We start from the raw sequence: 144179 nt of genomic DNA on the forward strand, positions 1-144179 counted from the left end.
TTTTTTAAGTTTAACTAAGTAGTTTAATTTTTTTATTCTTATGTTAATCCCCATACATTACATCATTAGTTTTAGATGTAGTGTTCCATGATTCATTGTTTGTGCATAACACCCAGTGCTCCATGCAGAATGTGCCCTCCTCAATACCCATTCCCAGGCTAACCCATCCTCCCACCCCCCTCCCCTCTAGAACCCTCAGTTTGTTTTTCAGAGTCCATCGTCTCTCATGGTTCGTCTACCCCTCCGATTTCCCCCGCTTCATTCTTCCCCTCCTGCTACCTTCTTCTTCTTCTTTTTTTTTTCCTTAACATATATTGCATTATTTGTTTCAGAGGTACAGATCTGAGATTTAACAGTCTTGCACAATTCACAGCGCTTACCAGAGCACATACCCTCCCCAGTGTCTATCACCCAGTCACCCCATCCCTCCCACCCCACCCCCCACTCCAGCAACCCTCAGTTTGTTTCCTGCGATTAAGAATTCCTCATATCAGTGAGGTCATATGATACATGTCTTTCTCTGTTTGACTTATTTCGCTCAACATAATACCCTCCAGTTCCATCCACGTCATTGCAAATGGCAAGATCTCATTCCTTTTGATGGCTGCATAATATTCCATTGTGTATATATACCACATCTTCTTTATCCATTCATCTATCAATGGACTTCTTGGCTCTTTCCACAGTTTGGCTATTGTGGACATTGCTGCTATAAACATCGGGGTGCACGTACCCTTTTGGATCCCTACTTTTGTATCTTTGGGGTAAATACCCAGTAGTGCAATTGCTGGATCATATGGTAGCTCTATTTTCAACTTTTTGAGGAACCTCCATACTGTTTTCCAGAGTGGCTGCACCAGCTTGCATTCCCACCAACAGTGTAGGAGGGTTCCCCTTTCTCCGCATCCCTGCCAACATCTGTCATTTCCTGACAAGTCATGGCTTAGTTATGAGCGTTGTCAAAATGGTTAAAAGAGCCAAGGTAATTAATGCACACTAAAGGGAATGAGTGGTATCAAATCTGGGAGAGGAAAGGTTAGAGTGTTAATAGTCTGTAATTTAAAGTTTTGTGTTCACATGGCAAGGTAAAGATGTCAGAAGCAGTTTTTTATATAGCACCAGGAAAAGTAGGTTAATTTAAAAATTCTGTTAATGCTAGCCAGGTACACGAAATTGAATAAATCTCTGCTGAATGTATTAGTCTATGAACACTTTAATCTGTGTTATCTTAACCCAGTCTTGAAGCTGGTAAACAAGTTACCTATCGATAAAAAAAAATGCATAGAACAGTGCTTTCTATGTAATAGGTAGTACTAAATATTTGTTTCATGGTTTAACAAATTAAAAAAAAAGTTAATTCAGGGGCACCTGGGTGGCTCAGATGGTTAAGCATCTGCCTTCGGCTCAGGTCATGATCCCAGGGTCCTGGGATCGAGTCCCACATCGGGCTCCCGGCTCAGCGGGGAGCCTGCTTCTCCCTCTGACCCTCTCCCCTCTCATGCGGTTTCTCTCTCGCTCGCTCTCTAAAAAATAAATAAATAAAATCTTTAAAAAAAAAAAGTTAATTCAGGATTAACTCATTTCTCAAACTTCCTGTACCATGTATGAGTCCTTAATGCCCCTGTTCTGACATTTAATCCTTATCCAGTCTTGGAGTCCTGGTGACTGGAGACAGCATACCTCCTTGAAGAAGGTGAATATGTTAAGAACAGTTCACACTCAGCTAATCAATTTGTTCCTTCTGGTCAGTTACCCTTTCCTTGTTAAATTTTACGTTTATTAATTCATATGTCAACTTCTTTGAGCTGGCTTTTCTGACTGCCCTATCTAAAGTAGCCATAACACCCCAGCACTTTATTATATACTTTTTTTTAATTCTCAGAGCTTAGTGTCATCTAATATTGTCATCTTCATTTTTTGTTTACTTTTATATTTTCTTTCTCCCCCATCTAGAGTGTAGTTTGCTCATCTTAGTCACCATTAGATCTCCAGAAGCTTGTTGGCACATAATAGGCACTAAGTTGGTATTCATTATATATATCCATGAGCCCTTAAAATGTACACTCACCCCTAAGGTAGAGGGAAGAAAGCACCTCTCCACAAGGATGACATCCATTGGTAATCCTTTTCCTTCCATATAATTTGTAACTCTTCTAATGGAGTTTCTTACATCAAAGGGAGTGACATTTATTCATTTATGTATATAAGTGTTCTTTAACTTAATTCTAGCAATTTGCAATAGGAAGATATTATTTCTGCACTGTATTTAAATTGTGTCTTTGAGGAATATCTAAGAATCCACCAGTTAGAGATGAGTTTGGCAAGCCTTTTCTTGAGTAGGTAGATGGCATGCAGTTTGCAAATCAAAAATATTTGGGGGATGAAAGAAAATTAGTTCATTAATGAGGCATTAGCAAGGAATTTAGAAAAGGGAGAAATTATTTTGATGACTGTAAATTGCAGCTTAGGAAACGAAGCAGACTACTCAATATAAAGTGAAGCTAAATAAGTGAGACTGAATATAATTGGACATTTAAGTATCTGTTAGAATGAATAAAAACTGAAGTGCTTTTTAAAAAATGACATCTTTATATTATTACATGTGCAAGACCTACCAATATGAGCTATCACCAAGACCCATTTATTGACTTAATTTTCCAGTTACCAATTTAATTCATATAAATTTCCAGATGGTTTATAAGAAGTATTGAGCAGATTTATATCATTGAAGAGAAATACTAAGAAACAGGTGATTTTGAGTTAAATGATCCTTGCATTTGAAAGGCCAATGTTCAAAATGTTATCACCCTTGTTAATAATAATAATAAATGGGGTTAGAGAAGACAAATTGATTAGACAGGAGTTTACTGACATTTTAAAACATCATTAGAATTATTACATGGTAATAATGAACCTTTATTTTGTGCTTACCATGGCACATGAGATGAACTGCCAAAGATGGTTTGGGATTGGTTGTGATGCTGGGTGAGTTAGATTAATATGTTTTAAAATGACAAATCATATGCCATAAAAATCCTCTTGAGTGTAACAAATAGATTTTTTTCTTGTTAATAAACTCATGTAATTGTATTTGAAAGGTTAATGGGGGAAATAATCTTACTCCAGGGAGATAATTGTTAGGTTCCTAGAATCCTTTCCTTGGGGTGATAGTGACATTTTACTGAAGGTTTCACCAAGATTATTTAAATTGGGTCAATTATGGAGAGTGATTCTCTTTTGAATTAACCACTGATTATCAGCTGGTTACAAAGAATATCAGTTTCAGGAAAATAAATAGATAGCAATTTGTTTCAATGTCTCCTACATTTTTAGAAATGGCTAGAGGCTGTTACTCTCTGCAGTATAGAATGTTTTACATACTCTACTAATTCCACAAGAGACTGGACACATTTAGAAATAAGGTCACTTTTGAAATGTCATCTCTGAATAAGTAGCTTATGATGAACTCTTAAAATTATGGTTGCTGCAATTTTTTTTTGTCATTTTAGTCACATGGGAAAAAATAAAATTCTAATAGTAAAAGCCAAACTATTCTTGATGATAGAAATGGGAACAACATAAAGTAGTATAACAACAGCCACAGTTGTAAACAATAGTTACACAGGTAGTAAAGGACTATAATATTAGTTCCAGTGTCTTAAGTGCCTTCCATGGCCAGATTCTTTCACACATAATCTCTGGTTCTCACAATAATCTTGCAAGATAAGTAAGATTAGCCCAATTATTGGGGTAGAAATTCTAAGCTCAGAGAGATTTAATAACTCATCTTTTGCCCTATATTTAGTATGTAGCAGAGCTAGAATTTTCACCCAGGTTTCTCTCTACTCCAAATATTATGTTTTTAAAGATTAAAATATATTTAATGGCTATGAGCCTTAGTTTCTCCATGTGCAAAATGTCAATATTAATATATACTTCCTATAACATTTGTAATAATGAGATAAGACAAATACATATAAAGTACTGAGCACAGTGTTTGCCCATTGAAAGTGTTAAATAAATGCTAATTATCTTTATCATTACTATAATTATTACAATTTTGATATTTTATTTTGAAGTAATCAGCTACTCAGGTTCCAAATCTATCTGTACTTGACTTTTGCGGCTGCTTGTTTTGAGGGACATTTTACTGAGTTTGTTTGAAAATGAAGATTTGTTTAACTAGAGAAAAGAATGTTAGATATTAGTGCTACATATTTTGTTTCTTGTGAAGTTTGTATTTTCATGAAGTATCTTGAATGTTAATATGCTTTTAGTGGTTTTCCATTAAATACAGTTTATAGAGATGATTATATTGGCATAAGAACACATGACCTTCAGCCACAGAACAATAAACAGTTTGGGTAGAAAAGAGAAACTACAGAGGTGCTGTTCGTCATCCCAAACTATTATTTTATTTTTCTAGTAGCTTTTGGTTGATACCAATGGTACCTGTTCCACATGATTTTTTTTCTCAGATTTTTCCCCATTTTCTCTCATTTTTTTGAATTTATCAAATTAACACTTGTGAGGCCAAGCATAGGGCGCTGCATGGTGAGTCTCAACTGGACAACAGGCCAGAAGAAAAATTGAAATCCAGCTTATTACTCATAGGTCTTAGAGGAGGTACCGGGCAAGCTTTGAGAGGTCCCATGGGGAGATCAAGGCTGAGTGCAGACAGAGTGACAGACCAGAGGCCCATCCTAGGCACGTGTTAGGGCCTGTGGGAGGAGTGCTTTGGGGTTCCCCGACTAAGGTCAGATTGGTCTATTAAAACCAAAAGATTGGAGGGACACCTGGCTGGCTCAGTTGGTAAAGGGTCTGTCTTCGGCTTGGGTCATGATCCTGGGGTCCCGGGATCGAGCCCCACATCCGGCTTTCCGCTCAGCAGGGAGTCTGCTTCTCCCTCTGCCACTTGTTCTCTCCTGCTTGCTCACTCGCTCTTGCTCTCAAATGAATAAATGAAATCTTAAAAAAAAATTTTTTAAAAACCCCAAAAGATCAGGGTTTTGGTAAGTTGCAAAGTGATCTTTTCTAAGGGAAGCTTAAGGGGAATGCTGGTGGGAGGCAGGGAGGCTGTTGATCACCAGGACTACTGAAGAAGTCATATCAGGAACTTATATTTGCTGGTGACTCTGCGGGCTGCTGTGTAGCACACATGCTTGCACGAGGGGCTCATGTCAGTTTAAGGTCACCACAGACTGCTTGGCCAAACAAAATGCAGGATGAGGCAGCAATAACTTAGCTAAACTTTCCACACCCATGCATTGCCTATGTTTCTCTCTCTTTTTTTTTTTAAGATTTTATTTATTTATTCATGAGAGACAGAGAGAGAGACAGAGGCAGAGGGAGAAGCAGGCTCCCCGCGGAGCAGGGAGCCCGATGCAGGACTCGATCCCAGGACCCTGGGATCATGACCTGAGCTGAAGGCAGACGCTTAACCGACGGAGCCACCCAGGCGTCCTGCCTATGTTTTTCTACAGGTGCATTTGTAAGTTTACATAATTCGTCTCTGCTTATATAAGATAAATGATTAGTTTATAAATTGGAGAAAGGTGTGCCTGTCTTACTGCATGCAGTAAGATTCTTTAATTCACAAAGATTTATTTAAGGTATTTTGGAAACCATGAGCTCCACAAGTTCATTTAAATAACTCAATTTATAACACTTTAATTAACACTGAACCATCAATCAAAATGAGGCATGGTTATGTAAACAAAATGGAAAAGTAAAAGTAAAATTGTTTAATAGATATTCTAGGAAGGTCCAGCGAGTCATGTATAATGCAAATAATAGTGTAATTGGACTCAAGTTACTTATTATATCAGCTCTGTTACTGATTAACTGCTTCTAACTTAGGGGAATTATTTAACTTCAGCTTCCTTACCTGAAACATGAATTAAATGTGTTGTTCCCAAGCTATGAAAAAGGCATAGTATTCTCTTCAGAATTATTCAGACATCTGTCACAAGTGCTGAGCAAAGTGAGATTTTCCTATCAAATTCATGCAACACACTTCTGTTCTCAGCTCATCTATTGAGGACCCCAGAACATTTTCATTTGTAAGGAAAGACTTACGCTACTAGCAGTATTTGAAAAACAACTTGATTTCTTTTTCTTCCTTTTTTTTTTTTAAATAAAAGCCTGCCTGCCTGTTGGGAGGAAGAGGCTCACAGACACTGTTTCTCAGCACACATCCTGCCCTCATGTTTCCACACTTCTAAGTCCTTCAGTCCCTCATCTGGTAGCCAGTGTTCTGCCCACCGCACCCAGGATGCTGGGAAAGGGTGGAAATATGAGGGAGATGCTCCGTGTCTTTGTGCTGGTGGTAGCTTCTGGGCCCTTGTGGGATCCCAAGCATTCCCAGGTGTCCCCCATCTGTAAACATCCCTGCTCTGCCCTGCGATGCTCTGACCTGCTCTGCCTTTCTCTGACCAAGGTTGAAAAACAACTTGATTTCTAAGGTCATTTTTAACCCTGAGGTTCTATCTTCCATTATCTCAAATGGGGGGATTGATCCTAAAGTGCATGTTAACTTTGAGAAAGTGATTTTGGTTTTCAGGAAGTAAATTTATCAGGAAAATAAATTTTATGTAACTGTTCTGCAAAGTGTTGTGAACATTTGAAGATTTTGATGGCCAGAAAAGAGTTGTACCTTTTGCCATTTTCCTTTTATACATGTGGTCTGTTTTTTTCCTAGTCCTGCATCTACCATTTGCCAATCAACGCATCAACTCTTTTTGACTTCCATTTAGGTCACCAGTATTTGGCAATTGAAAGTAACATAGAAGGAAAAAGAAATTAGAAAGTAACAGCGAGATATTAATTTAAAAAGTGACAGAAATGTATTGCGTTGTCATTATACAAAATTACAAAATTTATTATAACATTACTATTTCTTTGTTTGGAATATGGTTGCATAAAGACACTTTTGACTACTCTGGATCATTAATGAAAATTTTTAATTTCATATTTCATAACTGACTGGGTGAATTTAAGAAAATCACTTAGTTTTGTAATGTATATAAATGTTGAATCACTATGCTGTACACCTGAAACTAATACTATATTGTATGTCAACTATACTTGAATAAAACAGAAAATCACATAGGCATAAAGTGGAGTTCTGGATTAGATCTCATAATACCCTAACAACTTTTAAACATATCATTTCTGGGAGTTCAGGTTTTGTTATAAGACTATATAATCTTTTAGTCTTTCATTTCCAGTAGCCATTTATTTTACTTAACTATTTCATTTATTTATTCATGTCTTTTAAACTTACTGTTTTTCTGCTATTGCTCCTTATTTAGCAACATTGTGTATATTTTATGGGTGTGCACATGCAAAATAATGGACTCATATAGTCATCATTTTATAGGACCAAAGCTGTCATTTTAAAAGATGTAAATATTCTATTGCTGCTAATGTGAATTCAGTCCTTTCCTTTGTCAATTCTTGCTCTATTTATATAACTTGGGAATTTACTGTATTTTTTGAGATTTAAATACATTTTAAATTGATTTTGATATTTCCCCTGGATTTGGGGGAGATAATTGTGCAGTGTTTTAATCTCCCTAAATTTCCACATTAAAAAAACATAAAACAACTAGCGTAGTAAAGCCAAAATCCCACAGCAAATGTGTACAATAAAACTAAAAGACCCCCAAATCTAAGCAAGTGGGGATAAAGTACCAACACCTACAAGGCCCATTTGGTACTTGTGTGGAAGACATGAAGGGCCCAAGAACACAAGAACCCCTAAACTGTTGTCAGGATCTGGGTGAAATGAGCAACAGATTATTCTTGAGAAAGCTAGAGAACTTGTAGGAGGCTTGTAGAACTCCAGTTTTCAGGTAGCTTCAAGGGGATTATCAGAAAGTCTAAAACTTCTGGAAGTAGTTTAAGCACTATTAACTCAAAAAGAATTATTTACAAAGAAAAAAAATCAGACTATCATCAAACCCTTTGAAAGTAACATTTTTTTTTTGGCTGTACAAAAATAAATATCGTTTAATATAGTCAAGAAAAGAAAATATGAGTCACAGATGGTAAATTCAACCCAACTAACCTTCAAATATAAAGGCTACAGACATTCTTTTATGAACATGCAAAAATTTGAGAATATCATTTCTGAAGCATCTATTAGATTATGAGTGCAGACAATCTAAATGATTGGACAGTCATCAACATAAGGACCAGTGCTGATACTGAATATATTTACCAGTAGATCTAAGATTAAATGGTGAATTATAAGAAAAGCAGGATTGTGTGTAGTGGCTATACATAGTAACAATACATATTGTATAATTATTAAACATTTGGATAGAATAAGGAAATTACATGAAAAGTAGGATGCTCATTGATTGTCTTTCAGATATTAATTTGGAATATGTGATATTACTTTAAATCAGATAATGAGAAGAGGGAGGCAAAGGAAATAAAAAAGTTACCATGTAATTTCAGAATTACTCATGGCACAAGCTATTAATAGACAAGAGTAATGAATAACGTGTGTGAGAGGGAATAAGAGTAGTATATAAAGGCATTGTATATAAGTTACACTAGAGCAAAAAATATAAATAGCACTTCCTAAATAATATATATGTTTATATTTAAGAAATGGAAACAGAAGCTATACTGTTTATATTTTTATTGTTTATTTATTTACTTATTTTCCTTATTTAATTGGTTGGAGTGGGGCCAGTCCTGGGTACTTTTATTTTTTATTTTTAAAATTTTAATTCCAGGGGCGCCTGTGTGGCTCAGTTGGTTAAGCGACTGCCTTCGGCTCAGGTCATGATCCCGGAGTCCCTGGATCGAGTCCCGCATCGGGCTCCCTGCTCAGCAGGGAGTCTGCTTCTCCCTCTGACCCTCCCCCCTCTTATGTGCTCTCTCTCATTCTCTCTCTCACAAATAAATAAATAAAATCTTTAAAAAAAATTTTTAATTCCAGTGTAGTTAATATACAATGTTATGTTAGTTTCAGGTATACAGTCTAGTGATCAAACAATTCTGATACATTGCTCAGTGCTCATCAAGGTAAGTGTACTCAATCCAAATCACCTATTTCACCCATTCCCCCACACGCCTCCCCTTGGGTAACCACTTGTTTGTTCTCTATAGTTAAGAGTCTGTTTCTTGTTTTGCCTCTCTCTTTTTCCCCCTATGATGTTTGTTTCTTAAATTTCACATATGAGTGAAATCATATGGTATTTGTCTTTCTCTGGCTGACTACTTTTGTTTAGCATTATACCCTCTAGCTCCATCCATGTCATTGCACATGGCAAGATTTCATTCTTTTGTATGGCTGAGTAATATTCCAGTGTGTGTGTGTGTGTGTGTGTGTGTACCACATCTTCTTTATCCATTCACCAGTCAATGGCCACTTGGACTGTTTCCATAATTAAGCTACTGTAAATAATGCTGCTATAAATATAGGGGTGAATGTAGCCCTCTGAATTAGTGTTGTCATATTCTTTGGGCAAATATCCAGTAGTGCAACTACTGGGTCATAGGGTAGTTCTACTTTTAATTTTTTGCTGAACCTAAATCATACTTTTTAAAAATGTTATTTCTAGGCTAAAGGTATCAATAAGCTGGAGGACACAGAAATTAGTCATCTTTGAATATACTTTGGAAGATTTGACTTCAAACAATGCAAATTAAAATTATTAAACAAAATTATTAAAAATAACTTTCAAAACTGGAAACTAAATGCAAGAAATTGATCTAAATGTGTGTAGATTTAGTGTCATTTCTGTACAAAGAGAAACTAATCCAAGGATGTTAAAGCATAACAATGGACTGTACATCTTGGGTGTGAAATATACAAAGGAAAATAAAAAGAATTAAATGGCTTTTAAAAACATATTGATGGTGATGTTAGTATTATTATTCTGACACTGTTTTGGATTAGTTTAGAATATAAAGTGAATCAATAATTTTTGGTGGAACTGAAATACAGAATATTTGACCTGGAAGAAAAGAGATATAGATGTAAAATCAATGAAATTAAATAAAAACAGTATCACCTTGAATTTGAATTAGAAGTATCAGTAGGAACTCATGATGTACTTCATAAATAATATAATCTACATGTCCTAGTTCTTCCTATGTAAGAGGCCAGGAAATAACGATAGATTCCATTGCGATGAGTACTCTTATTATCCAATCTATGGTCTGTAAATACAATTTCACACAAAAAAGGTGCTTGACCTCCTTTAAGAAATAACTGATTGAGGTCTGAACAGGAAATGTACTAGATGAGCCTGGAGTACATTGTCATACCATCAAGCAATGCATCTTTCAAAGTCTAGCAGTGTCATGCCAAAGTGGATAGGTTTTTGATCAGAGATGGGGTCATTTCAGTGTCTAAATAAAGAATACCACAATATATTAAAAGACATCAATTATGTTTAAATGCATAAACACCTATGACACTTTTATTAAAAATATCCTCAATTTTGGAAGATGGTAGGCAGTTAATTCATTATTTTGAAAACTAAGCATCGAGTGTTTACTGTTCCTATGCCATTTATATTGCAGTTAGCCAAATGGTTGATAAAAGGAAGTTTGTCTTTATAAAAATATCCAATAAAAATGAAGACAGAATAATAGAATTAGAACATTACCATTTACAATCTCTATTCAGTAGGTATAGGAAATGATTGTGATGACAGCATAAAAAGAGAGTAATTTTAGACACATATACCTCCTTTTTTAAAAATTTTATTATGTTATGTTAGTCACCATACAATACTAGACACATATACCTCCTAATGAGAATGAACACGCCAACTATAAAGTACTCCTGCAAAACAAACAAACACACAAAACACAGAATCTTATCCAGCCCTACTTCCAGTTATAGGAAAGAGACAGAAGACTGTATTAAATAGTACTTAAATAGTGACACAAAGAACAAAATCTTAAACTAGTGACAAGTTTTCATCGATAAAAAATGGAAGAAAAACACATAAAGGAAAGTGAATCTCTAATTCAAGAAATTTAAGAGTTATCTCCATCAATTATAATCTACAGGTCTTATTTGGATCTCCATTAACGAACAAACAAAAGTTATCAAAGTCAGGAAATGTAAACTGGATATTTGTTGATAATATGGACTTATTAAATTTCAGTTGTGTGTAATGTGGTCTACTGTAGTCAGAAAAATAGTCCTGTTTTAGAGATTCATACTGAAATATTTACCCATAGAAAGGTGTTATACTTGGCATTTACTTCAAAATATTTAGGGCTGTGGGGAAATTAGTTGGATATAGATAAAATCAGATGGGTTAGGAGTTGATATTGCTGTCACTGAATAGTGGGTAAATGGAGTTTCACTGTACCATCATTGCCACATTTGTATGTTTGATGTTTTCCATAGGAACATTTTTAAAAAGATAATACTTGAGAAGGGTTTAGTTCACTTATTACAAGAATTTTCATTCTATAGCCAGGAGCGATTACTGATCCACATATGCTTCAGTGAGCAGACCTCTTCCATATGATTTTATTGTATCTTAGATGGTATTTCTTTCTCTTTCAGCCAAGTTACACTTCACCTTTTACTTTCACAGGTAATTCACAGGTATGTACAGAAAGAGACTTTAGATGACTGTCATTAAAATCTTTTGTTACTAACACCACCACTCATTCTTCACCCAGATACATGCACTTATATGTTAATTTAACAATTGACAATTAGTTTATCATTTTAGGTATGAATATCAATATGTGTTTTAAAAACACAGTTTTAATAGTGAAAAATGACTTCTGGTAGACCATTAGCCTCTACTGTATTATTTTCAGAACTTAGAACTATCATATAGTACACCTTTCACTTCTACTGAAAATGTGAATTTTGGTTTTATTGTGGTTCTGGTCTAGAATGTGATGCTCCCAGTTGCACAGTTACTAAATCAATCTTCTGTCAATTCAGAAATTTAGGAAATTGAAACCATTTTGCCTCTACTTTTTAGCATCGCTTCATTTCTTTTTCATTTTGAAACTGCTCTACTGTGTGTCACTGTCTAATAGATGACCAGATGGTGCTATTTGAAAGTTTCAACTTGTCCTAAAATCAAACTCCAATAAAAACAACTTCAGGAAAATTTACATGAGTGAAAGTTATGTTTTAAAAACTTGCTGTTATTATATTTACTTGACAGATATCTATAAATTTTCTTCATTCTTTTAAAAAGAATTAAGGGAATTCATCTTCACTGAATGCATCTTCCATGTAAATCAAAGCTAATATGCAATACTATATTTTTATTCATTATAAAAGTGATGCAATATAAGTCATTAATTATAAATTATCTCTGAACATTCGTGCTATGTGATTTGTGGATCAATATATTCATTAGTCTTGAATTTAGAATGTTTTAATATATCTACACTAAGTTTGGGAAATACTATACTTGGAAAACTGGACACGTGAAAGCTACTGCCCATGTTATCCACCAATGTTACAATAGTATGTCTATCCCAGCTCACATGTATGGCCTTATAGTCCCCACTTGGTTGCCTGTTCATGGACCTGGAAGGAGAATGATTAAAAGATTAGAGGCAGGAAAGTCTGGGTAGTAGGCTGTGGTTGGACTATTGGGACTGGGCACTAAATGGGAAGCACCATGTACCACAAGCTAGGGCCTGCTAGATTGCACTCTCTATAGAAGAATAACCCAATAATCAAATAGACAGATGACTTGGCTAAGTAGACCTCAGTCTGCCCCTGCCATCAGTCACTCGTACTATACTCTGACACAACTGGCTCATGAACAGACTAGCCATAGTGTCAAGCATTGGTCCAACATAATGGGTGCCCACTCAGGAAGACTGGTTTAACTACTTCTGTACTAAATATTCAACATGCTAGCAAAAGATCAAGCCATAACTTAGTACCATTTCCCAAGGGGTCTCAGGAAACACTTGTAGAAAATTGATCACATTCAACTGCTTCCACTCTGGAAGAGACAACATTCTAGCTTCATTTAGTATAGTATAGACTTGTCTTTCCTGTCCATAATGCCTCAACCAAACCACTATTCCAGGACTTATAGAATGTTTGATCCATTAGTATGGGATCTTACCTACATCACAGCAAACAATGGACGCCTTTACAGCAAAGGACAAGCAACTGTGGGTATGTAACCATTGGCTATACTCATCTTATCAAATATAACACCATCAGAAGTTTCTGGTGAGGCAGAGTAATGGAACATTCTTAGAAGGCACAGCCAAGGTCCTTGCTTGCAAATAATGCCCTGACAGGATGTAGTGACATCTTCCAAGACACAGTAAATTCACTAAATTAATTATTATACACCACAAATTAATATAGTGTCCTGTAGGTGTTAAATAGATGGGTACAGGAAACAAAGAAGTAGAAGAGGGAGTAGTCCCACTTAATGCAGGGTCTCATTGTGGAGCACAAATATGCTTTCCACCATTGCAGCTCTAGGTTTTAATGTGTATATGCATACAGGTTTCCAGGGAGAGAATCTTTCTTTGTACTAGGGAACACAGAAAGGATCTCATTCGTTTTTTTTCTTTTTATTTATTTATTTATTGTTTTTTTTACAAACCCTTGTGTAGAGGGCTAGCTTTCAAGAGATCTCAGCGAAAGAACTGCTCTGCTATGTATGAAAGCGTGGTAGAAAGGATCTCATAAACTTTAAGCTATAGTTGCCACCTGGTCACCAATAAACCAGTAGGCAAGGGATAGAGTCATTATCATGGCCAGGGCAAATAACCTTGGAGAAGTAAGGCTGTTGTTATAAAATGGGATCAGGAATAAATAGGATGTAGGCAATAAGTAGGATGCAGACAATCCACTGGGGAATCATTTGGGTATTGTCTTGGCTATTTTGGACAATAATCAACAAATGTAGCAGTCATGGCCTGAAAAGGAGACAGTTATAGGGCTCAGACCCTGCAGAAATGAGTATATGGATTATCCACCAGGTAACTAACCTAGACCAACAGAGGTATGAATAAGGGGGTGGTTATAGTGAGCAGTAGGTAAGAAATGGGTATGTGCAACATGTGTTCTACAGTGGATGATGGGGTGTCTCGCTCAGATCCTCTTTTAGGACTGAGGCACTCATTCCCACAATTTTTAAGAGTGTTGGCAGTTGATGGTTCACAACTAAATTCACCCCAGAAAATTGCCCTCAAAAAATGGGCAGGGAAATAAAAGTCTACCCCCTTGCTTTAATTCAGAGCATTTCTAAGGGTCAACTTCAGAGCTACCCATGTGTTCTTCTAGGGCTTCTTTTGTAATTGAGCATAGTTCATCTTCTCCCTCTGCTCAGTTCTCCTTCCCTGTCAGTGTTTTTTTCTGGGAGCATTGTCCAAGAAAAAACTTGCATGCAAATATTCACCTTGTATTCTGCTTCTTGGGAACCAGACTTACTACACTAAGTATTAGTTATAAATTAATTTTGATTTTTAGTCAAAACAAATACTTCTATTTCTCAATTACTAGTCTTATTTTATACAGGGGATTTCATAGTATATAAGAAGATATTATGATATTCTTTCATAATTTGTTAGATATTGACCTCTGAATGCAAGTATATGTATATTTAAATCTGTCCTACCAAATTAGCTTCGTATGCTCAGAAAATCAGCTAAGAAAAGGAAGGGAGATTTTAAGGAGGTGTTTGTGTGAACTCTGGAGGATATAAAAAATATATATTTTTTCTTCAGAAGACCACTAGAAGACACTGAACATAATTGCAAAGAATCAAATGGCATAAAATCAGATTTAAAAATAATATGGTATAAAAAATTGCTTTATTTACAGTGGGTCCCCCCAGATGTCAAAGAAAAACTATTTTATATGTCATAGCATTGACTGCAATTATCCAATATCCAAGCCTTAAGATACTTGACTTTTGACTTTAAAAAAAGTCTGATTATGCTTCATTCTATTGTCACTTGATTCATTCATCCAGTACCCATTACATGGTGATTGTTCTTCATGGTTTAAGGCATTAGGTATCATATTAATCTCCAAAATGTAAATAATACCTCAAAATACCTAGACATTGTAACTCAAGTGTAGCCTATGCACCAGCATCACCTAGCAGCTTAAGGAAATGCAGAATCCCCGCCCCAGAACCTTGATAATAGAATCTGCATTTTAGCAAGACAGCTCAGATGATTATACACTCATTAAAGTCTGATAGGCATTGCATTAGAGAAGAATTAATTCCAGAGGAAAAAGTTTTATAATTTTGCTTCAATGAAATTTCATTTGCAATTAGAAATTCCATGGGGAGACTGCAGGCTGACCCCAAATTAGGACACCTGGATAGGCTACTTATTTCTTTAAGAGTTAATGGAAACATTACTTTGACTGAGAGGTCTTCAGTTTTCCTTAAAAAAGTAAGAGCTCTTTTACCTTTTTCAGCACTATGTACTTCTAAAGATCCTATATTTTCCTTACCACAAAGTGCTTCACAAAAAATTGTAATGGACATCCATTGAATAGTAGTGTTTACACCCTCTTCTGGTAAATTCTTCCTATTCCCATCCGTTTGTTTGCAGCAGTAGCTGTGACGACCCTAATTTTTGCCCCTTTCTCTGACCTTGGAGAATTGGTTCCATAGTAATCATTTCACTAATAGTCCTAGAGGCTCTTTGGGAGTTTTGGAATTAGAAAGAATGGAGGTGCCTGAACTATCACATATAAAGTGAAGGAAATATTTATTGTCTCTCTCTCTCTCTCTTTTTGAACTGGTTTCCTTTTCTTGAACTGGTTCAAATTGGGTTTCTAATGTTTGCATCTAAAACAATATTAATATACTTTAAAACACTGTAAGCTTTGTGAAGGAAGACTTCATTTATGGCTAGCTCAATGCTCTAATCGCAATAGCTAAAACAGTTTCTGATATAAATTAGGTGCTCAAAAAATAGCTCTTAACTATCTGTTTAATGAATAGATGGTAGTTCATATCTGCAGTGCTTATTATTAATGGTATTATGAGTTTATGAAAGTGTGACTTACTTGAATTCTCCAAAATAATTTTTATACACTGGAGTAACCCTCCATAAATGCCTTATTTTAAATCTCCAACACTTTTATGATAGTGCACATTTGTTGATTGTGTCAGTCTAGCACCATTTCTCTGCTTTGACTAATGTGCCCCTATTTTTTATATGGTTTAAGTCTGAATGACCCTGCCCTCTCCCTGTCAGACAGTGTTGGACACATTGCCTACAGTTTGGATAACTAACTTGGATTCTACGTAGGACACAGCAATAAGTTCAAGAATGGGTGCAGGTGTTGTTTGGGTGCATCAAGTCTTCTTTGACAGTTTTTCTGTAGGAACTAAGTTGGTTTTGGTTGTTGCTGGTTTTTGTTTGTTTGTTTGTTTTATTATGTTTTGTTTTTTGAGAGCACCAGCAAAGGGTGGGGTGGGGCAGAGGGAAAGGGAGAGAGAGTCTTAAGCAGGCTCCATGCCCAGCCTGGAGCTTGATCTCTCACAACCCTGAGATCATGACCTGAGCTGAAATCAAAAATTGGATGCTTAATTGACTGAGCCACCATGTGCCCCTCTTCATTCAAAATTTAAGTGATAGAATGGTATGGTATCAGTATAAGCCTTGGTTCCTGGTGGGATTGAGACCAGTATCATGGGTAGTTGTCCTAGTTAGTTCCCCTTGGGCCTTACAGTGGTTTGCATACATCTCTGTTATTTGAAAGTATTCTGAAAAACAGATGCACCCCCCCCCAATATTCCACTGCCAGTTCAAAGTAAATGACGGACTTTCTCAGAGAAAATTCACAATCTTTCATTGAATAAAACAACTTGATTTGTTTTGAAGAGACTGGTTGTGGAAATGTAGTTTCAAAGGCATGATTAGGTTGGTATAAAAATGATGGGAAGATAACTTGTTGGAAATAAAGAATTTCTTATTTTGGAGAAAGTATCTACAGAAGAGTTGGTACAAAGGGAAATGAGAGAAAATAGGACTGGGAAAAGTGTATAGACCCAACAGGATGGCAAAAAGCTGTGAACCCAGGAGAGGAACACTTCAGGGAGAAATTCCCAGGGCAGCAATAGTTCAGAGATTGTAAGAACAAGGGTGGCTAAATTTAAATTTCATATCTTATACTAAAATAAGTTGCCCTGTAAATTTTTCCCATTTCTCCCAACCATCAAAAACAAATTCTAGACAAATATGAAGTAAAAATATATTGGAAACAATACAGGTAGTTGGTAACATGATTTGTTTAAATGATAATATTTAAAAAATAATAATTTGCCTGTATGTGAAAAAGTAACCTGTTAGAAATTAAAATGAAAAAAAAAATAGTGGCACAAGAATTAAATTCCAAAGAATACACTCAACATGAAAGTTTCAGAAACTGTATGGATTAAGCTTTAAAACTATTAGGGAACAAAAGAAAGCACTGAATATATAAAATAGAATGTCTCATTTTTATAGATGTAGTAGTCAAAAAGTAACAATTCTCTTGATTTAAACTATGAAAATGTCACTTAGAAATTTACAAAGTGATTAATTGTTCACTTAGAAGTTAAAAACTGAAATAGCTGGGGGAAAACTAGCATGTCAAAGGTAGGCAACTAAAGCAGTAGAGATATCAATGAAAGAATGTAGAATTGAGGGTTTGGTGTTAAGTATACTACATTGGGAAATGTATCCCAATATGTATAATATATATGAGAATTTAGCAAATGGCAAAGATGACATTTCAAATTAGTGGTCAAAGATGGAGTACTTTGTAAATGGTTTGGGATAACTAGCAAGGCTTTTTGAAGAAGTCTGTGAAAACAAAGAGGAAAGAAGGAAAGGAAAGAATGTAGAAAGGAAGGAAGCTATATAAAATATATAATTTAATATGTAATTTGTCACATGAAAATATATATTTATATATTATGTAGAAACAAAGACACAGCAAATAAATCAAAAGGACAAGAATTGAGGACGTTTGCCAACACACAATGACAAAATGTTCATTTCCATTATAAACAAAGTGTTATTACAAATATAAAAATAATAACTGAGAAAAACAAAGAATAGGAATAATCAAGTCAACAAAAAAGAAACAAAAATATTTAGTAAACACATGATAATATGTGACCATAGGAATTCATGAATGGCACTGCATTCAAAAATCTATTGATATAACTTTACTGAAGATTAGAGAGAAAGGCACCACTGTCATCTCAAGGTATTGGGAAAGTATTTTATAAAATTTACCTTACATTTCTGATGAAAATATTTCACCAAGAATAGGAAGAAGGAAAACCTGATTTAGTCATTCTATCTAAAATCTTCAGCAAGCAAAATAAATTGTTGTGAAACATCAGAAATATTTCCAATAAATTTGGGGCCATTTAAAAAAGTACCACAAGATAACAGGATTTGAGATCAGTATACAAAAACCCAAAACTCTCTTATGAAACAATAATAACTAATTCTAAATGCAAACAAAATATATACATTTCTTTAAAATGGCACAAAAATCCATGCATAAACTGAATCCGAAATGGACAAAACATAAGAAAATTATTTAAAAGACACCTTTAGGTGTTAAAGGAAAAAGCTGAAATATTCTATACTTGTAGATAATAAATATGGTAAAAAGATCAGTTCTCAAAATAGCCTATGGACTTACTATAATTTCAATTAAAATTATTCTGGAGATTTTTTTCATGAAACTTGGCAAACTTACTGTAAAATTCGTATGTCTGTTTTGCAAGATCGACAAAGTTAACCAAGAAAGATAGGGACTGAGGTAGGAGCAAGATGGCGGAGGAGTAGGAGACCTAAATTTCATATGGTCCCAGGAATTCAGCTAGATAGGGATCAAACCATTCTGAACACCTACGAACTCAACAGGAGATCAAAGAAAATAGCAACAACTCTCTGAACAGAAACCAACCACTTTCTGGAAGGTAGGATGTGTGGAGAAGTGAATCCGAGGCGATATTTGGGAAGATAGATGGCGGGGGAGGGGGCCTCCATCAGCTGCTACCAGCAAGTGATAGAGCCGCGGAGCACAAAATCGGAACTTTTAGAAGTCAGCTCTGCTGAGGGATGTCACTCCAGTGGCTAAGCGGGGGGTGGAACCCTCACGGGACAGTGTGGTCTCAGGACCCTGGGGTCACAGAAAGACTGGGGGTGCCTGAGTGCGGCAGAGTTCCCAGGTTTCGGAGCGGGGAAGCCGGCTGCAGAGACGGAGCCGAGGCACAGGCTCTCAGCTCGGGGTTGCCATAAACCATGATCTGCGGCAGAATTGGGCCACTGCTCCTCCAGCAGGGACCCAAAAAGCAGTAGATCCAGGGAGACTCTCCTTCCTCCCCCGGGAGGAGAGGCGCAGGAGCTCATGGCAGGGATCTGCTGGGTTTGGAGACTCCAGATGGGGTTGTGTGCCAGAGATAGAAATGCTAGGTCATGGCTGGGTGAGCAGCCGGAGACCAGGGAGACGGGAGTGATTGACTGCTTTTCTCTGGGGGCTCACTGAGGATTGGGGCCCCGAGTTCTCGGCTCCTCCAGGGTGAAGATTGGGAGGCCGCCATTTTCACTCTCAGCCTCCAAAGCTCTACGGAAAGCTTGCAGGGAACAAAAGCTCCTGAGAGCAAACCCGAGCAGATTGCTTAGCCCGTACCAGCAAGGGTGGGGCAATTCCACCTCCAGCAAAGACATTTGGGAACCACGGCAACAGGCCCCTCCCCCCCAGAAGATCAGTGAGAACAGCCAGCCAAGACCAAGTTTACCGATCAATGAGAATGACAGAACTCCAGCGCTAGGGGAATACAGCACATAGAATTCATGGCTTTTTTCCCCATGATTCTTTAGTCTTTCAAAGTTAATTTTTTTAATTTTCTTTTTATCTTTTTCTATTTTTTTGAATGTTTTTTTTCCCTTTTTCAATAAACATCAATCCCTTTTTAAAAAATCTTTTTTATTTTTCATTTTTAGAGTCATATTCTGTCCCTTCATTGTAGTTAACCTTATTTTTGGTATATATGTAAGTTGTTCTCTCTTTAAAATTTTGGTATACAGTTTCTTCTAACAAAATATACCCTAAATCTCTAGTCTATGGCTTTGTTCTAGTCCCCTGCCTGATCACATTCTCTCACTGTTTTTTTTTTTTTATGTCTCTTCTTTCTTTTCTCAACCAACTTCTTATCAATTCCTTTTATAAAATCTTTTATAATTTTTATCTTTACAGTCATATTCCATCCCTTCATTGTATTTACCCTTATTTTTGTACATATATAAGTTTTTCTTTCTTTAAAATTTTGGGAGGCAGTTTCTTCTAACAGACCAAAATACGCCCAAAATCTAGTGTGTGGCACTGATCTATTCACCATCCTGATCATATTTGATCATATTCTTCTTTTTTTTCATTCTCCTTTTTTTCCTTTTTTCTTATTTTTCCTTTCTTTCCCCCCCAGTTTCAGTTCTCTTCTGATTTGTTTAGTGTATATTTTTCTGAGGTTGTTGTTACCCTGTTAGCATTTTGTTCTCTCATTCATCTGTTCTCCTCTGGACAAAATGACAAGACGGAAACACTCACATCAAAAAAAAGAATAAGAGGCAGTACCGACTGCCAGGGACCTAATCAATATGGACATTAGTAAGATGTTGGAACTAGAGTTCAGAATGACAATTATAAAGATACTGGCTGGGCTTGAATAAAGCATGGAAGATACTAGAGAAACTCTTTCTGGAGAAATAAAAGAACTAAAATTCAACCAAGTAGAAATCAAAAAGGCTATTAATGAGGGGCAATCAAAAATGGAGGCTCTAACTTCTAGGATAAATAAGGCAGAAGAGAGAATTACTGATATAGAAGACCAAATGATGGAGAATAAAGAAGCTGAGAAAAAGAGAGATAAACAACTACTGGATCACGAGGGCAGAATTTGAGAGATAAGTGATACCATAAGATGAAACAGTATTAGAATAATTGGGATCCCAGAAGAAGAAAAAAGAGAGAGGGGCAGAAGGTATATTGGAGCAAATTATAGCAGAGAACTTCCCTAATTTGGGGAAGGAAAGAGGCATCAAAATCCAGGAGGCATAGAGAACCCCCCTCAAAATCAATAAAAATAGGTCAACACCCCGACATCTAATAGTAAAACTTACAAGTCTCAGGGACAAAGAGAAAATTCTGAAAGCAACTCAGGACAAGAGGTCTGTAACCTACAATGGTAAAAACATTAGCCTGGCAGCAGACCTATCCACAGAGACCTGGAAGGCCAGAAAGGACTGGCATAATATATTCAGAGCACTAAACGAGAAAAATATGCAGCCAAGAATACTATATCCAGCTAGGCTGTCATTGAAAATTGAAGGAGAGATAAAAAGCTTCCAGACAAACAAAAACTAAAGGAATTTGCAAACACAAAACCAGCCCTACAAGAAATATTGAAAGGGGTCCTCTAAGCAAAGAGAGAGCCTAAAAGCAACATAGACCAGAAAGGAACACAGACAATATACAGTAACAGTCACCTTACAGGCAATACAATGGCACTAAATTCATATCTTTCAGTAGTTACCCTGAATGTAAATGGGCTAAATGTCCCAAGCAAAAGATACAGGCTATCAGTTTGGATAAAAAAACAAGACCCACTGATATGCTGTCTGCAAGAGACTCATTTTAGAACCAAAGACACCTCCAGATTGAAAGTGAGGGGGTGGAACACAATTTTCCATGCTAATGGACACCAAAAGAAAGCTGGGGTGGCAATCCTTATATCAGACAAATTAGATTTTAAACCACAGACTATAGTAAGAGATGAGGAAGAACACTATATCATACTTAAAGGGTCTATCCAACAAGAAGATCTAACTATTGTAAATATCTATGCTCCTAACATGGGAGCAGCCAATTATACAAGCCAAATAATAACACAATCAAAGAAACACATCAACAGCAATATAATAATAGTAGGGGACTTTAACACCCCCCTCACTGAAATGGACAGATCATCTAAGCAAAAGATCAACAAGGAAATAAAGACTTTAAATGACACACTGGACTAAATGGACTTCACAGATATATTCAGAACATTCCATCCCAAAACAATGGAATACACATTCTTCTCTAGTGCCCATGAAACATTCTCCAGAATTGATCACATCCTAGGTCACAAATCAGGTCTCAACCAGTACCAAAAAATTGAGATCACTCCCTGCATACTTTCGAACCACAATGCTTTGAAACTAGAACTCAATCACAAGAGGAAAGTCGGAAAGAACTCAAATACATGGAGGCTAAAGAGCATCCTACTAAAGAATGAATGGGTCAACCAGGGAATTAAAGAAGAATTAAAAAAATACATGGAAACCAATGAAAATGAAAACACAACTGTTCAAAATATTTGGGATACAGCAAAGGCAGTCCTAAGAGGAAAGTATATAGCAATACAAACCTTTTTCAACAAACAAGAAAGGTCTCCAATACACAACCTAACCCTATACCTAAAGGAGCTGGAGAAAGAATAGCAAAGAAAGCCTAAACCCAGCAGGAGAAGAGAAACAGTAAAGATCAGAGCAGAAATCAATAAAATAGAAATCAAAAGAACAGTAGAACAGATCAATGAAACTAGGAGCTGATTCTTTGAAAGAATTAATAAGATTGATAAACCCCTAGCCAGACTTATCAAAAAGAAAAGAGAAATAACCCAAATAAATAAAATCATGAATGAAAGAGATCACAACCAACACCAAAGAAATACAAACAATTATAGGAACATATTATGTCAACTATATGCCAGCAAATTAGATAATCTGGAAGAAACGGATGCATTCCTAGAGATGTATAAACTACCAAAACTGAACCAGGAAGAATTAGAAAACCTGAACAGACCTATAACCACTAAGGAAATTGAAGCAATAATCAAAAATCTCCCAATAAAAAAGAGCTCAGGCCCAGATGGCTTCCCAGGGGAATTCTACCAAACATTTAAAGAAGAATTAATACCTATTCTTCTGAAAATGTTCCAAAAAATAGAAATGGAAGGAAAACTTCCAAACTCATTTTATGAGGCCAGCATTACCTTGATCCCCAAATCAGACAAAGACCCCATCAAAAAGGAGAATTACAGACCAATATCCCTGATGAATATGGATGCAAAAATTCTCACCAAGACACTAGCCAATAGGATTCAACAGTACATTAAAAGGATTATTCACCACGACCAAGTGGGATTTATTCCTGGGCTTCAAGGTTGGTTCAACATTCACAAATCAATCAATGTGATACAATACATTAATAAAAGAACAAGAATCATATGATCCTCTCAATAGATGCAGAAAAAGCATTTGACAAAGTACAGCATCCTTTCTTGATTAAAACTCTTCAGAGTGTAGGCATAGAGGGTACACCCCCCAATATCATAAAAGCCATCTATGAAAAACCCACAGCAAATATCATTCTCAATGGGGAAATACTGAGAGCTTCCTCCTAAGGTCAGGAACACGGCAGGGATGTCCACTATTGCCACTGCTATTCAACATAGTACTAGAAGTCCTAGCCACAGCAATCAGACAACAAAAAGAAATCAAAGGCAACTGAACCAGCAAAGAAGAAGTCAAACTCTCACTCTTTGCAGATGATATGATACTTAATGTGGAAAACCCCAAAGACTCCACCCCAAAACTGCTAGAACTCAGACAGGAATTCAGTAAAGTGGCAGGATATAAAATCAATGCACAGAAATTAGTTGCATTTATATACACCAACAACAAAACAGAAGAAAGAGAAATTAAGGAGTCAATCCCATTTACAATTGCACCTAAAACCATAAGATACCTAGGAATAAATCTAACCAAAGAGACAAAGGATCTGTACTCAGATAACTATAAAATACTCATGAAAGAAATTGAGGAAGACACAAAGAAATGGAAAAACGTTCCATGCTCATGGATTGGAAGAACAAATATTGTGAAGATGTCAATGCTACCTAGAGCAATCTACACATTCAATGCAATCCCCATCAAAATACCATCCACTTTTTTCAATGAAAGGGAACAAATAATCCTAAAATTTGTATGGAACCAGAAAAGACCCCGAATAGCCAGAGGAATGTTGAAAAAGAAAAGCAAAGCTGGTGGCATCACAATTCCGGACTTCAAGGTCTATTACAAAGCTGTCATCATCAAGACAGTATGGTACTGGCACCAAAACAGACACACAGATCAATGGAACCAATAGAGAGCCCAGAAATGGGCCCTCAACTCTATGGTCAACTAATCTTCGACAAAGCAGGAAAGAATGTCCAATGGAAAAAAGACAGTCTCTTCAACAAATGGTTTTGGGAAAATTGGACATCCACATGCAGAAGAATGAAACTGGACCGTTTCCTTATACACCACACACAAAAATAGACTCAAAATGGATGAAAGACCTAAATGTGAGACAGGAGTCCATCAAAATCCTAAAGGAGGACACAGGCAGCAACCTTTTCGACCTCAGCCGCAGCAACTTCTTCCTAGAAACATTGCCAAAGGCAAGGGAAGCAAGGGCAAAAATGAACTATTGGGACTTCATCAAGATAAAAAGCTTTTGCACAGCAAAAGAAACAGTCAACAAAACCAAAAGACAACCGACAGAATGGGAGAAGATATTTGCAAATGACATATCAGATAAAGGGCTAGCATCCAAAATCTATAAAGAAGTTATCAAACTCAACACCCAAAGAACAAAAAATCCAATCATCAAGAAATGGGCAGAAGACATGAACAGACATTTTTCCAAAGAAGACATCCAAATGGCCAACAGACACATGAAAAAGTGTTCAACATCGCTTGGCATCAGGGAAATACAAATCAAAACCTCAGTGAGGTACCACCTCACACCAGTCAGAATGGCTAAAATTAACAAGTCAGGAAACGACAGATGTTGGCGAGGATACGGAGAAAGGGGAACCCTCCTATACTGTTGGTGGGAATGCAAGCTCGTGCAGCCACTCTGGAAAACAGTATGGAGGTTCTTCAAAAAGTTGAAAATAGAGCCACCATACAACCCAGCAATTGCACTACTGGGTATTTACCCCAAAGATATAAATGTAGTGATCCGAAGGGGTATGTGCATCCCAATGTTTATAGCAGCAATGTCCACAATATCCAAACTATGGAAAGAGCCAAGATGTCCATCAACAGATGAATGGATAAAGAAGATGTGGTATATGTATATATATATACAATGGAATATTATGCAGCTATTAAAAAAAAAATGAAATCTTGCCATTTGTAACGATGTGGATAGAACTAGAGGGTATTATGCTAAGTGAAATAAATCAATCAGAGAAAGACATGTATCATATGATCTCACTGATATGAGGAATTCTTAATCTCAGGAAACAACTGAGGGTTGCTGGAGTGTGGGGGCTGGGAGGGATGGGGTGGCTAGGTGATAGACATTGGGGAGGAAATGTGCTGTGGTGAATGTTGTGAATTGGGAAAGACTGAATCACAGACTTGTAACTCGGAAACAAATAATACATTATATGTTAAAAAAAAAAAAAGAAGATAGTAGGAAAAAATGAAGGGCTGGAAATTTGAGGGGGAAACAAACCATGAAAGACTATGTACTCTGAGAAACAAACTGAGGGTTCTGGAGGGGAAGGGGGTGGGGGGATGGGATATTCTGGTGATGGGTATTAAAGAGGGCATGTATTGAATAGAGCACTGGGTGTTATACACAAACAATGAATCATGGAACACTGCATCAAAAATTAATGATGTAATGTATAATGATTAACATAATAAAATAAAATTAGAAAAAGATAGGGACTTGTTCTATTAAGTATCAAATTATGTCTTAAATACAGAAAGTTTAAAAACTAAAGTTTGAATATTTCAAATACTAAAATTAGGTATCTCTCTCACATCTTTCAGAATAATGACTTTCATATATATTGGGTACACAAAAGGAAAAAGTTTAAAATGTTGGCAGAATATAAAAGAAAATATTTATGACTTTAAGATAGGGAAGGCCATTTTGTGTATGCCCTACCCCCAAATAAAGCTAGGGACATGAAGTAAAGTTTTTTTTAATTGACAATTAAATGTGAACTTCTGTGTGATAAACTACATCCTGACCAAATTTAACCAAAAAAAAAATTACAAAAAGAAAAAAGGCAAAACAGCACAATAAAATACAGGCTATCAACTGGAAAATTGTATTTGTAATACATGGGGCAGACAAAGGAACAGGGACTAGAATATACAACGTTTTCTATAGATTGATTTTTTTTTTAAAGGCACAGTATTCAAAATGATATATGGTAAGGGATATTAAAAGGAAATTCATGGGGCCCCTGGGTGGCACAGTCAGTTGTGTCTGACTCTTAGTTTTGGCTCAGGTCATGATCTCAGGGTTGTGATCTCAGGGTCCTGGGATCGAGCCCCACGTCAGGCTCTGCACTCAGTGTGGAGTCTGCTTGAGATTCTCTCTCTCTCTCTGCCCCTCCCACTTGTGTTGTTTCTCTCTGAAATAATTAAAATCTTGAAAAAATAAAATAAAATAAAAGGAAATTCACTGGAGAGGAAATTCCAGTGACCAATAAGAAAGTTCATGTATTATCAGTCTTTCTAATAAATAGGGAAAGACAGAAATAACAAAACACTAAGTTTGATACCAACTAGTATATGTGAAGGTGTGGTGAAGTTGATAAATTCTGTACTATTATGGGGATGGAAATTTTAAAAGCCACTTTGGCAGAAAATGTTGCAGCATGTATTTATGCTTTATATACAAAAACCCAAAGGAAAATACAACTAGAAACTGGATTTCCATTAATGCAAGAAGTGAATAATTACAGAAGTGAATTCACTCAAGTCAGATATGAATAGCTAATTTACCATATGGCCAAATTGCCAAAAGTCAGTCCAGAGAACAATCAATTTCCCAGAAATTGTTTTGGAAAGGGGTGCTTGGATGGCTCAGTCCTTTAAGTGTCTGACTTTTGATTTCAGCTCAGGTCATGATCTCGGGGTCCTGAGATAGAGCCCCATGTTGGGCTCCATACTCAGCAGTAAGTCTGCTTAAACAGTCACTCTCTCCCTCTCCCTCTGCCCCTCCCTGCACTCACATGCTCTCTTGCTCTCTCTCAAATAAATAAATACATCTTTAAAAAAAAAGAAATTGTTTTGGATGATTAATAAATGTTTATTTTTTTCTTGACAGCATTTTAAGGAATGCCCAATTATGCCACAGTAACTTGCAACTGTAGGTAAAAGAATTAGAACATAGAGAACCTGCTGCCAGGAAGAAGGAAGAAAACAGCCCAGGCTAATGGTACCCCAGACCCAGGTGAGTGAGGAGCAGAGAGAAGAGCTGAAGGGTAAATATGACCACCAGCTTCTGAAATACAGAATATATTTAGTTTCTAAACATGTCAATTTAAATGTTGCAGATACCAGAAGAAGCTGATAAAACCACCTTTCCTCTTCACATTGTTGAGGTTAATTTTTTTTTTTTTAAGATTTTTTATTTATTTATTTGACAGAGACATAGTGAGAGCAGGAACACAAGCAGGGGGAGTGGGAGAGGGAGAAGCAGGCTTCCTGCTGAGCAGGGAGCCTGATGCGGGGCTCGATCCCAGGACCCTGGGATCATGACCTTAGCCGAAGGCAGACGCTTAACGACTGAGCCACCCAGGCGCCCTGAAGTTAATATTTTAAAAGGAATTATGCAAAGTATTTATTTGACAAATTGATCATTTGGTGAAATGGTTTTTAATGAACTGGCTTCACATAATGAATGGTCCACATTCATTTGGAATAATACATTACAGTTTAAAAGACTGAGGTAGATCATACTGTGTGATATGATATATTATTTATTAAGTAAAAGCCACACTAAACAAAGTGATACATTTCTGCAGATATAAAGAGTTAGAAAGATGTATTTTCTAATAATAATAGGGCTGTCCCTGGCAGAGGGAAGACACTTTGGCCCCAAGTTCTAAAAGTAAAACTTGTTAGTATAGTACTCAGATAATGAAAGATGAATTAAATTTATGTGTATATGTAACAGGAAATTTAATTTATATTTCCTTCTTCTCTTGGGGTTTTGGTTAAGGGCTAATGCTGAGGACTAGGGCTGCTAAGGTCCCACATTCTAAAGAGAGACATTAGAGCACAGGGCTTCCTACGACATAGCATAGCAGGACTTGCAACCTTTGGTCCATACCCAGTCATAGGCAGTACAAATCACTGACGCATTTTAGAGGACAATGTCTATAAACAGATTTTTTGTCCAAAACAGAAGGGAAGGGGATGGGAGGGAAAGGAATGGGAGGGAAGAGAAGAGAGGGAAAGGGAAGGAACTATAGCCATTTCCCTATGGCAGATTCTCTAGTCTGTATCAGTCTTGAGCTGGGGAAAAGCAGAGAATTTCTATGGCTACAATGTCTAATCCATTCAACATAATATTACACATATACACACACACAGTTTGTTGTGCTCAGGTCCTGATCTCAGGGTCATGACGTTCAAGCTCCACATTGGGCTCCATGCTGGGTGTGGATAAATAAACTTATTTATTTATTTATTTATTTATTTATTTATTTATTTAAGTAAATAAATAAATAAATAAAAAGTTTAAATGTGTGTTCTATTTTTAAGTTATAATATTAAGAAATATCTATTTAGATATAGGTGTAGATACTGGTGACATGAAAGCAAAGGTGCTTTGTTCTCCATTTAAGTCACCATGGGGCAGAGAAACCTGCATGTCTGTGAAGTAAGATGTGAGAGAAATCAATAATCCAGTTTAAACAGGAAATGAGTAATTCAGTTTTGTAAAAATTATGATGTTGCCAATATTCCCTAGTAATACTCATGTGGATATGAGTGGGGGGGTGATATGTTTCCTCTCAAGGGAATAGTAATTTGAGTCATCTTTTTATATATTCTGGGACAAGATTGATGTGGAGAACAAAGGCAGAAGAAATATAGAAAAAAAATTAAATTTCCTTACAACTTACAGCCCATTGACAAGTCCTTAAGACAGGCAGACTGACCTTCCTCTAGGAACTCAACTACCTCCATGTTAATACTTTAGCTTAACATTAGTCTGACCTCCAGGATCCTGTAAGTCTCCTTTAACATATAAAAAATTCCTTTGGAAATTTCCTTTATGTCTACTCTCCCAAGATATATGTTAGCAATCATCCCCCAAGCATATGGCCCACCGATATATATCTGAAGGGTCTAATGACTAAGGTTTTACTAGATGGTAATAAATGACCTTTTCCCAATAGCTAGCCCCCTCAACATCCTGGAAACCTTGCTTCCAAAATTCTTTAGAGACTTACACTATCCCTAACCCCCTCCCAACTTGAAAGTATATAATGGGCCACTCCTCATGACCCCAGTGCAGCTCTTTCTGCCCACGGTCCTCTCCCCGTGCTTTAATAAAATCACCTTTAGCACCAAAGACATCTCAAGAATTCTTTCTTGGCTGTCGGCTTCAAACCCTAACATCCTCTTTCCTACATCATATGGTGCCCAAGCGAGCTGCCTCCAGGTACTGACAACCTGCAATGAACAGCGCTGGTTCCTTTCAAATTCAAAAGTCTAGCCCAGACTGTTTATTTGGGCTCAAGTACTACCTATCTAGTTCCCCACTAGATATCTCTAGTTATCCAACTAAACTGTCCAATTCTGAGTTAACCATTTCTGTTCCTCAAATTTGGTACACATTTATCTCTGTACAAAAGCCAGAAACAGAGCAACTATCTTTCATTCTTCTTCTAAGTCATCTCAAAAAAAAGGCTAACTGATTTTATCTCCTAAGTAACTTGTCCATCCACATCTCTTCCCTGACATTCCCTAGTCCATCCTGTCATGTGCTCTCACCCAGAGGACAGCAAGTGCTACCTTTAACTCCATACCACTCCTGTCCCCTTCAATCCTATCTCCCTACTGCAGCAAAAGCAATCACTTTGAATTGCAAATGAGGCCATGTATACCCTACTTAAATCTTTCAATTACCTCTCATAACACTTAGTATAAAAAACACAATGTTAACATGGCCACTAAGACCTCATGTGATTTAACTCCGTTTTGTGCCACTTTGCCTGAAACCTAAACTCAATGCAAGATAGGCTATTTTAGTTTCTCTAATACATTTTGCTATCTTGCCTCAGAGATTTTGCATTTACTCAAATATTCTCCCTTTCTGCAAAATTTCTCTTCCTTAGTTTGCCTGATTAATACCGTAAAGCAGTGCTGGTTGACATGGAAGCCACTAGCCATATGGCTATTGAGCACTTGATATGTGGCCAGTCATAACTGAAATGTGCTTTGAGATGTGCTAAAATATACAGTGAATTTCAAACAATATAAAAAAATATTCTAAATATCTTACTAATTTTTATAATGAGTACATGTAGAAATGATAACATTTTAGATATATTCAGTTAAAGATATTAAAATCAGTTTCACTTTTTTCTTTCTTCAATATAGCTACTAAAAATTTAAAATTTAGTATGTGGATTGAATTATATTTCTATCGGATAGCGGTGCTTGAGGACTTAGTTCAACTGTCAGTCTTGGCTAAGTAGTGTTTTATAAATTCCCAGACTACTTCAGTTCCTTCTGTCATTTCTTTCATTGTGCTCTTTACTTCTCAGTTGTAGCATTTTTCCAGTTGTAGTTTAGTATTATTTGTGCAATTTTTAGTTTTTTAAATGTCTCTACTCACTGCTAAAATGCAAACTTCAAGAAGGCTGGTGCTAGTAACTCATTCAACCATTCAACTTATTTAACTATGGGAAAAGTTATGTATAGTGGACAGCCAATAAATAGTTGGTGAATGAATAAATTAAAAAATTACTAAATGAAGAAAAAAATGACACAAAAACAATCATTCACTGTCATAAGTGAAAAAATAGTGACATGAATAAAGTGGCAAAAACTAACACATATGAACAACATGGCAAGAGAGAGTTTCACAAGAAAGTATTCTTATTCCAAGAGCCTTCTGATTAAATACTGATGTATTTCCTCTTACATTTCAAGATTAGAGAGAGAAAGACCAGGGGTATGGAACTTGGCAAATATCATGGCTTAGGTCCTTTTAGGCAGAGACAGACAGCTCTATATGACCCTGGGCCAGTACCCATTGGACCCCTTGGGAAGTTCAATATGGTGCCCAAGCTTTTTTTTTTTTTTACTTGATGAGTATGGGCTTTTTTTTTTTTCCTTGATGAGTATGGATTGAGGTGAATTGAATTTTTGTCCTCAACACTTACTAACCTCAACAGTGCTATGGCCTTATTTGTGTGTAGGGTGTTCCTCACTGCTCCTGGATGTTGGCTTGGCCATATTTGACCAATGACAAGTAGCTAGCAGTGACCTTGAGCCAATACCGAGCCTCAGGCTTTATGTTATTTCACTCACTCCCTTCCAAATATGCCTCCTCCATGAGAAAAACATCTTTGCATAGGCCACTATTCCCAGGAGAAAAAGAACTTGGGGACCCAAAAATAGGTAGTAAGAAGCAGAACCTCTCTGACAAGGCCAGACTAAATTAGCCAAATCCTAGCATCTACTCAGTGTGTATATGAGTAATAGTAAGTACTTGCTGTTTAAACCTACTGAGTTTTGGAATGATTAATTATGTAGCAATAGGTAACAGATACATGGACAAATTTCCATTGGAAAATAACATACAAAAAAAAAAACCTATAAGAATGTCTCAAGCCTATTGGAACCTTAATAATAATACTAATAACAATCACCATTCCATAATGACCAAATGCCAAACACTGTGGATAAGTCTTTACAATACTTATTTAACTTTTGCAGTAACACAGAACATAGGTACTGTAATCTTCATTTGGGTCAGTGAGAAAATTGAGAGTCTGGGCGCCTGGGTGGCTCAGTTGGTTAAGCGACTGCCTTCGGCTCAGGTCATGATCCTGGAGTCCCAGGATCGAGTCCCGCATTGGGCTCCCTGCTCAGCAGGGAGTCTGCTTCTCCCTCTGACCCTCGCCCCTCATGCTCTCTCTATCTCATTCTCTCTTTCAAATAAATAAAAAAAAATCTTTAAAAAAAAAAAAAGAAAGAAAATTGAGAGTCTGAAAGTTTGTGAGGCAAAGCCAGAATCTGAATTCTGATTCTCTCATATTTCTAATCACAAAAACTTATCTATTCTCATTTTAAATTTCAATGAAATATTTGACTTTATTTGAACAAAAATATTATGATAGGAAGCAAACACCAACTTTTTATTTCAATATATCCTTTTATGTAGTTTTTGACACTGGGTGAAAGGAGAGCTGGCATCTGTGTTTTACATACCATGAATCAATATAATGAATCCATTAGTACAAAATACCTAGCTATCATTACCTCAATTTGTGTATGCAAAATATTATAAAGTTGTCACAGAACATTCTTTATTCCATTCTTTAATGTCATGATTTTTAGGAATGGCCATTACCTGGGAGCAATGTTGCCATATAGTGCCCCCTTAAATTGGAAGCCACACTTAAGAGAATTTCAATTAAAAAGATTTTAGGGGCACCTGGTGGCTCAGTTGGTTGAGAGTCCAACTCTTGATTTCGGCTCAGGTCATGATCTCAAGGTCCTGGGATTGAGCCCTGTGTTGGGCTCCATGCTCAGTGGGGGAGTCTGCTTGAGGATTCTCTCTCTCTCTCCTCTCCCTCTGCCCACCCCTTGCTCATGTTCTCTCTCTCTCAAATAAATAAATCTTAAAAAAAAAAAAAAAGATGTTTAAACACTGGGGCTCTTTCAAAATCCTTTCTGTTCTTTTGGAAAAGATTTTTTTTTTTTTTGGCAGAAGATAGTAAAATCTTTTATTTGATAGGATATCGCAATCTCAAACTAAAATGTCTTTATTAACATAATTGAAAACTGACATGTATTTCTCAAAATTAATATAAATTAACTGTTGAGCAATTTAGTCCATTGTTTCTCATAAGCATGTCACTAAGTTGTGAAAATGGAATCTCTCTAAGTAGCAAAGATCATGACACCGGGGCTAAAATGGAGACGCTAGGGCTCAAATCAGCTTCAGGAGAAGGAAGTCACGCAAGTCCTTCACAAGACACAAAACTTGGGGGAAAATTTGCAGCAAAGTGTCATTTTGGAAGGAGACAACTTGTTCTATATTTACGGTTGCTATATTTCATAATAATATAAAGAGAAATCTCACCCGCCCACAGCATGGATGGCAGCCCACTGTCTTCGTGCACAAATCCTCTCACCTCGCTCTCAGAAGCTCTAGTCCCCTGAAGGTCTTCTGTTCTGTCAGCTTACAGATACGGACATATCACAGAAGCAACACATTTCACCTCAGCAGATAGACAGGGAGCTAAGCCTCCCAAGTAGCCAACTCAACTCGGGCAAGACTAAATAATTCTTACACAATGATTGTTGAAATTCTGGCCTCTCTAGAACATCCAAGAAACAAAGAAACCCCTTTGTGACCACAAATCATGGTTTACAGAAGATTAGCATTGTGAGGGAATATGAGTGTCCCAGCCTTAGCAATTTAAGATTTTTCCAACAAAAGGAAATCCTCTTCTGTGATGCAAACAAGTGTGAAGTCTTTAAATGTGAATGTGAATGACAAAGATGGATAAAAAGTCTTTGTTCTTTTTACTCCATGATTTATCTGGAAGAGGACATTTATCCTCAGGGAAAAAGATGCCATTATGGAGTCAGCAACCTGCTCTCCTCACCTTCCAACAAGCACACACAATTTTCAGCTGTATCATTTCACTGTCATGGCTTTGCTAATACCATTCGCCTCTCTGCAGAGGTTTTCCTTATGTTCAGCCTATGGAGACCTCCTTTGCAATTACTGTTGATGACCCAGAGTTAATGATTTACTCTAAACACCCTATTCACTGGTAGTCTATAGTACATAATGTAAGCATTTGAGTAGCCGAATGATCTGTAGTCACTGGGCACATCCTGAAGCCTGAATGAATGTCAGATGAAGATGGTGAAGTGAATGTAAAAAACACACAAACAGAACTTTTTCATCTGGAATTTAGACTCAAATTCAAACAAGTTCTTCAGCTCCTGGGGTCATCTTTGATGTGAATATGTTGAGGTTGGGGGTGAATAGTCAAGAAAGAATTCTTGCGGTGTCTTTGGTGCAAAAAGGTAGTTTTATTAAAGTACAAGGACAGGACCCGTGGGCAGAAGGAGCTGCACTGGGGTTGTGAGAAGTGGCTGATTATATACTTTCAAATTGGGAGGGGGTTAGGGAGAGCATAAGACTCAAAGGAATTTGGAAGCATGGATAAAGGAAGTTTCCAAAGGAATTCTTATATGTTAAAGTAGACTTACAGGATCCTGGTGAGGGGTGGGGGCCTCAGGCTAGAATTGCCTTTTGCCCTTAGCAAAGTATTAACATTGAGGCAGTTGAGTCCCTAGAGGAATGTCCCTCTGCCTGCTTCAAGGACTTGTCAATGGGCTGTAGGTAGTAAGGAAATTTAATAATTTTTCTTCTGCCTTTGTTTCCCACATCATCTAGCATGTAACTAATGCTCAATAAATTTTTATTCAATGTACTTTCTTAGGATCCCCTCTCTTCCCATGATGGAGTGGTAGATAAGACTGAGAAGCCAGACGGACAGACCTTCAGCAGTATCAGGTTGGTGAGCCTGTCATTTTACCCCCATTTTTACACTAAATTTTGCCTTAATTAAAAATTCCGAGACCTGGGCTGTAGCCTATGCACAAACTTTCCTGAGTCCAAATATGGGTTAGTGAACTCACATTTTTCTTTGTGGTTATTAAAGTCATCAAGACTTTTAACAAATTACTTTGAACCTAGAAGGCAAAAAATTGCGATGAATATTACTAAAAATGAAATTACAAACTGTGTGTGTAAACAGAATAAAACCAATCCCAATTAATCCTATCAGTGAAATTGGATCAATACAAATTTTAATCTTGGTAATCATGATTTTAATCTTGATAACATTGACACCTGTTAGGATTTTACAAAGAGAAGCCTGTTCAGAGCTGCCTGTCTCACCCTACAGGATTTTTCTTATGTCAGTCACAGCCATAGTTCCTTTCTTTGTGCACATAACAAAAGTAGAATATGACATCTTAGGTGTTCAGTCAAACTGAATTTAAATCTAAATAAATAAAATAAAGTTTCAACTTTGCAAAGCAGTCTAGGGCACCTGCATATCTTAATGATATGAAAGTCATGACTCCCTACTTCTAATTGTATTTTAATATAAGGGAGTATCAGTGAATTAAATGTGCCTAATTTTCAGGAACTAATCAAACAACATTATTTTAAAGTATCTATAATGCTGTGCCTCACACATTTCTGTGAATGTTGAAAAATAAGTCTTAAACTGTCAATAAACTGACAATGTGGTTGAAAAAGCAAAACAGGTTAAATAGAGAGTTGTGTGATATTAGCTAGGGAGGTTGAGCATGTTTGGAATTATTAGATGAGGAAAAATGTTGAATGGAATATTTTATCTTGTTTTTTTTGTCTGAAGAGTAGGGAAAAATAGAAAAGTGGAAGAGGTTACTTTTTTCTCCTCTAGGCGTTTGTTCCAAAAAGATGGTGGAACCAGAATTAGAGAGTCCTGTGGTGGGGAGGTGGTCTGTGAAGGCTCTACCTACAGGTTGATTATAACAACGTCCTCACAGGCATATAAGCATGTTGAATTAAATGAATGAATGAACTGGAAGATGTGACAGTAATTTATGTTTTTGTTACATTTTGATACTAGTCACTTTTTCTTTCCCAGACAGTTTGAAATTGAGGATGGTATGTGACAGATGCTACACTAGGTGTTAAGGGTACCAGAAGAGAATAAGAAATAGTCCCTGTTCTCAAAGAACTCCTTTCCAGTGCCATTTTCTTATTTTGGACCATCGTCATCTTCCATTTGGACTTCCAGCATAACTTCTCTAGCCTCTCTCCTCATTCAGTCAATCATCCACATGCCAAAAAGGATAGTTTTCTAAAGCACAAATCTAATTCTGTCACTGTTCTGCCTAAAATTCTTCAATGATGTCACATTGTGTATTGGATAAAATCTAGGTCTTCTAATGTGACAGAAATTTCTTAACAGAATTTTTCCTGGCCATGTTATTTATGCTGAAATGACACAGAATTACTTACTCTTTCCCAAATATACTTTGTTCTTTCATGGCTGTCGGTCAAGGGGGGGTGCCTTAAACATATTTTCATTATGATATAAACATTTTTTATAAATTTGACTCATCGCTTAATTTATTTTCCTTTACTTTGGAAATGAGGCTGAGGCATCATAGAGTCAGGTTTCACACCGTGGTTGACAGTGTGGGCATAAGGGTGTGATATGTGTGGTGTAGGGCCTTACTGCTGAGCATTTAGACTTTAGTTTGCCAGCAATTTGGAGCTGATAAAGGTTAGTTTTTTTTGTTTTTTTTTTTGAGAGTTGTTTTTTCTGTTTTCTGTTTCTTGTGTGTGTGTGTGTGTGTGTGTGTGTGTATGTGTTTGTAGATTTTTCTTCTGCCACATTTGCATCTAGTAATTTACTTAGAGGGGTGTTCCATAGCTGTAATATCAATTAGACCAAAGTTAGTCTGAGGTAGAGGAACAATTTTGGAGTATATTGCAATAATCCAGACACAAGTGATTACAGCCTATGCTGGAGTGGGTTTATTAAGAAAAAAGCAAAGACAAAGTTTATTGTGGCCATTTATCTGGGAATCTTAAATACAAGAAGTATAAAACCAAAAAATTTATTCAAATTATTTTTTATATAACCAACCATTATAGTTTTAATTTAGTTTAATTTAATTTTAATTCCAGTGTAGTTAACATGCAGTGTAATATTAGTTTCAGGTGTAAAATATAGTGATTCAACAATCCTATACATTACTTGGTGCTCTCATCCAGGTAAGTGTACACTTAATCCCCTCCACGTATTTCCCCCATTCCCCTGCCCTCCTCCCCTCTGGTAACCATCTGTTTGTTCTCTATATTTAAGAGTCTGTTTTTTGGTTTGTCTTTTTCCCTTTATTCATTTGTTTTGTTTCTTAAATTCCACATATGAGTGAAATCGTATGGTATTTGTCTTTCTCTCACCAACTTATCTCACTTAGCATTGTACTGTCTAGCTCCATTCATGTTGTTGCAAATGGCAAGATTTCATTCTTTTTTATGGCTAAGTAATATTCCATTGTATGTATATAACATATCATCTTTATTCATCTCTCAAAGGACACTTGGGCTGCTTTCATATTTGGCTATTGTAACTAATGCTACAATAAACATGGGGTGCATGTATCCCTTTGAATTAGTATTTTTGTATTCTTTGGATAAATACCCAGTAGTGTGATTACTGGATCATATGATAGTTCTAACTTTAATTTTTTTAGGAAACTCCATACTATTTTCTACGATTATAGCTTTTTTAAAAATACAGTAATAAATGATTTGTCCTAATGTGATGATGTGATATTACAGTCTGTACAAAAATTTGGTTTAACTCCCAGAGATGACTGATCTATTCAGTATAGATGGGAGATCACCAACATAATAAACAGATAAAGAATGCCTCTCAGGGGCGCCTGGGTGGCTCAGTTGGTTGGGCGACTGCCTTCGGCTCAGGTCATGATCCTGGAGTCCCTGGATCGAGTCCCGCATCGGGCTCCCTGCTCGGCAGGGAGTCTGCTTCTCCCTCTGACCCTCCTCCCTCTCATGCTCTCTGTCTCTCATTCTCTCTCTCTCAAATAAATAAATAAAATCTTTAAAAAAAAAAAAAAAAAAAAAAAGAATGCCTCTCAGATTATTTGTTGGTGGGAAAATCTCATAAATTTAATGGAATAAAGTTAGCTATTGAGCAGGAAATATTTTTGTATCTCAAGAAATTAGGAAAGAAAATATGTCTAACCATCATCTTTACATAAATGTTATTTTATTAATTAATGGTCAAATCACTATGGGAGACCATGGAAAGAAATATTTATCTTATTTTATTCTAATGTAGTTTCTTTTGTCAGTGACTAGGACAACATAAAATGGAATAAAAAATGGAAATATTTTCTTCTAATCATTAAGGATTGTGGCTGACTTAAGTAAAACATTTAAAGGTGATTAAAGATGATTTGATACAGTAAGTATCAGGAAGTATTCACTTTTCTAGGATAGTATCATAGAGTTATCTAGAGCTTAAATTTGAGAGAAGTCAATTAATGTTCATCACATTTTGGTCTCCTGTTCCCCTGGTTTTTCAGTATTTTTCAAATACATAATCCTGTACTCAATTTAGGGGTTGGCCCTTTTGGTTATATTGTGAGTCTCTGGGAACCAGTAACTTGGCTTTGTGGTCCTATGTTAATGACATGGAAGGCTCAAGTGAGGAAATTGACAGAATAGGAGATAATTTGACATAAAGGGGAAAAATGTGAAGAAATGAGGAACTATGGAATGAAAAAAATTTCATACATGAAATGTCAAGGTGGCTATCATGTTATATTTATCCGTGGGTGGCTTAGAGGAATCTCTTGAGGTTTTAAAATTAAACTACTTCTTCCTTTGGAAAAAAATTCCAATTATTTTATAGTCTTGGTACCACATAATTTAAAGGATGAGCAGAACAAGTAAAACGAACATTTTTAAGAAATGACTCAATACACTATATATCTTTATTAATAAAGGGCTCATTATTTGAATGGATGGCAATGTCAAACCTGACCTTGTCATCACAAGTATGTTATGGTGCCAACCACTTTGTAGACCACAAGCTCAGGGTCATCAAATGAAGGCTTATATTCTCAGCCTAGGAAGATGTGTAACCATATATTTATCATGAAGATCTATTTATTATTTCACTTTCAAAAAAATGAAATAATAATTCACAAATCTGATTTTTCTTCTCACATAACCCACCAAGAGAACAAAAAGAGCTGAATTAATAGAGATTTCTCAACTATTAAAAATTTACATGAAATTTTTATTCCAATAAATTGTACCCATATAAATTCAATTTAACTTATCTTTGTATTTTAATGCAGGGAAGAGACTGGTTTGCATACACAATACTCTGTTCTATTAAATGAGTCTTTTATTAGATACTATGTAAAACAATTCTTCTTTTTTTCTTTAAGATTTATTTATTTATTTGTGAAAGCGAGAATGAGAGAGAGAGAGAGTACATGAGAGGGGGGAGGGTTAGAGGGAGAAGCAGGCTCCTCGCCGAGCAGGGAGCCCGATGCGGGACTCGATCCAGGGACTCCAGGATCATGACCTGAGCCAAAGGCAGTCGCTCAACCAACTGAGCCACCCAGGCGCCCTATGTAAAACAATTCTTAACTAATGCTTACTATGTGCTGCCCTGTGCAAAAATGAGCTATAATAGGATTCTATGTTATGATTTAAGTAGGCATGGATTTCCATTTCAAGTACTCAGCTTCTAGCATAGGTAAAGAAATGGCATGCAGTATCAAAAATTGATAAGCTAGGCAGCCATAAGATGTTTTTGTATTAACATTTTGTTTCTATCAAGTGTTTGGCAGACTGGGAATGAATTTCTATTTAATCAATCAAATACACTATACAATATTACAAATTCAGATGATAATATAAATGTCTTGTTTAGTGTTCTGGGGTTTGCAATAAAAATTTTACATCATCTTTACCAGAACATCTATAAATAGAGGGAAGCAGGAAAACTCAATTATATGTGTAAGAGAATATAAAATGTAGGTATGCGTAGGATAGATTGCTAGATGTATTAGCAATATTCGTTCTTCCTATCTACTGTAAGAATAGTAATTTTAGCTAGGCACGCAGACACCAAGCTGAAAATCACATTCCGGGGCACCCTCATAATTAGATGTGATCATGGGATTATTTTTTGGCCAATGAGATGTGAAAGGAAGCAAGGTGTGCTATTTTAGAGTTTTGCACTTAAAAGGAAAGAAGCATGCTCTTCTTTCTTTTTTCCTATTGCCATTTGGTTAAGTATGGACATGAGTATGGTGGGAGTTGGAATAGCCACCTCAGAACATGAGATAGAACCTGTATGAGAAAGATGGCAAAGCAGCAAGCTAGCAGAGGCCTGGATTATCCGATGTCATGGAAAAAAATACTTTCATTTCAGGACAGTTATGTATTTACATCTTGCTTGAGCCACGTTAATTGGTTCCTTGTTTATAACAGTTATGCCACACTCTAAATAATGCAATGCAACATCTAAATCATTTTAAGAAAATACTCAAATCCTGTTGAAGAAAGGAAGAGTTTTAGAATATAAATTAGCTAAAGAAATTCTCTGACTTGAATATGATATAGATCAACACCATGCAACAGAACTTTCTGTAATGATGGAAATATTCTCCACTATTTAATTCAGTTGCTATTAACAAAGTGTAGGTACCAGGTATTTGATATATGGGTGATTTTACTAAGAAATTAAATTTCTGATTTTAGTAAAGTTGGTTCATTTAAATTTAAATAATCACACATGGTCGGTGGCTACCTAACTTTGGACTGCACAATTATAATAATATATTTAGTCATTATTTTGTCTGGTGACATAACCCATAAATTATGCCTCTTATCTTCCCTAATTAGAGGGATGTTAAAAACATGTCAGAGAAAATGCCCAAGAAATGTACGCTTAACAGGGAAATTACCAACAAGCATTTGTTCCTTTATGTGTCTCAATAATTATTTAACTTAGGTTTTTAATGTTCAAATTGCCATATGTGTGTGTCTATGGAAATACAAAATAAATAGATGTTTTCATACATCTGTTATTTGTATAGCCATCCATCTAGCTGATTCCTGTCTCTTTTACTTTTCCAGGAAGATGGCAAGCTTAAACTTTTTACTTGTGGCTAGGGTCTCTGTCCAGAATTCCTCTCTGTCTTCTTGCAGTGGCAATTTAGGTTGGAAATGGATTTGTGTAAAGGATCCTGTGTACCCCTTTTTGTTAAAATTTATAAAACAGCCTAGCTGAAGTCCACAATTCCTTAGATCATTTTCCTTGGGGTCCCCAAATAGTTCCTATTGGCTTTTTGGAGTTCTAAGGAATCAAGCAAAAGACCCTGTTCTACATGAGAGGAAAAGAAAAGTCTTATAAATTCTAAGCTCCTCTTTAAAAAATTTCTACCTTGCAGGCCCAGAGACTAGAGCTAAGAAAGGGTTCTGCCTGGTCCATGATACAACTATAGCCTTTGACTGTTTTCAAGAGCAACCACTTCTTGAGTTGACTAGAGGTAATATGGAGTACGTGGCCAAAAGCAAAGCAAAGGCTAAAGTGCCTGCTGAATGATGCTCATACAGAAACATCTTAGAATAAAGTACTTGTAAAATTCTTCAGAGTTATAATCATGTCAAACCTTGTTTTAATTCCACTCTTTTTAAATAATAGAGTTTGAATCTTTCAATATCATTATTAGAAATTTCTATGAAAATATTAATGAACTAAAATGCAGGGTACATTTCAAAATAAATTTCAAAAAATCATCATGAATCTAAAATTTTTCATGTAATTTTCAGTTTTTAAACATGTTTGTAATATACAAATAACATAACATTATTTCTTATTTTCACATTAGTAAGATTTTTTTTTGCATTTTTTTTAAAGATTTTATTTATTTATTTGAGAGAGAGAGAATGAGAGAGAGCGAGTACATGAGAGGGGGGAGGGTCAGAGGGAGAAGCAGACTCCCTGCTGAGCAGGGAGCCCGATGCGGGACTCGATCCAGGGACTCCCGGATCATGACCTGAGCCGAAGGCAGTCGCTTAACCAACTGAGCCACCCAGGCGCCCCTTTTTTTGCATTTTTTAAATTTTATTATGTTATGTTAATCACCATACACTACATCATTAGTTTTTGATGTAGTGTTCCATGATTCATTGTTTGCGTATAACACCCAGTGCTCCATGCAGGACGTGCCCTCTTTCATACCCATCACCAGGCTGACCCATCCTCCCACCCCCCTCCCCTCTAGAACCCTCAGTTTGTTTCTCAGAGTTCATAGTCTCTCATGGTTCATCTCCCCCTCCAATTTCTGCCCCCCTTCATTTTTCCCTTCCTACTATCTTCTTCTTTTTTTTAACATATAATCTATTATTTGTTACAGAGGCACAGGTCTATGATTCAACAATCTTACACAATTCACAGTGCTCACCATAGCACATACCCTCCCCAATGTCCATCACCCAGCCACCCCATCCCTTCCACCCCCCACAACTCCAGCAAGATTATTTTATTGGGAGAAATAGATTAAAGGAAGAGAAGAAGCATTCACTGCGGTTCTAAATTCAGCCAAATCCTAGGTTTGGCCACTTACAGTTTTTATCTTTTTATATATGTGATTTTGTGCCACATACATCATTTTCCCCAGTGCATGGGTGAAGAAACGGAGACTCACAAAATTTAAATATTTTGCCCAGACCCCACTAATCTTATGTAGTAGAAAAAAAAATAATTTAATTCCAGATTTCTCTTCTTCTTAAACTCGTGGTATTTATATTATATGAGTATGTCTTAACTTTATATTAATTCTCCTTTTGAATGACTCTTTTTACCTCTTCTCTGTTTTATTAGTCTACTATTACCAGTCTTCCCTAAGTGCTTACACTTTTGGGATAGACAATCTCAATAATGTCCTAACTGGATTTGCTGCCTGTAGAATCTATTCTCTCATGCCTTTTTGATTATTTTTTAGTGCTTACCTTTTTTTATTGTACAATATAAAACCCATAGAGATAGGCATAAAGAAAAAAAATGTACATTTCAATTTATCACAAAGAAAATACTCATATAACCAACACCCAGGTCTAGAAATAGGACATTGCTAGCTCCCCTCCTCCCCCAAACCCAACTTTTGGCCACTCTCCTACCTTTCACAAAAGGTAAACACTTCCATGCTTTACTTGATAGTTTACCAACCGATCATAAATCCATAAGTACAGTAGTTCATACTTTTTTTGAATTTAATATGATTTGAATAAATCTCATATATTCTTCCTTGTTTATCTTTATTTAACATTATCATGTGATTTATCTGTTGTTGCATAGCTATAGTGTTCTATTGTATGTATATAGCAAAATATATGAACCCATTCTATTGTTTATGAATAGTTTGGTTATTTTCCAGTAATGGCCTTAAAAATGCTGTTATGGACATGCTTGCCCAACACTTGCAGTTCTGTTTGATATATACCTGATGGTGAGTTGTTAGTTCATGTGGTATGTATATTATAAACTATAAAAGATACTGCCACAAAGTTTTCCAAACCGAACAAATTTCTTTTCCCATGTTCAATTTATGCACATTCCCATCGTTCTTCTTCCACTCCAATTCCTAGTCAATACTTTTAATTTTAGCTATATTGGCAAATGTGTAGTGATTTTAACATGCATTTCCCTTGTTACAAATTAGTATGAGCCCTTTTTTTCCTATGTTTATTGGCCATTTGGTTCTCCTTTTTTTGAATTGCTTGCTAAAGTCCCTTGCTCATTTTTTCTATTGTTTGTCTTTCCCTCATTCATTTATAGAATTTTAAAAACAAAGTCTGAATATGATTTTGTTGTCATGTATATTTGTTACAAATTTATTGACTCAGTCCAGGACTTGCCTCCTAATGGTGTCTTGACGGACAGAAATTTTTAATTTTACCAATTTTCCCTTTAGAATTAGTGCATCTTGTATCTTATTTAAGAAGTCTGATGTTAGGGGTGCCTGGGTGGCCCACTTGGTTAAGCATCTGCCTTTGGCTCAGGTCATGATCCCTGACCTGAGGGGATCCTGCGATCAGCCTCAGGGTCAGGTGCCTTTCTCAGTGGGGAGTCTGCTTCCCCTTCTGTCCCTCTCCCCCCACCCCCGTTCATGCTCTCTCTCTCTCTCAAATAAATAAAATCTTAAAAAAAAAAAAAGAAGTCTTATGTTAAGTTAATAAAGAAAGCCTTCTATATTATCTTCTAGTGATTTTATCATTTTTCCAATCATGGATAGATCAAAAATCCATCCCAATATTACCTTTTGTATGTATGACTTAAGATAACATTCAAATTTCACTTTTTTCCCATATGGATATCCAATCGACCTTGGCACCTGTTAATGAAGAAGACTGCCCTCACTCTGTTGCTCTGCAGTGAGACCTTTGTTGAAACTCAGGTGTTCATATTATGCCTAGCTCTAGATTCTTTTATAAGTATTGTCTATTTTTTTATTGAGATATAATTAACTTATAACATTGTATTAGTTTTAGGTGTACAACATAATGATTTGATATTATGTATGTTTTGCAAAATGATTATCACAGTAAGTTAACATCCATCACCACACATAGCTACAAAAATTTTTTTTCTTGTGAGCTGAACTTTGAAGATCTACTCTCTTACTAACTTTCAAATGTACAAAACATTATTGTTAACTATACTCACCATGCTCTACACTACATCCCAGGACTGCTTGTCTATTATAAAGCCTCTCCCTTAATTACTATAGATCTATATCTTGCTGTGTTTGTAGTACAAAGGCTTCCACTGTTCTTACTCTTGACTATTCTTGGTCTTATGACTTTTCATATAAAATCAAAAGCAACTTGTCACTTTCTACAAAATTCTGCTAGTATTTTTGATGGGATTGCATGAATCTGTAGAACAGTTTAGGAAGAACTGATTTTTTTTTCATCAGTGAATCTTCCAATCCATGAAATTGTTACAGCCTTCTTTAGGAAGACTTCCTTAAATGTGTCAATAACACTTCATGGTTTTCTGCCTCATGTTCTTCCACATCTTTTGCTAGGTTTATTTCTACATATTGGATTTTGTAGCTGGTAGATAGAAATGCAGGTTTTTATGTTGAATTTATATCTAGTAATCTTGCTAGACTGTTTCGTCTAATAATTTATCTGTAGATACTTTCAGATTTTCTTCTTAGATGAAGTATAACCTATACATTATGATTCTTTCTCTTAAATCATTACATTGCATTTTATTCTACCTTTTATCAATGTCTAGGACTTCCAGTACAAAGTTGCATAAGGACATGATAAGAGTATCCATATTTTGGGGCACCTGGGTGGCTCAGTCGGTTAAGTGTCTGCCTATGGCTCAGGTCATGATCTCAGGGTCCTAGGATTGAAGCCTATGGGGAGCCCCTCTTCAGGCTCCCTGCTCAGTGAGGAGTCTGCTTCTCCCTTTCCCTCTGCCCCTCCCCCCCCCACTCGTATGCTCGCTCTCAAATAAATAAATAAAAATCTTTAAAAAAAAAGGTATCCATATTTTGTTTCTCTTGTCAGAGACAAAACTTTTAATATGTCACCAACATGTATGATGATTGTTCTTACTTTTGTTTTACTGAATTCTCCTTACCAGATTAAAAAATAACCTTCGGTAATTAGTTGCTAAAGGTTTTTTAAAATCATGAATAGTGACTTTCATTAATTTTTTTATTTTGCATCACTTAAGAGGACCACATTGTGTTAATGTAATAATTGCACTGATATTCAAATCCTAAAACCCATCTTATATGCCTAAATAAATCCAATCTGGTCATTTTTTTGTTGTTGTTAGTATCTTTTTAAGACTTTTAAAAATCTAGGATCATAAATGATTCCTGTCTGTATTTTACTAATTTCATACTATCCTCAACAGTATTTGATATCAATGTCAGTATTTGATATGGGAATCATATTTTCATATTTTACATATGAGAATCATATTTTAAAGTATGGCTCAGAAAAATTCCCTACTTAGTAATGTATGAGTTAGTTCTTAAAATTAGTATAATTTTTAGAGAATATCAGTGTGAATATAAATATAGAATTTATAAAAATAGTATGATCTCAAATATCACATATGTGAAAGTGTAAAATACCTACCTATCAAGAATGGGTATGTTAAAAATATCACATATTTCAGAAATTCTAAAAAATTGTGTAGTAGTAATATGTATCATTCAAATTAGAAGAAAAATACAACTCATATGCTTTTTTTTCCCTTCCTTACATGTCTTTAGTATAAAAATTCTACTCGCTGACATTTTAAGTTATTATATTCAGATCTTTTTGAAAGTATAGCTCCTTCCTTATACTTTCTTTCTTATTTTGTATGGTTCTGCCTGAAATGAACTGCTGGAATTTAAATTGATGGCAAATATGCTTCACTCTACAAAGTTAGAAGCTATCAGTCTTCATTATATCAGATAGCCTCTACTGTCCTGTCATCTGTCTTTTCCAAGTGGACATCAGTTAACCAAGACACAGATAAACTGTAAGGTCATTGATAATATTTGTCATCAATTTGATTTATAATTTTAAATAGATGGAGTGTACCTTGAAAGCTAAGCGTTGATTTAAATAAATCAGATCTGCCTGTGAGCTTATAAAAATAAAGCAAAGATCTACACATTAAATTCTGTATTGTTGGGCCATTACAATACTGTCTAGATATGCTATTCTTCTAAAGTGAACAACTCAGCTCACACTCCTCAGTTCCCTGAATTCATTTTCAGAGATACTTCATTTTCAGTTTAAGAAATCTGAAAATGGAAGCATCTTTTTGCCTGGGCTAAACTTAAAATTTAGACAGATTCAGCTTGAGTAATGTCCACATGCAAATGAGGGTTTACCCTTTATCGGTGCAGGTTTACAAGTAGAATTTTGGTGAGATACTGTGATTATGCAAAGTCATTTTCTTTTCTTTTTTATATTTTTTTAAGATTTTATTTATTTATTTATTTGTCAGAGAGAATGAGCTTCCCAGGGGGAAACAGCAGGCAGAGGGAGGAGCAGGCTCCCCGCTGAGCAAGGGGCCCAATGCGGGCCTCGATCCCAGGACCCTGGGATTATGACCTGAGCCGAAGGCAGACACTTAACCAACTGAGCCACTCAGGCATCCCGAAGTCATTTTCTTATGTTTAAAAAATATATATATATATATATTATTAGTTTTGGAATATATATACAATATATATAAATATACATATATAAATATATATATATATATTATTAGTTCTGGATTTTCAGTACCAAGGAAAACTGAGCAGTTTATGGTGGCTTACTGAAGGTTCAAATCCAGATAGAAATATGAAGAATTCACTCAATGGGGTTATGGAAAATGTGCCATATCTTAACTGTAGGACGGCACCAAAGTTTGAATTAATTATTTTAACTTGAATAGAGTTATTATGCAAAGATAAGTATAACAATAGTCTTAGAGATTTCTCTTTATAATTATTTCTGCATCTTGCATTCCTTTTTTTATTATAATGAAATATTTTAAGTACACTAAAAATAGAATACTACATGGATTTCCAAGTGCCCACTTTTTACTTAAGAAATAAAACTACAAATAGAATTATTTCTTTTTTTTTTTTTTAAAGATTTTATTTATTTATTTGAGAGAGAGAGAGAGAATGAGAGACAGAGAGCATGAGAGGGAGGAGGGTCAGAGGGAGAAGCAGACTCCCTGCCGAGCAGGGAGCCCGATGCGGGACTCGATCCCGGGACTCCAGGATCATGACCCGAGCCGAAGGCAGTCGCTTAACCAACTGAGCCACCCAGGCGCCCCAAATAGAATTATTTCTATTTCTCAGTTCCATTCTCCTCATTTGTTTACTCCCTGGAGGTAATCACTATCCCAAATTTTATCATTATATTTTATATTTTTAGTAAATATGTTTGTACCCCAAAATATATAATTTTGTGTGTCTTTAAAGATTGTATTATTTATTTATCTGAGAGAGAGAGACAGAGAGAGCACGCACATGAGCAAGGGGAGGAGAAAAGGGAGAGGGAGAGAGAAACTCAAGCAAACTCCGCACTGAGCATGGAGCCCAATGTGGGGCTCAATCTCACAACACTGAGATCATGACCTGAGCCAAACCAAGAGTCAGACACTTAACCAACTGAGTCATCCAGGTGCCCCTCTTTTGTATGTTTTTAAAATTTTCTATAATAGTATCACTGTATAGTTAGATTGTATCTTAATGTAGTTTTGAGATTTATTTATGTTGATGTGATTTTCTCTACTTAATTAATTTTCACTGTACATCCATTCTTCTCTTGATAGGTAGGTATTTTGCACTTTCTCATTGTTACAAAATTCAGCAATATATGTGATTGTACATGTCTCTTAGATCTTAAAAATTAAGATATAATAGAATGGAATGGAATAGAGAAGAGAATAAGAGAAAATATTTAAATGTATCACACATAGGGTTTTATTTAATAGAAACTTTTTTTATGCTGGAAAAAGTACGTGTGTACAGGATTGCAATATGATATATTTTTTTTTACTGTGAATGGTGTTTAATTGTTTTTAAAGTATGGCTCAGAAAAATTCCCCACTTAGTGATGTATGAGTTAGTTCTTAAAATTAATATAATTTTTAGAGACTATCAGTGTGAAAATATAGAATTTATAAAAATAGTATGAAAAATTTATTCTTTCTCCAGCAATCTTCCTGCATTTCCAAACCTTACTAGCCAACTAACCTTTCTTCTAACAAAATGGTAAGAGAAAGAATGGCTAATGTTTATTGAGAGGTTATCATATGCCAAGCATATTCTATCAGGTGCTTTTCATGAATCAACACAATTACTCTAAGGAGTGACTTTTGCTCTGAGGAAGGTGAGGCTTATATTGGTTTATTATACATCAAGTTCCCATAGATGTCAAGGGCCAAAGTTGAGATCGAACCAGATTTGAAGCCTTGGCTTCAAAAGATACAGACAGACCCTATATAGTTCAGGATTTGGGGGACTCAACCACTCAAATTATAAACTTGTCCTTTAAAAAAAGAAAAAAAACGAAGAGTGAAATGTAGGGTGTCTTATTGAAATAGGACATTCAAAAATTCAAAAAAATAAATTGAAAAATATTCACGTTGTTGCAGCCAGGGCTATTTTTGTTATCAGGTACAGAAATCTTCTTGGATTTGTTTAAGACTGGAACATTTATTTACTTGAACCAAAAGACATCATTGAGATCATATATTCTCTTTGTCTTTTTTTTTTCTTGATAACAGTCTCGGTTTAACTGTATCTTAATTTCTGAGTATCTGCTTCATTTATCTCTGCCTATTTTCTTTTCCTAGTGCTTCATAAATAGTGACCTTATAACTTGCTTATGCTTATGGCCTCTCTTGCTACATGATTTTTCTTCCCCTCCTACACCTAAAATCATCTTATTTTCTTGTAATTTCCTGTAAGTTCTCAGCTACATCTGAAATACATATTTCACATCTTCTCACATCTTTCTATTCCAGGCCTTGGGACACTAGCCACCTAGAGATGGGCTGCACTTGTGCATTGTGTCCATTTCTGGTCCAATACTCTGTGGAAACTTTGGAGGCAGAGGAGAGATAAAATCCTGTGATAGAAAATATTTTTGCTGTGTCTTCATCAGTAATTGTAGAACAGTAATTGTAGATTCAGGGCAGTTTTTGAGACAGCTTTGAGTAGTATAGGTTTAGTTTTCTTGACTTCCAAAAAGTAATTTCTTTGCTAAATGTATATTGCTATTTGAAAAAGGCAGTCTGTACAGAGAATCCATTTCCTCGCCATTTCTAGCACTCAGAGCTGTATCGCTTGCATTCTTTGGTTCATGGTCCCTTCCTCCCTCTCCAAAGAGGGGGCATAGCATCTTTAAATCTCTGATTTTGTCATCATGTGGGCTTTTCTTACTTCTGGAGTCAAATCTCCCTGGACCTCCCTCTAATAAGGACACTTGCGATTATGTTTAGAGCCTCCATGTGTAATCTGATAATTTTCCCTTCTTAAATTCTTTAATCACATCTGTAAAGTCCCTTTGCCACATAAAGTAACAATTCACTGGCCCAAGGACTAGAACCTGAATATCTTTGAGGGCCATTACTGAACCTACCAAAACCACACAAAGGCAACTTTTATGCCTGTGTGTGTTGTGTGAGACTATGGACCATGGACTATGTACAAAATGTAATTATAGTAATGCAAAATATGGTGCAAATGAGAAAGAGAGGGTCAGAGAGAGAGAAAAACAGAAGAAGATGAAAGAGGAGGAAGAAGAGGAGTGAGAGAGAGTCAGAGAGAGAGAAAGACAGAAGAAGAAGATGAAAGAGGAGGAAGAGGAAGAGAAAGAAAAGAAAGGTGAGAAGGGGAGACAAATCTTTAGTTCTTGGCTTCCAAGATTTGTTTTTCTTTTTTTCCTCTCAAATTCAAGGCCCTATTAGGGCTTTGTATTGAACTAGATCTTCTCATATATAATTAAGGGCTCATAAATGTTTTCTTTCATTTCAGAAGCTCTTGGGGATGACGAATCAGGTCTTTAATATATATTTAAGTCAAATAAGCACATTTAAGGATTTTAAGTATTTTCAGTGAGCCTGATCCCTCTCTATACTTAAGAAAGGTTAATCTCAGGAAACAAACTGAGGGTTGCTGGAGTGATGGGGGGTGGGAGGGATGGGATGGCTGGGTGATAGACACTGGGGAGGGTATGTGCTATGGTGAATGCTGTGAATTGTGTAAGACTGTTGAATCACAGATCTGTACCTCTGAAACAAAGAATACATTATATGTTAAAAAAAAAAAGAAGAAGATAGCAGGAAGGGAAGGATGAAGGGGGAGAAATCAGAGGGGAAGACGAATCACGAGAGACTATGGACTCTGAGAAACAAACTGAGGGTTCTAGAGGGGAGGGGGTGGGGGGATGGGTGAGCCTGGTGATGGGTATTAAGGAGGGCATGTTCTGCATGGAGCACTGGGTGTTATACGCAAACAATGAATCATGGAACACTACATCAAAAACTAATGATGTAGTGTATGGTGATTAACATAACATAATAATAAAAAATAAATAAAATAAAGAAAGTTGGTTAAGAGGGGTATACCAGGGCCCTCTTCCTTAGGCCACAGGGGATACCTGCAGTCCCTGAGAAGGAGTAATTGTGCATTGCAGAACTCCAAGAGGGCCACAGCCTGAAATGTGGTAAAAGATACTGGACCAAACTCCTTCTGTGTTCAGGGTCTCCTGCATCTTTACAGCCATTGTATATATCGTATTTCATATAATATTTTCTGGTTCACAGGCATACAACTCATATATTTCAAAACATAGTAAATGTTTACTCTTTGCAGGCCATAAAACTATTTTCCAGCTAAAAGATCAAAACTCTATGAAAGTCTGAATTGATGCGAGTGTTTTACTTTAGCTAGACTTACCTAACTCTCAAATTCTATTGTGATGCATAGTGGACAGAATACTCTCTTGGAATTTAATAAACCCTAGAGGAATCCAAACAAACAGAATTGATACCATGTATTGCAAAGAAGCTGGATATCTATTCCAAGTCCCTAACTACAATCAAGCACCTAAGATTTCAGGTTTGCGTTAGCCTTTGAGCTAATAGATATGAATGACCACTAAATTATTTTGGGTGCACAGTAAAGTTCTTCTCTATATATTCAGTGTTTCACCTTCAGAATGCCCAAGTCTGAGAGAGACTTCACCTACTGAGAGAAAACTTTCTAGAGTCTGAAGGCATTTACTGTGGGATAAATTTTCTATTACACTTTTCATTTCTATTCCATCAAACTAACCTCCCCTACAGCAGTCAGGCAACATCCTCAGCGTGTAAGACCATTGGTTTATGACAAATCACTGCAAATGGTCACCTACTAGAAAACTGAAGGTTGCTATAAAAGATCAGTGGAAAGCTTGTTTATGGCATAATCTTAATTTATTTTATACATCACAAGATTCACCTTCTGAGGAATAATAGATTTTTATTACTTTTATTATAATGCATAGTCAGCAGCTGAAAGATAAAAGCCGGTGATGCCTACTAGTATTTTCTACTTTTTTACTACGTTGTAAAGGCTATGAATCTAAATTACATATAATGATGTTAATAGTATGTTGTCCATCATGAATATAGTTATATACCTGACTTTCAAAATTATTTTAGTAATATAGATGGTGACTTTACACTAACTTATCCCTGGTATCATGAGTAATTCCCTTTGTGACCAAGGGAGCATGTTCATGAATGGTGAATTAAAATTTTACTGCAGCCTATGGCCATTGCAAGAGCAAAGTTACAGGTCACAAATTGGAATTGATACCAAGATATGATTTTAATAACACCAAATTACAACAAATGAAACAAATTAGTCACAGAGGCAGAGGTAAAATCATGATACAATGATTCCCATTATAGCTAGGGATATTTAAAAATAATAACAGTTGTAGCACTTTTTTTCTGTTTTTGATAAATGTTGTTAATAATACTTTATATTTGCAATTTTAAAACTTTTTTATGTGTAATAGCAAGTATTAACTGTGACATTTTAAAATATAGGACTATTTGAGACATTATTGAAGTAAAATAATGGAAATAATTTAATAATATAAAATATCCTTATATTTTATATTTATTGGATTTATTTCTATTTGTTTGGGTATAATTTTTAATGGAAAGAATGATGTCCAGTTCACTGATTTTGACTCTCTAAGCTGGATTATTACAGAGTAATACATGAGAGACCTTTTTTTTTTGAGTAATAGTAAATTAAGACAACTAAACCATTGCATTATGAAAGCCTCAATGGAAAAAAAAAAGTGGTATTTGACTTCAATTTCTACTTCTTTCTAGTGGAATAAAATAGATGGCTCAGAAGTTAAAAAAATTTTTGGGAAGATAATTGAATCTTAAGGGTAAGAGGGCATGTTTGCAACTTAGAAGACCTAAAGCAATTGAAAGAGTAGAACTTTAAATCTGACAAAATGGAAGATTTAAATGGAGGATTTGAAATGAAAGACATACTTTCCTTTTCATTTGAGTATAGTTCTTTTTCTTTATGGCACCCAAACTTAATTGATACAAGTGCCCAATTTTTTCCCTTCAACATACGTAATATATGGCTATTACTGATTGAACAGTTTTACTGCTCTCACTGTAATACCATGCCTACTGGAGCTTATCTTACTAAAGAAACTTCAATCTGATTCTTCATAAATGATAAGTAAGTGATAATACTATCCACAGTCCATCTTAATTCACTTTGGAGAACTTTCTCAAATGATCTCATAAGGATTTTCCCTAGATATTTCTGTAGAAGGATGCACCACAATCCAATTCTTACAATATTGCCCTTTGGCATCTTCTCTTTTGTGGATCTCAGAAGTTCTATGGCAAACTAGGGTATCACAGATTTGTAACATGACTTGTCACAGGCAGAAAACTTAGAATACATTTTTATTTAATATATTAAACTAAGTTTTAATTGGTTGACAGGTATAGAGTAGTAACAGGAATTTTTTTTTTTTTTTTAAAGATTTTATTTATTTATTTGAGCCAGAGAGAAGGAGAGAGAGAGAGAGAGCACATGAGAGGGGGGAGGGTCGGAGGGAGAAGCAGGCTCTCCGCCGAGCAGGGAGCCCGATGCGGGACTCGATCCCGGGACTCCAGGATCATGACCTGAGCCGAAAGCAGTCGCTTAACCAACTGAGCCACCCAGGCGCCCGTAACAGGAATTTTTAATGGCTACATAGTCATACAAATATTTTGTCATCATTACTAGTGTACTGATTTTCTTTATACTATGAGAAAGGGCATTGTTGATATGAGCTAGAAGGCTTGCCTTCATATTTTTATAATTTGAGCTTCGTATTCAGCTATTCAAGAGAAATCTTGAATTACTAAACTGTATTTTATTCCAGGATGAAAACCCTCATTCTTGAAGATAACTGTAGGTGTATCATTTAGGTGTTGCATCAACACCTAATTGCAAATAACACAGAAATGCGGCAATTCTAGGTATCTACATATGTTTCTAGAGACAGAAAGTTGAAGGGAGACAGACAGGCTTCCACCCAATGGTGCTAAGGGTGCTGGTTTTACTCAGTCTCTCTGGTGTAGGATTGTTGAGACATCCTGTCTTTGAATACTCATTCAGGAAATTATTTGACAGCATGAATTTAGAATCTTTCAAATGCCCAGAAACCCACATACAAAAATGCATTTTACTTTAATATTTCACAAATAATTTATAATTTCATTTTACTTCATCTAACCTGTCTGCATGTGCGATTTTGAACCACATTGGTAATTAACAAATTAGAGTAATGACAATATACTAAATACCAAAGGGGCAGTATACTTCTAGATGTCTCTGGATGTGTGAGATATTTTCTTCAGTTATTTCATGTTGGTGGTACCAGTAATAATAATAAACTTAAGAGTATTACTATTTTATTGAATGCATTCTCCATAGGATATACAATGTTATATATTTTTCAAGAAACATCTCCCTTAATCATAACAGTCTTAGGAGTTATACTAATAGAGTATTATTATCTCCATTTTACATGTAAAAGACTGAAACGCAAAAAGCTTAAGTAATTGCCTCATGTCACCCAGCACGAGGAAGTGTCACAGATAGATCTTGAATCTTGTATTTCTGCTGGATGTGATATCGTGATTTATAGTAAAAAAATATTTATTTGGTCATCAATCTCAGTTTCTAACAGAGCTTCTAAAACCCTTGGAACTTTCTAAGTGGTGAGAGCCATCGAAGTCTTTTGTTATGGTAATTAGGTGCTGTTTGAAATACCCTTATATCACTTAAGGATGAAGGCTGCTTGCCAGGGGGAACCAATCTAGTGATTGGAGGGCTGGAACTTCCAGCTCCGCTCCTCCATCTCCGGGGAGGAGAGAGGGACTGGACTGGAGGATGAATTGATTCTCAATGGCCAATGATTTAATCAATCATGCCTATGTAATAAAACCACCATAAAAACCCAAAAGGATGGAGTTCTAAGAGCTTCTGAGTTGGTGAATGTATGGAAATTTTGGGAGATTGGTGAGCTTAGAGAGAGCAGGAGAGCTCTGTGACTTTTCCTCATACTTTGCCCTATGCCTCTCTTCCAACTGGCTACTCCTGAGTTATATCCTTTTACAATAAACTGGTGATTATATTGGGTAAATGGGTTTCCTAAGTTCTATGAGCACTCTAGTAAATTAATCAAACCCAAAGGGGGGGTCATGGGAATCTCTGAAGTACAACCTGCACTTGTGATTGGCATCCTGAGTTGGAGGAAGTTGTAACCTCCAATTCGTAGCCTGGTGGTCAAAAGGACTAGTTCACCTAAGCTTGAAATTGGTGTCTGAAAAGAAGGGCAGTCTTGTGGGACTAAGCTCTTTACCTGTGGAGTCATGTTATCTCTGGGTAGATAGTATCAGAATTGAGTTGAATTTTAGGACATCCAGCTGGTGTCTGGAGTTTGGTCTGGTGATGGGAACCACCCACCCACCAACACACACCCACCTCACATACGAATTGGAATTGGGTACAGAACTTAAATACTGGAGTATACAGAATAGTCCTGACATTTGGTTTTAGGTTAAGTTCCCATGCTTTAAAAGTATTGTTAATGTCTTAGACTATGTATGAAATACAAAATACATTACTTTTGGGGGCTAATTAGACGCCCCGTCATCGGCAGACTTGGCAAGCACTGAGAAGTGATGGGATAGTAAAGGCAGTAAAGACAAATTTCATGGACAGTACACATTATGTACTTGCTTTTCCTTCTTCTTTTTAAAAATTATTTTTATGGTACTAAATACTACAGAGATCATGAAGTCAGGATATGAAGACAGGCTGACTTCCTTGAAGATATGTCCTGAAGAAAAATTGAAACTGAGATGACAGTTGATGAAATATGCAATCTGTGATTCATGTCATCCTTTAAATTCTAGAGTTACTTTTTCATTCATTTTGTCAGCATTCAGAAATCTCAAAGGACTCAAAACTTAGCCTAAGACACTAAAAAAATGGCAAGATGAAATACAAGGGTACACACACACTTTTCCCTCATCAATGATCCAGGCAATGGTGATATAAGTGCATTTCTCCAATAAAGTAGCTGAAAAGTAGGGAATTAGAGCTATATTTCTCTCTCTTCTCATCCACTTCCTTTTCTTCTATGTCCTTTTTATTTTTCAACTGTGCTATTCTTTTTACTATTTTCCTTCTTACTTTCTTTTTCTTTGCCTCTGGACCTTAAAATGCAAATATTGAGAATTATATTTTGATGAATTTGAGATACTTGTAAGGGATACTGAAGTAGTTCCAGCTTGAGTTTCTGTTTTATGTTAAGTTTAAATCAGGGGGGAAAAGGTGCCATAGCATTTTTGAAGGATTCTTCATGGTTCTCTGAATTTTGGGAAGACCTGTCTAGTTAATAGAATATAAAAGGGAATTGATATAATATGTTGCTTTGGAAATATTTTAATTATTAGAGTAATATATTCCTGACTGATTTTTGTTGTTGTTTGTTTTATAAGAGAGTCTCAATAGGGAAGTTTTAAAGTCTAGTTTCATTACAAAATGGAGCAATTTCCACAACTGGATGGATCCCATGGAATCCTGTATATTGGGTTATATTAATCATTCCTTACCAGCAGGGTTTTTTTCCACCAGACAAGTGCATGGTTCTTTGTATGGTTTAGCTAATCGTGGTATTGCCTGCTATGGTGCTGGAAATTGGGATGACCAGGCATAATATGTAATTAGTCTGTCTTAATCAAGCATCACCTTTGCAGTTCATGAGTTCATTTTCCAAATCTGAATGTCCCCCTCTGAGCTAAAGCATACGTTAATTTTAAACATTCTACAAATGTGACCAAAGTGTTTTGCATATTACATGCTTTTCTGACTTCTTAAACAGTGGACTTAGAGGTACAGAATTAAAAATTTTGAATGATTCTAGCCATGCAGTATTATAATGAATCATTCAGTAGCAACTGATGAGTGCCACATGGTTATGTAAGCGGGTTCATAGATCAACTTTTAATAAACATTCATCTCATACCTCTATGCCACCGTTCCATCTGCCGCTGCTTACTGCTATCTATTTAGATATCTGATGCAACACTCACCCTTATTTTAATCTATAGATTTAAATGGAATGAAATGAAGGACTTCAGTGGAATATTGTGCCAACATTAGGATGGTTGTAGTGGCATGGAAAATATCTTTGATATAATACACAGTGATAAAGAAGAAAAATACGTATTACAGATGTACAATATTTATTATGAAAGATGTATACATAGATAAAAATGCAGATAGAATTTAAAAATGCTAATAGACATTTTTAAAGGCAATTTAATCTATTAGCACTGGTTTTCTATATATCTAGAGTTTTCTATAATGTATTTGCATTACTTCAAAAATAAAAGGGAATATATTAAATTTGAGGAGTTTCTTACATTTTTCTGTATTGATCTGAAAATGAGTGGATTTTGCTTGTAGAACTGTTTAGTGAATAGACTTCAGATGCAAAACCAGGGTGCATGCATTTAGGGTAATGTATTTTAAGTCCAGAATTTTTTTACTGTTAGAACTTTTGAACTTATCTCTGATTACTAAGCTGGTTTCTGGATGACTGAGGCTTTAGATAAATTGCTTTTTATTTGTATTCTTGGTTGTTTCTTGACACAATGATTAGAATAACAGTAATATGAGAAAAGACACATTAAGAAATAATGACACAAATCCATAGGGGCTGATTAGGAACACTTCTCAGTGGAATATTTTTCATTTCATCTACTTTAATAATGGTTTTCTCAGGTGTTTCAGAGCATTCTTTCTACCTGGGCTGCTTTGGGTGGATGGTCTCCTTCATTGTGAGAGACAAGGAGTCTAACTAAAGCCAAGGATCAGTTGCAGCTGCATATGACGAACAACTTCATTCCAAACAATGAAATATGGGGGCACCTGGGTGGCTCAGTGGGTTAAGCGTCTGACTTTGGCTCAGGTCATGATCTCAGGGTCCTGGGATCAGGGTTCTGTTGGCCCTGCTTTGGACCCTGGGCCCTGCCTCTGGCTCTGGGCTCAGTGGGGAGTTGGCTTCTTTTTCTCCTTCTGCCCCTCCCCTTGCTTGTGCTCTCTCACTCTCAAATAAATAAATAAAAATTTAAAAAACAGTGAAATATGATGCTGAAGAATATTATTTTGACAGAAATTTATCATCTCATAATTCTGAAGACTAGAAGTTCAGAATCAAAGTGTCATTAGGGCCATGCTGATGTCTCCAATGGTTCCAGGGGAAAATCCTCTTTTGTTGCTGATGTTCCTTGGCTTGTATTTGCATCCTTCCAGTCATGAGGCTTTCTTCTCCCTATTTGTCTTCCTGTGGTCTTTCCTCTGTACATGTCTGTCAAATTTGTGTCAAATTTCTCCTTTTTATTAGGACACTGGTTATATTGGATAGGGCCCATCTTACTGACCTTAACGTGATTACTCTGTAAAGATCCCATTTCAAATAAGGTCACATTCTCAAGTATAGGGAACTAGACTTCAGTATCTCTTTTCTGGGGTCACAATTCAACCCAGAACACCTCATGAAATGACAGCGGTACTCAGGGGAAATTGAAAAACATTTACATTTTGCCAACCACACATTAGAGATAAACAAAAAACAGAGTGAAAGTTTGGTCATGTATGGCTTAGATCCCAGTAGACAACACTCCCATAAGCTTCATAAAGAAGCGTCTTCATATGCTACTAATATTATCATGAGGAAAAAAAAAGTGAACTATGTTTGAGGCAAAACAACATGTTATAGGAAGATCTGAGGGAGAAGTTTAAAATGGTTTAAGTCAAAGACCAAGGATAAAGTTAGGAGGAGATGAATTTTGTCCAAAAGTATTAAATAGCTTATGGGGTAAGATCTTCCAGCTTACTGCTGTCATAGTATTTTTCTCCGATGTTGGTAAGTGGATGTCAGTCAAATTTTTCTAGTCTTAGCTATCAACATTGTTTCCTGGGTACAGAAAAGTGGCCTAAATTCATTCTTCTAACACCCATGTAAGTTGTCTTGGGATTTGAGCAGTTGTAAAATTTTGACTTAGATTGTGTTCCCTGATCTTAATATTCCAGGTTTGCTAGTGTTTGATTGGTTTTTCCAAAGGCCATTAGGGATATTCAATAGAACTTCAGTTAAGTAGAACAGGGATTCAGTAGAATTTCGATTGGTAGAACTTTGGTGCACCAGCCAAAAATAAATCAGAATTTTTGAGTACTTAAATATTTTTAATATTCTATATGAAATAATACCTTATATTTTAACATTGGAGACACTGATTATTTATTAAGACCTTAAAATAACTAAGAAGAATAGAAGTATCTGTTAGATGATTGAATACCACAGGGTAAAAAGGTGCAAGTATATCAGGAAGAAATGTCTCTTCTTATAAACTTGATTTAATATTGTAGAGGAATAATTCCTGGTCTCCAATATATTTGTCTATATTGTTAGCAAGTAGAGAAATTGGTAAGCTGCCATACTAGAAAAAGTTATAATATATACTGTGTGAATAATATTAGGGTTATTAAAAATAGAATTTTGTAAGAAAATTTTTCTTTACCAAGTTCAAAATGTTAATACTTTCAAAATGTTAAATAATTATTATTTCTCTTTTCTGCAAATCTTTTTTTTTTTAAAGATTTTTTATTTATTTATTTGAGAGAGAGAGAATGAGAGAGCACATGAGAGGGGGGAGGGTCAGGGGGAGAAGTAGACTCCCTGCCGAGCAGGGAGCCCGATGCGGGACTCGATCCAGGGACTCCGGGATCATGACCTGAGCTGAAGGCAGTTGCTTAACCAACTGAGCCACCCAGGTGCCCTCTTTTCTGCAAATCTTTTCTTTCTCCTATCCCATCCCACCCACAAATATTTTTTAGTACTGACAAATCCACTAAATAGAAAATATTTATTACTAAATCAATAATCACTGAAAGGGAAACATGATATATCAAAATACTTCCAAATTTATTTAAAAATAGAGCCATTACTTGTTCAGACTCATGTAATAGAAAATACTGCCTACTAAAATGCAACTTGAAAATGAGCTCTCTTTTAAATAGTATTTCAATATTTTTTAATGAATCCCTTTGGATTAGGGAAATCGCCTTCTAATAATGCAATAATATGCTTGAAAAAGACAATGTAATCTGTTGCTTGTAAAACATCTTAATTTGTTTTCAGTTACTCCAGAGTTGACATTAGATATATGCAAAGCAGAAAATATCTTAAGGAACTAGCACTGAACACTAATGTCCTGAGATGCAGCACTTACTGTCTCTAGGCCCCTGCAAGGTCAAGGCTGAAATAAAGAAAAACAATATATCATGAAATCTCAGGTTTGGCCCTACTTATTTTTCTGTCTGCTTTTGGATTTTTCATGTAGGCTGAACTTTCTTGCTCCCAGATCTGCACCTGACCTTTTTCACAACCTCCACATCATCTTCTCTGGTCTACAACACTTTCCGCCCTTTCTTCTGAGTCTGGTCAGAGACTCTGCATTTCTGCTCCAGCCTTTGGATATAGCCACATCTTCTATAGAGTCTCTCATGGCAACACATGTAGCCTGATAGAGATTTAATTTCCTAGACAATGTTATACTAAAAAAAAAAAAGATTTTATTTATTTACTTAACAGAGAGAGAGAGAGAGTAGCAGAGGGAGAGGGAGAAGCAGACTCCCCGCTGAGCAGGGAGCCCTATGCGGGGCTTGATCCCAGGACCCTGGGATCATGACCTGAGCCCGAAGCAGACGCTCAACCGACTGAGCCGCCCAGTCACCCCACAATGTTATACTTTTATGAGAATGAAAAGATATTTTAATTCCAAAACATTCTGTCCTCTTCTCTAAACAATTAAAGTCTTCTCAAGCATATTCTCTACGAATAGTTAAGATGCTTTGGTCATTGATTTCTTTGTAGTCCATCAATTCATGAAAATTGTTTCCATATTTCCAGACAAATGCTTTTATTTTCTTTCTTTTCTGCAGCTTATCATCATCATAAGTTCAGAATTTAGTCAGAAGTGGTCAACCCAAGTTTACTTTGGAATGACCTGGGAAACTTTGAAAAATCCCAGAGGCCTGGTGTCACTCCTAGAAATGTGATATCATTGATCTGTATAGACTTGGACATCAATAGTGTTTAAAGATCTTAGGTGATTCTAATATTCAGATAGAGTTGATAAATACTTAACTCAATAATTTCCAAAATCAATAGAAAAATGTGAACATTCTTCCATTCTTTAGATACTGTAAACTTCATCCTGCAGCATGTCAGATAACTAAAAATTTACAAACTGAAACCAGAAATGAGCTGTGGCTTGTACTATTATATACTTAAGGTATTTATACATAAAAATCATAACAAAATACCAGTTTTTCCTTGCTTATTCTGAAGAAGTTTTGCTGTGGAATGCTTTGGCTCATTTTTGTTTTCTCTCTGTATTTTATTTTGTAAAAAATTTAATATTTTAATCATGCCATCCAAGGCTAAGTCCTCTACCCTGATTAGGCCCTCTACTAAAGCTTTATACTTTAAACACATAGGTCCTGCCCATTATATATTAGACTAATTTCCACATATAAGAGAAATTTATGGCTCTTATGAATGTGTGAGGGGGATATTTTTAAAAGGCTTTTACAATTTTTAGTCAGTTATTGCTTATGCATAGGACAGTAATTTTCCAGTGTTGCTCTTGAACCAAGTCATTTTCCTCAATTGTCTAGATTTTCAGTTAGGTCTATTTTATTTCTTGCAAGATATTATAAAATGACAACTTTGCATCCTCTTCCAATTATTCCTTTCCAAAATGTATATCACCTACTTCTTTGTTATTGTTCTTTTGAATTGTTAGTATAATTTAAAATATTTGTGGTGATAGTGAATGTGGTGGCCATTGTTGGTAGCTATTTACCTGTTCTTTCTTTTAATCAGTGACTTGATTTTTAAAATTAGATATCTAGGGCGCCTGGGTGGCTCAGTTGGTTAAGCGACTGCCTTCGGCTCAGGTCATGATCCTGGAGTGCCAGGATCGAATCCCGCATCGGGCTCCCTGCTCTGCGGGGAGTCTGCTTCTCCCTCTGACCCTCCCCCTTCTCATGTGCTCTCTCTCTCTCATTCTCTCTCTGTCAAATAATAAATAAAATCTTTATTAAAAAAATAATAAATAAATAAAGTTTCACTGGGCGCCTGGGTGGCTCAGTCGGTTAAGCGACTGCCTTCGGCTCGGGTCATGATCCTGGAGTCCCAGAATCGAGTCCTGCATCGGGCTCCCTGCTCAGCGGGGAGTCTGCTTCTCCCTCTGACCCTCCCCCTCTCATGTGCTCTCTCTCTCTCGTTCTCTCTGTCTCAAATAAATAAATAAATAAAAATCTTTTAAAAAAATAAAATTAGATATCTAAATTTCTCCAAAGTACCCCATTTGCTTCAGAGACAACTGACCCAACCTTGGTATCTAACCTATCTAACCTTAATAGGTTAGAATTAAAACCCAACCTTGGTATCACAAGTTTTATTAGTTAAGAGTAATCTATCACACTTACCACAATGACTGATTCAATAACTCAGGCCAAAGCCAAATATCATGACATTATTCTTAACCACAGTGGTAGATAAAAGTTGAGCATATGAACTGATTTGGGGTCAACAAACATAGACACTGACTTGTTGGAGAATTCTGTGCATAAAGTTTCTTCTCTCTTAAAAGATATCCCCCAGGAAAGATACAATCTCTTCTTTAGGACATGTTGGTGTGGGGGTTAGATGTCTGAAAATTGCTACCTCCATTTTTCCACCATGAAAAATATTGAGCCTGAGCATAAAGCAAACACAGTTATCACATATGAGTGAATTATAGAAAAACAGAGATACAGCTACTGGATCAAGCCAACGCTGAAGCTTACTTATATCTGGACTTCTAGCTTTGTGAGTCAATGAATTTCTTTATTATTTAAGCAAGTTAATTTTTCATTTTATTATTTGCAGTTGAAAATATCATAGATGATATTAATGTATTTGTCTAGACTCTGGTTTTAATGGGGATGATTCTTATGTTTAAAAAATTTTTTTGTAGATATCTGGTGGATAACATTATCAATGCTAAGTAATTTGTCTTTCTAATCGTAGCCTGATAAGGAATTTTATTAGCTACTCATTTTGAATTTTACAAAATGTTTTTCATAATCCAAATGACCAGGTAGATATTCACTTTTATTATGCTAATGAAATGAATAACCCTAAGAGACTGCTAATGTTGAAAATATCTTGAATTTCTCAAGTAAAATTTATTTGATCATGACATTATTCTTTTAATACACTGACTTGTGCATGGGTATATTGTTATTTTCATACACTTAAACATATATTTAAGAAGAAACCTCAAAAGATTAAAGACCAGGATAAAATTCTAAAATCTGAAGAGAAAGGTCAGATCACTCTTAACAAAACAAAAATCAGATTGACACCACACTTCTCAATGTTGGCTCTGGTAGTGAGGATACAGTGTAATAATATTTTCAAAAGAAAAAAGAAAAAAACCAAGAATATCATGTGCATCTAAATATTTTCCATATGAGATGGGAATAAAGATAGTCATGGGCATAAAAAGCCTCAAAAGTGTTATAGCCAAAGGCCCTCCTTGAAAACACTCTTCAAGGAAGCAGTCCAGCATTCAGCAAGACCCATGAAAAATGAAAGCAACAAACCATTTACCAAAATATATCATTGTCTAAAAAGTCAGTTTTATTTTATATTTTAAACTCTCCTTAAAATGCAGAACACACCTTCATAGTTAGGTGTAGGATGTCAAGAGTAAAGGAAGAGAAAACTAAAGTAATGGTTTTGTTTGTGGAAAAATATAGGGTATTAATAAGTTTCAGAAATGCATAGAAGAGAAAAAATAGGGGCATAGGTCTTAATAGGTTAGAATTAAAACACTAATTCAAAAAGATAATATGAACCCCTATGTTTATTGCAGCATTACTTACAATAGCCAAAATATGGAAACAACCTAAGTGTCCATTAATAGATGAATGGATAAAGGGGATGTTGTATATATATGATGCACTGTGACTCAGTCATACAAAAGAAAGCCATCTTGCCATTGGCAAACACATGGGTGGACCTAGAGGTATTATGCTTAATTAAATAAGTCAGACAGAGAAAGACAAAAACTATATGATTTCACTCATATGTGGAAAGTAAAAAACAAAAAAATAAACAAAAAGCAGAAACAGACCCATAAATACAGAGAACACACTGATGTTGCAGGGGGAAAAGGCAAAATGGGTGAAAGGGAGTGGGAGATACAGGCTTCCAGTTATGGAATAAAAGGGAATCAAAGTGCCACAAAGGGAATACGGTCAATGGTACTGTAATAGTGTGGTGGCGGCAGATGGTAGCTACACTTGTGGTGAACATAGCATAATGTATCAAGTTGTTGAATCACTATTTTGTACACCTGAAACTAATGTAGCATTGTGTGTCAACTATCATTCAATAACAAAAAAAATAAGTTAGAATTAATAATTCAGAATAAAAAAAAAAACAGAACAGCAACAACAAAAGACCTAACTAGGCAGGTGGGGAGTGGAAAAGAAGTATGCATTGAAAGAAAAAGCAAAAATACAAAGTATCTCTCATTAAATTTTGGTAGAAATTAATTAGCTCAGAACTCAACAGTTTGAACAAATTCTAAAGAACTCAAAATGTGTTTACTAATACTTTATTAAAATACCGAAGTAGTTTTAGAAGCTTAAAGATCATTGGTAATTTTTTTTTTTTAAGATGTATGTATTTATTTTAGAGAGAAATAGAGAGAGAGAACGGGGGGAGGGGCAGAGGGAGAGGGATAGAGAGTCTTAATGCAGACTCAGCACAGAGCACAGAGCCTCATGTGGGGCTTGATCCTACAACCCTGAGATCAGGACCTGAGCTGAAACCAAGAGTCGATTGCTCAACCAACCGAGCCACCCCTGTTCCCGGGTAATTTTTTTTTTTTTTTTTTTTTGGAGAGTAGTGTCTGGCTTCTTTTTTGCATTGTATATTAATATCACACTCACTTTTAATGCACACATACCCCGATTCCAATATATAATAACTAACACAAAAAGATATTTTTCATTTTGAGAAGAGTATATTTTTAACTATGTACTTCTTAAAACTATTATTTTTCCTACACTTTCATAATCATTTCATGCTCAACAACAAAAAAGAGGTAAATAAAATACTCAACCATTTTAAAGTGCTTTTTATATTATTCTGTTTTATCAGGAAAAAATAACTCTTTTCCATTATACTTTTCTTTGTCTTCCTATTGTATATTCTGTTCTAAGAAGTCTGTTCTTCAATATACATGAGTGTGTTAAAGTAACAAATGTTCACCAGAATTTGTTATAGATTATATTGCAAACATGCTATATATTTAATATTTTATACATATAAAATACATGTAATATGTAAGTGTATCTATATATGTGTATATATATGTATATATATAGTACATACATGTATAAATTCCGTCAGATGACTGCTTATAAAACAAGATATATTACCACTTTTATTTAAGAATCCAGACAGGCTGCCTGGAAATACCTGTCTTGAGTAGGTGCTATTTGAGTCAATAATTTAATAAATTGAGGGCATGAGCAATATTATCATATATATATATACTGAACTTGGTGATAACTCTCCCTTACTAGAATTCCTAGAATTCCAGCTCCATGGAGGCGGATTTTATTTGTTACTGTCACTACTGTATGTCCAATGTCTGGCAAAGTACCTAGTTAAAGGTACCCAGTAATTACTGTTGAATGAGTGAAAGAATAAGTGAAATAAATGCAATCTGACTCAGTCCTCAGGATAATAACAATATTATAACTGGCCAGAATATATAGATTTCCTAACAAAAAAATAAAATGTTGAAAATGAACACTGATATTAAAAATTAAGGGGCGCCTGGGTGGCTCAGTCGTTAAGCGTCTGCCTTCGGCGCAGGTCATGATCCCAGGGTCCTGGGATCGAGCCCCGCATCCGGCTCCCTGCTCAGCGGAAAGCCGGTTTCTCCCTCTCCCACTCGCCCTGCTTGTGTTCCCTCTTTCGCTGTGTCTCTCTCTGTCAAATAAATAAATAAAATATTAAAAAAAAAAAAATTAAGATGGCGGGGCATCTGGTGGCTCAGTCTCTTAAGCGTCTGACTTGATTTTGGCTCAGGTCGTGATCTCAGGGTTGAGAGATTGAGCCCCGCGTGGGCTCAGCTCTGAGCATTGAGCCTGATTAAGATTCTCTCTCTCCCTCTCCCTCTGCCCCTCCCCCACCCCGCTCGTGTGCCCGCGCTCTCTCAAAAAAAAAAAAAAAAGAAAGAAAGAAAGAAAATCAGATGAAGTTACTGGGGAAATTATGAAGAAGTCCATGCACAGAAGTGACAGAGCTTCCAGATGTGATCATGCACCAAATAATTTTTTCCCCAACACTTGAAATGATGCCATCAGTTTTGCCCCCTCTCTGCCCTCCTTACCCCCTTGGACTTGGAAGCTCCTGTCATGGAATGAATCTGACTGTCTGGCCTGGAGATGCTTAGGATCAGTTCAACTCAGTAGGGAACAAGCAAGAAACAAAGCTCTGTTGTGTGCCTGCCATATCCCAGAGAGGCACATAAGGCACTAGAGAGTGAGAGAAAGGGGGATAATTGTTAGCTATAAAAATTAGACTTCTTTAGTTTGGAAAGACATTTATAATCCTTTATTAGTAGATTTTCAGGAGAAGGAACATCCGGCTAGTTCCCAGATTTGTGCTTTTCTAAGGGAAATGAGACTACAAGAGCCACAGGCAGAATAAAAACCTAGGAGTTCATTCTATTAGCCTGTCCCAAACTTGATTATTTGCACATCTATGTGGAACACAAGTGATAAGTAAAAGTCAGCTTTTACTTTAGTGTCCAAATAACAATAACCCCATCCCACCACCACTTAGGATAAATGCTGGAATCTAATTTCTTCTCCAATTTCTAGGGCTTAGTTATATGTTTCACAAATGATTCCTGGTAGGGGCCCATCATCTCTGGGTTTCCACTTAATAGAATTTACTAAGGTTTACAGATAACATGGGTGAATCCAAATACCAAAAGGAAAATACAAATAAATATTAGATATTTCTGATTTCTGCATCCATTGGCTATATCTGTTCATAAGTAAAAGTTTTCCTTACTGGTTTTCTACTTTGCTGCCATATTACCACAGCTCACTTACACTTACTAAATGAGAGTCCCTTTTTTTCATGCTGTCTAGCCAATGATTGAGAGACACAAATTCCATGGTTCCAGAACTTCACAGAAACAACTCTAAAATGACATATCATTATAATATTCTGTGTTCTGTAATGGGGATAGCTTATCCACATTTGAAAACATTTTTTGGTGTTTCCATGGTAGGCTTTGTTAATTGTTAACTTAATCCCTGCCCCTCATTCCTTCTTCCTCCCTGATTTTTGTGGGGGGGGGGCAGCAATATGCCTAACAAAATATAGTCGATTATCATTATTCACATATTCCATATTTATAAATTTTAGATGAATGTGTTAATAGTCCAAACCTTTGACTTAGTTCACTTTGGCCCCCCAGGCATCTAGAATGTGCCAGGTCTTGTTAGTACTCCAAAGTAGATGAGACAGAAGTCACTTCCCAAGACACCTCACTTGAAGAGCTAGAATGTTGGACCCAGGTTCCAACCTTTCAGTCCCCAGAAAGGAGGTGGGATTTGGAAGTTTTCATCCACTTATTCTGTGCTGAGCCTGAGGGAAGGGTATGGCAAGTGAATGTATACCAGTCCAAACTCTCATTTTTGTTCTCAGTGACTCCCAACCTGGGGCCCTCTCTTGTCAGGTCCTAGCTTTACTCAAGACAGATACCAGTCCCTTAAGCAGCCTCCTGAAGTGTCAGAACTTTGAATGTATGGTTCAGTCATCTCCTTCCCTACCCAGGGAGAAGCTGGTAGCTGGGGGGGATTTCTGTTTGTCATGTGCCAGGAGGAGGGATTATGGTGAGGGGGTGCCATGAATTTTCTTACCAGCTTTGATGCATCTGTTTTTGCACTTTGCTTGGGGTGCAGGAGTCTTTCAACTGGTCTCTAGATTTCTCTCAAAGGAAAATAGTCTGTGTGTTGTTGTTGAATTGGGAAATTATGGGGCTTCCTGTTCCACCTTTTCACTTTTAACCAACACCAACTATTTTTTTTTAATTTTTTTAAATTTTGTTATGTTAATCACCATACATTACATCATTAGTTTTTGATATAGTGTTCCATGATTCATTGTTTCCATATAACACCCAGTGCTCCATTCAGTACATGCCCTCTTTAATACCCATCACCAGGCTAACCCATCCCCCCCACTCCGCTCCCCTCAGTTTGTTTCTCAGAGTCCATAGTCTCTCATGGTTCGTCTCCCCCTCCGATTTCCCCCCCCTTCATTTTTCCCCCTTCAATATTGTTTGCTCCCTCATACCTTTTCATAAATTCTAGATTGGTGAGTCATCATAGTTCACTTCTGTTTTTTGCAAATAGAGAACCCCAATACACATGTGACCAAGTGATGTGTGAAGCATATGCTTATTATCAGATAGGTCTGCAGTAGATGTGTATTGGGGTTCTCTATTTGCAAAAAACAGAAGTGAACTATGATGACTCACCAATCTAGAATTTATGAAAAGGTATGAGGGAGCAAACAATATTGAAGGAAAAGCTGAACAATGGTACTTTAGGAAGAACAAGAACAAAGCAGCTCTGTAGATATAGTTTTATAAACAAATAATGTCTTCAAGATATAGTCTTCGGGATGAAGGGAAATCATTAGCTTCAGCTGTGGACACGAGGTTCAAATTGAAGGGGAACTTCTTCATTCTCTGGTTTAGGTTATTTGTCACCTTAATGGACAGTCACGCTGAGATTGCTTGTAGTGGAGAAGAAGTGGTCCTAAAGGAAAGAGAAAGGCACTTTTAGCCAGAGAAGGAAAATGTTTCATGGGCAGAAACACCAGAAGCCCACTAGACATCATATATGATCTTATCTAATTTTGTTAATTATAGTCTCTTCGCTTCATGCTTTCAAAACGCTCACGTATCTTTCTGACTCCCAAAACTTCATTGTATTTTGTTAGCTTATAGAATAAAACTCCTACACATTATAGTTGAAGGTTTTGTTAATCTGAACTCAATTCATACTTTGCATCTCATGTCTCGCCCATTTGACTTCTCTTTCCACCAGTGCATTCCTGCCACTATCCACCCTGGTTATGCAGGCCTATTTCACATTTTTCAAATATATGAATTACTCTTAGAGCTTTGTACATGCTGTCCATTTGCCTGGAATACATTTATCCTCCCACTCTCTCTTCATCCCAGTACCTACCCCAGCTCAGAATTGAGTTTATCATCTTGGGGGAAAAGGAACTTAGAGAAGCAAAGTATATGTGCCAAACACCCCAACACAGATACTGACTTCCTTCGACAACCTTCCATATGAACTTCGTCCAGCGTGGGCTCTGTCATCTTCAGTGATATAAAATGTACCACTTCTTGAAGCAGCTCATTTCACATTGTGATAAATTTGACTTTTGAAACTCCTGAAAGGACAAGGCTGGCAAAATACAACTCATTCTCTAAGGTCTAGCTCATATATCACTTTTTCTATGAAACCTGTTCTGACTTCTAGAAGAAAATTAATCACTTACCCATATGTGCTCCCAAAGTGCTTTCTTCATACTAATATTATTGCACTTATTATGATCTATAACAGTTAGTTTCTCTTGCCTCTGTTCTTGAACCCGATTCTGAGTTTCTTTAAAAAAAAAACCAAAAAATTGTGCATTAAATTTTGCTTCCTAGTGCCTAGCAGAAGAACAAATAGGAGGTAGTCAATATATCTTTGTTCAAGATAGATTAAATTTTACAATCTTCTAAACAAATCAGACACGTTTTTATATTAGTGTATTATGTGAGAAAATTGAAGAAAATAGGCAACACAATGCAATAGATTTTACAAACTGTAAATAAGTGCAGTATAAACTCACTCCTATGTGATCTCAAAGTATTTTGTTCACACAAATATAATTGTACTTGTTGTGATCTATCACAGTTAGTTATGCCTACCTTTGCCTCCCCCAAATCCAGTGCTTACAATCAACATGTAAAATCTATGTAAAATCTAAAAAATACTGCATATTTTATTCAAATTTTCTCATATATATATTCACAGAATCTTTGGGGTTTGTTCCTAACCAGGCTTATTTATCTATTTAAAATTCAGAAACAAATATTTTACTATACAACTGTGACTATTTAATATATCCGTAGTGCTCAATCTTACTATCACAGCCACAAATTGCAAGAAAATGTTAATTCCTTATTCCTACTTATCCCAGCCCATTTACATTTGTTTTGTTTGTGCTTAGTTGGTTGATTAACTGAGTAAAGTTTTGGTTGCAATAACAAAGGACAAAATAAGAATGGATTAATCCACATAGAAATTTAATTCTCAGGGTGCCTGGGTGGCTCAATTGGTTAAGCCACCAACTGTTGGTTTTGGCTCAGGTCATGATCTCATGGGTCAGGAGATCAAGCCCAGAGTCAGGCTCCATGCTTAGTGCAGAGTCTGCTTGAGATTCTCTCTCTCTTTCTCTCTCCCTCTGCCCACCGCCCCCACTCTCTCTGTCTCTCAAATAAATAAATAAATAATAATAAAAGAAATTTAATTCTCTCTTATACAGTCAGAGCAAAAGTATTACAGGTATGGTAGGTGACTGCACAGTGCCAGGACCCAGCCTCCTTCTATTTTGCTGGTCTACTATACTCAATGTGCACCTTCCATCTGAGATAGCTACTCCTTTTTGATATCTGCATTCCAGCAAACAAGACTGAGACAGGCAAAAATGTATGGCATGCACTTTGCCTTTCAGGACATAGCCTGAAAGTTATCTCCATCACATTCTTTCACACCCTAGAATTTAGTTACATGGACTAGAACTTAGTCACGTGGCCATACCTAGATGCATGGGAAGAAGGAAATAACATTGGCTATCACCAAACTTAACACTGAAAGGGTGAGACTGGAAATGCAGGACAACTGGCAGTGTCTGCTGCAGCTGGATTTATTCTCATTTTGTTACCATCCTGATGTCCAGTGATAAGACAGAGCAAATATAATGTCTAATTCCGGGGCGCCTGGGTGGCTCAGTCGGTTAAGCGACTGCCTTCCGCTCAGGTCAGGATCCTGGAGTCCCGGGATCGAGTCCTGCATCGGGCTCCCTGCATCGGGCTCCCTGCTCGGCGGGGAGTCTGCTTCTCCCTCTGACCCTCCCCCCTCTCATGCTCTCTGTCTCTCATTCTCTCTCTCAAATAAATAAATAAAATCTTTAAAAAAAAAATAATGTCTAATTCCTTTCCCAATATATTGGAGAGAGAGAACACTAATCATTTTGGCTGATGATGTGATCTTCTAAGAGTTTCTTAGAGTTAGAGGTTAAAGAAAGTCTGTAATACTAATATTGCTGACGTATGGTCATTTAGTTATTTTCAGGACAACATTCAGATGTAGTACTAATATCTAATTTTTTTAGTGATCCATGTAATAACAATAAAAATATAGTATAGCTTCTATTATGAATAGGCCATTAATACTGGTATTACCCTAAAATTCAAAACTCCTTTCTTTAACCCCTGCCCGTTTTTCTGTCTTGCTCCTTCTATCTTTCTATTATGACATTTTTAACACTTGCCTACTACATAAAATAGCAATACAGGTTGTGGATGGCATTTCAAAAATGCTAAAGAAAACTTACAAAATAACAGTAATTATTATCACTATTATAGTTAACAACTGTACAACTATAATTATTAAGGTCAACAACTTTTCATATATTCTTTGAAAAAAATAAAGCAATCTCATGTAAATTTGTTCTCAGTGAATCCATTAGTAGACAAGAAAACATTATTTGAGAGGACATATGGGCGTATACTTGAAACAGGATAAAGCAGCTTGAGAAAACTTGAAAAGCATGAAAAACACAAGAATAGCAGAACAGGACTCCTAACTCTTCCTGTCTCCAATGAACTAAAATGCTTCTAACTTATTTCCATGCCCTTTCTTCTTAGAGAAATGGCCCTCAAATACACCATTTCAAACCATTTCTCTGTCATCACTACATTCCTCCCATTTCTGTGACCAACTGGAAGAGATGATTTCCCCCTTTCTACTATGCAGCTTGAAAGAATAAGAATGCACACAGACTACTCAAGCAATAAAATATAAACTCATAAATAACTTAATGATATAGCTATACATTAATAAGATTGATTTTCCTGAGGGATATTAAAAAGCAGCTCATTAGTATACAGTCCCACTGCATGGCTATATGAGGAAGCCTTGGAGAGAGATCAAGATGTGATAAGAAAGAGGATTCAGGGGATCTCTTGGTATCGGCATTTGGCCTCTGTATCAGAAGGGATGGATATTATTCGAGGTCAGGATTCAGTAAATTGTGACTTACAGGCCAAGTCAGACCCACCACATTTTGTAAAAAAAAAAAAAGTTTTCTTCGAACATAGAAGGCTCATTTGTTTATCTCTTGTCTATTGCAGATTTAATGCTACAACAAAAGAGCTGAGTATTTGTGAGGATATGGCTCCCAAGGCTGAAAATTTTTACTGTGTTACTTTAGACAGAAAAGTTTTGCCAACCCCTGCCCAAAGTACACTGCAATCATGAAAACAAATCAAGAAAAAAATCAACAAATAAACAAAAATCTCAGGGGGTATAGTAGATATTACTACTCCCCACCAATATTTCTGGTTTTCTTTTCCATTCAGGCATTCAGAAGGCTTTCACTTTCTTGGCCCCTTGAACTTAGGTAAGGCCATAACAACTTGCCTTGGCAATAAAATGTGAACAGAAGTGTCATGAATCACTTCCTGGTTGAAGTATTAACTGGAAAATGTGTGTATTCCCATGTTCTCTCTCATTCTGCTGCTGTAGTTATTATGAGCTGATGGTGTGAAGGTTTAGCCTGGGATGCTGGGAAGGTGTAGCACCACCACATATGACAAGTGCCTAGAAAGCTGATTAAACCTAGCAGAAACTGTATGAGGGACAGAGTAAATCTTTGATGCTTTAAGCCACTGAGATTTGGGACTGTTTATTACCATAATATTTACCCAGTTATAATGACTGATACAGAGCATAACTCTTTTTTTATCATGCATTAATACTCAATACATTCATAGTAAAACACCAGGAAACCAGCATGAACATGACAGGTATGGAATAGACTTCCTCAGTGGAATTTGTGAATAATATCTTATTTCAGTTATCGTATTCTTCAGCTCTTGGTTCTTTTTAAATTTTCTCTTTGTTGAAAGTCTCACTGAGTTTTCCCACTCCTCTCTCCAGCTCTGTGAGCATCTATGTAATCATTACTTTAAAGTCTTTGTCAAGCTGATTGCTTATCTCCCTTTCATTTAGTTCTTTTTCTGAGGTGTTGTCTTATTCTTTCTTTTGGAGCATATTCCTCTGTCTCCCTATTTTGCTTGACTTTTTTGTTTGTGACTGTCAATTAGCTGGAACAACTACTTCTCCTAAACTTGGAGGAATGGTCTTGCGTGTGGTCATCCTTTATATAGACTGTGTGTGCTTGGTGACTTTTGATGGATGACTGGAGCTGTGGCCTGGTGAGGGCTGAGAGTCCCTGGGCTCTCTGTGCATGGACATCCAGGCAGGACAGCTAAAGCTAAAGTGGGTGGAAGCTGGGGTGTCCTGAGGCTCCATATGCAGAAGGTACCTTGGCAGGATAGTTGAGGCTGAAATCATTATAAACCAGGGTGTTCCAGGACTCTCTACATTGAGTGTACTCTGAAGGGATGGCTGTTGCTGAGGAGTACAGGCTCGGAGGTCCTCGGATTCTTCATGCAAGGTGCACCCTGGCAGGACAGCTAAAGCTAAAGTTGGTGTGGGCTGGTGAGGTCCTTGGGCTCTCATGCAAAATGTACCCTGGCAGGACAGCTGAAGCTGAAGTGGTTGCAAGCTCATGAGTGTTATTTTAAATGGAACTAAAATTTTAAGGGCTAAGAATGCATATACATTCTTACCAATACTCCCATATCAACATATTTTAGAGTGGCAAATTACTATAGAATTAAGACAGTCTGTCAAAGAATTATAGTCATAGGAAGGAAAATATAATCAAAATTAGATGAGTATCATAAAAAAGAAAGGTTTGACATAAATGCAGTTTAAATTATCAGCTATTTATTCCTATCTAAGGTTTAAGACAAAACCCTACTTTTCATAATACTGTAATTTTTTTCACCATTACCATTTGTACTAGGTAAAATAGCAAATTGACTGTGCCAGTAGCCCATTATTTAACAATGATAAAGTTTACAATGTGTTTGTTCCTTTTGAACTGTAGCATAAAAGAAAATGGGTTTTAAAAACTGAAGTTTGAGTTGGTGGGAACTTTTGTTTTCAAACAAAAAGAAGAAATTCTGGGGCGCCTGGGTGGCTCAGTTGGTTGGGCGACTGCCTTCGGCTCAGGTCATGATCCTGGAGTCCCGGGATCGAGTCCCGCATCGGGCTCCCTGCTCAGCAGGGAGTCTGCTTCTCCCTCTGACCCTCCTCCCTCTCATGCTCTCTGTCTCTCATTCTCTCTGTCTCAAATAAATAAATAAAATCTTAAAAAAAAAAAAAAAAGAAGAAATTCAAATGCTTAGTTTTTTCCCCCTCCTGAGTTTGCTGGTGTTGGGGCTGAGTTAATAAAGCTCACAAGGTTGGGTCTTTCCTAGCAGTTTTTAATTTTCCATGAGATGAACATTGAGATAATGTGGAAGATTTCTTTGTCCAGTCACTCTGAATGTTAGAATGTGGTTTGACCAGATTTCTCCAGCATATAATCTTCTTATTCTCCCCAAACAGCCAAACCATCATTTGTGAATCTGGCAAATTTTTCAACCATTTAAATTCTGGTTTCATAGCTTATCATTTCAACTAAGTTTCTAGACTCTCTTGGATAAATGGAAATAGTAAGAGTTGACAAAAGTAAAAAAATTTAAATCCTGACACTTGAAAAGTCTTGAGGAAACATCTTCTGTATCTATTTCCCTGTTTATATAAAGGATTATAGTGTGCTTTCCATTTAGAAATTATTAGAACCACACATAGTTTTTAAAAAATCACAGGAAAGGGAGTAAATTATACATGTATACACATATATACACATACATACATGGTAATCTACTGATAATTAATAACTTTTAAAATGAATGTATAGTAATTGAATTTTAAAACAAAAGTAGATACAGAAATAAATTTGAGCAGAGCACACTTCACACGAAATAACTTCATCATAAAATTTCTATTATATCTCATTAATATTCTCCCTGAACTGTTGTAGCACATTTATTTTATAAATCGAGTCACAAAGGATTTTTTTTTTTCAGACTCAAATTGGTAAAACTATTTGGAGCATGAAAGAAAAGATCAAAAGGGCCAACTGGGAACAAAGCACAGTGATCAGAATTCAGGATAAGCCACAACACATAATAATCCTAATTACCAATCTTTAATTAAACCGCAGGGAGAATTTATGCCCTGAATAAACTTGTTCTCAGAGCTTTTTCTGACTTCAAGATAGAATGTTTTGATGTTTCTAAATATCAGCCAAGGAGGAAGCTTATTATTTAATATTTTATGATCTACAGAAATCTAAAGTCCAGAACATATGTTAAATGCAAAGTTCAAGACAAAATATGGTCTTCAGGGGTGTTGTTGCAAAATATTTGAATTTAGCAAGCTAATTAATTCTGACATAATTGACAAATTTATGAATAGCCAACTGATGAATTAAAGCACAGAGTATATTGACAATATATTTAATGGATTCATATAAAAATAACCTGCTGTTGCAAACTAGATTTCCTCTGGAGGAAAAAAACAAAAGCCAAATAGGTTTATGTAGTTGGGTATGTTATTAATGTGGGTTAGCCTATACTTGGAGGAATAGCCTATTCAAAATGCCTTGAATAAATTTCATATTTCTCATTTTCCTGGCTATTGGGCTGACAGAGTTTTGATTTTTTTTCTAACCCCCAAAATTCTTTCTTTGAGAGCCTATACTTGGGTATAGCATGCCACAGTTTAGTCAAGGAGGCTGAGTTGACTTTTCTATAATGGAAGATCCAATATTAATTTCCACCTGTGTTAAACTTTGTCAACATTACACACTGTAACAGTTTGCCCAATAGCTTGAAGTTTCTTTTAAAACAGTTTTATGTATGTGTATATAAGCAGACCTGCATTTTGAGTAGTACTTTTTAGTTTTAGGCTTTATCTTTTCCTTTGCTTGAAAATTTCAGAAATTTCTAGAAAATTATATACCATGTATAGTATCTGACATCTCTTTTCTAGGTCTTACCTCGCTCTCACAGAGATGGTACCTCTGTGTCTTAGTTCATTTGGACTGCTGTAATGGGATATCATAGATGGCTGTCTTCTTCCTGTGCCCTCACAGGAAGCTTTGTGGGATCTTTTTTCTAAAGGGACTAATCCACCCTCATGACCTAATTACCTACCATAGGCCCCACCTCCAAATACCATCACTTGGAGTTTTAAGGTATGAGCACCCAAGTCCTCAAGGTGCCAGTGGCCCTTCCTTTGAAACCACTGGGCATCCCCACCCCGATCCCAGATCTTGCACTCTGGGCCTGTGATAGAAGTAGCCTCTCAGATGATCTCTGAATTATCTTCAGGGTCATTCTTCCATTGTCTTAGAGAGGAGCTCAGGTTTCTCTTGAGATGGCAAATTCATACTAATCTTATCAAATAGTTGCTTGGCCACATCCTTAGTGTTCTCATTTTTTGCTGGATAGGCTGAAGATTTACCAAAATCTTTAAGTTCTGCTTCCTTTTCTGCTTACCAATTCTATCTTCAAATCATTTCATTCTTCCATCATTTTGCTATAAGCAGTCAGGAGGAGGAAAGCCACATCTTCAACACTTTTGCTAAGAAATAGCTTCAGTTAAATATCCAATTTCATCACTTGCAAGTTTTACCTTCCACAAAATGGTAGAGCATGAACACGATTCAGCCAAGTTTTTTTGTCAATTCAGAATAAAGATCACCTTTTCTCCAAGAAGTTCCTCATTTCTTTCAGAGATCTTATCAGAACGATCCTTACTGTCTATATTTCTACTAACATTCTGTTCAGGATTACTAAGGTAGTTTCTAAGATTGAGGCTTTCTCTATACATCTAGTATTTTCTGCCTAAGCTCTCACCCGAATCGACTTTAAAGGTCCAGTCACAGAAGCATAGTCTTTTTCTAGCATGCACCTCAAAACTCCTGTAGCCTGTCTTCATTACACAGCTCCAAAGCTGCCTCCACAATTTTAGTTTTGTTTTTTGTTTTGTTTTGCTTTATTTTACAGCAGTACCCCACTCCTGGTACCAAATTCTGTCATTGTCTATTTGGGCTGCTACAATGGAACACCATAGAATTCGTGGCTTATCAACAACTGAATTTTTTTCTCTTCTATAGTCCTGGGGGCTGGGAAGTCCAAGATCAGGAGTCAATAGATTCAGAGTCCAGTGAGGGCCCACCTCCTGGTTCATGGACAGCATCTTCTTGCTGTGTCCTCACATGGCAGAGAGATGAAGGAGCTCTATGGAGTTTCTTTTATAAAGGCACTAATTCCATTCATGATGGTTCCACTCTGATGACCTGATCACTTCCCAAAGGCCTCACTGCCAGATATCATCACATTGGGGATTAGGTTTCAACATGAATTTTAGAAGAACACAACATACAGTCTATAGCATCCTATAGCTATGTTTATGCTTTATGATTTTCTCAGCATTGGAATGGTGATCTGAGATATGGAAATGTTGGGAAGTTAGTCTCAGTTAATAGGTAAGCTTTTGAGTACATGTTGGCTAAACCCTACCATTGAGATTTCAGGAGCTCTTCTTGGCAAAAAAAATCTTTCTAAGGCATTTTTAAATCTTGGATTCTATGAGACTGCCAATGTCTCATATAAAAAGAGTTTTTTGTTTGTTGTTTATTTCTTTGTTTTTAAGTCAATCAAAAGTAATGTCTGTTCTTTAAAAAATTCACATACCAAAGTAATACCAAAGGATTGTCATTGGTCTTCCAACATATATATCGTCAATGTTGAAATTGCCACACATCATTTAAAAACAAAAATTAATTTATTGTTAAACATAGACACAATGTCTTATCTGAGGAATTACACATTTGCTTTTTTTTTGCCTTTGTCTAAACAAAGCCTTCTTACTAATGCCTCAGACTGTCAATCTACTCTATTTTAAATAATACAGTCTTTGGGGAATAAAACTAATTTTAATGAAAATATTACAAGTAGCATGTGTAAATTCCAGAAATAATTAGTGACATTTCTTAATATTGTGGTATCATTTTTCCTCCATGTGATTGTAGAAAAATGGCTACAGCTGCTACTGAACTCATTCAGAATGACAGTATGTTTAAGGAGCTGTCTCTCCTGGTGTAGAGAAGTTATCTGGGAAAATAATCTTTTTTCATTTTAATTCTGAGAACTTGGTGACCTGGCTTGTGTCCAAGTCTGATTTTTAAAAAATTAGATCCAGGGACGCCTGGGTGGCTCAGTCGTTAAGGGTCTGCCTTAGCTCGGGTCATGATCCCAGGGTCCTGGGATCGAGTCCCACATCGGGCTCCCTGCTCAGTGAGGAGCCTGCCACTCCCTCTCCCTCTGCTGCTCCCCCTGCTTGTGCTCTCTCTCTCTCTGACAAATAAATAAATAAAAATCTTTATTAAAAAAAAATTAGATCCAAACCAGATTACTGTATGCCAGCTTCCCTGTTACTTATTTATAAGAGTAAGAAAGAACCAATCCCTGATCTCCTAAGGAACATTAACCCATTGGATACAACAGTCTTAGAAAAGAAAATGAGAGTTTGAGAGGACTAATGCTTATTACTAGTGAACAATGGAAACATAAAGTACTTTAAACTAAAAATAGATCTGATACGACAAAATTGAGACCCCAGTAATCTACCTCTGGTACATGAGTGTGTTATGTATTTTTCTCCGTGAGAGTGACAATTTATCCTTTATTGCCAGGAAACTTCTATTTTTTTTTTTTTCCTTTCCAAAAGCCTAATAAGATCACGGTGAATACTGTGTGAACCAAGGATTCTTTATTTAATATAAACATTGCTTTTAAGAATGCCATGAATTGATTTGAGATAAAATTGTAAATAGGACAAGGAAATCAGCCACTGCCCAATCTAGTTTCAAGTCTCTTTCTTATTTCTTCTTCAGGACACCAACTGGTGTCTCCTGATGCCATGGGGAGGAGTTCCTAGAGGCCAGCAACTACTTCTTAGTTATCTTTTTAATGTTTATTTGAGCACACTTTCCCATGGATAATTTTTAAATGATGAATAGAAATTAAAAATCATTTCTTTGGTCGAGGGAGGGAGATCTTGCTGGCAAAGTGCCGTCAGGGGAGCCATATTAAAGTGAATGAGTGCTCACATACCTCCTTTCCATATAGGCCTTAAACACTGATAAAGAAAACCTTAAGCATGACACTATCTCTTATACATTTTGAGAACACATCTCCTAATTTTTGATAACAAAACTAAGAAGAGAAATTTTAAAAAGGGCAATTTAATTAAAAGAAAATAATGTGGAAAAATGAAGAGGAGTAAATTTAATTTAAGTTTTTGATGTTTAAAGTTACTTCAGAGAGGATATAAGGCATAACCACTGACTTCAACAGCTCAAGCCAACTTCCAACACTGTTATAAATCACTTCCTCTGTATTATGTTGGCCTGAATATACTTTTTATTCAGCTATGTTTTAGTGAGCCTAATGACTTTGTTGGAAGGATGTAAGCATGACAAATATTGTAAAATGATAGAAGAGGTTGATCAAATTTTGGGGAAAACTAATGGGAATAATTTGAAAGGGGAAAAATGGTGATAATTCCTTTTTCTAAAGCTTTTAGAAACTATCCTTGTTGTACTTTGAGATTTCCAGCTATTAAAATAAGGCCTTAATATTAAAACTGATGTAGAAATATACCTGAACTTATAGGGTGATGAAGAACTGTTTTTAAAGGTTTAACTTTTGGACGTTGGACAAAAAGAAGACAACTGAAAGGAAGTAGTATAACTACTATTATATCTGCTAATAAATGTTTTATAGAAAATAGTTCAGGAAAATAAAACAGTTGTTTAAATTTATTATAGTACATAAGGAAAGTGATAAATGTAGACATTATCTCATTAATGATGACATCAGCAGGGGAACACAGCAACAATAAAACACAGTTTTTAACCAAATGAATTTCTGCTTTTATTTTTATTTTTTTAAGATTTTATTTATTTATTTGACAGAGAGAGACAGCGAGAGAGGGAACACAAGCAGGGGGAGTGGGAGAGGGAGAAGCAGGCTTCCCGCAGAGCAAGGAGCCCGATGCGGGACTCGATCCCAGGACCCTGGGACCACGACCTGAGCCGAAGGCAGACACTTAGCCGACTGAGCCACCCAGGCACCCCGAATTTCTGTTTTTAAAGCTTGCCAGGGGTGCTAAAAGAAAATTATCTTGTACAAGTGTGTAAATGAGTATGCTGTTGGTAGGAAAAATCATCTATAAAAATTGCATATAAATGTATATATTATAATTCTGTTCTTATGCCTCAGATGGCAGTGGTATAATGATCACCTGATTACATGATTATATATTTACTAAAATTATTATTATTATTATTATTTAAAGATTTTATTTATTTATTTGACAGAGAGAGAGACAACGAGAGAGGGAACACAAGCAGGGGGCAGTGGGAGAGGGAGAAACCGGCTTCCCGCTGAGCGGGGAGCCCGATGCGGGGCTCGATCCCAGGATCCTGGGATCATGACCTGAGCCGAAGGCAGACGCTTAACGACTGAGCCACCCAGGCGCCCCAAAATTATTTTTGTAATTATAGAAAAGGCAGAAAAAAATAAGGAAGTACCTTCCTAAGCTTTTGGTCTCTAGTTGAAGCTATTCTAAAGGAGACCTAATACCGTAGGCTGCTCTGAAATGAAGGAGCAAAGAAGTCATACCTTTCTTTTTAGAGAATTAGTATTACCTCATCACTCTTCTAATATTCAAATCATCTCTAATTTACTTTATAAGCATTGGTATCAATATATATGGATATATAATTAAATGCAAACATTTTGAACTTCAACAATTATGTGATGTTTGAAAATATTCTAAATTCAAAATGTTATTGACAGCAATTTCCTGGCTATTTTCTAGACAGACCATTCTTTGAGAAGGGGAGATTAAAAGGGTGCAACACAATTTCTCCAAGGGTTATTTATAATCATTGGTTAGCATCAAAATTAGAGTTATTTAAATTGTTAATCCTGGTTTTTATTCAGTGGAGTCAAATTAAATCTTCACTAATACAGGAGAAGTTTATGGTTTAATTTTATACCTTCTTTCAAATTCAATTTAGTACCACATAAATGTACTTTTCCATATTAACTTTTTCATGAAGAGCACAATTTTTACTTTGAAGGAAAAAAAGAATAGTTCAGTGAACAAATTCAAGAGTCTTTTACTTCTGGCCTGAATTATGGGAAAATAAATTTAGAAGAGCCAACGTTTGATTAAATCATTATAACTATAAAAGATTAGAGCAAGATTCTCTGAAAGTAAAAGCTATTGATCAATAATAATTTCAAAAACACTGTTGCTAAAGGCAAGTTCATCCATATGTATGATTAAAGGTAAAAAGAGTTTGAAATTCACCTCTTATTCCTCAGTGAGGTATAATAGACAGCCAGAAAGTTTATTCATAATATTTTCAAGTACATTTCTAAGGTTAAGATTTGGTATCTAAGCTTAAATAAAATACTCTCTCTTTTTTAAAGACTTTATTTACTTATTACAGAGACACACAGCATGGGGGGGGGGGTCAGAGGGAGAAGCAGACTCCCCACTGAGCAGAGAGTCTGATGCGGGACTCGATCCCATGACCCTGGCTCCATGACCTCAGCCGAAGGCAGACGCTTAACCCACTGAGCCACCCAGGCGCCCAAAATACTCTTAATCTTATGCTTAACCTTGTGCCATATAGTGAAAATGAATCTTAGCAATATCCTGGATAAATTTTAGGACCATTTTGTTGTATAAATCACTAAAATTGAATGCCCTATATCTAATAATATCTTGCTTTCTGACTGCACCCTTACCACCACCCCTTACTCTTGATAGTTATTCATTTATTCATTCATTCATTCATACATCTATTAATCTTTGTGTCTGATTCTCTCTCAGAATGGCAGTTTTATGAGAACAAGGACCTTATTTGTCTCTTTCACTTATACATTTCCATGTATATCCACTTTCTGGAATTTTCCTGTTCTCATAACTGGTGCTTGAATACTGTAGACAGTCACACAGAAAAATTAATTCATAACTCTTTTGTAGTTTTGACCTATGATTTCCTTGGTTTCACCTAAGAATCTTACCTATATTTCAATGGTTTAGCACCTATGGTATGCTGGTCAGTATTTAAAAACTGCATCTCAGAAAAAAGAAAAAAGGAAAAAAAGAAACACCATCGTATGTAGCATTTGTCGATTTCTATGGTGGAATGGTCCTACCACTGATGATGTAGTCAGCTCATAAAATTCTTCAAAAATAACAAGCAGCTCTTTTGAGTTGGTACTAGCTAACTCCAGCACACTACTTTATGTCTCCTGACTTTAAAGAGAAAAATTTCCTTCTGAGAATTTTCAAAAAAACTTCAAAAAGTTAAGAAGAGTTTTTGTCTCCAGGATGCAAAGAGCTGGAAGGGGTGTTCCTTGGATCATATAGCAAAAAAATAGAGATATAAGTAGAACAAACTTTATTTATTAGTATAAAAATTCCAAATAACTATATAGATATTAATTATATAAGTAAATGGAATAAATAAAAATCAGCCACAGATCACAAAATTAATAAACTGCAACCAAGTGAAGTCTGTTATTCACCAGAAAACTGGTGAATAAAACACTGAAAAGAAAATAAATATGCCTACCTCTAGCATTTTACAAATAGTTTATGTTTATGTTTATTCTATTGTGCTGGATCTTCTAATTCTGCTGGATGAACATTAGGGAAAGTCTCATGAATTTTCAGGTCATTATAGGTAATGAATGTTCAGTTTTTTTTTTTTTTTTCCTGTGGCTATGCGGGGTCTTTTCTGGTTCCATACAAATTTTAGGATTATTTGTTCATTTCTTTGAAAAAAGTGGATGGTATTTTGATGGGGATTACATTGAATGTGTAGATTGCTCTAGGTAGCATTGACATCTTCACAATATTTGTTCTTCCAGTCCATGAGCATGGAACATTTTTCCATTTCTTTGTGTCTTCCTCAATTTCTTTCATGAATATTTTATAGTTTTCTGAGTACAGATCCTTTATCTCTTTGGTTAGATTTATTCCTAGGTATCTTATGGTTTTGGGTGCAATTGTAAATGGGATTGACTCCTTAATTTCTCTTTCTTCTGTCTTGTTGTTGGTGTATAGGAATGCCACTGACTTCTGTGCATTGATTTTATATCCTGCCACTTTACTGAATTCCTCTATGAGTTCTAGCAGTTTTGGGGTGGAGTCTTTTGGGTTTTCCACATAAAGTATCATATCATCTGCAAAGAGTGAGAGTTTGACTTCTTCCTTGCCAATTTGGATGCCTTTGATTTCTTTTTGTTGTCTGATTGCTGTGGCTAGGACTTCCAATACTATGTTGAATAGCAGTGGTGATAGTGGACATCCCTGCCGTGTTCCTGACCTTAGGGGAGAAGCTCTCAGTTTTTCCCCATTGAGAATGATATTCGCTGTAGGTTTTTCATAGATGGCTTTTATGATATTGAGGTATGTACCCTCTATCCCTATACTCTGAAGACTTTTGATCAAGAAAGGATGCTGTACTTTGTCAAATGCTTTTTCTGCATCTATTGAGAGGATCATATGATTCTTGTTCTTTCTTTTGTTAATGTATTGTATCACATTGATTGATTTGCGGATGTTGAACCAACCTTGCAGCCCAGGGATAAATCCCACTTGGTCGTGGTGAATAATCCTTTTAATGTACTGCTGGATCCTATTGGCTAGTTTTTTAGTGAGAATTTTTGTATCCATGTTCATCAGGGATATTGGTCTGTAATTCTCCTTTTTGATGGGGTCTTTGTCTGGTTTTGGGATCAAGGTAATGCTGGCCTCATTAAACGAGTTTGGAAGTTTTCCTTCCATTTCTATTTTTTGGACCAGTTTCAGAAGAATAGGTATTAATTCTTCTTGAAATGTTTGGTAGAATTCCCCTGGGAAGCCATCTGGCCCTGGGCTTTTGTTTTTTGGGAGATTTTTGATGACTGCTTCAATTTCCTTAGTGGTTATAGGTCTGTTCAGGTTTTCTATTTCATCCTGGTTCAGTTTTGGTAGTTGATACATCTCTAGGAATGCATCCATTTCTTCCAGGTTATCTAATTTGCCGGCATAGAGTTGCTCATAATATGTTCTTATAATTGTTTGTATTTCTTTGGTGTTGGTTGTGATCTCTCCTCTTTCATTCATGATTTTGTTGATTTGGGTCATTTCTCTTCTCTTTTTGATAAGTCTGGCCAGGGGTTTATCAATCTTGTTAATTCTTTCAAAGAACCACCTCCTACTTTCGTTGATCTGTTCTACTGTTCTTTTAGTTTCTATTTCATTGATTTCTGCTCTGATCTTTATTATTTCTCTTCTCCTGCTGGGTTTAGGCTTTATTTGCTGTTCTTTTTCCAGCTCCTTTAGGTGTAGGGTTAGGTTGTGTACTTGAGACCTTTCTTGTTTCTTGAGAAAGACTTGTATTGCTATATACTTTCCTCTTAGGACTACCTTTGCTTCAACCCAAAGATTTTGAATAGTTGTGTTTTCATTTTCATTGGTTTCCATGTATTTTTTTAATTCTTCTTTAATTTCCTGGTTGACCCATTCATTCTTCAGTAGGATGCTCTTTAGCCTCCATGTATTTGAGTTCTTTCCGACTTTCCTCTTGTGATTGAGTTCTAGTTTCAAAGCATTGTGGTCTGAAAATAGGCAGGGAATGATCCCAATCTTTTGGTACCGGTTGAGACCTGATTTATGACCTAGGATGTGATCGATTCTGGAGAATGTTCCATGGGCACTAGAGAAGAATGTGTATTCTGTTGCTTTGGGGTGGAATGTTCTGAATATGTCTGTGAAGTGCATTTGGTCCAGTGTGTCATTTAAAGTCTTTATTTCCTTGTTGATCTTTTGCTTAGACGATCTGTCCATTTCAGTGAGGGGGTGTTAAAGTCCCCCACTATTATTGTATTGTTGTCGATGTGTTTCTTTGCTTTTGTTATTAATTGCCTTATATAATTGGCTGCTCCCATGTTAGGGGCATAGATATTTACAATTGTTAGATCTTCTTGTTGGATAGATCCTTTAAGTAGGATATAATGTCCTTCTTCATCTCTTATTACAGTCTTTGGTTTAAAATCTAATTTATCTGATAAAAGGATTGCCACCCCAGCTTTCTTTTGGTGTCCATTAGCATGGTAAATGGTTTTCCACCCCCTCACTTTCAATCTGGGGCTGTCTTTGGGTCTAAAATGAGTCTCTTGCAGACAGCATATCGATGGGTCTTGTTTTTTAATCCAGTCTGATAGCCTGTGTCTTTTGATTGGGGCAGTTAGCCCATTCATATTCAGGGTAACTATTGAAAGATAGGAATTTAGTGCCACTGTATTGCCTGTAAGGTGACTGTTACCGTATATTGTCTGTGTTCCTTTCTGGTCTATGTTGCTTTTAGGGTCTCTCTTTGCTTAGAGGACCCCTTTCAAGATTTCCTGTAGGGCTGGTTTTGTGTTTGCAAATTCCTTTAGTTTTTGTTTGTCCTGGAAGCTTTTTATCTCTCCTTCAATTTTCAATGACAGCCTAGCTGGATAGAGTATTCTTGGCTGCATATTTTTCTCATTTAGTGCTCTGAATATATCCTGCCAGTCCTTTCTGGCCTGCCAGGTCTCTGTGGATAGGTCTGTTGCCAATCTAATGTTTCTACCCTTGTAGGTTACATCTCTCTTCTCCCAAGCTGCTTTTAGGATTTTCTCTTTGTCTATGAGACTCCTAAGTTTTACTATTAGATGTCGGGGTGTTGACCTATTTTTATTGATTTTGAGAGGGGTTCTCTGTGCTTCCTGGATTTTCATGCCTGTTTCCTACCCAAATTAGGCAAGTTCTCTGCTATAATTTGCTCCATTATACATTCTGCCCCTCTCTCTCTTTTTTCTTCTTCTGGGATCCCAATTATTCTAATGTTGTTTCGTCTTATGGTATCGCTTATCTCTCGAATTCTGCCCTCGTGATCCAGTAGTTGTTTATCTCTCTTTTTCTCAGCTTCTTTATTTTCCATCATTTCATCTTCTATATTACTGATTCTCTCTTCTGCCTCATTTATTCTAGCAGTTAGCGCCCCCATTTTTGATTGCACCTCATTAATAGCCTTTTTGATTTCTACTTGGTTGGATTTTAGTTCTTTTACTTCTCCAGAAAGGGTTTCTCTAATAACTTCCATGCTTTCTTCAAGCCCAGCTAGTATCTTTAAAGTGATGATTCTGAACTCTAGATCTGACATCGTACTAATGTCCGTATTGAGTAGGTCCCTGGCAGTTGGTACTACCTCTTGTTCTTTTTGTTGAGGTGATTTTTTCCGTCTTGTCATTTTGTGCAGAGGAGAATAGATTAATGAGAGAACAAAATGCTAGCAGAGTAACAACGTCCCCAGAAAATATACTCTAAACAAATCAGAAAAGACCTGAAGCAGTGGGAAAAGAAAGGGAAAGAGAGAAAAAAGAAAAAGAAAAAAAGAAAAAGAAAAAGATAAAGATAAAAACAAAAACAAAACAAAACAACAACAACAAAAAAAAACCCAGAATGTGATCAAATATGATCAGGCTGGTATATAGATCAGTGCCACACACTAGATTTGGGGTGTATTTTGGTCTTTTAGAAGAATGTGCCTCCCAAAATTTTAAAGAAAGAAAAACTTATATATGTACAAAAATAAGGGTTGATATGATGAAGGGATGGAATATGACTGTAAAGATGGAAATTATAAAAAATTTTATAAAAGGAATTGATAAGAAGTTGTTTGAAAAAAGAAAGAAGAGGATTTAAAAAAAGAAAAAAAAAGGGAGAAATTTGTGATCAGGCAGGGGAATAGAAAACACCATATACTAGAGATTTAGGGTATATTTTAATCTGTTAGAAGAAACTATCTCAAAATTTTAAAGAGAGAACAACTTATATATATAAGCCAAAAATATGGGTAACTACTATGAAGGGATAGAATATGACTCTAAAAATGAAAAATAAAAATGTTTTTTTTAAAAAAAGGGATTGATAAGATGTTGGTTGAAAAAGGGAAAAAGAAAAATTCAAAAAAAAAAAGAAAAAAGAAAAAAAGACAGTTAAAAAAAATTAACTTTGAACGACTAAAGAATCATGGTAAAAAAGCCATGAATTCTATGTGCAGTATTCCCCTAGCGCTGGAGTTCTGCCGTTCTCATTGATCGCTAAACTTGGTCTTGGCTGGCTGTTCTCGCTGATCTTCTGGGGAGGGGCCTGTTGCCGTGGTTTCCAAATGTCTCTGCCGGAGGCGGAATTGCCCCGCCCTTGCCCCCTCCCAGCTAAGTAATCTGCCTGGGTTTGCTCTCCGGGGCTTTTGTTCCCTGCGAGCTTTCCGTACAGCTTTGGTGGCAGAGAGTGAAAATGGCAGCCTCCCAATCTCCGCCCCGGAAGAGCCCAGAACTCAGGGCCCGCTTCTCAGTGAGCCCCCAGAGAAAAGCCGTCAGTCACTCCCATCTCCCCGGTCTCCGGCCGCACTCCGTGCTCACCCGGCCTGTGACCGCGCGTTTCTATCTCTGGCACCCGACCCCGGGTGGAGTCTCCAAACCCAGCAGATCCCTGCGGCGCACTCCCGCGTGGCTCCTCCCAGGGGAGGAAGGTGAGTCTCCCCGGATCTGCCGCTTGTTGGGTCCCTGCTGGAGGAGCGGGGGCCCGACTGTGCCGCGGATCGCGGTTTATGGCAACCCCGAGCTGAGAGCCCGCGCCTGGGCTCCGCCTCTGCAGCCGGCTTCCCTGCTCCGTTACCTGGGAGCTCTGCCACACTCAGGCACCCCCAGTCTTTCTGTGACCCCGAGGGTCCGAGACCACACTGTCCTGCGAGAGTTCCACCCCCCGTTTAGCCACCAGAGTGACGTCCCTCGGCGGAGCTGACTTTTAAAAGTTCCGATTTTGTGCTCCGCGGCTCTATCACTTGCCAGAAGCGGCGGCCGGAGGCCCCTCCCCCACCGTCTATCCTCCCGAATATCGCCTCGGATTCACTTCTCCGCACGTCCTACCTTCCAGAAAGTGGTCGCTTTTCTGATGAGAGAGTTGTTGCTCTTCTTTTCTTCGATCTCCTGTTGGGTTTGTAGGTGTTCAGAATGGTTTGATCCCTATCCAGCTGAATTCCTGAGACCAGACGAAATCCAGGTCTCCTACTCCTCTGCCATCTTGCTCCGCCCCCTGAATGTTCAGTATTTTTAAGTCCAGTCCAGTGTAATAGAAAATTTAAATGTCGTCACTTCTCTCCTTCTAAACTTCTCTGCTTTCCCATCTCTGAATGACTGACGGACAGTCACCTCAAGTAGAAAGAGATTGAATGCAGGGCTCCTTCTCCTTCCCCCATCTTCTACTTTTTCCTGTCTCCAATTCTTGTTTTGTTAACCAAGTGTGTTCCCTCTACTGGATCAGAGGAAATGGAGGGAGAAAAGGAAACAGTAAAACTCTAACTTGACTAGTGCTATTGTCAGGTGCCAAAACTATCTCCAGATTCGGCAGGTATTTAAAGCTGACTCTTTTCTTCATGGGACACATTAGTGACTTTTTTCAGAGATTTAACCATCACTCTTAGTATCTTGCTCACAGTTTTCTTCATATAAATGCTTGCATCTCCTCTGGCTATTTTGGGGATCCCAGCAGTCATCTCCCTGTCAGGATTAAATTGTGTCTACAAGCGTCTTTTAAGGCAATCCAGGAACAATGCTTTCCTGTCTTCCTCTTTCTTTCTGAGCCCAGAAGGTTTTTAATTACAAGTTTATGTTCTTAACAAGAAGAGTACCATTCAAATTATCTATTTTTTCCTGAGTGATTTAGTAGTTTGCGTCTTCCAAGGAATTTGTCTATATTACCTCAGTCATCAAATGTGTTGTCATAAAATGTTCAGAATATTTCATTACCATCTTTAAAGTCTATAAACTAGTATACATTGTTTCCCTTTATTACTGTAGCATGACCTCTGTTACAAATTTGAATACAACTGGCAAGAGCAGGCATGGTAGTCTTGTCCCAGACTTTTGGTAAAGTTTAAACACAGAAATTGGGACTTATTCCCTGTAGCTCCCTCCTTTCCAAGTTTTTTTCACTCACCTTTCAGCTGCTCTGACAGCCCATAACTACCCTCTGGTGCCCCAAGCCAGTAAAATTACGGATTTTTGTTTGAATTTCAGCTATTTTTGCCTTGTGGACTGGTAAGTATGCTCAGGAAGAAGTTTCACATCAACACAAATAACAAATAGAGTTTTGGTCTATTTTGGGGGTCTATACAGCTGCAGTTTCTGCCTATTTTGGGTCACTTATCAGAGTTTCAAATAGTTGTTTTTACATATTTTGAATTGAATTCATAATTGTTATCTGTGGGGGTATATGCATTCATTACCAGAAGAGTAACAACATGTATTACTTTTAAAATCTGGAAAGCACCGCATTAAAATAGGAAAAATATAAAATAAACTACATTTTCTTGCATATTATGGTACTCAGTGCTTGTAGCCATCTATGAATTTAATTACTTAAAGCAAATACTTGGAAAATTTTCAATTTATGAGTGTGATAATTTATAGAAATATTTTAATATTATAAAAAAAATAAAATGAATTCAGATACATTCATGTATTTTTCCCTTCAATCACTATAGTTGTTGACTCTGAAAGGCAATAAAAGGCTTTAAAATGACCCAAATACAATATAGACTATAAGCCATTTTGTCCTGTCATGAATACTGAGTCTTTGCATATAAAATTATAACATATGTTTTTCTTTATGAGGAAATAATTGACAATCTTAAAAGAAAGATTACCTCCTCTGCATTAGCTGAAATTATAATTTGAAAATGCATACTCCTGTTAAAGCTTTCTTTATTTTTTCACAAACTAAGTTGAGGTTAGAAACAGAAACTCTCTAAGTAACTACGATTTCCAAGAGCTGAATTGTTGTGATTCAATTATTTAAGTTAGTTAATAATAAATGGTTCCTTGGAGAATTTTCATTTCTACAACTTAGACGATAAACCAAAGGCACATTGAAAACAGTTTTCTCCAGCGAGAAGACAAAAGAGAAATCACAATAACTTATCCAGGAAGAAGTTGATGGTGTTCATATTAGTGCCCATTTGCAAATTACATATAACCATTCTGTGCTATCTTTCTGAAGCATGAAATTTAAATTTTTTTTAATATTTTGTAGGTGAATATAATCTTGTTGAAATTGAGGGTCTAATAATAAGTACAGAACATTTGAGATAATGTGAAGGTCGAGGGAGATTTAAAAAATGACTGTTTCTTCAGAACTTGCCTTTAAATAATTTACTTGCCTTAAGATCTGTGGACACCTAAATTGTTCACAGTGAATGATCAGAGCAAATATTTCAGCTGCAACATTTCCATAAAGGCAATTATTTGTATAGCTTCATATGCCTATAAATTCTTACATATCTATATTTAGAATGCATTATAAGTTTTCCATCTAGAGTTAAACTAAGCCATTATTTTAAAGCAGAATACTGTGATTTTCAAGTAAGTATTATTCTTTCCAGGTATAACATACCCTAAAGTATACTCCACAAATTATCACTTTGGATAGAGAATATTTCATCTAGCCCAATTTAACTATAAGACATCTAATAGCACGCTTTTAATCTCAACATCATAATGAATTTGTTCTATTTTTCACAGTGGTGAATAAGGGGAAGAAAAAATTCAGATTTTACTTACACTAGTTATAATAAGTTATTTTTTTCCACCTGAATGTCATGTGGTTTTTAAATTAAGCAAGCTCCTAAGATAATCAGAATATTGTTTTCAGAAGTGTAATAGAAATAAAGATTTGGTAAAAAAAAAAAATGGCAAGTTTGAAATTATAAAAAGTGCCTAGTATTGTGCTTAAGACATATTAGAAACTTAAAAAGTAACATGAATGTACAAAGTGATATTATTTCTAAAATGAGATCTTTGGATTCAAACACATTTGGATTTCAATATCAATTATATTTATTTGCTGGTAGCTTGATGTTAGGAATATTACTTATTTACTCTAAACCTAGATTTCCTAATCTGTGAAATGCAGTGAGAATTAACTTGATAGCATTATTGTATGATTTAAATGAGGTAAATCTGGTATAGTGGATGCTACTAGAAAAATATTGGTTCCATTCCTTTGTATTAAAGTTTGCCCTCTTTTTTTTTTTTAATTAATGATACCAGGGCTAAAAACCTATGTACTTGTGATTCCCATGTTCCCAATGAAGAAGTATGTACATTTCATAAATGAGCTGCTTGTAGGGTATATATTGTACTTCAAAATATTTATTAAAATTCAAGTTAGTATATGCAGAAAAGTAATTTTCATACATATTAAAAAATGCCTTTAAAAATGCCTTTGGAATGAACAACGTATAATGTAGTCATGTACTTTGATATGTAATCTTTTTATCAGTTGGGTTTATGGAGAAGGGATTCTTTAAAAAATTTAATCCATACTGCTTTTCATTCACCCATGTTCAACAACAACATAGATATGCTTCATATGTACACACAAACATGCACACACATACACACAGAAACTTTTAGGGATCTCTAAGAATATATGGATATCTTAACATAGTCATGATAGGAGGATAGATTAAGCATTTAGTATGGGCTATATGTTCTTTTTATTCATTTTTATCTCTGAAAATATTCTTGTTCTCCTTAGTCTCTAAATATTGCTAACTTGAAAAATAAAATCCTAAGAATCAGATGTCATAATTCAACTAAACAATCTCTAAATTGCCCCAAATTATAACAATTCCAAAAAGTAGCATGTTAAAGGAAATTTCTTAGAGCATAGGAAACATCTTGCTGAATTAAGCTTATTGTACTTTCAAGACCAGAATTTTATCTGCAACAAAGAGTATGTTGATGAAAATCATGGTAAAAATGTAGGTTTGCAAAAACAATTAGCTTTTGGTTTCTTTCAATGCGGTCCATAGATTAAATGACCCCTGGCTTTTTTATAACTTTTGAACTACATGAAGAAAATTGCCTGGTGTATATATTCAGAAATATATCCATCAGTGCTGTACTTACTAAAGGAAAACAGAAAACGTATAGATATTTTTGTAGGATTTTAAAAAGTTTCATGGAGTAAGGATGGAATAAGAAATGATTTGAATTTCAATTTAACACTAACATAATAAAGTCTTTGTATGGCCTGAAAAGATATTTAAGCCTTTCAATTACCAAAAACAAAACAAAGCAAAAGTCTAATTACAAGTCTTTGAGCCACATCTCTGTAGAGCTGTGGGCACAAGGACTTATGGCCAGGAAGGTTTCAAGCAAACAAATTTGTATTTTCAGCATACACCATGTCTTCAGTGTGTGTCATAAGGTAAAATTGTAGATCTTTTTAAAATGTAATTAATGTATATTTTTGACATATTGAACAACTTTCATTATTGAATTATCCCTGGTTGTTTCCTACTTTGTCTTTACCTGTTCCAGAAACTTTGTACATATGGATATACTAATGAGGCCAATTACTTCCTGAGTTTATATGCTTGAATATGAATTACAACAGTATGTTGCTCTCTATATTATTGTTCCTACATGAATTCAAGATTGATAATAAATGAAAGTGTATGATCTGTCTGAAATTATTTTAAGTGCACATTCAATTCCCTTACCATTTATACATTATTTAATTAAAATGGTACATTCTGCATATCATCAACTTTATTTTTTCATAGCCATTTATATCACATGCCATCTTAAGAATGTTAAAACTTTCCAACTTATTCATTTTATAAATATAGTCATATTTTATTCATTTGGCACTGTTAGGCAGGGAGAAATCCATATAAGGAAATTTCCAAATTTTACCCTTTCACTTAAACTAGTAAAGTTAAGGATAGACTTTCAGTGTTGTGTTTTTCTATGATGTTTTGGCTTCTTAAAACATTTTGTTTTTGTTTTAGTGAAGTGGCACTTCTGGCTTCTTGACAAGATTATGAATATTTTCAGTTTCTAGATAATTAACTTTAGATAACTGAGATTTGGTAAAATTTATCTGGACTATCAAAAATCATCTATCTAGGAGTGCCTGGGTGGCTCAGTTGGTTAAGCATCTGTCTTTGGACAGGTCATTATCCTGGGGTGTGGTGTCAGGTCCCTGCTCAGTGGGGAGACTGCTTTTCCCTCTCTCTCTGCTTCTCCCTTTCTCTCTGCTGTTCCCCCTGCTTGTGCTCTCTCACTCTCTCTCTGTCAAATAAATAAATAAAATATTTTTTAAAAAATCATCTACTTTATAATCTATTTGAACTGATTGATTTATCCTTCCCTTCTTATTATTTTAGTACATCTGCTCCTTTACAAAACTACCTCATTCCCCAAATTATTAAATTAAGAAGTCAAGTATTAAACTGCAATAAGTGTGTTTAGTATTACCCACCCAAATAAATTGTAGTAAATTCCATGGTATGTTTTAAGAAACATAAAAAGTTCAAAAGACAAGACATAGTTTAGCTCTGTTTCTTTTCATTTCCCTCCCATTTTCTTCTTTTAATTCATCTTTCCCTACTTTATCTCTTTTATCCTTTATTTTTTTTAAGATTTATTTATTTATTTTAGGGAAAGAGAGAGAGAACATGAGCAGGAGGGGCAGAGGGAGAAGGAGAGAGAATCTCAAGCAGACTCCTTGCTGAGCTTGGAGCCTGAGGCAGGGCTTGATCTCATGACCCTAAGATCAGGACCTGAGCCAAAACCAGGAGTTGGATGCTTAATCTACTCTGCCACCCTGGCACCCCTATTCTTTATTTTTGAACGGAGTCTAACCATGATTCACTGCTTGATTTCTAGGCAATTTTTATCACAAGTTAGCATCCTTTCAACAGAATAAGGTCTTCAAAATAATTATTCTCAAGCCTAAGGAATTCAAAGATTTCATGGCTTTGACAGTAATGCTGGTTAAAAATTATATTGATTTGTTAACCATTTATTATTGATTGTTTAGTGTGGACAGATTTGTGCCGATATAACTCAAGACATGATCAAATTCATACCATTAAATATCGAAAATAAAAAAAATATGATCTAAACCATTTTCAATAAAATGGTAGCTTCAATTTAATTTGGATAGATAGTGTGAAATTATTCTGACTCTGGAAGAAGGCCATAGATCAAAATACAGAAGACTTAGTAGGAGGATTTCTAAATGTAATGAATCCTCATCAGATTCTCCAGGGATTTTACTGCTCAACATGACTCTATTAGCCTGTGAGCGCCTTAGAGGCAGAAACTGTGTCTTATTCATATTCTTATTCTCAGCAAAAAAAAAAGTCTGATATTGGTAATAGTAACAAATTATTAAAGATTATCACTCCTAATTACTTTAGATGCTCTATACCTGTTGAATTAACATACCTGGAAATATCCCTGTAGTGAGCTACCTTAGTTTAAAAAGGTATAAACTTATTATTGACTATATGTTTTTGACTTCAAATTAAAAGTGCCTGAACTTGGTAGCTAAGATGACATTTCCTCATGAATAATTTTCTGCCATGAAAAAAAATCAAAATTTTAATGAAAAAAGGACAAATATAGGTTACTAATCTATAGAAATGAGATTGGGGCTTAATGATTCACTGAACCCATACTGGAAAATGGTCTTGGGGAAAGGAAAGTGTGAATTTTAAGGGGACCAGAAGCAGAATGAGAAATCATTCCTGAAACTGGGGAAGAGGTAGATGTAGGACAAGAAGAACATGATTCTAAAATGATGTGTCGTGACATTACTGATATGGTTGTATAGATTAGATGACACAAATAGATTCAAGAGGAATTCACATTTATTATCATGTACATTTCTAGATGAGAGGGGTTTTTTTGGGATTTATTACATAGAAATAGAGACAATGTAATGATGAAATTCTGTGATGGCAATTTTAGAGACAAATTATTTGATTGATTGGTTCTTTATTTCTCACCTGGCATTTTTTTTAAATGTGTCTCTGTAAAATAAAATAAACTTTACATGTTTCCAGGAGGTATTACATATATGACTGATAATTAAATCTGAGAATAAGAAGTGATCTTACTTAAAAGAAAACTTTAAATAATCAGGAAAAACATCTGAAGATCTACTAGATATTTGGTGTTGTGTGAGTTACAAAGAAGAGCAAGGCATGGCCCATACCTTTTATTAACTTCACATTTTCATGATTCCTGGTAGAGTTATCTTTGACTTGAATATTTCTAGCTATTAAGAGCTAACCTAGTGTATATATGAGTCAGAATGGCACATTTAAATAGGATGCAAAAAAGGCTTATTTAAAGGAAATAATTACAAATATGAAATTTTAGAAGAATCAGCAGTAATATGGAGCACAACAGCTAAGCTGCTAGTCTAGAAAGGATAAGAAAGGAAGCTGTTAATAGAAATTGGAGAGAATTGTGTAGAGTTGGCCATGTTAAGAAAGGTAATGAAATTTGATCAAGATGATGGTCAGCTCAAGATGATCTTAAAAGGTAGGCATCAGGGGAAGAAACATCCTCATCTCACTTTACTCTTTCCCTTAGATCTTCTATGCAGTTTCCCACCAGCTAAAACCAACTGTAAGCAAATTCCATATACGTGGGCCTCTTGGTACAGAAAGCAGAACAGAGCAAAATACAACACAACCATTTTGCCCCTTCTTATACACTCTTGTTCTCTGCCTGCATGAGAGTTACACTTTCCTAACATAGCAAATGCACAAAATCTCATCACCCTATCTATAATTATGGAGTCTCACAATACATCTGGACATAGTCTCACCTGAAACTGAAAACATTAGCTTTCATATTCTTCATATAGGTTGAAATTAATCTTCATATAGGTTGAAAAGGGTAAGAAAAGAAGCACTTAGTAACATAAAACATAACTAGCTACTGCATTCCCCATAGCTTTCTCTGCTCACAAGTTTCTGTCACAGGATTGAGAAAAGGTTCTCAGAATAAGGATGAAATAAGAAATGTTTTGAATTGCAGTTCAACACTCTCCCTTCCATGCTTCCTTCTTCTCTGTCAGGAATTTTTTCCCCTAGTGTGTTAAACAAGACGTTTTTTCTTACAGAATGACCCAAACCTTCATTCCTACAAATGTAAATCTTGGGAGGCCAGTCTCTGTTGGTTTCCATGGACCAAGCCTATCACAAAAATGAGTTGAGAGATGTCCCTGGTAACCAGGATCAGTCATCACCTCCTAGTTCAACAACACCCCTTCTCAAACTGTTGTTCTGTAGTCATGGTAAGAGTAGACCGGACATGGGGCAGACTCAGCTTCCAACTCATTAGAAATTTGATTGTGTCTACTTTGGAAACATTCCTCTGTTGTCCACTAGAACTTCTAAATCCATCATTCCAAGGTTAAGGGAAAGTGAAACAAATATTTTTTTTCAGTGAGTTATTAAGTGCAGTTTTCCTTATTTTCGAAAATTTATGTTAGTGCCCCTTCATCTTTACGGAAGACTTACATTAACATGTACCTGTTTTCGGGGCGCCTGGGTGGCTCAGTCGTTAAGCGTCTGCCTTCGGCTCAGGTCATGATCCCAGGGTCCTGGGATCGAGCCCCACATCAGGCTCCCTGCTCAGCGGGGAGCCTGCTTCTCTCTCTCCCACTCCCCCTGCTTGTGTTCCCTCTCTCGCTGTGTCTCTCTCTGTCAAATAAATAAATAAAATCTTAAAAAAAAAAACCAAACATGTACCTGTTTTCACTAATGAAAGAAATCCAGAGATTTTCACTTTCATGAAAAAAGGCAAAAAGTGAAAATAGCCTTCAGCATTTGTTTTGCAGTGAGCTGTTATAGAGGCAGCACACACCCCAAGCAGGGAGAGTGGCATCCTCTCATTAACAAATTAATGGCAGGTGCTTCTTGGCTTCATGCTATGTTTGGCACAAGCACACTTTACTTTCAGATAGTGAAGGAAACCTGTAAAATAGTAAGAGCACACCCATCTCCCCTACTTACATAGGAGAGTGTCAGTATACATCGGTTGTGGTTTTAAAATATATACCACATCTTGTAAATTTGTTTTCCAGCCTCATAGTGTGTTGGTTCCCAGTTGGGAACATACAGGAGACTTCAGCAGACTATTTTACCGTTTTATCAGAATGGCTGCTTCTATAGATGAGTAATGATAAAAGACCAATCGCTTTGTACACGAGATCAATACCACACTTTTTGCGAGGAACTATATAGGCAGGTGAAACAGAGTATTGTGGGGATGCCCTGGTGATGGAATAAGTGTTTTATAAGTTGACTAATGCTGGTGTTTACACAGGTCCTTCAGTCCAGAAAGGCAAATCTATACCTAGATTTTGTATTTCTTAAGAGGACAAAGAATTACCTTTTATCTACGAAAGGGGTCCAGTGAAATCAGCCACCTCTGAGGTAGATGGTTAGTTCACCTCTGGGATGATACATATTGGGACTTAGCATTGGCTTCTGGTATTGCAGATTGGGTGCTCAACAGTGAAGATAGCTAGATTTATCTTGGTGTTGCAATTATCTATTGTTGTATATTTGAAGTTTACTCCGAATTTTTGTGGCTAAAACAACAATAAACATTTCTTACATCTCTGTTTTTGTGGATCAGGAATTCTGGCTTGGTGTCTCTCATGGGATTCCCAACAGATATTGGCCAGGATTGCAGTCATTTAAAGTTTGTTTGCAGATAGAAGATCCATTTCCAAGGTGGCTCACTCACATGGCAAACTGTGAGCAGGAGTCTCAGTTTTTTCCATGACTGTTTAGGGTGGATTTAGAGTAGCTTTTAATTTGGGACTGGGTTAGGTCTGTGAGAAATGCTTAGACCTTCTGTGGTCTCTACTGAATGTCCATGATGTCCAATGTGACCTTGTTATTCTGCTGGTCAGAACTGAATGTCTCTTAGCCCTATGTTTGATCTGGGAATCGTTTGGCTTATAGCATCCTGATAGTTCTTTACCCAGCATAAGGAAGCATCAGTACACATGCACCCTTTATTGTTCATTTAAGGGGAATCCTATGCAGGTTTCAGGAGCTCTTTCTTCTTATGGCTCCTTTCCTGATATTCTGTACCAAAAATTTTTTCTGCTTTAGTCTCCATGAATTCTGACCTAAGCAGTCTGCACTAAAAATTCTGTCTGCCATAGACCTCCTTTGAGCTCAGGGAGTCTGATCTGGTACTCTGCACCAAAACTTCTATCTGTGATAGTCTCCTTAACTCTGATCTTTCATTCAACAATTTAGCTAGAAGGCTGTGCTCTACACAAGTTGCTCTCAACCCACAAACCATTGTACTGTCTAAAAATTTTCTCAGAAACCTAAGGCAATTGTAAACATAATGTTATTAGTTTCTTCTCTCAAAGTCAGAGTCCGGGGTCACTTTTTTTTCCCAATGTCTAAAAACTGTTTTGTGTATTTTGCCAGATTTCTACTTGTTTATGTCAGGTGGTACATTTGATCTTAGTAAATCTGTCATGATCAAAATGCTATTAGAGATTTCATAGCATTGTGGAATAAATTAGGTCACTTTCCCTCTTTTACATAACTAAGAAAATTTTTATTTTCTTTGGGATGTGCTTTTTTTCTTTGACATCCTTAAAATTTTATGAGATGAACACTCTAAGCATATATTTTAAAATGTATTTTAAGGGATGCCTGGGTGACTCAGTTAAGCATTTGCCTTCGGTTCAGGTCATGATCCCAGGGTTCTGGGATTGAGGATGGGGTCGGTATCCTTGCTCAGCAGGGAACCTGCTTTTCTGTCTCCCTCTGACTGCTGCTCCCCTCTCTCCTCTGACAAATAAATAAAGAAAATCTTTAAAAAGTAAATAAATAAATAAATAAAATGTATTTTAAAACATTTTATTTTCTTCCTTGATTACTTTGTCTTGAATCACTTATTTTCCCCAAAATTGTTTCATCTAATTGATATGGTTTTGCAGAGTATGCTCTGACTCTACTAAAGAAACATTTTTCAGTTTTTTTTTTTTTTTAAAGATTTTATTTATTTATTTATTAGAGAGCGAGCGAGAGGGAAACAGCATGAAAGAGGAGAGGGTCAGAGGGAGAAGCAGGCTCCCCGCCGAGCAGGGAGCCCGATGCGGGACTCGATCCAGAGACTCCTGGATCCTGACCTGAGCTGAAGGCAGTCGCTTAACCGACTGAGCCACCCAGGCGCCCAGTTTTTTGTGTTTTTTTAAGATATTTATTTATTTGAGAGAGGGAGAAAGTTGGTGCGGGAGCAGCAGAGGGAGAGGGACAAGCAGACTTCTGCGCTGAGCGCAGAACCCAACATGGGGGCTCGATCCGAGGACCCTGAGATCATGACCTGAGCTGAAAGCAAGAGTTGGAGGATTGACTGACTCAGCCACCCAGGTGCCCCCATTTTTCAGTTTTTAATTAGTTTTATAGTTTACCCTTTGTAAATTTCTGCACTTACCTACATTGTTTCTATTTCTCTATGATTATTTTGTTTTCTACTTCCTCGTACTAAATGCTGAGTTAATTATTTTTGTCTTTCTGTTCTATGAAACTTTTCTTGCCAAGGTTTTGTCTATTTTTTAGGCAAGAATTTATTGATTATATCAATTTTTTTAGTTTTATTATCTATTTTGTTAATTTCTGCTTTATATTTTTTAGGGAAAGATCTGATTTCATTGGGTTTAATGTCTTCCTTTTCTACATTAAAGTGGAGGATCATGAAAAATTGTGCACAATAGCTTATTTTCTTAACCTAAAAATATTATAAACACTACACATTATTTATCTAATACCTACTTAGAACTTGCAATGTGCCAGACATTATTCTAGGAGTTTTATATGTATTGGCTCATTTGATGTTCTGAGAAACTTATGACATAGTTATGATTATTTTTCCTATTTCTATGGATAAGGAACTTGAAGCCCAAAGAGGTTAACCTGATGAAGTTTACAAAACTATGAAATTGATGTTCACATATAGAAATGCAATTGATATTTTAACTTGGTCTTACTGTCCATATATTTAACTGAGCATTCTATGTAGACAATAATATTATGTGATAAAAAAATAACATTTTGTTTTTTTTCTTTTTGACTTTTATGTTTTTAGGTTATCTGTATAATACAAATGCTTTGGCATTCTATACATGCTTGAGAACTACTTGTATTATATCATTTGGGGGCAGAATTTTGTATCATACCATTAGGCATGTCTGTTAATTGTGTTATTCATCTTTTCTACTTTTACTAATTTTTTTTTTACCAATTAATCTATCAATAATTAAAGAGGTATGTTGAAATCTCTCACTATAATGATATATTTTTCAAAGTTCTCCCTATTGTTTCATTAATCTTATTTATTGATATATTTGAGATGAGTTTATTTAATGCATACCTAATATTATGGTATTACACATGTAGGTTTAGAATATTTTTCCTAACAAGCGCTTGCAGGGAACCTATCCATCTCTTGGCCTGTTTTTTTTTTTTCTTTTGTTTTGTTTTTTTTTTTTTACTTTGCAATGATTAGTCTTTTACTACCAGTTGTTCATTTATTTATTTTTAATTTTTTTCTTTAGTTTTAGTGCACTGCAACTGCTATATCATGTGACTAAACATGCAATTTTTGCCGTATTTATTCGTTTCTTATTTCTGTAAGTTCAGGTCTGACATCAGTTGTTTTTACCAAGCCATTGTTTTTTAAAAATCTTCTCCCTTCCGTTTCCACTGTTGTCTCCATTGAACTCCATACATGTTATTTATCTTCCATATCTTTAAACTTTCATTCATATTTTTGTGTTTTTGTCTGTCTATATTGTGCATGTCTTCTAATTTTCTACTGTCTCTCCAGGGTGTTTAATCTGTTTTTTTAATCCATTCAAGATCATTTTAAGTTTAAAATTATTATTATTATTTTCTTCATTTTAGTGGTTTCATTTGTTTCTTTTTAATATCCTGCATGAATGTTCCGGGTAGCCTTTTGCTGCTGGCTTTGTGTGTTGTTTCTATTATTTCAATGTTTGATGGAATTTTCTTAAAGGACCAGATAGGAAGTATTTTAGGGACATGGCCTGTACAGCCTCTGTTGCAACTATTCAACTCTACTGGTGTAGTGATATATATAAACAAATGAGAGTGGCTGTGTTCCACTAACATTTTATTTTAAAAAAGTGTGGCTGGTACATGGGCTAAAGTTTGCCAACCCCTAACTGTATGATTATACATTTTTATATGTAGCTATTCTATGCTCTATGGATGGATGGAGAGAGAGACAGAGACAGAGAATTTATTGGAGATGCTTTCCCCTGGAGAGGATTTGTAGGGATACCACTAACCTAGCAAAATTTTAGCCACTTTGAAGATTCCTTACTTCAAGCAGTGAATCCTCCACTCATAAGATTCCCCCAAATTAAAATCAACAATAGGGTCTCAACCAAATATTACAAGAATATAAAGAATTAAGCCATCATCAGTGAGAATCAGCAGATATTATAAGACAGAAATTTATATCCTAAAGAACTCCAAATACCAGACTTGTTTAAAAAAAAAAAAAAGCTTTTCTCTCCATAAAGCTATCTCTATACCACATTTTATTTACCTATTCATCAGTTGATGAATCAATCAATTACAAAGGTAGATGCAGATACAGACAGAGAGAAAGAGATATACTAGTTTAGTGGCAAGAACCTAACAAGTATTTAATAAATTCTGGTGAATGTCTGAACATTGAACAAAATTAATAAAGAAGAGTAATTTTCTGGCAAACATTATAATGTAACTGGGACTGGGTTATTCCCTAAGATTTGAATGAGACAGCAAAGTGAATGAATACTGCGTTTGCTTTGAATTTTAAGAAAGTGAACCTCTATTCCAGGAGAACACCTTTTAAGTGCTGTAACATCTTGGCGAAGCACTAGTAGCTGTCCATCCCTCTGGCTTTTGTGTCTTAGGGCTGATCCTAAGCCACTAGACATTCCACTGAAAGTTTGTTCTAAACTTGTTAGTCAGGTCTGTTAAAAACTTTCTATGGTCACTTTAGCCTTTAGAACACACAATGAGAAATTAGGCTTCAGACGTTATTTACCATGGCCTCTTTGTAGCCATTCTGCTGTCTTTCAGTCCAAATCCAAGTTCCCTGTTAACTCAGTACCAGTCAGGGATTTCAGTCCAGTTTGTTGAGGGCTCTGTTTCCATTTCTAATTCTTAGCTTTTCTGCCTCCATCATTTTGACTTGTCATACTGACATCTGGTGGATGAGACATTCAGCTCCCAGATGCCTAATTACCAGGCTTCACTTGTTTGATCCAGAGTGGGGAGTGATTTGAGGAAATGTTGGAGACTTGGATTTCTGGTTTCCTTTCCTATCCCCAACCCTTTACCAATTTTAATTAGTCTTCTTCAACTTCCTGGTAGTTCTCAAATTTTCTCAAAACTGGGGTCACATAAACAATATCAATTTATATAAAATCACTTACTTTGTGCCTATATGCAGGTATAAATTTTAATTCCTTGATTAATTTTACTGGTTTAGCTAGCCTCAGTGGCATTTATGAGCAAATATAATATCCTTTAGAGAAAAATCCAGTATTTTCTTCAAAGGTGAAGAAAATTGAGACTTATAAGAATGGAAGTTGTCTAGTGAAAATCTGTAAAATATACTTACAGCACAAACTTTGTGAGTTCACTTATGTTTGTAGCAAACATTTCAAAATCACACACTTTTTTTCTTCTGATAAAAACTCCATGGGTAACCTATTGGCGCTTAATTAATGCACAGTAAATGAAGAGGTTTAAATTATCTTTATATTCTGATGGATTCTGAGTTAGTATTTATCTTTGTTAAGTTAAACATTCATCTCAAGTTGAAGATTTAGGCATCAATAAATGAAGCTCAATAAAATGTGTGTGCAGAATACTGACAAAAGACCAATTGGGTAGTAGCTTCTCCAGGAAATGCATTTAATTAGATTTTATAAAAAACAGCATATCCTATGAGATTTATAATGTCTGTTAAATAAACTATTTAAGGGAAGTCACCTATGTTTACCAAACATAAAATAAAAAATGGTAAAATAAAAAAACAAACAGCATATTCTTGAGAGTTTTTGATTATTAAATGAAATAAAAGTTAGAATTACTTCTCGTGACACAGAGAAGACTTAAATTTTGATATTCTGGTAATAATAAAGATAATATAGCAATATGCCCAAGGAACAAGATATTCTTTAGTTGATTTTAAGTACTGCAGTTTTATTTTCTCAACCAGCAGTTTTAAATAATATTTTACGGAGACTGCAGTGGACTCATTAACTACAGTATATATAAAAACAAAAACAATATATTAAAATAGGCATTTTTATAGCTAGCAAACTAGAGGGAAAAAAAAGTGAAACAGAATTTTCTACATTGCAGATTGCCCCAATTCACAATGCTAATTAAAATTGATACCATTCTTCTTTAATGAATTTTTTCTAATCCTTCTATGAGAGACTGCAAGCAAATGCTAATAATCAAATGAGTGATTTCATAATTTTGTTTTGAAGTACTAACTGAGGTTTAAATAAATTTACAGTGGCATCACCTTAGAATACAGTTTACTTACAATGGTTCAACTTGCTTCAATTTGCGAGTGACTGATGTTGAAGAAAAAAGACAAATTAGTTCTAATTTGAAAAGACTTCCTAATATAGCCAGTAAGAATTTTCACCAAATTATAACACTTTCTTTCTTTTTTTTTTTTTTTAAGATTTTATTTATTTATTTGAGACAGAGAGCATGAGAGGGAGGAGGGTCAGAGGGAGAAGCAGACTCCCTGCCGAGCAGGGAGCCCGATGCGGGACTCGATCCCGGGACTCCAGGATCATGACCTGAGCCGAAGGCAGTCGCTTAACCAACTGAGCCACCCAGGCGCCCTATAACACTTTCATAAACATTTAGTCATTTGAAATTTTTGCTCTGATTACATAAACTGTTGCAAAATAGGCCAGTTTAGATACTTGTTTTACTCTTACATTTATAATAGCTATATAAACATGTTATATTTATATAAATTTATGTATATTTAAAATAATATTTGCATATGATATTTATAAAAATAAGAAAAACCTGAAAACTCAGAACATAAATAAAACTATCCACTAAATTCTTCCTATGTGGTCTTCCTGAAAATAATGTTTACATTGAGTACTTTCTGACTATTATATTCCTGGAAATCCCTTCACCAAGGGTTTCTTAGCTACTTAAAGGTGCACTATAACTACTATTGTCCATCATCTTTAATCTACATCATTGTCTCCCATCTTAATTTTCAGTCCTGTGGTCTATTGGGCAGTGTGGTTGGTTTGTCTGTAATTTTGTTGGTTTGTCTAAAATATTAATATTAATGAATATAAATAAATTTACAGTGTATATAATATTAATGTATGTAAAAAAAATCTTCAAGGAAGTATGTTTAGAGAAAAACGGATTTCTAAGCATCATGCCTAGAGATGGTAATTCAGTTCTGGAGGTACCCAAGAATTCTGCATTTTAATATGTATTCCAGGTGGTTGTGTTGTAGGTCCACAGGCGAAATTTTAGGGACAATGTGGATACTTAGGAAGTATGGGAAGGAGTTGGGCAAGGGAAATAAGTTAAAGAATGTGTTGTTTTGTGGTCAGTGGTTCTCAAATTTTCATAGTAGAGAGTTGTTCTGTTCATCACCTGGAACACTACAATTAATGGAAATCTGAGCATTTAAAACAGCTATAATTTGTGAGAAAGAGAGGGACCATCACTGGTTTTCCTTGTAATTTGACCAGGGAGTCTTAGAGCTATGTCACAGGACAAAAGAGTTTAGTTGCAATCATCAGCTTCTGATTGTCATGTTAGAGCTGGTGCAAAAGGCCATTAATCTTAGTTGAGTGAGCATTTTGCCAGACACAGCTCTCCTTTTCCATTTCATTCTGTTAGTATCTGTGCATAGCCTAGTCAGGAATTGCAAGTAGAACAGCTTGGACAGTTGAAAGGGAGTGATGCAGTCACCATACAGGAAACTAGGGACATTAATAAATATCATTGATTGACCAAGCTTGATATGCAAAAATTTGCTATTACAGAACATTTTGAGGTATAAAGAGAAAAGAACAGTCTTTGAAGGCAACCGAGTTTAGAATTAAACTATGGTTTTATCTGTTACTAACATTCTGACCTCAGAATACTTATTCTGAAAGTCTCAATTCATCTGTGAAATGGGGAAAATAATGTTTATCATGTTAGACAGTTCTGAGGATTAAAAGAGGTAAAAACATTGAAAAATTGTTTAAAGGGCCTGGAAAAAGATGCATGCATACATAGATGTGTGTTTTTCCTTTCTTGCCTCAAATCATTTGCTATGATCACATTTTGAATCTCTTTTTTCAATTTTAGCTTGTATGTCTATATCTCTTTTTCACTCCCATTCAAAAAAACCAAATATTTGTGGTGTTCCCAAAGTGATAGGCACTGATCAGAATACAAAAGGAAATTGAATTGTAGCCTGTTATAAAAAGGAAGCTTTTTAATACTTATTTTCTTTTATTAAACAGTATTTATTTTTCCTTTTGATCACATTTGAAGCAAACATTCAAAAAACCCAGTTATCATTTATAACTATTGAGTATTGTTAATTTTATGTGGATCTTATTAGAAAATCATAACATACACTTAAACATAATTTTACTTTTTTTGCTGAGGAGCACATACTTAATTTATTATGATAAATAATTTTCTAGATGTACTTATTTTTATAAGATTAAGCCCCACTACCTCACTCATCAGTTTCATTTTGAGATTTTTCACTTGGAGTTTCCTTAGTTTGAAATAACGTAGGTTTCATTTTTTGTTTTAGATATAAATCTCCTTTAGGTAGATGATCTTATTCTGTTTTGTGTTGCTCAGAGCTATTTAATAACCACTATAGAGAATGACACTAAAAACCACCCAAAAACACTGCACACTGGGTAGTTCAGATTAAGAACTAAATTGTTAGAAGTTTGTATTATGAAAGTTGAACTTTAATACCCTAAGAGACAAAATTTGAGGTGTGAGTTTATCTTAAATCATTGTCAAGTGAATTTAGTTACTGACGTGGACAAAGGCTTTCATCCGAAGACAATTTCAGTTTCTTAGATTGTCCTATTAAATTGAGTGCCCCACATTATTGCTATGATGAGTTTCCAGTATATTCTTAATGCAAGGGAGACTTTAAAAAATAATCATCTGATATGATGATACATAAAGCACTTCAGGTATTAATGTACAAGTACAATTATAAACTGGCTTGAGGATTTGGAATTCCATTTTTTAAGAAAAATTATTTATTTATTTATTTGAGAGAGAGAGAGAGAGAGAGCAGGGGGAGGGGAAGAGGGGAAATGAGAGAGTCCCAAGTAGACTCCTTGCTGAGCCTGGAGCTCCATGTGGGGCTTGATCCCATGACCCTAAGATCATGACCTAAGCCAAAATCAAAAGTCTGACGCTGACCTGACTGAACCACCCAGGTGCCCCTGGAATTCCATTTTAACTCTTTAATGTAGTTCAAATACTCTCAATTTAAAATAAATCATCATTTAAAGTTAAATCATATGTTAGAATATCTAAAATTAAATTCTATAATGAAAAGAGCTAAACTACGGTACTGAAATGATAATTCTTTAATCTATCTTCAGAATACACAAAATAATACAATAGCTGTGAGTGAAATTATAGATTTCAAAGTACCAAGAAAGAAATCAAAAAAAATTTTTTTAAGATTGTATTTATTTATTTGAGAGAGAGAATGAGAGAGAGAGAGCTCATGAGAGGGGGGAGGGTCAGAGGAAGAAGCAGACTCCCCGCTGAGCAAGGAGCCTAATGTGGGACTCTATCCAGGGACTCCAGGATCATGACCTGAGCTAAAGGCAGACGCTTAACCAACTGAGCCACCCAGGCGCCCCAGAAAGGAATAAAAATTTAAATAACAACAGTATAAAGTGAAAAATCGGAGTGCACAGAAAATCAGAAGCAAGCTGTGGTATTATAAAAATCTCTTTTTTTTTTCTTAATCTGGAAACAATTTTTGTTATGGTGTATCATTTTATCAATTGCAGGCAGTTCACAGACTCATGATTCCGTGTTTCATCTTCTGTGATTGGTCAGAGTTTATGAAAAAGGCACAGAAAGCACAAAGAGATCAACACCGATTGACCGCTGACCCCTTGCTTTATGTTTCTCACCACCCATCGCGCACACACAGCTACCATGCTTGCCAGGGACAGGCCATCAACGGACTCTGTGTCTGAAACCCGTTCCTGCTATGATGATTGCTCACACTGCCTGATGACTCGGACGCGAGTTCTGGCTCCAACTCCAGCTCTGAGCTGGCTTCCGACCCACTGGCAGGGACTCTGATGGCACCTGAGCCCTGCTTGTGCCAATATATCTGACATGTTCAGAGCCAGCTTCTGGCTGGTGAATCTGCAATTTAAATAGCAGGCTTTTGTACACATTAGGAAATTAAACACAGGACTTGTCAGCAGTGTTGCTTCATTTAAAACAAAATATTAAAAAAAAAATTTGTGAAATTAGGGTAGGCCCAAGTAGGTAGATCTTGTCTGAGTGGTGACTTCTTTAAGCAAATGGATAGGCGTTTATTACATTTGTATTCTCTATAATAAATTTCTCTGGTCCCTGAGTTTAAAAAAACATCCATAGCAAAGAACATTAACTTTAAAAACTCTGCTAAGAATGGTTCTTTCTTTTTTTTCTCAATTCATGTCGCCAGCTTCTAAAATGTCTGCATAATTTGTCAGGCCATTGTAAGAAGTAATGTAATCCCTGACTGTCTTATGAATTGTGCTGGTAGAGAGACAGCTAGTGACCAAAAATGGTAGGAAGTTAAAATAAATGTATTTGTGAAATATTTAACCATGAAACCATTTCTTAAAAATAACATGGCCTTTAATTATTTTCCACTCCTTTTAATCTGGAAAATTAGTAATTTAAAAAAGAAACAAAAAAAACAAGTGTGACTATATGTGATTGGTTAATAATCTAGTTCAACAATTTATATTTTTTCATACATGTTCATTTTCAGTATTTGTGCAGTAAGATTATAAATTTATTTAGTCAATTCTGCTTTATTTTATATAACATTTCTGTAAGATTTGTAGGCAAATGTAAACTATAATGTAGTTCACCTAATGTCAAAAATGTAATATTTGATTAAAAATATTAAATTGATTTAAAATACTGAAAAGATAAGGATGCCTGGGTGGTTCAGTCCGGGTAAGATTCTGCCTTCGCCTCAGGTCATGATCCCAGGTCCTGGGATGGAGTTCCGCATGGGGCTCCTTGTTTAGCAGGGAGCCTGATTCCCCTCTGCCTGATGCTCTTCCTGCTTGTGCGCTCGCTCTCTCTCTGACAAATAAATAAATAAAATCTTAAAAAAAAAAAAAAACTAAAAGATAAATGAAAATATTTACCATTCTTTCTTGAATTTAAAGATGACATTTAAAAATACTTATATATGTTAATAATAGGAAAACAGTGAATAAAGTTAAAAGAATGTAGGTGTTAGCTAAAATAGTTAAATGGTTTCCAGTAAACTTCAGAGAATATTGTGTATATCTACATTTTCTTCATTGTAAGAACAAGAAATTTACTTGACTTCATCGAATGAACGTAAGGCTTCAGGGATATCATTTTTTTTTTTAAAGATTTTTTATTTATTTATTTGAGACAGAGAGAACGAGAGAGAGAGAGCACATCAGAGGCAGAAGCAGGCTCCCTGCCGAGCAGGGAGCCCGATGCGGGACTCGATCCTGGGACTCCAGGATCATGACCCGAGCCGAAGGCAGTCGCTTAACCAACTGAGCCACCCAGGCGCCCCAGGGATATCATTTTAGTGTCACTTCACGTCAAGCCAATACATTAAAACCAATGCTCTAAATATTCTAACCCATTCGAGCAAAAAACACTCGCCAAAGTAAAAGGCAATGTAGTTGTACTATAGAGTAGTTTCAAAGTAACGGCTATCCGATGGTTAGTCATGTGAATATCTAGAATAAATGAAGAAGTAATGAAATGGAAACATGCAGAGAAACAGAACTCTGAATATGCTTAAATCTGTACAAATAATAGTCAATTTGTAAATAACACAGATTCATCTATCAGTGGACAACTAGTATTTTTAGAAAAGGAAAGAGTCTTAATATAAAATCAGTTTCTTCTGTTTTTTTTTCCTTTTGTTTTGTTTTAAATTTCTTCCCTAGATCTGTTTTGGTGGAAAGAAGATGAGTGATTCTACTGAACATCTGTAATACCCAGCTGCACACTGGCATTTGGGTAAGATTTGATTGATGGCGTACTTGCATGTAGATTTACAAATGTGGCCCAAGGCCAGTTACCCCTGATTTTGACAATGAAACACTGTAATTCTTAATATTAAGTGTTTACTGGAATGGGGAACAAGAATGCAGTTTCTAGCAACATGCAGAGAATAGGAATTGGTAAATTAATCAGTGTTACTACCCACCCATAGGTCCCAAAGCTTATAACAGATATTCCACCCATGAAATGGCAGCTACTCATTAGTGTAGAACAGTTGCCTTAATAAAGCCCACTAGTGCTATTACGCTGGTGCTGCCCATTAGATACTCTCAAAAGTTCTGTTTTATCTATTAGTCTCGTGTTTTTGTTTTTGTTTTTCTTGGAAGTTTAGGTTCTCTCTTTGTTAAATTCAAAAACACATGCTAAGGTGGAGGAATATACCTGTTTGATTAGAAGCTCCTGAAACAGCACATCAAAAACCTTATGGTCTGAAAAATGTTTATGAGCCTAAGAGCTGCTCCAGAGTATTAAACAGATTTTTTTTTAACATTGCCTAAAATCTGTACATTTGTCTGCATAAGAAAGAAAACCTTGTGAATTCTATTTTTAGACCCATTTGAAATTAACTGGAGAGATTTCAACTGATATCTTGTACTTTGTCATTGTCAGAAAAGGAAAGGTGAGGGGCGCCTGGGTGGCTCAGTTGGTTAAGCGACTGCCTTCGGCTCAGGTCATGATCCTGGAGTCCCGGGATCGAGTCCCGCATCGGGCTCCCTGCTCCGCGAGGAGCCTGCTTCTCCCTCTGACCCCCCCCCCCCCCTTTTATTTTTTCTCATTCTCGTTTTCTCAAATAAATAAATAAATCTTTAAAAAAAAAAAAAAAAAGAAAAGGAAAGGTGAAGTGTATGTTAACCTCCTGAGATCACTGAAATTTTTGGAAATTTGCTTTTACTTTTGTCATAGAAAGTTTTTCCTGTCTATGGAGCAAAATTTCCATCACATAATTTTATTTATTTATTTATTTATTTATTTATTTATTTATTTATTTAGAGAGCATGGATGAGCCGGGGTGGGGGTAGGGCAGAGGGAGAGGGAGAGAATCTTAAGTAGACTCCGTGCTCAGCATGGAGTCTGACTGGGGGCTCCATCTCAGAACCCTGAGATCATGAACTGAGCCGAAATCAAGAGTCAGAGGCTTAACCAACTGAGCCACCCAGGCACCCCAGTGATTTCTTTTTTTTTAAGATCGGCTTACCAGGAGTATTATTTGTTTGACAGGAGAAAAAAGGTATTCTTAACAACTTTACTTATGTCAATAATGGCCCACATTCTTCATCATTATTTTGGTTTAACAACTATACTTATGTTAATAATGGCCCATATTCTTCATCATTATTTTTGGTTTGTATCCTCATATTGTCAAGGATACCTCTTAGTCCTCATAAACAAGTGACTCATTTTTTTTTCCTGTGTGTTCTCTCTGGCAGTTTACTTTATTGGACATATTTTGCTATTCTTATTTCTAGTTTATCTTGCTTTTTTATGCTCTTTAATAATATTGATTATAGTAATAATATAACTTCATAGTTGCATAGTTCTTTTGATTGAGCAAAGTTATTTTTAAGCAGTTATTTAAAATTAGTATCATAGCAATTGTGTAAAATATATAGGATTAGATTGTTTATTCAAACTAGCCCTATAACTGGATCAAGTTTGCCAGCTAGATAGTAAGTACTAACAGAGCTGGGGTTGGAACCCTGAAGGCATAACTCAGAGCTTAAAGAATTTTCCATGCTCACTTTTGCTACTTCTGACTTCCAAAGCATGCTTCATATTCCTTTTCTACTCACGTACAGTATGTTATATAACTTTACTAAATATAGGCAAGAAGTTCTATTAATCATCAAATCTGATCAGAGAAACTAAATGATCAAAACTATGAAATTAGACTCTAAGATTCAGTGTCTATAAATATAAATATACATAAACTGGTGAAACAAAATTATTGTTAAAAAGTGAGAGAAAGGAAAAAAATCTGGGGTCATTCAATTATCTTCAAATTCTGATTGGCAATATAAATAACTTTTAGACATTAAAAAGAAAGGCATAAAATGCCAACACTTATTTAGAGAAAATAAAGCTGAAATGCAAAATCCCAATATGCTATAGAAGACAAAGGTACTAAACAAAATAATTAATAATAATAGTAAATATGCACTCATAAATACAGAAGGACATTTAAGAAAGACTTTTTATAAGAGTCCCCAAAAACATATAGGATGAAAATGAATAATGTTAATACACATAATTATCTCATTTGATAGTGCAATAAAATCTTGACTTTTAAAAGTAACAACAATCATGAATTAAGGTGAATAATACGAAGTAGAATAAGTAAACCAAGTAATATTTGCTGCAATTATTTTTTATGAAGTTATTCTAACTCATTCTCATAGAGAAGTGAAAACAAAACTGTATCCAGAATAATATAATTGTATGGACCTTGAATAAGAAAAAAGAAATCTGTGTAATAGTAAAACAAATTTATGTGTTAAATAAAGGTTAAAAAAATATGTATCAGATACTGAGATCGAATACTTTGCACTTTTGCACTTGAAAAATGCCAGGCTTATTTTATTGCAATTACTTTTTGTAGGCCCATTGCTTCCACATTTCAGTTGTCATGATAATGTTAATTGTATAGCATCCATCATAAATGTAAAAGGGCAAACACCATGGTCCATTTGAAGAAGAGAGTTCAATCATTTACAGGAAAAAAAACCCAAATCCTGAAGCCTATTTAAGCCATATGTAGAATTCTTTACTCTTAATCACAAAACCGTCTTGTTCATTCCCTCAATCTGAGACATGAAAATACAGAATTTTGTGTTGTTTCCAATTAAGGTTTGAAAATTTTAAAAACACTGATAAGTAATTATAAATGACTGAGATGTTCTACATCTGCAGCATGAACACTTGATATGTTCTAAAATTATCTATAGATAGATTGTTCACATCAGTAATGTTCGCTTTCTGATTCAAAAATGCTTCCAAAATTTGGAATTTGAATTGTAGCCTACATCAATCAAGACAAGTAACAAAACTGATTTATTAACAGTATCATTTCATCATGACATTTTCTCTTTTTGTCTTAATCCTACTAAAAGTGTGTAAATCTACTAACAGAAAAATGAGCCATTGATAAGTGTTAGCAATAGGATAATTATATGTACAAAGCCAGAATTTAAAACAAACTTGAAAGGGAGGAGGTGGAGGAGGAGAAAGAATAAGAGAACAATGAGGAGAACAAATGTTAACAATTAAGTGAGGACAGAAACAATGTAGTCAGATTTGGACTTGGAATACAACAGAGTTGAATGTGAGTGAATGCCTATGCTATTGATTTATTCATTTACAAAAATAATTATGAAGTATGTTTAAATATTGGCAAGAATGTAACTACAATACAACAAATTATTTTGCCATTATTTATTAAATGAACCCAATTACCAGTCTTAATTTGTTTCACATTTATTAATAAGAGAGATAGTGAAGGGTTAATTTTATTAGTAACTTATATAAAGGGCAACTTAAGTATGTTTGAGAGTATTATTCTTAACAAGAATAGGTTATTTTTTATTAACATTTGGATGAATGTTCTTTTGTTCTGTTTGACTGTCAGCCTTGATGGAAAAGATCATCCATTTTCAATGGTGAACAATTAACTCCTCTGGTATAGAGCTTGGCTCCTTTCCTTAAGGTGAACACACACATACACACACCACACACACAAATACTAGGGAAATGATGCTATGAACAAAATCAGCCAGCAGTCAGGGTCAAGAGACCCCCTAAATTTTTTTTTTATTAATTTCTTGATTATTTGGGTCATGTTCTTACCTTACCTCAGAGATTCAATACCCTCTAGTTGGAGGTGCTTGGACATTTCTTAGGACCTCACATTCAGAACTCCTAAGCTGATTAAAGTTATAATTCAGGTTCTCTGGCTCCAGAGAGTCTGTCCCACTTCTAACACAAGATGCATAATTTAGAACCTTTGTAATGTTTAACTAGTATCATATGAGAAAATGGGCCTTGATATAGGGAGCTGGTACCTAGCTCGTAACATGATTTTTCTTCCTTTTTTCCATGGGAAATAGCTACCCCATGATATTTTAACATAATGTAATAAATGGTCATCAATATAAACATAATTGAGCTGGGTAGTTACTGTTTTCTTCTGAAATGTCATTGCCAATAACATTTTCTCCCCTTGCATTTCTTTTCCTTATTCTCAGAGAATCAAGGACATAAGTATGTAATATCATGCATTTGAATAGGAAGTGTGCTGTTAAGTACCAAATAATGTACAAATTTTGTATACATTTCCTTCAATTAAAATTGCCTTGGAAATATTGCATATATATAAAAGATGGGTGGAATGCTACTGCACCACATAGTATCCAAGTTACATGGCCAATATCACTGTGCATTACCTATTTCTTGAAACTTTCTGAAACAAAATTTTGCTTATCTTTGTTTCTCTTGCTCTTCTCTTTGCCTCTCCGTTCCTTCTTTCATTTCTTTCATTAAATGTTTTTCTAACATACCCCTTTTTTCCGTTAAGTAGATCATTAAAAAGTCCTGCTCTCCTCTTACTAAATTTTATCTTTCAGGAGTCACCTTAAAGACAAATACATATATTTTAATGTACAGTCTTTTGGGGAGTATGTGAAGGGGTAGGAAACACAGGAGACTCTCTGGCTTTTTCACTGCTCCTCACTTTTATCAGTGCACCGTCAATAGCTTTGACGAAGCTGTTCTCACTTAGCACCATATTTAATTACTTTTTGAAATGCAAAGACTTTCTTTTCAGAAAAAAATTACCATCTCTATGTAAGTTTTTACTCTTTGAAATATGTGAGTTACTTTCTAAGTAGTGGTGTCTTTGGGATCACTACAACTCAAAAGTAGAATCTAGGTTATGTAGAATATCTTAGGTAAAGAAAGTGGCCAGTATTTGGCTCCAGCCAAATTTTCTATCTTTGTTTTCGTATTCTGTATGTAGAAAGAAAACAAAGCCTTCAACAAGAAATCTGTTTCGTGGGTGTCAGTACCTTGAAAGCCAAATGGTTACAAGCTGTTCAGAAGCTTCAATCCTACCCATGAATGCTTTCCCCAACACTCTGGTCAGCCCCAATCTGCAGAATTATGTGCAATAGGCTTAGTGTGGGGACTGCTCATTCACAGGGCAAAAAAAAGTGTTATTGTTGTTGTTTTTTGTTCATGTTCAGTCTCAAATGAATAAAGGATTAAAAATAGCTTGGTGGGCTATAAGAAACAGAACTAGGTATTCGCTGCAGCTGTGCCGGTAACTAATTATATAATAGGGCATGTGTCACTTTAACCTCTCTGGCCCTCACTTTCTCATTTGCAAAGTTAGAGATATTCCTCTTGATTAAAATATATGATACTGAAGTTTTAAAATCAGAAAGCCATTTCTCTTTCCTCTGTGACTAAATTTGTAGCAAGATGGGGCTAAGGGAAAATTCTGCCTTTGTTAGGGAATCACACTGTTATTTAACCACCACAACTCCCGCGCTCCTCCAGCCACCACCAAAGCTGCTATAAAACCTAGTTTGTATGGCTAATTTTCTCTCACTCTGGAACGTTTGTTTCTGACCACAACTGATTGGATCATGAATAGATATCCATCCCAAGAACAGTCAATCCACATCCCTGGCAGTAGCCCTAGTGGCCTAGAGAGAAAAGATAAACTATATGGATTGATTTTTGTCTAAGTATATAATGAGAGACTGGCACAATTAGAACTTGTTGAAGCTGGGGTGCCTGGGTGGCTCAGTCGGTTAAGTGTCTGCCTTTGGCTCAGGTCATGATCTCAGGGTCCTGGGATTGAGCCCTACAGTGGACTCCCTTCAGGGGGAGTCTGCTTCTCCCTCTTCCTCTGCCCCCGCCCCCCACCGGCTTGTATGAGCACACTCTCTCTCTCTCAAATAAATAAATAAAATCTTTCAAAAAAAAAAAAAAAAGAAAGAAATTGTTGAAGCTTAAAATGATCTGGGAAGGATCATGGATCATGGTGACTAGGCCCAAATGTATCAGGAAACTGAATATGAATAAGATTAGGAAGCAGCAATTCTGATAAATAAACCTATGAGATATAGAGAAAAACAGAAAGTACTACGTAAGACAAATTGTAAGTAATAATGGAAAGCAGAAAAAAATATATGTCCATTTGCCTGTAGTAGGGTCCTCTTTATTGTTCCTCTTCCTATGTCTCAATTTTTCATTTTCTGCGGTTCTCTTTGTGGATACCCTTATAATAAATCTAATATTACTTGAGCCTGCTAAATAGTTACAGTCTTTAATCCAAAGACCTTACATGAAGGAAATCATTACATGATGTGTAAATAGCAAAATGACTTCATATTCCCATATGTTATTTACATTTTAGAAGAGAATCTTATTAATTTCAGTATGTTTACAATTGGAGGAGTATTTAGAAGATATTTTGAAAACTTAGAAGATTCCACATGAGTATTACTTTTCCAGATCCCAGCCTCTCATATCCTCAATAACAGCAACAAACTGGACAAGAAATCCTCTTCACAATACTATTTTCAACCAAAGCAAAATGACATTTATATTGTTTTCTTGAAGTTGTTGATTTGATTTATACATTTCCATGTACTTCCATTAATACAAACATGAACATGTACTCAAACTTCATCTTCATGATCAAGATGCTACCTATTAACAAATATATATTTTTTCCATTTTCACCATGCCTAACCTTTAAATTAAATTACCCAAAGAAGATATAAATTCAAGAAAGACCATAAGAGCTTAGTTAAAAAACTTTTTAAAATGTCATTTTTATTATTTTTAAAAAAGAAAGCCATGCTTTCTATACTGTACTGCATCTGGGCATAAAACTTAATGATGTTCAACAAACAATGTTGAATTTTTTATTCTAGAAAAAAAGTAACATATATAAGATAATATAAGAGATGGATTTAAAAAGAAGCCTGTTTGATTCAAATATACATCAGTGTAGACTTGGCATTATATATGCAAAGACATAAAAAGCAGAGATTGAAGCAGGGTCCAGAGTTTACTTGGAGAAGATTCTTGACCTTGTTCAGTTTCCACCAATACCCTCTGCCCCAAACTAAAATAAATAGAATCTGCATTTTGTTTTGTAAATACAGCTTCAATATAAGCATTCCAGTTTTCCCTCAACCATTTGTTGTTACATTTTCCTTCCTAAAGAGAATACCTGATGTTAACCACCGAGCCCAGACAGAAGGGATGTCTGAGAATCATCTAGGAATGGCTCTGGACCACACTTGAAAGTAGATGAGGTGGCTTTCAGTTGTCCCCATTTCCCTTTTCGTCCTCCTCTCCCTTGGCTTCTGGTGCTGCTGCCTCCTAGGTTTCTGTCCAAGGTACCACCATCCTAATCCTTTCCTTCTTACTGTTGTTATTATTTTTCCTTTCTCCATCCTTTTCCCCACTGCTTAGACTTCTCCCCCACCACCTGGGTTATTAAAATTTCCCCTAATGAAATTACCTCTACTATGTAGAATTAGTTCCTAAAGTGTCAATTAACTGGTCAGATAAATGAAGAAGGCTAATTCTCTCTCAGGTGACTGAGCGTTTCCTGGGGGGGAAAAAAAGATCTTTTTCGTCAGATCCATGTCTAACTCCATCATAAAGGAGTGTGATAAGTTTCAAATCACACAGAATTTTCAAGTTATAGAGTCTATTTCCTAACATACTCCAAAAATAAATAGTTACCCCAAAAGAAACATCCTATGGTTTGAGTTTTAAAGTTTAAGATACAAATGGAATCCTATCCTATAGACAATCATATTCCTGGATAGCTTTGCCCTGAGATTTGTTTCTCAGAATTGCTGTGTCCTGCTGTATATCACAGCAGGGACAATCACTGCAGGCTACATTTCTCAGGCTCCATGTCACCTGGTTTCCGTCTGGATTTGGTCAATGGCAGACATCAGCAGGGAAGTAGACAGTGAATGAAAGGGAAAATCCAGGGTATGTGCCTGCATCTCTGTCTGTCTAAAGTGGTTTCTTTAACTACTACTGTTCTTCTTCTAAGCCTCCATATGGCTCCAGGAAGGCCCTCCATGGTTGCAGCTTCTCCCAGCTGATTCTGATCCCTGAACTCTGGTGCCATTACCTCTTCCATTTGTCACTTAGTCTTAGGAATGGTAATAGTATTCTGCCTCTTAATCTCTGAGTCACCCTACAGATTTCCTGTTTTGTGTCTCAGTTCTTTCATTACCTGTGTGACCAGTTTCTTGCATTAAATACTCTCTGATTATAGTATCAGGTGGTATCCTGATATTCGCAGGATGTGAAGTCCTAGAGATAACGATATCTAGCTATTTATTCCATAAATTGGCTCTGGTTATTAAAATTTTCAAATAAATGTGAGATGGGCAAAGATGATGAGACTTCAGTTTGTACAGTTGCTCCTCTAATTTATTTGTCTGAAAACTACCAGATGGGAAGATCTACCAAATACCCATTTGTTATAATGTCAGTCTGAGAAAACAAATCAACTAAATCCCTTCATAGGAAAAGTAGTGCTTTTTTGGTTTTTTGACACCAACTGATTTTTTATTATGAGTGATGATCAAATAAGTAAAAGGAGCAAATGGCTAATGGAACAATTGGATAATAGAATGTCAATTTCCCTTAATGCTTGACTTGACATTATTTAACAAATATTTATTGAACAACTAGTCTGTGGCAAGTGTTGTGCTCAGCCTAAGGACAGAATAATGAATAAGGCACAAAACTTGCCCTGTAGGACTTCAGCCTAGTATGGGAGACATATGTATAAACAAATAAACATTAAATTCTTAGTAATTAGGAAAAATGCAAGTTGCCAATATCAACCAGAGAAAGTAGTACTAACTCTTGGTGGGGAATGTATAAAGGAGTTAACCAGGAAATGTTTTCTGAAGAGGTAATGTGATAGTTAATTTTATATGTCAATGTGAATAGATCACACGATGCCCAGATATCTGGTTAAACATTATTTCTGGGTGTGAGGTGTTTCTGGACAAGATTAGCATTTAAATTGGTAAACTGAATAAAGCAGATTCTCCTCCCCAGTGTGGGTGGGCATCATCCAATCCACTGAGAGCCTGAATAGAAAAAAGTGTGGAGGAAGGGAAGCTTTGTTCTCTCTCTGACTGTTAAATTGGAACATTGATCATCTCCTGCCCTCAGTGCTCCTGGTTCTCAGGACTTCAGACTGGGACTGGAATCTACATCACGAGCTCTCCTGTTCTCAAACCTTCGAAGGACACCACCAGCTTTTCTGGGTCTCCGGTTTGGAGACAGCCAATCATGGGACTTCTTAACCTCCATAATCTCATGAGCCTCATTATATACAGAACAAATGAATAGGTGAAGAAATAAATAATAAATAAAATTAGAAAAATGGAGGAAAGATAGGTACTTAGAAACATATAGGTATTAGAGACAGAACTAATAGGAGATATACATATATATAAAATGTATGTAAATTATATATCACAAGTTATATACTAATTACATAATTATATATAATAAATATATTAATTATAAATTATGCATATATATTTTTTTCCTCTGGAGAACACTGAGTAATACAGGAAAAATCTAGGTAATATATTAAAGGATCAATATCATTCCAAGCCAAGAACCATGTTAGAGAACTAGGTGGGAGCCAAATAATGAAAGGGTTTGTGTACCCATGTAATGAGTCTTGGATTTAATACATGCTGAAGAGTTCATTAAGAGCTGTAAGTAAGATAAACATGATCAAATACATGATTTTGAGGAATATAATGAAGGAAGTATGGAAAGAATGAAACTGGTTAAGAAATTGATATAATCTAAACATACTTCTCTTGACCTCAGAATCATGAGAACATGAACTAAGGCAATTGGGTTGGAAATTGGGAAGAAACAATGTGTTCAAGAAATATTTAGAAAGTAAAGTTGACATGGTATTGTGACTACTTTGATGTGTTATGTTAGAGAATAACGAAAACTACTTAGATGATACCAATTTATTCAACTATTTCAAAATCTATCACTAGATAGGTAATGTCCTTGAATTGGAAATCGAATGGGAATTAAAAGTTTACAATAAGCTCAACACAGATTAAATTGTTTCCAGTTTTGCCAAATGGTGAATGGAGGCAGCATAACAAATTGGTTAAGAGCAGGGATTCTGGAGCCAGAATCTCTGGCTTTGAACTCAGGATCTGCCAGAAAATAGTAATAGCTATATGTTGACTAGATGAATGATTGAATGAGTAGGTGAATAAATCATTAATAAAAGTAGATAAATTAGAGGAAAGATAGGTATTTAGAAACATATAGGCATTAGGTATCTTAGGTTTCTGTAACTCAGCTTCTTTATCTGTGAAATGGGGATAGAAATAGGACCTCCTTGTCAGAGTTGATAATATATCTCAAGAGGTTGGAATAGAGCCTAACAAGACATTGTCATCATCATTCTCCCTTTAATATTTGCACTAGCATGCATCTGCTAAGATGTCATTTCCAAGAACATAAGGATTTTTGTCTATTTTGTTGATAAAGAATCTAAGTGCCCAGAACAGTGCCTGGTAAATAGCAGATGCTCAATAAAGATGTATTAAATGAAAGAGAGAATACTTCTAGTTGGCACATATATTTTTATTTCTCCTTTAACAAGCATATCATGCCTAGCATATAACATGCACTGTCCTCAGCACTTCAGAGGACACAGCACATTTAATCCTCAAACCAACCTTACAAGACAGCATATTGCTCCCTTCTCGTAGATGCGGACGCTAAGGCACAAAGAGTTATTGTTACCTATTGTCTTAGTCATTTGGGTATTCTATAACAGACTGGGTAGCTTATAAACAATAAAAATGTATCTCTCACATTTCTGGAGGCTGGGGAATCCAAGATCAAGTCATAGCAGATTTGGTGTCTGGCAAGGGCCCATTTCCTGATTCATAGATGGCCTACTTCTTGCTGTGTTATCACGTAGCAGAAGAAACAAAGGAGCCCTCTGGGGTCTCTTTTATAAGGGAATCAATCTCATTTATGAGGGCCCACCCTCAGTACCTAATCATGTCCCAAAGACCCCACCTCCTAATACCAGGACATTGAGGAGGAACTTTTCACAAATGAATTTTAGGGGGACACAAGCTATCAGTCTATACTGCATATCAAAGATCACACAGGGAGCAAGCGGCCAGGCCAGTATCTGAACCCAGACACTGTGGTTCTAGAGTTTTACACAATACTCATAATATCCTACAAAATTGGCTCTAGGGGGCCACAGGGATAGATTGTAATAGCAGTTCCCAAGGAGTGGGTGTCTTTTTGATTTAGACAGAGTAGCCCAACTAGGCTTACTAAAGGATCAAAAAATGCAAAATGACAGTCAACAAGCCTCTACTGATCTGTCCAGCTGGAATATTTGTTTCATAACTTGAGAAAAATAGCTGTTCTGATTGTACCTGCTATTCAGGGGACAGCAAATATTTCAGCATCCAGCTATTGCTAATCTCATAAAAGCTTTGGTGGGCCTAAATACAAGTCTGCCTGATTTCTTTTTTCTCTAAGTTTGCATTTATCTACATTTTACTTTTTTCCCCTTTTATTTCTTTATAGATCTATTCCTCCTGTTCTTTGTAAACTCTGTGTTTTGTACTATATTCTGCTGGTTTTGTTTCATCTTCCTATACTCTGTTCTATTCATTCAGTCTTCCACATTCAGACTTCACCTTTACTGTTAATATTCATATTTAAGTCTTCTTGTAGTTGTTTTTATGATTTTCTTGTTTGTTTGCTTTTCTGTTTTTCTGGTTCTGCATGATAGAGATTATTTATAAACCCGTTGTGTTTTTTTGGCATTGCTGAGAGTTTGAAAATTTCCCTAGTTCTCTCCCTAAAGTACTTCTGAATCATCTTTTCAAGTATTTCTTTGCAGCAAAAAAAAAAAAAAAAGGAATATCAAAAATTTTGAGTCACATTTTATCTGAAAGATACACTTTGATTTGATGGTGCTTTTCAAGACAAATATGTACCATTCCTGTGTTACCAGCTTCCAGGACTGAAATTTTTACCAAGAAGTTTGTTCCTCTAAAATAGACTATTAAAATAAAGTGATATTAAAAGAAAGCCACTTAAAAGTGCATGTGTTGGGGTGCCTGGGTGGCTCAGTCAGTTAATGTCTGACTCTTGACCTTGGCTCAGGTCTTGATCTCAGGGTGGAGAGTTTGGGCCCATGTTGGGCTCCATGCTGGGCTTGGAGCCTACATTAAAAAAAAAAAAAAAAGTGCATATTAACTTTGGCTGTCTAGTCAGTGTCCTCCAGCCCTCTTCCATCGACATAGTGCCATGGATTAACTATCAGTTTTTCTTAACATTCCCTGAAGAGACTATTTCCTAGAGGGAACGTATCCTTTTTGATAATAAGAGGAGTTTAGCTTTGAGGTTATAATATCTTGGTAGCTGTACCTGCTTACATGCATAAATACACTTGCACCCTTATACACACAGACACATACGTACACATACATACACATTTATGTATATATATCTATATCAATTTGGCAGAGTAAATGATAATCTCTATATCATATTTTAATAGTCATATTATAAATATTATTTAATATATTACATAAATATTTTTAATCTTCCAAACTCTTCTAAAGCATTACATACACATTTTTCAATATGCTTGGATTTCTACAGTGAGTGGTTTATAAAGCAAGGATTTAAATCCAGCCGTGTTCTTATCAAAGTTAACTCCAAATGAATTTTTTGTCTTATCATTCAAACTCTTTGATGAGGAAGGACTAAGTTTATAAAAATCCAACTTGCATGGAGGATTTTTTTCCTGGGGTAGAAAACATAAGGGAGAGAGAAAGCAACTCATATCTTATCCATTATGATCAACAGCCCATGCTAATGGCATTCATTAAGCTAAATGAGCAGGAGAATGAGGACTCAAGCTTTCTAATTGAGGCAGATTTATTTTTAGGATTAAGTTCTCCAAAAATATATTTTCTTTTTTAAAACGCCAAGTGCCATTTTTAGACATATAATTTAAACAGCTGATCATGGGTAGGATATGCTTTAGCCCTTCTGGAAGTGTGAAATTATACAAGCACCCAGATCATCATTATCATTTTTATAGTTTTATTATGACTATTATTTATTACATGAGTGGATAAATTATAAAAAGCAAAGAAAAAAGGCTCTTCATTAGAGTTAATGACTCATCCTAGCAATTTTGATATTGAGTTAAGTATTTAAGTTCTTTTCTACCCTACATCCTCTCCTGAGTGATTGCATCAGTCGAGTCTAATAAATGCATACTTACAAAAATAATAGCACCTTAGGATAGGATGCTTGGAAATAAATTTTATATATGCTGAGCTATACTATGATTGAAAGAAAAAAATACATATATATACACATACATGAACACACACACATATATGCAGTATATGTGAAGATTAATAAGCCTAACATAAATAACATAGGTTATTACATTTTATACACAGTAGATTCTATATATTGAAAGTACTTTTATGATAAATACTTATAACCCTTGAGGTATAATTGAAAGATAAATGGACTTGTTATGAAAAGATCTGAATTTAAATTATACTTCTGCTAGTTACTACCTCTGTTCTATGAGTGAAGTAACTTGTTTTAGACAAATCCTATCACCAAAACATAAACAAATAAATAAAAGCTAGACAAAACATATATAACAACAATTTGAAAGCACTGGAGAGGAACCAACTCAGGGAGGATTTAAGCATCTATAACCTTCAAGAGAATGGAAGCACATTACAGTGAGTTCCACATTCACCCAGCCTTTTCCTTGAAGACATTTGCCAATTCACTGCACCTCGGAGTACAACCCAAACAAAGAGTAGTAGTCTCATTGGGCTGAAAGACAATGGCAGGAGTTTAAAGCTGCCAAATTGAATGAGACTTGAGAAGCAAAAATCTTGAAATGAGGGGACTACAATAGTGAATAAAAATAATCTGCAGACAACTCTCTCTCAAGCCGTTTGTCGATTCCTACTCCTGGCATGTGAAAGACAAGACTCCAAAGAAAAGAAAGAAAAAAAAGTAAAGCTAAAAATAAAGCCCTGCCATGAATAGAAATTTCACCAGGCACATAGTTTTAAGGAGACAGAAGTTGAAGGTCAAGCCCAGGAATTTGGAAGCACCTTCTCAAACACCTCACATCTTCTGTTGAATCCAGAAAGGCCAAGTGCTAGAAGTAAAGCCACACCCTAGCTGTAAGGAACATACCCTAGGAGCAAGGACTACAACCTAAAAGTAACAACAAAGCTGATAGAGATTAGTCCTACAGAGCTTTAAATCAGCACTCAAAAGAATCAACATTTGGAAGAGATGACACACTGTGGATAACATTATCTGCAATCAAAGGAAATCTAACCCTCTTTAAAGAAAAATAACAATTTTAAGAGTCATTATAATTTTTTTACTCAAAATCTTTAGCATCAAGTAAAAAAATAACCAGGCATGTCAAATACACTTTATCCAGATTCACCAGTTTTTAATATTTTGTTTTATTTGTTTCATCATTTTTCTACATACAATTTTTTTCTGAACAATTTGAAATAAGGTTGCATACATCATACCCCATATACCACTGAATATTTTAATATGAATTCTGTAGGCATAGGGAGCATCTCTTATATAATCATATAAATTGATCAAATTCATGAAATTTAACTGGTGTTATATTTTCATGTACATTTTACATTCCGTTTTCTATAGTTGTCCCAATAATATCCTCTATAGCTATTTTTACCACAATGGGATCATATCCAGATTGTGTATACATTTATTTGATGTATCTCTTAAATTTCCTTTAATCATGAGAGATCAAATCCAAAAGTTTTTAATCCTTTCTTCATTTCCCAGGACATTGACTTTTTTATTTTTAATAAAATAGGTCTGGTATTTTATTTGAGTTTTCCTCAGATTGATTTTGCTGGTGTTTCCTTGTGTTTAGATTCAGGTTATTTTTTGAGCTGGAAAAATACATAAATAATGTGTTCCCAGGTAATCATATCTAGATATACCTGATGTTTTGTTGACTCTTAGTAATAATCATAATTTTGATCACTTGGTTGAGGTGTTGACTGGGTTATTTACTATATATAAAGTTACTATTTTCCTTTTTGTAATTAATATGTAGTTTTGAGGGAAATAATTTGAGGCTATGTAAATGTCTTGTTCTTCATCAATTTTTTCAACTTTAAATTTAGCATCTATTTGATTCTTGCCCTCATTGATTTTTACTGTGATAGTGCAAAAGGTAACTCTCTAACTGTATTATCCTCATGTATTTATAAGTGGTAGTTTTACTGTGAAGAAGAGTTTTTCTTCTTAATTTATCTGTTTACATAGTTTTATAGTATGCATTCATGGGTTTTTGTTTTATTCAATGAGTTATAATTCATTACTGTCTTTATTTAATTAGAGGTTCAAACTGTTTCAGATTTGGCCAGAGTGAACACCCTTCAAGCCGATTCCTGTACCATTTTGGCACACTGACATATGTACTCAGGACATGTTAGCTGTTTGCTTTCTTGTTTGTTTGTTTGTTTTTAATTTTGCAATATAATCTGGAAATCACTCCATATCAACTTATGGGCTCCAGTATTCTTTTTTTTTTTAAGTTTTATTTAAATTCCAGTTAGTTAACATACAGTGTAATATTAGTTTCAGGAGTATAATACAGTGAGTGATTCAGCACTTCCATATCACCGGCGTTCATCACGAGTGCCCTCCTTAATCCCCATCACCTATTTAACCCATCCACCTGCCAGCCTCCCCTCCAGCAACCCTCAGTTTGTTCTCTACAGTTAAGAACCTGTTCTTGATGTCTCTCTCTCTCTTTTTTTTTTCCCCTTTGCTCATTTGTTTTGTTTCTTAAATCCACCTATGGGGGAGATCATATGGTATTTGTCTTTCTCCAACTTATTATACTTAGCTCTTATTATACTCTCTAGCTCCATCCATGTCATTGCAAACAGCAAGATTTCATTCTTTTTTTATGGCTGAATAATATTCCATCACATATATATACCACATCTTTATCCATTCATCAGTCGATGGACACTTGTGTCGACCTCAGAGAGCCGGGGACCTGGGCAGTGAAGGAACTGAGAAAAAGAGACGACAGTATAGCGAGGCACAGGGGACCCCAAGCGAACAGCCCGAGGTGCCGAGGTTTATTTTCCATAGTCTAATATACCTTCTACAATGACATAGGTCTATAATGATTTACAGCAGGGGCTTAGTAAGGCACATTCTTCCATGTACACAGGGTTAGTTAAGTGAAGCAGTGGGAGTGGAGAAGAGGTAAAGAAATCTGTAACTGGCTGTGATCAATTAATTGTAAACACCATTGTACTCGGACCTTAACACAGGATAAGAGAACAAAGAAGGGAATGCACAGTGTGCTGTTTACAGCTGGCTTCCTATCTACAAAAGATCTTCTGCTGCGTACTTCAGAACAGACCACACACATCCCAAGGGCATTTCACTCTGATCCTTTAGGGTTATTTTTAACCCTGCAATCTCGAGTTTTCTCAGAGATCTCGGAGTCTGAGCAAACATGCGCCAGTGGTCGTTGTGGCTTTCTGTTTCCCACACACTTGGGCTATTTCCATAATCTGACTATTGCAGATAATGCTGCTATAAACATTGGGGTGCATGTGTCCCTTTGAATTAGTATTTTTTATTCTTTGGACTTATGTATTCTTTTACAGAGCTGCATAGTATTCCATCCTGTGTAGGAAATGGTTTACCAATAAATTTTTTGTGTTTGGGTATTCACAGTTTTCAATATTTTGCAATTGTGTATATATATTTTTATATTATTAAAATTGTATCTTCATGGTAAATTCATAGATGTGAGATGTGCTGTGTCAAAGGACAAATGCATAGGTAGTTCTACTAACAATTGCCAAATTCCTTTCCATAGTGGTTATACCATTTTGCATTTCCCCTACAATATATAACAGTATGTCCACAGCTTCATCAATAGAGTGTATTGTCAAGTTTCTAAATTTTTGCCAAGTTGGTATGTGAGAGGTGGTGTCTAAATGTAGGGTTTTTTTGGGGGCACCTGGGTGGCTCAGATGGTTAAGCGTCTGCCTTCGGCTCAGGTCATGATCCCGGGGTCCTGGGATCGAGTCCCACATCAGGCTCCCTGATCCTTGGGAGCCTGCTTCTCCCTCTGCCTCTCTCTCTCTCTCTCTCTGTCTCTCATGAATAAATAAATAAAATCTTTAAAAAAAAAAAAAAATAAAAAAATAAATGTAGGGTTTTTTTTAAAGATTTTATTTATTTATTTGAGAAAGAGAGAAAGAGAGCACTGGAGAGAGAGAACAAGCACAAGTAGGGGGCAGAAGAAGAAGCAGGCTCCCCACTGAGCAGGAAGCCTGACACAAGACTCTATCCCAGGACCCTGGGATCATGACCTGAGTTTAAGGCAGACGCTTACTGACTGAGCCACCCAGGCACCCCTCTAAATGTAGTTTTAATTTATATAACTCCTTTTTGCATATAAAGTTAAATATATTTTCATACTTAAGACATTTTTATTTCTTTTATGTGACTTATTTTCTAATTTTTGCCTATTTTTAAAATAATTATTGGAAATTCCTTCATTTAAAAACTTCTTTATATATTTGGGACATTACTCTTTGGAGTAATGGAATATATGTTGTAAATATTTTCTTCCAATTCATCATCATTTTTGGATGTAGCTTATGGTCTTTTTTTCATTGTTTGGTTTGGTTAAGTTTACCATGGAAAAGTGTTTTAAAATTATTTGTATGTGGACCAATTTATCAAATGGTTTTTATTGCATTAGATTTTGAGTTCTACTTGTAAAGCTTTCCTTTACATACAGGATATTAAAAAATTCATGTATGTTTTCTCCTGCTACTTGGATATGCTCATGTTTTACATTTAGATTTCTGATCCTTTTAGAGTTAATTCTTGCATATGGTGTCAGGAAATAATTAATCTTATATTTTCCTAGATAGCAAAAAAATTGTATACAGGCATTTAAATAGGTCCTTTTTGCCTCAGGTATTTTGATACCAACATTTTAGTGTAATAAATGTCTTCATATACTTGGCCTTATTTCTGTATTTTCTATTATATTCTGATCTTTTTGTCTCTTCATGAATTAGCACCACATTGTTCTGATTATACAGATTTTTAGTGTATGTTATAATTTATTCTAGGTTCAGTCATCCTTCCCACCCACATTTTTTCCATAAAATGTATGGTATCAACTTGTCTGGCTTTAGGGGACAAAAAGCTTGCTAGTGTCTCCATTGACAGAGTCCAACAAAACAATGCGTGTTTTCTGATAATGATCCAATTATAATAACCAATTACTTTTGTCTGAGAAATAGATCTGTCTCATTTCTGCTTGCATTAATTATTGAGAACATGAACTGACTTCAGTTGGAGGCAGTTCTTACAAAGTAATCATTAAAATATTAAAACTAAATATCAATAAAAGCAGGAGGGGAAGAATAAAGGGGGGGAAATCGGAGGGGGAGATGAACCATGAGAGACTATGGACTCTGAAAAACAAACTGAGGGTTCTAGAGGGGAGGGGGGTGGGAAAATGGATTAGCCTGGTGATGGGTATTAAAGAGGGCATGTTCTGCATGGAGCACTGGGTGTTATACGCAAACAATGGATCATGGAACACTACATCAAAAACTAATGATGTAATGTTTGGTGATTAACATAACATAATAAAAAAAATACAAAAAAAAAAAAAAAAAAAAACCTAATTTAAAACTGGCATTTGGAGGGGGCAAAGCAAGATAGCGGAGGAGTAGGCGACCTGGATTTCGTCTGGTCTCAGGAATTCAGCTGGATAGGGATCAAACCATTCTGAACACCTACAAACTCAACAGGAGATCGAAGGAAAGAACAGCAACAACTCTCTGAACAGAAAAGCAACCACTTTCTGGAAGGTAGGACGTGCGGAGAAGTGAATCCGAGGCGATATTCGGGAGGATAGACGGCGGGGGAGGGGGCCTCCGTCGGCCGCTTCTGGCAAGTGATAGAGCCGCAGAGCACAAAATCAGAACTTTTAGAAGTCGGCTCCGCTGAGGTACGTCGCTCCAGTGGCTAAGGGGGGGTGGAAACCTTGTGGGACAGTGTGGTCTCAGGGACCTCGGGGTCACAGAAAGACCGGGGGTGCCTGAGTGCAGCAGAGCTCCCAGGTATCGGAGCGGGGAAGCCAGCTGCAGAGACGGAGCCGAGGTGCGGGCTCTCAGCTCAGGGTTGCCATACCGTGATCCACGGCACAGTCAGGCCACTGCTCCTGCAGCAGGGACCCAACAAGCAGCAGATCTGGGGAGACTCCCCTTGCTCCCCCAGGAGGAGCGGTGCGGGAGCACACCGCAGGGATCTGTGGGGTTTGGAGACTGCACACAGGGTCGGGTGCCAGAGATAGAAACGCACGGTCACAGGCCAGGTGAGCACGGAGTGTGGCTGGAAACCAGGGAGATGGGAGTGACTGACTACTTTTCTCTGGGGGCTCACTGAGGAGTGGGACCCCGAGTTCTCGGCTACTCCCGGGCAGAGATTGGGAGGACACCATTTTCACTCTTGGCCTCCAAAGCTGTACGGAAAGCTTGGAGGGAAAAAAAGCTCCCAAGAGCAAACCCGAGCAGATTACTTAGCCTGGACCGGGCAAGGGCGGGGCAATTCCACCTCCGGCAAAGACATTTGGGAACCACGGCAACAGGCCCCTCCCCCAGAAGATCAGCAAGAACAGCCAGCCAAGAACAAGTTTACCGATCAATGAGAACGGCAGAACTCCAGCGCTAGGGGAATAAGGCACATGGCTTTTTTACCATGATTCTTTAGTCTTTCAAAGTTAATTTCTTTTTACTGTCTTTTTTTTTTTTTAATTTTTCTTTTTCCCTTTTCAACCAACATCTTATCAAACCCTTTTTAAAAAAACATTTTTATTTTTCATTTTTAGAGTCATATTCTATCCCTTCATAGTAGTTACCCTTATTTTTGGCATATATATATAAGTTGTTCTCTCTTTAAAATTTTGAGATAGTTTCTTCTAATAGATCAAAATATACCCTAAATCTCTAGTGTATGGTTTTGTTCTACTCTCCTGCCTGATCACATTCTCTCCCTTTTTTTTAATCCCCTTTTCTTTTTTTCAAACAACTTCTTATCAATTCTTTTTATAAAATTTTTTATAATTTTCATCTTTACAGTCATATTCCATCCCTTCATCATATCAACCCTTATTTTTGTACATATATAAGTTTTTCTTTCTTTAAAATTTTGGGAGGCACTTTCTTCTAACAGACCAAAATACACCCCAAATCTAGTGTGTGGCACTGATCTATGCACCAGCCTGATCATATTTGATCATATTCTGTTTTTCCTGTTTTGTTCTGTTTTTGTTTGTTTTTATCTTTTTCTTTTTCTTTTTTTTTTTTTTCTTTTTTCTTTCTTTCCCTTTCTTTTCTCCCGGCTTCAGGTCTTTTCTGATTTGTTTAGAGTTTATTTTCTGGGGATGTTGTTACGCTGTTAGCATTTTGTTCTCTCATTAATCTATTCTCCTCTGCACAAAATGACAAGAAGGAAAAAATCACCTCAACAAAAAGAACAAGAGGTAGTACCGACTGCCAGGGACCTACTCAATACGGACATTAGTACGATGTCGGATCTAGAGTTCAGAATCATGACTTTAAAGGTACTAGCTGGGCTTGAAAAAAGCATGGAAGTTATTAGAGAAATGCTTTCTGGAGAAATAAAAGAACTAAAATCTAACCAAGTCGAAATCAAAAAGGCTATTAATGAAGTGCAATCAAAAATGGGGGTGCTAACTGCTAGGATAAATGAGGCAGAAGAGAGAATCCGTGATATAGAAGACCAAATGATAGAAAATAAAGAAGCTGAGAAAAACAGAGATAAACAACTACTGGATCGCGAGGGCAGAATTCGAGAGCTAAGCCATACCATAAGATGAAACAACATTAGAATAATTGGGATCCCAGAAGAAGAAGAAAGAGAGAAGGGGGCAGAAGGTATCTTGGAGAAAATTACAGCAGAGAACTTCCCTAATCTGGGGAAGGAAACGCATCAAAATCCAGGAGGCACAGAGAACCCCTCTCAAATCAATAAAAATAGGTCAACACCCCAACATCTAATAGTAAAACTTACTAGTCTCAAAGACAAAGAGAAAATCCTGAAAGCAGCTCAGGACAAGAGATCTGTAACCTACAATGGTAGAAACATTAGATTAGCAACAGACCTATCCACAGAGACCTAGCAGGCCAGAAAGGACTGGCAGGATATATTCAGAGCACTAAATGAGAAAAATATGCAGCCAAGAATACTCTATCCAGCTAGGCTGTCATTGAAAATTGAAGGAGAGATAAAAAGCTTCCAGGACAAACAAAAACTAAAGGAATTTGCAAACACGAAACCAGCCCTACAAGAAATCTTGAAAGGGGTCCTCTAAGCAAAGAGAGAGCCTAAAAGCAACAGAGATCAGAAAGGAACACAGACAATATACAGTAACAGTCACCTTACAGGCAATACAATGGCACTAAATTCCTATCTTTCAATAGTTACCCTGAATGTAAATGGGCTAAATGCCCCAATCAAAAGACACAGGCTATCAGATTGGATAAAAAAACAAGACCTGGGGCGCCTGGGTGGCTCAGTCGTTAAGCGTCTGCCTTCGGCTCAGGTCATGAACCCAGAGTCCTGGGATCGAGCCCCGCATTGGGCTCCCTGCTCGGTGGGAAGCCTGCTTCTCCCTCTCCCATTCCCCCTGCTTGTGTTCCCTCTCTCGCTGTCTCTCTCTGTCAAATAAATAAATCTTTAAAAAAAAAAAAAAAACAAGACCCATCAATATGCTGTCTGCAAGAGACTCATTTTCGACCCAAAGACAGTCCCAGATTGAAAGTGAGGGGGTGGAAAACCATTTACCATGCTAATGGACACCAAAAGAAAGCTGGGGTGGCAATCCTTATATCAGACAAATTAGATTTTAAACCAAAGACTGTAATAAGAGATAAGGAAAGACACTATATGATTCTTAAAGGGTCTATCCAACAAGAAGATCTAACAATTGTAAATATCTATGCCTCTAACATGGGAGCAGCTAATTATATAAGGCAATTAATAACAAAAGCAAAGAAACACATTGACAACAATACAATAATAGTGGGGGACTTTAACACCCCCCTCACAGAAATGGACAGATCATTTAAGCAAAAGATCAACAAGGAAATAAAGACTCTAAATGACACACTGGACCAAATGGACTTCACAGACATATTCAGAACATTCCATCCCAAAGCAACGGAATACACATTCTTCTCTAGTGCCCATGGAACATTCTCCAGAATAGATCAGATCCTAGGTCATAAATCAGGTCTCAACCGGTACCAAAAGATTGGGATCATTCCCTGCCTATTTTCAGACCACAATGCTTTGAAACTAGAACTCAATCACAAGACGAAAGTCAGAAAGAATTCAAATACATGGAGGCTAAAGAGCATCGTACTAAAGAATGAGTCGGTCAACCAGGAAATTAAAGAAGAATTTAAAAAATTCATGGAAACCTCTGAAAATGAAAACACAACTGTTTAAAATCTTTGGGATGCAGCAAAAGCAGTCCGAAGAGGCAAGTATATAGCAATACAAGCCTTTCTCAAGAAACAAGAAAGGTCTCAAGTACACAACCTAACCCTACACCTAAAGGAGCTAGAGAAAGAACAGCAAATAAAGCCTAAACCCAGCAGGAGAAGAGAAATAATAAAGAACAGAGCAGAAATCAATGAAATAGAAACCAAAAGAAGAGTAGAACAGATCAACGAAAGTAGGAGGTGGTTCTTTGAAAGAATTAACAAGATTGATAAACCCCTGGCCAGACTTACCAAAAAGAAAAGAGAAATGACCCAAATCAACAAAATCATGAATAAAAGAGGAGAGATCACAACCAACACCAAAGAAATACAAACAATTATAAGAACATATTATGAGCAACTCTTTGCCAGCAAATTAGATAACCTGGAAGAAATGGATGCATTCCTGGAGATGTATCAACTACCAAAACTGAATCAGGAAGAAAGAGAAAACCTGAACAGACCTATAACCACTAAGGAAAGTGAAGCAGTCATCAAAAATCTCCCAACAAACAAAAGCCCAGGGCCAGATGGCTTCCCAGGGGAATTCTACCAAACGTTTAAAGAAGAAGTAATACCTATTCTTCTGAAACTGTTCGAAAAAATAGAAATGGAAGGAAAACTTCCAAACTCGTTTAATGAGGCCACCATTACCTTGATCTCAAAACCAGGCAAAGACCCCATCAAAAAGGAGAATTACAGACCAATATCCTTGATGAACATGGATGCAAAAATTGTCACCAAAATACTAGCCAATAGGATCCAACAGTACATTAAAAGGGTTATTCACCACAACCAAGTGAGATTTATCCCTGGGCTGCAAGGTTGGTTCAACATCTGCAAATTAATCAACGTGATACAATACATTAACAAAAGAAAGAACAAGAATCATATGATCCTCTCAATAGATGCAGAAAAAGCATTTGACAAAGTATAGCATCCTTTCTTGATCAAAACTCTTCAGAGTATAGGGATAGAGGGTACATACTTCAATATCATAAAAGCCATCTCTGAAAAACCGACAGTGAATATCATTCTCAATGGGGAAAACCTGAGAGCTTTTCCCCTAAGGTCAGGAATGTGGCAGGGATGTCCACTATCACCACTGCTATTCAACATAGTATTACAAGTGCTAGCCACAGCAATCAGACAACAAAAAGAAATAAAGACATCCAAATAGGCAAAGAAGAAGTCAAACTCTCACTCTTTCCAGATGATATGATACTTTATGTGGAAAACCCAAAAGGCTCCACCCCAAAACTGCCAGAACTCATACAGGAATTCAGTAAAGTGGCAGGATATAAAATCAATACACAGAAATCAGTGGCATTCCTATACACCAACAACAAGACAGAAGAAAGAGAAATTAAGGAGTCGATCCCGTTTACAATTGCACCCAAACCGTAAGATACCTAGGAATAAATCTAACCAAAGAGGCAAAGGATCTGTACTCAGAAAACTATAAAATACTCATGAAAGAAATTGAGGAAGACACAAAGAAATGGAAAAACTTTCCATGGTCATGGATTGGAAGAACAAATATTGTGAAGATGTCAATGCTACCTAGAGCAATCTACACATTCAATGCAATCCCCATCAAAATACCATCCACTTTTTTCAAAGAAATGGAACAAATAATCCTAAAATTTGTATGGAACCAGAAAAGACCCCGAATAGCCAGAGGAATGTTGAAAAAGAAAAGCAAAGCTGGCGGCATCACAATTCCAGACTTCCAGCTCTATTACAAAGCTGTCATCATCAAGACAGTATGGTACTGGCACAAAAAGATCAATGGAACAGAATAGAGAGCCCAGAAATGGACCCTCAACTCTATGGTCAACTAATCTTTGACAAAGCAGGAAAGAATGTCCAATGGAACAAAGACAGTCTCTTCAACAAATGGTGTTGGGAAAATTGGACAGCCACCTGCAGAAGAATGAAACTGGACCATTTCCTTACATCACACACAAAAATAGACTCCAAATGGTTGAAAGACCTAAATGTGAGACTGGAGTCCATCAAAATCCTACAGGAGAACACAGGCAGCAACTTCTTCCTAGAAACACCACCAAAGGCAAGGGAAGCAAGGGCAAAAATGAACTATTGGGACTTCATCAAGATAAAAAGCTTTTGCACAACAAAGGAAACAGTCAACAAAACCAAAAGACAACCTACAGAATGGGAGAAGATATTTGCAAATGACATATCAGATAAAGGGCTAGTATCCAAAATCTATAAACAACTTATCAAACTCAACACCCAAAGAACAAAGAATCCAATCAAGAAATGGGCAGAAGACATGAACAGACATTTTTCCAAAGAAGACATCCAAATGGCCAACAGACACATGAGAAAGTGCTCAACATCGCTCGGCATCAGGGAAATCCAAATCAAAACCTCAATGAGATACCACCTCACACCAGTCAGAATGGCTAAAATTAATAAGTCAGGAAACGACAGATGTTGGCGGGGATGTGGAGAAAGGGGAACCCTCCTACACTGTTGGTGGGAATGCAAGCTGGTCTAACCACTCTGGAAAACAGTATGGAGGTTCCTCAAAAAGTTGAAGATAGAGCTACCATACGATCCAGCAATTGCACTACTGGGTATTTACCCCAAAGATACAAATGTAGGGATCCGAAGGGGTACGTGCACCCCGATGTTTATAGCAGCAATGTCCACAATAGCCAAACTGTGGAAAGAGCCAAGATGTCCATCGACAGATGAATGGATAAAGAAGATGTGATATATATACAATGGAATATTATGCAGCCATCAAAAGGAATGAGATCTTGCCATTTGCAATGATGTGGATGGACCTGGAGGGTGTTATGCTGAGCGAAATAAGTCAATCAGAGAAAGCCATGTATCATATGACCTCACTGATATGAGGAATTCTTAATCTCAGGAAACAAACTGAGGGTTGCTGGAGTGGGGTGGGGGGTGGGAGGGATGGGGTGGCTGGGTGATAGACACTGGGGAGGGTATGTGCTATGGTGAGCGCTGTGAATTGTGCAAGACTGTTGAATCACAGATCTGTACCTCTGAAACAAATAATACATTATATGTTAAGAAAAAAAAAAGATAGCAGGAGGGGGAGAATGAAGGGGGGGAAATCGGAGGGGGAGACGAACCATGAGAGACTATGGACTCTGAAAAACAAACTGACGGTTCTAGAGGGGAGGGGGGTGGGAGGATGGGTTAGCCTGGTGATTGGTATTAAAGAGGGCACGTTCTGCATGGAGCACTAGGTGTTATGCACAAACAATGAATCATGGAACACTACATCAAAAACTAATGATGTAATGTATGGTGATTAACATAAGAATAAATTTTTTTTTTAAAGATTTTATTTATTTATTTGACAGAGAGAGACAGAGCAAGAGAGGGAACACAAGCAGGGGGAGTGGGAGAGGGAGAAGCAGGCTTCCTGTGGCGCAGGGAGCCCGATGCGGGGCTCGATCCCAGGACCCCGGTATCATGACCTGAGCCGAAGGCAGACGCTTAACAACTGAGCCACCCAGGCACCCCAACAATAAAAAAATTTTTTAAAAAAGTAATAAAACTGGTATTTGGAAGCTATAAAAGATAGATGTGCATTGAGGGACCACAGTCTCCATGAAACAGTTTTCATGAAGTGCTAACTAATGGAGCATATTTAATTCCTATTTCTACTTCGTCACAACCAGGAAAAGAAATGTTTGTGCTAAGTGTATAATTTGATTTTTTTAATTGCTACTCACACTTGATATTTTAATAATGTTTTTATTTTAAAGGAGATATTCAAATGGCCATATTATTTTCTTAATTGATTTCATTGTGGTGCATGTTATTTTTATTTTAGACTATTCTGACCCTTTCTTGGCAATGGAAATTGACATGTTTGTATAATACCAGATTTTTTAAAGCATAGAAATATTTTTAAGTATAATATATATACTTATATATTATATATATAATATATAATACATATAATAACAAGAGTATTATTCATATAAATAACAAGAGTGCAATATAGTGAGAACATATGAAAATAATAGCAAGAGACCTGGGGTTCTAATCTGAGGTTCTGTCATGTCTAGTTTTATGACCATGAAGAAGGCCCCAGTTCCTCAATCCACAGTTTCATCATTTGTAAAATGTGAGATTTGGACTTCACTGCTTTCTAATTATTATTTATTTAGTTTTAATTTTAAGTTCATACTCAAAGTAATTTGCTATAGATTGAATTACATGTTGAAAGTATAACATTATTTATAACTTTGGGAATGAGGAACAACTCTACATTCCCCATTTTTAAAAGATTTTATTTATTTATTTGAGAGAGAGAGAGCACAAACAGGGGGCAGGGAAAGGCAGAGGGAGAAGGAGAGCAGACTCCCCATTAAGCAGGGAGCCTGATGTGGGACTCTATCTCAGGACCCTGGGATCATGACTTGAGCCAAAGGCAGACAGTTAACCAACTGAGCCCTCAGGCACCCTCTACATCCCCCATTTAACAAGCTGTTCAATTTGATAAAGTCTGACTCCTTTACTAAGTTATAAAATCAAAGACATGTCCTATTTGCTTAAAATTTTGGATACTAGTATTGTGTCTTGCATGTAGTTAGTTCTCAGTAAATATATATTGTCAGGTGAGGATGCAGAACAGCTATAACTCTTCATATATTGCTGATAAGCAGTTTCTTATAGAGCTAAAAATGAATAAGTATAATAAATGAATCTTCATAGGTATTTTATTTATAATAGCTAACATCTGGAAATAACCCAAATGTCATTCAACTGGGGGAATAGATGAACTGTGATATATCCGTTGGGTATACTACTACTCAGCAACAAAAAGACATGAACTTTTGATACATGCAACAACTTGAATGGATCTCAAGGGCATTGTGCTGATTGAAAAAGAAACAAATAATACAGGACAAAACAATTCCAAACCAAACAAAAAATCACATACTATAAAATTACATTTATATAATATTCTTGAAGTGACAAAATTACAGGAATCAAGGACAAATAAGTGGTTACCAGGGCTTAGGGCTGGGGAAAGGTATGATTATTACAGGTAATGAGGTAGGAGGTAGTTTCTTTGTGTGTAGGAACAGTCCCATCTCCTGACTGTAGTGATGTTTAAATCGTAAGTGTAATAAACTTTTGTAGAACTATACACCAACCCCCCCCAAAACAAAACCTAAACAAACAAAAATAACAGGAGTTGATGTAAGACCTGGTAAAATCAGAGTAATGTCTGAATTTTAGTTAATAATATTTTATTAATGTCAATTTCCTGTTTATGACAATAGAGTATGGTTATGCAAACACCATTTTTAAAAAAGGATATTATCTTTGTGGAAACTCCATACTATTTTTATAACTTCTTGTGAAATTTAATCCATTTCAAAAGAACGAGAAAAGCATGTGTTGAATGAGTTAATGAATGAACAGAGAACAACCCTCACATTGTCTTGATTAGGGTGACTCAGACTCCAGTGGACAGTCTGGAATTATGAAATCTTACATACTTATATTTCTCCCACTTATTTGAAGTACAATAATTTTATTACTAATTATTTCCATTTTTCTTTGCCTATTAGAAAACTAGTCCTAGCACTAGACCAAACCATTAAGATTCTTTCCTCCTTTTTTTGTTACTAGGCAATCACTTTTTAAGATCCAGCTTGTGACTCTTTACTTCACCCCCATTCTGATTCCCAAAAAAGCAATATACTTTCATACCTGGATTGGAAGTACTTTCAGCCTTCAGTTGAAATCTATTTCCCTTGTAGCTACTAAACAAAACTCAGCTCGAATTAATGAAAATTTCATTAATATGCTTTTCTCTGTTTTGAACACAGCATCATGCTCAGCCTGGAGTTAACTCTTTGGTTTTTATCATTCCATTCTGTGTTACTTCAAAAATTTTACCTCTTTTCTGAAGGCTTAGAAACTTCAAAACTTTACAGTATCATTTAGGTAAATCTTAAACCCACCATTTCTATAATAGATTACAGCTTTAGAAGAAATAGGTAACAAGACCAAAGTTCAGTGTTCTAAGGAGACAGTTATTTTTCTTTTATTTGCTTTTGTTTTGCTTAACTGCAAGTGAATTTGGGAATTCTAGCATAGGATAGTCTCTAAAATTCTTTCCTAAAATCTGACACAAATGTTTTACAGATGTGTTCCTAATATCAAATCAATTTACCTGACCTGAATTTGGGCCAATAAATTAGGGCATTTCAATTTGGTTGGAATTTTTTATGGCTTCTTTTGAGAAAATGTCCTATAATATCCTATGTTATTATAATTTTATCTCCTGTAAAATGACACTTACCCAGTGTTATTTCTGAGTTCTGCTTCATTTCTCTGGATAAACAGTTTTGTGAAGGAAATAATAGGATATTTTCTATAACCCTTGTTCATTCATTTTTTAATTTACCTCAGCTGTTACTGAGTGCTTATTATGTGTCCTCTGCTCTCATAGGTACCAAGAACACAATGAGGAATAAGATGAATGAAGTCTTCTCTCTCATAAGGTTTATATTGCAGTGTTCACTTGCTTTGTTTCTAGCCAGACTGGAGTTTGCATTTCAGTCTTACCTTTCTTCATGTATTATCAAAATTTCTCATATTCAAAGGCATATTCTTCATTCATGGAATTTAAAGATCTCTGGTGAAGGAACTTACTTTATGTATGAATGTGCTTTCTTCAGCAATAGGATTTTGGAACTAGAGATTATCATTGAAATGCTGGAAATGTAGACTAAATTTCCAAGAGACCAAAGACCCTTAGAATGGATCTTTATGTATAATTAAAAATAATTAGGGAGGTATAGTTTCTAAGTACATATGATTTTTATTTAAATAGGTAGTGAAGACTGAAAAGGTATTCTTTAAAAAATGAAAGTCATTAAGATAAACCACCAAGATTACTGATATTACACCATATCTTTTGTGCCTATACATAAACATTTATCCCATACGTATTCTTGCTGCTGTATTTTATTTTATTTATTTATTTTTTTTTTTAAAGATTTTATTTATTTATTTGACAGACAGAGACACAGCAAGAGAGGGAACACAAGCAGGGGGAGTGGGAGAGGGAGAAGCAGGCTTCCCGCAGAGCAGGGAGCCCGATGCGGGGCTTGATCCCAGGACCCTGGGATCATGACCTGAGCCGAAGGCAGACGCTTAACGGCTGAGCCACCCAGGCGCCCCGCTGCTGTATTTTAAATGTGCATCTCTGTGACTGCATACTGTTTGGTGGTCAAAGTTAATAATTTTAATCCAGAATTTTGTACTTTTGTTTAGTTACGTTTATAATGAGCATCTCTCTTTATATCTTCCTATTTCATGTTTTGTTCTAGTACTCAGTGTGTTGAATGGCCAAAGGTTGGAATGTCTTTTTAAAATACCTTTCTCTGTGCTGAAGCACCAAAAATCTTGTAGTGAGACTCAAGATTGGTCACAGAATAAGAATTATCCTTAAATCCCTCAAAGAAAGTTGAGTAACATTGATAGAACATCATGGGGAAACTTTCATTACTAATGCTTCTTTGCCACTTTGAACTTTACAGAATATAATGTTTCAACTTTCTATAGCTCTCATGTTTAAGCCTAATTGAAAACATTGCAGAGGGATCAAAAAAATAATTCATTAACTTTGCTCTAGGGTGCTAGCTGAAACTCCCTGTGAATGTGAAGTGTGCTTTCAGTATGCTCTTAAACTAATCTTGGACTGTATTCTACTCTAGGCACGTCATCTTCCCCCATGACAACATGGTATCAGAATAAGATGACAGAGCAGATCCACATTTCCCTGATTTCTTCTCTAATTCAAATGCGTAGGTTTAGTTAGGACACATCTGGGATTCCTTCACCTCATACAAAAATCTCTACCAGAATACCCCCCCCGCCAAATTATTGTCTAGCAATTCCAGGAGAAATTCACTCATTATGAGTTTAGAAATCAAATGTAACTTATTCCATTTATGACAGTTCTTCTAGATGTTAACAAAAGTTTTTTTTAATATTTTGACAAAAGTCAATTCTATTGTCTTTATTATTGTATTTTATTTTATTGTCTTTACTTGTTCTTATTGTCATTTAATTTTTGAAACAACTTAAATGTAAATCCTCTCACACATTAAAGCTTTTCAAATATTTGGATATAGTTATTATGACCGTCTATTTTGTTCTCTGGGTGTTATGGACTACATGTTTGTGTCCCCCACCCCACCCCGAAAATTCACATGTTGAAACCCTAACCCCAATTAGGAGGTGGGGCCTTTGGGAGGTAATTAGGATGAGATGAGATCATGAGAATAGAGCCCTCATGATGGAATTAGTGTCTTTATAAGAAGAGAAAAAGACTAGAACTTGATCTCTGGCCATCTGAGGATATAGCAAGAAGGTGATTATCTACAAGCCAGGAAAAAGTCCCTTACCAAACACTGGATCTGCAAGCACCTTGATCTTGGACTTCCCAGCCTCCAGAACTGTGAGAAATAATTGTGTAAACCACTCATGTGTTATTTTTGTCATAGATGCCCAGACTGACTAATGCACTGGGCTAGGAGTTAAGAGTGTGGGTTCTGATGGCAGACATCCTGCATAAGAATTCTGTCTCTGGATCTTATTACTTGTGTAATATAGGGCAAGAAACTCATGTACTTCATCTTTCTCATATATAAGGTGGGGATATAATATCTACCTAAAAAGTCATCAAGGAATTAATTTAATTCACATACATACACATGAGCATATACATGTATCTCTATGTAGTCTTTAAAAGTATATGACATACTACCTACACAATAATTATTAGTTATTTTTATTAATATATAGTTTCATTCATCTAGAAACATTTACTTCTTTTAACCTACAAATGTCTATTAATTCATAAAATTGTCCTGTATGTTTTGTTTGCTACATCATATTGACTCATATTACCTATATTAAGTACCAAACAAACTTTTGTTTTATTTGTGCAGCTAAATTTGTGATTTCGAATTCATGGCCTTCTATTTATCTATATTTTACATTTAATCTTATTATTAATCTAGTATTCTAACCTTTTAATATATTTTTCAATCTGATTCTGTATTGCAGCCAGTTCTGCATTTTTTGTCTGTTTTATATTTAATAAGTAGACTATATATATCTTCTCATTCTTCTAGACCAGAGATTATGTAACTTGTCCTAAAAGAGAGAGGTAATAAATAGTTTTTGGTTCTGTGAGTCATACAGCATCATTGTAACTTCTCATATCTGCTGTTGTAGAGCAAAAGCATGCTGAGACTATATGTGAATGTATGAGCATATCTGTACTATACTCATATCTTATTTACAAAAACAGATGGGGAGCTAGATATGGCCTTGGAGTAGAGCTTACTGCCACCTTGAATCTTGACGGGGCTCATGAGTCTTGTTTGCACCACGTTGACCCTTTGGAAAGTTTTGTTCAAGGAAGAAGTCATAGCAGTTGATATCTGTCACTTAAATTACAGAGATCTAGCCACACCTGATTTAGTTAAGTTTTTATTTGTAGTAAAAGAGATTAATTTCTGACTTCTTAAGCAAAGGAAGTAATGAAGAGAAAGTTTATTTCTTACCAATTAGGAAATGTAAGTGAGCCAGAAATAGCTTACTTAATAGAGTTGTTTTAAATTGATGTATGAAAAACCACATCAAAAATTTAAAACTTAGTTATGAAGGTAAACTAAATTGCTAATTCTAATTTGTGTTTGGAACTGTCTACTTGATTTAAAAATACTTATATGTGTTTGAAATGTGTTCCTAGAAAGGGAAAGAGGCAGACATTTGTTAAGTTAGAGATGTTTTCTGGTGCCTATTTCCTCCTTTTTTTTCTACACTGTAGAAGCAAAAGCTTACTACATCCTAAACACAGGTATTGAGAAGACTAGTATTTATTGAATTCCCTAATCCACAGGTTGTCAGTCACCAGAAGTCTCTAAATCACCCTGTATTTTCTCTTCTAGTGTAATCTTATCCATCACAGCAGTGTTCTCCAAAACTACATCTTAGAAAACTGTGTTGCTTATTGTTTTTTGACTTATGATAAGGAAAAATGAATAATGTTGACTATCTTAATGAGCATTCCAAATTCTATGTGAGTTCACAAAAACAAATATTTTATGTTTCAGGAAATTTTATTTTCATGTCTCTTTAAGAGTGCGCTGGTAATTTTATTAGAAGTTTACAAAGTACTTGTGCTTTCTGTTTCAGATTCTATATTTATCTCTTTTACCCAAAATATGTATTTTGGTTTAAATGTGCTTCTGGCAACATATTAATGAAGTAGTAAAACAATTTACTTCGTATTACAGCTACATAATTGCACGATTTTTTCCTCTATTTTTAAATGATCCCATTGTAATTATCTTATAATATAACTTTTAAAATATCGAGGGGTGCCTGAGTGGCTGAGTTGGTTAACCATCTGCCTTCAGCTCAGATCATGATCCCAGGGTCCTGGGATTGAGCCCCAAGTTGGGCTCCCTGCACAGTGGGAAGTATGCTTCTCCCTCTCCCTTTGCCCCCCCGCCGCCCCATCTTGTGCTTTCTTTCTCACTCTATCTCAATTTTAAATAAATAAATAAATAAATAATAAATAAAATGAAATATCCTATAGCACCCAAAAGATATCCATGCCCAAATCTTTGGAACCTGTGACTGTTACCCTTACATGACAAAAAAAAAAAAAAAAAAAAAAAGAACTTTACAGATGTGATTATGTTAAGGAATTTGAGATGAGGAGATTATCCTGGATTATCAGGCAATCCCTAAATGTGTTCTTCCAAGAGGGGAGCAGAGGATTTTTCACTATACAGACACAAGAGAAAAAGGCAATGTCACCACGGAGGCAGGGATTGGATGAAGTGACAGCAACTGCAAAGGATGCTGGCAGCCACCAGAAGCTGGAAGAAGTAACGAATGAATTATCCTGTAGAGCTTTCAGAGGGAGCTTAGAGCTGTCAACACCCCCATTTTGGCGCATTGATACTAATATTCAACTTCTGGTCTCCAGAAGTATGAGAGAATATATTTGTGTTAAGTTACCAAATTCCCAGTAATTTGTTATAGCAGAGACAGGGAACTAATAGGAGAGTCATTGAGTTTTTATTTAGTACTCAAAACTGTGCAATTGCTGTTGATGGCATAAAAGAAATAGGAAAACATGCTTACTGTTTCTGAGATGTTTACAGTTTTGTGGGATGTGCAGGGATTTTATTGGTCAAAGTAATCATTCATGAGCCCTGAGCATCTCATCTTGTTCTTGCTGGGATATTCCAAGAATTCAAGGTCCTAACCACTTTTTACCCAGGCCATTTCTTAGTATTTTTGCATTGAGCAACCTTGAAAGATGAGATAATATTTCCCTCCAGAAGAAAAGTCAGGAAGACTATAAAAGAGGTAGATTTTCCAAAATCAGTGTTTATCAGCTGCAATGCCAACCCACTGTGTGCAGCACCCATCCAAGACCCTCTGCATCACCCATGTGGAAATTGTAGATCAAACATGCTGTCTTCTATGCTGCTAGTAAAATATTCTTTGTCTCTGACCCAGGACTCTCATGTCTTCTGACAGCATCCATAAATAACACATTGACTTAGTAGTCATGAAATGTGTTGGGGGTCCCCAAGACCACTTTCATATTTGGAGATTTGCTGGAGTGACTCAGAACGTTCATCATCAAGTCATACACATGGCTAAAATTTATTACAGGG

Source organism: Neomonachus schauinslandi, chromosome 12 (genome assembly GCF_002201575.2).
Source record: "Neomonachus schauinslandi chromosome 12, ASM220157v2, whole genome shotgun sequence".
In the NCBI taxonomy this organism is placed as follows: domain Eukaryota; kingdom Metazoa; phylum Chordata; class Mammalia; order Carnivora; family Phocidae; genus Neomonachus; species Neomonachus schauinslandi.